This window comes from Haliotis rufescens, unplaced genomic scaffold (genome assembly GCF_023055435.1).
Source record: "Haliotis rufescens isolate VD_foot unplaced genomic scaffold, xgHalRufe1.0.p SCAF_4, whole genome shotgun sequence".
Taxonomy (NCBI): domain Eukaryota; kingdom Metazoa; phylum Mollusca; class Gastropoda; order Lepetellida; family Haliotidae; genus Haliotis; species Haliotis rufescens.
The window spans coordinates 10,396,597-10,540,775 of NW_025964112.1; the positions used below are offsets into that span (position 1 = coordinate 10,396,597).

Genomic DNA, 144,179 nt, shown 5'->3' on the forward strand with positions numbered 1-144,179 from the left:
AGGTGAGGTGAGGTGAGGTGAGGTGAGGTGAGGTGAGGTGAAATGGGGTTTAAGGTCCCATGCACTTATATAATGACATGCATGCACGTGTGGGTGTGTGTGGCTGCTTGTACTAGTCCGGACTGATGCTGATATATAGGGCTAGCCCACTGAGATACCATGCCGCAGTTTAATATGAATACCCTACTCAGACACAGTATACTGACTCCGAGCCGACCAGTCCTTATTTTAGCCCTATAATGCTGAGTTCCAGACAGGGTAACAATAAGTACCATATTTTAACGTCTTTTGGTATGACACGGACGGAGATCAAACCCCGGACCTTCCGCTCTCTAGATGGACGCTCGACCACTAGACCAAGGAATCGGTCTCCATGTGATGAAAAAATGTTACAATAATGTATGTCTTGAACAAAAATAATTATAAGCCAGAACAAAGCATATGCCATTTTAAATCGAAGGCTCTTTACTTTGCAAATTGTTTGTGTGTGAGAGAGAGAGAGAGAGAGAGAGAGAGAGAGAGAGGATACTAGCACTTGTGTGGATAACAGCACACGTATTGCTGCAGCATGGCCTAGTTTCTGCAGTCAATGCTTTATTGCATAGTGTGTGTGTGTGTGTGTGTGTGTGTGTGTGTGTGTGTGTGTGTGTGTGTATGTGTGTTTGAGAGGATAAATGATACATTTTATGTACAAATGACAAATTAAACAAAATGACACCAACACGTCCTTTCAGAATAATAGTGCTGTCCAACTTAGATAAACAACCAGGTTCAGGGTACATGGCTCGAAAACTTTGGCCCTAATCATGGACATGAATATCAAACAACGAGCTGACAGTTGTGCACCGAGACACGTCCTCTGACCTCTGCGTGACTTCGTCTAGAACCCGGTAACGGCTACATGTTAATTCATCAGCCTAGCAACTCTCAAACATTGTTTATTTATGTGATCATGGTAATTTGTCAAACCACACAAGGTGCAGCCTTTGCATTATAAAACACAAAAATCATATTTATCTGAAATATTTGGGAATATGTCAGGCAGGTTCACAGAAGGCAATCTTTTCAATCCTTAAACACTTAAATAAATGGATCATTCTTGAGAAATAAAAATCAAATGTATGCTTTGTTGAATTAAAAATCTTTGTCTTTAAGATAGCTATTTTGGCAAGCTTTGTTTACGGAGCAGTTTAGGCCGTGATGCAGCCTCAAGGTAAACTGAAATAAAAACTGGGGGTAAATTTGAACAAAGAGCTTGTCATACATCATTTTTTCAGCCAGTTTTTTTTTTAGCTTATGAATTACCATATGTGATGTTATTATTATCATTACAATTATTGTGATGGCTATAGACACTTGCTTCTGTCTAACACAGATATTGGCCAACATATTCTCTAGTTATCTCACAAAGGGGCAAGATGTTACCCTGATATATCGCTACAAACAATAAAAAAAATTCATTAGGGCTGGGACGAGCCCAAATTTACTACCTTGGGACCCAACCCCCCTTTACCCGACCCTATCCAGGTACCCACTGTAGGTCTCAAGAGTTGGGAACAAAATGTCTGATTGGGAATTGTTTTATCGCAGCCCTGGCAAAAACTATTTAGATACATGTATCAAACAATCAGATCATGCGTACACTGAAGTTTACTGAAGCTTTATCTTCACTCAAACATATACAAGTCAAAGGAATGTGTGCATGGTCAGAAAGAAATGCGAATATTAGCGACTTGTAATGTAACCACTGAGCTATAGTGAGTTTATGTCATTATTAAACAATATATCACATAACCAACCACGGGTCCGTGTAGTACTGTGGGTACCCGGGCCCTACTCAGGACCAACCCGGCCCGAGTATCCGAGTTACCCGTCCCAAACCTAATATTAATATGTCTTCATGTTCTTCCAACTTCAAAATGCCTATGAAAGATAAGATATGTAATTTTGTGTTTTGTGTGATTGACAAGTTATGATAAGGACATTCTGACCCACAGGGACAGCATGATATTTAGAAATGAGAAATGTTTGGAGATTTATGTAAAAGTTATCGCATTTTGATATCATAAAACAGCTCACAACTTATTAGGAAACATGTAGGCAAATGTAATTTGATGATACCCCTATTTTGCGTAATGATGGGCTGTTATCAATCTTGTTGACATTTTACATCCTTGAAAATGTACATACTAACGGGGGGCACAGGTGGCCCAGCCGTCTAAGGTGCCACGATTCCCTCTGCAGAGTTACGTCCCTTGGGCACGCCAGAATCCTATGATTGTGGATTCGAATCCTGGTTCGCCCCAATTATGTTTCTAGGTTTGTCAGCACCATACCCGTGCTCGTGGGTTTCACCGAAGTGGTAAACGTCTGAGACCTGCATCACTTCGGGCTTTCTTCCCACATTAAGCTGACACGCTGTGATATAACTGGAATACTGTTAAAAGCGGCGTTAAACCAAACTCACTCACTCACATACTAATGTAAACAAACATGGCCTATGTACTGGTACGGCTCTGTTCACTTGCATGATTGAGTGGTGCCTCACGAATCAGCTGATGATATGTGGGCCAATGATGCCACATGCATATATATTAATAAATAAAACATCCAATTCATTCCAAAACAATTACAATGGGCTCATGAACAAAATCATGGTAAGGTTTGTGTTGGTGTTATCGAGAAAAATGGCCATAAATAGCTTTTTCAATATGACTGCCATGGCGGCCATATTGAAACTTAGATTTAAACATTCTTGAAAATGTTCATCTTTCATCATTATTGGGAACAATTCTGTGAAGTTTCAGCTTCATTGGTCCAATGGTTTATGCGGTGGTCATGTGTACAGTATGAAAAAATGCATTTTCAGAGAATCAAAGAGGAAGGACAAATGAAGGAAAAATATATATGTATCTCCCAAAATAGAACATATATGTGGAGCCTCACTACGAACTTAACATGAACCAAATTTCCTGACATTTTGATTCCCTTGAAGATCCTGGTTAGAATTGGCCTTCGGAAACCCATGCTTCTTGTAAGAGGCAACTATCAAGATCAGGTGGTCAGGCTCGCTGACTTGGTTGATGCATGTCATCGTATTCCAACTGAGTAGATTGATGCTCATGATGTCAATCACTGGATTGTCTAGTTCAGACTTGATTATTTTCAGGTCGCTGTCATATAGCTGGAATATTGCGTTAAGTGTGGAGTGTGGCGTTAAACAACAAACAAACATTACATTTTGACTTGGCAGCCATCTTGAAAATCAGATCTGATCCTCTTGAACAAATCGAGATGTCATCACTGATGGGAACAAGTATGTCAAATTTCAGCTTTTTTGGTTCAGCAGTTTCTGAGATGTTAATGACGGAGAACAGATGATGGACAATGGACAATGGACAATGGACACACATTCCATGAAATAAGCTGACTTGACTTTCAGTTGGCTGAGCTAGAAATAGGCAACCCCAGCCAGCCATATTCTGCGGATGAAATCATGTGTTAGGGTAGCCTTGTGGTTAAAGCATTTGCTCATCACACCAAAGGTCAGGGTTAGATTCCTAATTGGTTAAATATTTTGAGCCCATTTCTTGTGTTCCCCAATGGGATATTGCTGGAATATTGCTAAACATGGCGCAAAACCAACCTAACGGACATATGAAATCAGCATTTGAAAAAGTGAGTGAGTGAGTTGGGTTTAATGCCGCTTTTAACATTATTCCAGTTATATCGTGTGAGTGAGTGAGTTGGGTTTAACACCGCTTTTAACATTATTCCAGTTATATCACGGCTTGTCAGCATGATGTAGGAGGAAAGCCCGAAGTGATGCAGGTCTTAGACGTTTACCACTTCGGTGAAACCCACGAGCACGGGTATGGTGCTGACAAACTCCAGTTATATCGAGGGCGTGTCAGCTTAATGTGGGAGGAAACCCCGAAGTGATGAAGGTCTCAGCATTTGAAAAAAAATAAAAAAAATAAGAGAAAAATATATTTTGTAATAAAAAAATTCATAGACCATGACTTGTAGTGTAACATCTACAAATAAATATGTACTCATTCTGTTGTGAATCACAGGACTAGGATTAGCAGTGACATGACAAGGAACTACCGGGCTGCCGACCAACTGATCTCGGCCTGCTGTACTCCACATGATCGGAGTGACCAGGAAGTCTAGGGCTGGAAACAACAAACAGCTGCTATTACCTGGTTATAAATAACTTCTTCAGTCTACAGACTCTGGTAGAGGGTGATGATGGATAGCAATACTTGCTTCTTGAACACCGCTACACTGTTCAATAATCAATGTCAGAGCACAGGATTAGAGTGTGTGGTCAGTGTTCGATGCCGCACTTAGAAACATTTCAGCTATGTCACAGTGATCTGTAAATATTCAAGTCAGAACCAAACAATTCAGTGATTGATATTATTTTTGTTTTGTTTATTTGTTGTTTAATTCCGCCCTCAGCAATATTCCAGCTATATGGCGGTGGTCAATCAAAATATAGTCTGGACCAGAAAATCCAGTGATTGACATCATGAGCATCAATCCACACAATTGGGATATGATGACATGCATCAAACAAGTCAGCGAGCCTGATCACCCGATCCTGTTAGTCGCCTCTTACAACAAGCACAGTCGCCTTTTATGGCAAGCATAGGTTGCTGAAGACCTATTCTACCCCGGATGTTCACGGGTGATTCATAAGAGAAGTAACAATTCCCACAGGGGGTTATTATAGTAACTATTAAATGATACCCAATCTTACACCTATGCTACCTTTGCCATCCTGGAATGATGACACCCATTCAACAAAGTCACCGAGTCCGACAATCGGATCCCATAGCTTTCCGCTTCTGACTAACTGAGGTAGTGAGGTGAAATGTGGTTTAATGTTGTGTCCAAGATTATCGCACTTTTATTGCGACGTGCATGCACAGGTGTGTGTGTGTGTGGCTGTTTGTACTTGTCCTGAGTAATGCTGATGTTATAGTCCGAGCCCACTGAGATACCATAGTTTAACATAAATACCCCACTCAGACACTGTAAACTGAGAGAATCTGAGCCGACCAGTTCTTGTTTTAGCCCCGTAATGCCGAGCGCCAGGCAGGGTAACAACAAGTACCATCTTTTAACGTCTTTTGGTATGACGTGTCTGGGGATCAAACACTGGACCTTTTGCTCTCCGGGCGGACGCTCTACCACTAGACCACGTGGACGGTCTTTATAAACTTAGGTCAGAAGTTGCTGGGAACTTTTCTAGCCCAGAAATCCCAGGGGGTGTATTCGTGTGACAAGCAAAGCTTCAACCACTATGCCATCCCACTGGCCCAGTATCCTTCACACTGGTTCAAACTTCAAACACATGTGAGATTTATGTAGTCAATTCTCAGTATTACTGCATGACTTGAATGAGTGAGTGAGAGAGGTGGGTTTAACATACAAATTATTTCCCTCATATCACTGCTTGTCAACTTGAAGCCTGACGTTCTGCAGACATTTACCGCTTTGGTGAAACCACAATCACGGGCATGGAGCTGACAAAGTTACAAACTTAGTGTGAAGCAGAACTGGAACCACAATCATAGGCTTCTGCACTCTGCACAGGGATTTCTGGCGCCTTAGACGACCTATGCACAAAGATTGCATAAAGATTTATATTCACCTGGAGACACCTGAAGGGGATTAGGCCCCGGCCAGATGGCAGTCCAAGCAAGTTTGTTTTAAGTATGACAAGGAGTGTTATCATACCTCCATCTCAGAATGATGAAATCCGATTGATCCATGTGATCTTGATAAAATACTGTGTAACCTACCTTGGAGGGGAATAAATTTCTCAGCGGGGAAATAAATCTCTTATACCCCACCACGAGCATATCAGGCTGCACATTGGATTTCTGAGAGAAATTAATCCCTTATACCCCGCTCCAAAGCCAAAAGCTGCATGCTAATCCAGTTATATCTTCTTGTGTTAACTTCATGTTGGAGGAAAGCCTGAATTGATGCAGGTCTAAGACATTACCACTCTGCTGAAACACATGAACACAGGTATGGTGCAGACAGACCTAGAAACATAATCAGGGCAAAGTGGGATTCGAACCCACAGCCATAGGCTTCTGGTGTGCCCAAGGGATGCAACTCTGCTCAGTGAATTGCAGTGTCTTAAACATCTTGGCCACACATGCTCCTCTAATAATGTGAGGAGGTTCAATACAGCAGTTAATGTTCACTCAAATCATGTTGACTACATAGAGACAATGTCTCGGTTTCACACACTGAATAAGTCTCAACCTTCACTGGAGATTGGCATCAGATTGTCGTGTGGAGTCCCCCACAACCAAAATAAATATTAGAAACACAAACTATCGACATCAATTTTATTCATTGTATGTTATTTATTGAATGTTATTTTGTGTTGCTGCCAGCAGTTACATAATTGTTTGGGCCAAGATTCACACCCCTGATCACAGGTTTCTTGCATGCAACTCTGCACAGCGAATGGTAGCGCCTTGAGACGACTGGGCCGCCCGTGCCCTGTATCATATTGTGACTCAAGTATTGCAATATATACTTCATGAGGTGGGCGTACCATGACAACTTTAGTAAACTTTTGTTTTGTTCTTTTGTTGTTTAACGCTGCACTCAGCAATATTCCAGCTATATGACATCAGTCTGTAAATAATTGAATCTGGACCACATAATCGAGTAATTGACATGAGCATCAATCCATGCAGTTGGGATACGATGACATGCATCAACCAATTCAGTGAGCCTGACCACCCAATCACGTTAGTCGCCTCTGACGACAAACATAGTCGCCTTTCACGGCAAGCATGGGTTGCTGAAGACCTATTCTACCCCGGATGTTCACAGGTCCTAAGTAAACTACACAGGCAACAATCCTGTCTGGGTAAGATGTCACACAATCATCATGTCAGACATTGTAACCAACCAATCCTCACCCAAGTCCAATCTTTAAACATTCCACAAAAGAACAAAGACACCATTGTGTTGTATGAATTATTTAATAGAAACCTGTCTTGCTGATAGACTTTCTATATGTACAAAATGACAACACCAACTGGATATCAGCTTAGCAGAGCAGGCAGAGCAGACAGAGCATAGTCCTGTCCTCACAGGCAATAGGAAATGTACAGGCTGGTGTGTGCAAATATATACAGACATGATTGAAGAGTTTATTGTCACATCACACAGTTTGCATAAGAGCACAAAGTTGCATCACAGAGAAGATAAGATCAGTGGGAGGCTGGACGATTAGTGAATCAAAACCTTAACAATCATCATAGACGAGTACAGATGTAGGAGTGATCAGAATAGTTGGTCATGGTTGAGATCGGAGATGGAGCTGGCATGGATTTCTTCTTCATCATTGCTTCAATGCAACATTTGAGTACAGGTGCTACTATCTTCATTAAACAAGAGGTCACTTGCTTGATGAAGGTACTACCACCTGCATACAGAAATGTCACGTTGAAATAAAGAAAAGGTGAAATACATGTCACCTGTCTGCATTGATTGTACAGATTCTAACTTCATATTTCAATTTTAACTTTCCTGAAATCTCCATTTTACATACATCATCTCGTATATATTGCAAATCAAAATTAGTTAATCCTAATGTTAGGACCGCTTTAACTGGGAATAGACAACACATACTTCTAACAGTAGAAGTAACATTGAATTTCACACTGCAAAACTCTCATCACCATGTTTAAGAGACTTAAGGGACTGTTTAAAACTTCAAGCTAGTGATAATGGAGAATTATTTCCCAAACCTGACCAGCTGTTGCCTTCAACACCTGATTTTACTTATCATGGGACAGTGTATGGCTTGAACCATTCTCTTACATTACTAAACAATTGAATGTCTGAACTGAACAGAGAAAAAACCAAAATGTTTGTACTGAGTCCATATCAACTGTTTCCTGTACAGATCCACAAAATCTTCACAGACCATTGCCACAAGCAACACAATGCGAGCAACGTTTCTAATCATAGCACAATAAGTACATAAACTTAACAACTTTTTTGTGTGGGAACAGTTGACTTGGTGTCCTGATTTAAAATCGCACCCATCAACCACAAGACTACAATGTTATCATAAGAATCCATGATACTCTAACATGAAAGACAAGTGTATACACGTCTATATGAAACGGTGACAAGCTCTTGAAAAATAAACATGTAAAATAACAAAAAGCAGCCATCCAACATGCTATTGTAAAAGTGTAGTCAAAGTAAGCACAAAAATATTCTTTCATTCTGTTTGGGTGATTACAAGATGGGAGAAGGTCATGCAGCATGTGATGGAGCAGTAGATCAGTCTAATACACTGAAAATACTAATATACTAATTTTAAACTATAGTCAATAACATTTGAATATTAAAGAAAGAATTCAACAATAGATAATGTTTATAACTAAATTTGATGTTGAAGACTTTCGATGAACATTGAAGAATGGGAAAAACATTAATTACTAAAAATTCTCTGAACATATCATATGCTGTTAACTTGATGATGAAGACTAGTCTGTAGTGTCGACTGAAGTTATTGCTAACTGGAACTTGTGTGGTCAAGGGGAGATAATTCAACCAATACGAGAAGAGTCTAATACAGCTTAAATTGAGACTAACATGAAAGGACAATGACCATTAGCTCCTTACTCATTTGATAACATTGCAAATCTAATTTACTTTCAAAATTAGTCTAATGCGATCACTTTATTTTCAGATTATGAAAATAGACTATCTACTATTTAACAGCTATACATGAGGTTTATTCCAAATGTATCTTCAAGCAACGAGAGAGTATAAAACACATTTCCTTCAACTTTTGATAAAGATCACAACATATGTTTGTGTATTAAACTCCAAGAGAGTCCCAGTTTGTCCACAACTGTCACTCGAAAGAGTTCTCTCCCCTAGCCGTATCCCATCATGCTCAGCGCCACTGTTGGGCAGGTGGGGGGTAGCCCTGTTGCGGGTACCCCGGCTGGGGATATCCTGGGTACTGCCCTTGGGGAGGCTGGGCCCCATACCCAGCTGGTGGCTGCTGCCCCGGGTACTGAGGGGGTTGCTGTTGGGGGTAGCCCTGTCCGTAGGTGGGCTGCTGAGGGTAGCCCATGTAGGGATTGTAGGGGTTGTAGGAGCCAGGCATGGCAATGGGGGGCTGGTACTGAGGGTAGGGGGCCTGCCAGCCCTGGGGCTGTCCTGCCGCTTGGGGAGGAGGTGCTCCACCGTACCCCGCTGGAAATACATGCACAAATCTTAGGCTGTAATCAAACAGTGGTAGCCAGTTTATTACATGATACAAATAACCAATCAAATTGTAAAGGTGAATTTTGTATAGACCTCCAATATAGCTTTCCTAAGTAGCAAGATGGCAGAGGGAAGAAGTCCAAAAGGTACAAGATGTCCAGCTTGTATTTGTGACAAGACGAGAACTGGTGAAATCACTGCAAGCTTTATCGTGAAAGAACATTGTAATTTGATTGGACATATATTTTTAGCCTTCAAACTGGCCTCAGAACGAGGTTAAGTTAGTGAAGGGGTTAAGGGTACAGATCTCATCATAATAGGATAATGTGATACAATGGATAATCAAGGATCACATCTTACCAAGGATGGTTTACAGCAGATATTAAACGTACTAAATAAATAATTGTGCAAAACACTGCATCTTGTAGATGTTGTACCATACATCAGGCTCACCTCCCGAGTTGAATTAAAAAAGACAACAAACATACTGGTTAGTTGTAGATAGTCAACAAGGGTTATTTGTTGCTGAACTGCTGGGTTCATAGGGAGCATGCAGGCAGACAAATTGAAGAAGGAAGTAGATCAGCAAGTGCGATACTGTGAGAAGAGGTAATACAGGACGTGAAACCAGTGAGACGGATCTCTGTCCTGGCTGCTGTCATGTTGGAGGGACCATACAGGCAGGGCATGCAAAGACAATGACCAAGCACCACCTTGCATTAATGCATTAATGCATCAAGCATCAAGATTGAAGCAACTTCCAGGCATGCATAGAAAGAACCATCACACCATGCTACTAATACTTTGGTAAACTGGACTGAAACCCTTCAATTGCTCAGTGAGTTGGTACAAATTGAATTAAATGTATTGCTAAACACAGTCACACCTATTCGTGTCTTACTTGTTTGTTATGTTTAACGCCGCACTCAGCAATATTCCAGCTATATGACGGAGGTCTGTAAATAATTGAGTCTGGACCAGACAATCCAGTGATTGATATCATGAGCATTGATCCACACACTTGGCATACGATGACATGCATCAATCAAGTCAGCAATCCTGACAACCAGATTCTGTTAGTCGCCTCTTACGACAAGCATAGTCACCTTTTACGTCAAGCATGGGTTGCTGAAGATTCTACCTCAGATCTTCATCAGTGTTGGAAATCAAGCATGGAAGTTAAGGGGTCTTGTCATGACCCTCATGTTACACAATCTGAGGAGACCTAGTTTCAAATGCTATAGCAGCAAATACCAAAGGACACCCATTAATTTTGAACCATGCACCTATTATATCAAGCCTGCACAACGGCACAACAAAAGAACCATCTCCTAAAGCATGATAAGCATGACTGGGGCGCACATTGACAGAACAGCAGGGGTTAACAGGAAGCGTAACAGTGCAACAAGGGGTTAGTATCACTGCCACAGCACCCCAAGAGAGGATACATGATACATGATCCTGAAGCCTGGAATCTCTTGACCAAACTTGATGCTAATGTGCACAATATCAAAACTACTGTCATGGTCATGCAAAGCTCAGCCTGGGGTCCGCTTCACAAAGCAATCTTAGCTCTTGGACTTTCGTAGACCCATAGACCACACAAACAACAATAGTTGAAGCGCTAAGATTTCTTTGTGGAACATGGCCCTGGTCATGTTACTGCAGGCCAAAACACCAACTGGCTGGAAAAGCCTGATCCAGGTGTCGTGACAGCATCCACATGTGAGGGTCAAATCAAGCTCAAAGCCTGGTCATGGGGTCATGTCATGCCAAGACACCAACATGCTTGTACACCTTGACTTGTGTGACCATGGTGATGGGGAAGCAACCACATGCGATGTCAAGGTCACATCATGGGGTCATGTCATGCCAACACACCAACCCACTTGTACAGCTTGAGTCATGTGACCATGGTGACGGGGAAGCAACCACATGCAATGTCAAGATCACATCATGGGGTCATGCCATGCCAAGACACCAACCCACTTGTACAGCTTAACTCGTGTGACCATGGTGACGGGGAAGCAACAACATGCAATGTCAAGGTCACATCACAGGGTTATGTCATGCCAAGACACCAACACGCTCGTACAGCTTGATCTGGGTGACGGGGAAGCAACCACATGCAATGTCAAGGTCACATCATGGGGTCATGTCATGCCAAAACATCAGCCCACTTGTACACCTTGACTTGTGTGACCATGGTGACGGGGAAGCAACAACATGCAAGGTCAAGGTCACATCATGGGGTCATGTCATGCCAAAACACCAACCCACTTGTACAGCTTGACTTGTGCGACCATGGTGACGGGGAAGCAACCACATGCAATGACAAGGTCACATCATGGGGTCATACCATGCCAAGACACCAACCCACTTGTACTGCTTGACTTGTGTGACCATGGTGATGGGGAAGCAACCACATGCACTGTGAAGGTCATATCATGGGGTTATGTCATGCCAAGACACCAACACGCTTGTACAGCTTGACCCGGGTGACGGGGAAGCAACCACATGCAATGTCAAGGTCACATCATGGAGTTATGTCATGCCAAGACACCAACACGCTCGTACAGCTTGACCTGGTTGACGGGGAAGCAACCACATGCAATGTCAAGGTCACATCATGGGGTCTTGTCATGCCAAGACACCAACTCACTTGTACAGCTTGACCTGGGTGACTGGGAAACAACATGTCATGCCAGGGGCACCTACCATAGTTCTGGACCGGAGGTTGCTGGTAACCTGGGGCGGGGTAGGGGTTCTGATGTGGGGCGGTGCCAGGAGGGGCACCTGCTGGGGGAGGTGCTGACCCTGGAACGTTTGTATCAGACATATGTAATTCGAGACAATCAACAAAGAGCTCATTTAGTGATACATGCCATGCAAAATATGTGGCAAAAAACCCACAGCATTCTAGCTAATCAACCGTAAGTGAACATACATTTGATTGAAAGACATCACGTCAAGGTTATATAAGGTCTGATAACATGACAAATGTGGGAAGAAGGAAGTGACTAGCTGATGACAAATTCTCCTACTCAAGGTGGTAAAACACATTTTGGAAATTGTTGTTAAAAGCAATACACAACAGTATTGAGCATGTCATGTCTACACTATGCTCAAACAACCATGCATTCAAACGTAAAGAATCTCACACAGAAAGACGGGATCAGATTTTAATGATCTATGGGAAAGGCATGTAAAACTACCAAGCTCCATCTGAAGCCATGACACCAGTCTGCAAACAGTCATTGCAAGAATCTTGAAACTTGCCATCTAACCCCAAATGTAGAGATATATTTATGTTATATTTTGGTGCATGTCTATCGGTGAACTTTGTGAACTTTGAAAAGGTTTATGACTGACTTACTTTTTCCCAGATGAGTTTACTTTTTGTGGTTTGGTTTGAGACAGCAGACTAACGGAAAAGCACCAAACTTCCCCCTTACATTCTTATTATACCATTTACATGACAGTTGAAATGTAATAGAAATTCAAATTGACAAGCTAAGAAATTAATTTAGCTGCAGGAACAGTATTCGGCATCACGACAGTCATCACTTGTTTGTAAACTGTTTGTTCCGAGTTAACTCTGTGCATGGTTGTGGGTCACCTTGCACAGTGGGGAGCTGTGAGTGATGGCAGTGATAGTATTGAGAGCTCAGCAAAAGGGGTATCGCTGTAAGGAGCTTGTAAAATTACAGTCAAAGGGAGACAAGGATAGCACTTAGGTTTTAACAGCCATGTTGAACTTTCCAAGCCTAAACCTATATCAAGTAATACACCAAAAATCTTTTGCCCCAAAAAATCCTCCATATCCTTTGTAGCAATATATACAAGGAAGTGATAAGCTGCACCTTCCTCTGATGATGAACAGGCATTTGTATCAGCTTGTGTTAAGTTGCAAGTCATGTAAAAACCTTTCCATAACAAATAAAGCCACAAGTAAGTAAGCTAAGTACCTCTAACCCAGCAGTCATAAGACATTACACACCAAGTACCATTTACTACATCTGACAAAATACAGACACAAAAATGTAATTTAAAAAAATTAAGCATGAAATAGAAAGAGAAAAGTATTGGGGAAATGAAATGAAGAGGTTCGTACCCGCAGCGGCGGGACCAGGAGGAGCTGATGGTGCACCAGGCTGCCCTACCCCCGGGGTCGGAGGAGGGGGGCGGGGCGGGGGGACACGGTTAGCACCTGAACTGCTGGAATCAGGAGCTAACAACAGAAGCAACACTCAAATCACACACAGAAAAATCACAACAAAAGGTAACTGAAGAAGGAGATATACGTTATGATCACAAACAAGAAAACAACTTCTGTTTCATTCCTGTCTATCTTCATCTGGATAATCTGGACATCTCAAAATATTTTTGTAGAGAAATGATGCAATGTAACCATGGTAGTGTATGAAGGCAACAAGGTTTTCTTCCAGTTTGCAATGTTTTAATACTAGCTGTCAATTCAAGGCAAAGATACTGGAAAAAGAACAATATTTTTTGCAGAAAAGTATTTGACTTTTGAATAGATTTATCATCAGTGTATGACAGTCATATTAGTAATATGATGAACAATATGCTGTCTTCAAATACTTACATACCAGGGCATATATATACTAGTAGTCTAAATATTTTTTTAACTTAAATTATAAGTTCCTTTAGATGGACTACAAGTAAATAGTGACAGCTGCTTCAGGATCAAAATTGAATCTCCAAACAAGAGCCGTAGTGGTTATGAACTGACATAGACATCTGACATAAAAAAGTGATGAGGCTGACGAAAGTTTCCCTTTTGACGATATGAACCCATCCGAAAATTTTACAAATTGTAACTCCTTCAATGAGGAAACAACAGACAAACAAGAAATGAATGAGAAGTCATTTTGTTTACACCTACAGAACATGTGTTTGGATGTACTAATTGAGTTACATGAAACTACAGGTACATTCTAAACTTGACATAATTATCACTATAGTAAGGAAAGGTGATAGATAGTTAGTACATATCATGCATGCAACTGACAGAATTTAGATAAAAATAAATGATGACAAAGTATATTTGCAATCGATAACAATTCTTATTCATTTTTATCTGAATTTTAAAAAAATATGATTTCAAACTGCAAGGTAGCCTAAACATAATCGAATGTGGTAGGGGTTAGGTTTAGTGCCACTTTGAACAGTATTTCAGTTATACCACAGCGTGTCAGCTTGATGTGGAAGGAAAGCCCAAAGTTATACAGATCTTAGAGGCTTTGGTGCAGACAAACCTAGAAACATAATAAGGGTGAACCGGGATTCGAACCCATGATCATTGGTTTCTGGGATGCATCAGGGACACAGCTCTGCACAGCAAATTGCAACACCTTAGACAATTTGGACCCCGTGCCCCCGCCTTAAACATGACAAACTGGTGTTGATGGAAACACAAGCAGATGAAAAATACACTATAAATGAAATGGAACCATTCCGAAGGCAGTATTGGATACTATTACTCAAATACTATTAGTATGACAACAATTCCACACAACCTGTCCCACACTCAACACTATGATGAGTAGCTAATGAAGGAAACATCTTCATCTCAGAAATATTTGCAAATCTACTGCAATAGAAACATATGGTTTCTTCTTTGATATGTTATGTAGTGTGCATATCACTTGATGAATGCTAGTCAATGTGAACAGATAAATTTGAACAGATGAAAGATCAAAGAAACAAAACACACTAACATAGAAATGGAACTTGAAGACACTATCCAGAGCTTGTACATAACTAACCAATAATCTTGCCATGCTTGTTACTGGTACTCCAGAAATCTTCAATACCCATCTATATCTTCAGTTACCATGTGCTATTAACATTACAACTAACTATATAAAAAAAAATATCAATATTTCTGTTTAAGATTTATATGCACTGAGGAACATGATATAAAATTAATTTTGATTAGTAAATATTTTCATTTGTATTATTCTTAAAATTTCTCCCAGAACAAATAACATACATACTTGCATATGCAAGATTAATGTGCAAGAATATAATATGTCAGATCACTGGATATTGCTTCAGTCCATGATACAGAAGAACACATCCAGGGGAGACAACACATGGTGAGCCTACCTGCAGGGGGCGCTGACTGACCAGGTCCTCCCTGGTATGTAGGGGTGGGTGGGGCAGGTTGGGACTTGGTGTTGGCGATCTGCTTCTGGACATCTTGCATCAACTCCTCCTTCTCGGTCTTCCTGGCGAAGCAGAAGTCCATCACTCTGGACTGTAACTTGACTAGCAGTGGAGTCAGGTCATTGTAGAACTGGAACAACAGACAGGGCGATGTGGAGAACACGTTTCGTTCTGCCTTACTACCTCTCGGATGTAGGATACTCAACTCTACTCAGGCATTTTTTCTATCCACCCAACTGTGACTTTCCATGGCTCCTGAGTCTTCAACACAAGCCAAGCACACTCTTTATCCCCTATCAAACACATGTATATGTTTATGGTGGGGCAGTGGGGTATCCTATTAGCTAAAGCGTCTCTCATTTCTGGAGTCATGATGTTGCTGGAATATTGCTAAAAGCAGCAGAAAAACACACTCACTCACAGATTTATGGCACTCATTTTTACTTTTGAACACTCAGTCTCCTCTCACTACCACATTGATCCACAGTACTGTAACCCAGCACACTGTTTCTACCCTCAGTTCCTAATGGACCCATGACACCCAAATCTAGCCCAGCAAAGTTTTTCTCCCTTCAGTGCCATTATTTTTTCTTCTCTTGGAGATTTAACAAGCACTTCCGGTGGGTCTGATTTCGCAATTGGGACCCAATGTACCCATGACACCCAAATTTAACCCAGTACACCATCTCCACCCAATACCCCATTGAGCCACAATACCCAACTTGAAACCAGCACAGAATCCTGTGGCATTATGACACCTACCCTGACCAAATACAGCCCCATTGATTGAGTGCACTCTGCCCTGGCCAACACACCCACCTTGGTTCCTTCCTCCAGATTTCCCTTGAGTTCAATGTACATGTTGTATGCAGCCTGCAGCTCCTTCAGTTTGGCTTCCCTAGCGGCCGCTGACTGATTGGAGGACCGGGCATTGCTGAAGTCTGTGTTGGCATTCTGAAAGTCAAACACAAGAATAAGAAGCATGAATACTCATATCCCCATCTCATATCAGGATGTGTGCAAAGCAAGAAATAGTGTACAGTTTTCAAGACCTGCTCCAAAATTCCAAACTATCAAAAGGCACCAGTTCACCACTAGACCTATCTATGTGCCAAGTTTGGTTAAGATATCTCTCATGGTTTTTGAGTTCTACTGCAGGAAACAAAACATGAGTGACGGACAAAAGGACATATGGACAGCACCCATTCCTAGGATTCAAACCCAATCAGAGGATCCTGCCACTGATGATGCATTCTTCAAAATTCATGCTAGACCACTAGCCTGTGACTACTACATTGTGCTGAGGACAAGTAAAAATCCAGTGACTGGAGTCCTCATTGACTAGTAGCATTTGAGGGCTATAATTTTAAACCAGTTCTCAGTGTTTAAATTTTGCTACAAATTTCAACTGAATAAAACTGATAGAAAATGTAAACACAGTAAACAGTTCTGTCTCATTCCAGCAGGACTAAGTACAAACTCTGAGGACTAGTGAAATAAGATTTCCACTTGTCCTCTAGAGTAGTCTTAAAAATAATGAAATTCTAAGGCTCGGGTACCTGTATCCTGGCCTGCAGGTTATCCTGTCTGTGGATGCTGTCTGACACCTGTTCCCGCAGAGGGCCGTATACACGGTCCAGCTCCTCTACTGAGATGCTCTCTTCATTCACCAGACCCTCGCTAGCCAGAGCCGACATGAAGGACGACACTGTTAAATGGATACCACAAGGAATATGTACTGACTATAATAGATCATTCAATAAAAAATAACGTCTTAAGCAACATTCCTTGTCCACATGGGTTTATGTTTTCTGGCTAGTTGTGGTATTCATAAAATTTGTTTTAACTTAAAACAACCATTTAACAGTCAGGATGACCTCATGTTTTAGCAGCTTTTCAAGGGGTCAATGTCCATAACTTTGTGTTGGAATTCAATCAGAGCATGGTTATGAAAAAAGAGCTGACAAACCCAAAATCAAAATCAGGGCAAATCTCAGATTTGAACCAACTATCATTACATCCAGGCACAACTAGGGGATGTAACTCTGCATAGCAAATCACAGATGAATGAGTGAGTGAATATGGTTTTACGCTGCTTTTAGCAATATTCCAGCAATATCACGGCGGGGGACACCAGAAATGGGCTTCTCACATTGTACCCATGTTGGGAATCGAACCCTGGTCTTTGGCGTGACGAGCAAACACTTTAACCACTAGGCTACCCGACCGCTCCCACAGATGAATGAATCTACAAAGAAGGAAAACAAAGACGTGCAGCCTCACCCATGTCAAAGCTGGCATCCTTGATGCTGCTTTCAATGGCTTCTCTCTCAGCTTTGATTGTTTCCACCTGCTGCATGAGCGACCTCAACTCCTTGACTGGGGGGCTGGTCTGGAGGCTGCTGCCACCACTGCCTGCTGGGAGGGAGGCCTCAAGCTCCGTCTACATCATCATCACCATACTTAGATTTACTTCCAGGAGTCAATTATTGGAAAAATATCTGCTTTGTTTTGTTGTTTCTATTTAATGCCACACGCAGCAATATTCCAACTATATGGCAGCAGTCTGTAAATAATCAAGTCTGGACCAGACAATCCCGCGATTGACATCATAAGCATCAATCAATGAGATACTTGAGTACTTGAGATATGATGACATGCATCAATCAAGTCAGTAAGTCTGACCACCCGATCCTATTAGTTGCCTCTTGAGACAAGCATGGGCTGCTGAAGACCAATTCTAACCCAGATCTTTAAGGGAGAAAAAAATTGTTTAATAATGTGGGGCATATCATGACTAGCCCTGTAGAAAAGAATGTGCTGGGCAGTTGACCCTCCTTAAAAATGATTAAAATCGTATACCTGTAAATACATGTATATCAGTATAGATCATCAAAACAAGAAAAACATACAGTGTTCTTAGCGAGACAAGGATTCGAAAACTTGTAGCTACTGGTAAATGTTTCTTACAAAAAGTGATTGGACATACATCTCAACATCTGTCAACAATACTTCTGGACAAAACCCTACTGTTGTCATATGGAATGTAGATTGGTCTCTTACCAGAGGCTTGGAGAGCAACACAATGCCTTCCTTGTGATTGTCAAACTTCTCCCGAACAACAGCATCTGCCTGGGTGGCTGTAGACAGGATAGTGCTGTACTTCGTGGCCTCTTCTCGAATGGGTTTTGTCAGCTGGGCGGATTGTGTTCGGGTCCATTTTTCTTTGAACTGTTCTCGCAGCTGAGTGTCAGACTTCTCTTCACTGTCCATTTCAGCTACAGTCTGAAAAACACCATGGCATTTGTGAGTGAGTGTGGCTTTATGCTGCTTTGATATATTTGAGGAGTATTTCAATTTTATCACAGTGTGTCAGCGTCCTGTGGAAGGAAAGCAGGTACTATACATTCACCACTGTTGTGAAAACCAAAAGCACAGGAGAGGTGCCGACAAACCACGAAACAAACATGGCGAACAAGCATTCGAACCCACGATCACAGGCTTCTGGCACACCTAAGGGCAACAACTTTGCAGCATCTTGCTTCACTGGGCCACCCCTTGTTATTAGTTAAAGTGCCACTCTCATCATTGTGAAATGTCTCGCTGCAGTCTGAACACAAACTTGGCATATGTATGTCACAGCAAGTCAGATATGGTCTGTAGTCTGCATCAAACATCATCAACACGGCCATTTAAAAAAATAGTTCAATGGATTTGATAAGCATGCAAACTTTCATTCATGTAACTTCAGAAGTTTCATAGAAAACTTGTCCCCATTTCACGCAGTATGCACTAAGCTGAAAAAATTAATTTACGACACCAATTTTTAAATTTATTTGAGATCATGACCAGTAACATTAGTATGACAATATCTCTGACTTAAATAGTTTTGATAAAATTTGTACCCTTTGACATGTTTGAGAACTGGACGGAAGGATGGAAGGATGGAAGGATGGATGAACTCCGTTCTTATACCATCTTCTTCGTGGTGGGGGATAATAAACAAAACTTGTTTGGGCAACATGGCCAAATAAATACAGTAATGATACTGATCATACAATACAAACACGCTTCATAACTGAAGTTCCCAAAAGCATGGTGCACACGCTATTCTGAATTGGGAGGGACTGTGTGCAATCATACTTTCCACCAACTGTTTCTTTATCCTGAATTAACACCCCATGTGCTTGGTTCCAAAATAAAAACAGAGGCATTTTGTCTACAGTTAAACAACCTCAGATTTCCAAACACGGTAGGATTTTCTCCTAACTGACATCCCATGCAGTGAGCACCAAACATCATACTCACAGCATCAAGAATCTCCCTATTACGGGTAAGTAGTGCTGGCAGCTCATTCATGAGCTTGGAGATGTACGAAGCACCACCTTGTTCCTGCATCTGTTGAGCTTTCTCTGTGAGAGACTGAGGCACTTTCTCACCAGCCAGATCCTCGATGGAGGCAGGAAGGTTGAGGGACGTCAGCACACTGAAACAGATCACCTTGTATGATCCATATGAAGAAGTAATGTCAAGTAATAAAACAACAGATGAATTAGCATGAGTGAGATGGGTTTAGCGCTGCTTTCAACAGTATTTGAGTGATATCATGGTGTGTCAGGTTGATGTGGGAGGAAATCCCGGAGTGAAAGTAAATATTTTCGCAGGTCAAGGTAAAACCCTGGGTACATTAGACATTGTAAAAGTGGAACACACCCATTCAAGAGATTTGTAGATTCTCGCAACCTCCCAATCTCCATGTTGACAATCTGGGCCTTTCTATTCTCAAATGCTGTCATGGCATCATGGACAGCTAAAGGCACTAGTTTCTCAAAGAGGTCTGTAACACAGAAAAAATAACAGAATTCACTTACATATACACATATATATACAATAGCTTTCCTCAGCAAGATATCCTATGAATTTCTAGGAATTAACTTCAAGATAATCCCTCTTAGTCATATCAGAAATCTATTTTTAACAATTCTAATAAATTAGAATCTATAGACAACAGACCTTTTGGCCACCTGTTCCTCATTTTATTGTTTTTATGACTTTCAATGAATTCATGAAACTAGCATGAACAAAAATCACATCGGGATCACATCATTAAAGGTCACTTGAAATTTTCTTGTTTTTCTAATTCTTCTCAATGATCACTTGCTTGTTTGACACAAATGATTAATCAAGTTAAATGAGTAAACAGCAAAGCACACATAATGCTTCGCTTATTTGTCAGTTGTATAATGACGCACACAGCAATGTTCCAGCTATGTGACGGCATGCTGCAATAATTGAGTCTGGACCAGACATTCCAGTGATTGATAATGCAAGTAAACGCTCCTCACCATCAGGTATGATGTCTTGCAAACCAAGGAACAGTGTCTGACAACCTGATCCATTTGTCTGCCTCTTACGACAAACATACATTGCTGGGGACCAATTCTAACCCAGAATCACAACAGGGGCATGAAATTAATGTGCCAGAGGAACAGAATTGTTCTATGTCCCAAGAAAGAGCAAGGGCAATAGTTTCATAAACTCAGCATGACACACACACTTTTGTTATAAACTAACTGAACTACCTGTGAAGTTGGTGGAGAATTTCTGTGGAACAGGTAAGGGTTTGGCCACAGCAGCCTTGCCTATGATAGGGAGAGTCTTCACGTCAGGCACCTTGTCGTGGTAGATGAAGTTGTTGTCCTTTACAGCTTCATCCATCTCCCGCTGCACCTTCCCCTGCTCATTTCTAAAGCAGAACGTCTGACCGCCGCGGGACTGAGCAGCACTCAGCAGCTCCTGAGCATGCTGTAATGGATGAAACAATTGTTATGCAATTGTTTGTTGTTTAAAGGGGAAGTGTACACGCAAAAATCACTTTCTTTCTTTTTCTAAACAAAACGCAATTTTAGAATTAATTAGTATCTGTGTTTGAAAATATACACTCATTTTTTTCACAGTAAAAGTAGGAAGCTCACAATAGTGTGAAAATGATATGCCGTTATGAGGCCTTCGTTTTTCGAGCTAAACAGGCCTGAGTTATCCCCCTTAGATTATGACGTAATTGGTGCCAATTCAACTGGGTCCCTGTCTATTCTCAACGCAAAAGATATCAAGTACCAGTTTGCGGTAAAACAACATCATGAACATGGCCTACGACACACTCCGGCGCAGTGGTGACTCAGCATAACACTATGCTGGCTGGCATCTGAGACGCTAGAATCACACACCTAGACCTACACCACGTGAAGCGGCTCTAACAAAGCATGATGACGTCATAATGTTTATCAATTGGCACCAATGACGTCATATTGCAAGGGGCATAAGCCATGGTGTTTTTGTTGTGGAAATAGAACACTTGGTAAATGTGAAAAATATAAATCGTTTAAATGCGAAAAATATGTTAATTAATTGTGATATTTTTATATTTTTGTCTATGACATTTCTAGGTTAACACTTTTAATGTGGAAAAAGTACAAGAAAAATAGGTTAATTTCCGTGTGAACTTGCCCTTTAACACTGCATTCAGCAATATGCCACCTATATGATGGCGGTCTGTAAATAATTCCATCACTGCAAGACATTTTGGTTGTCTGACATTGAGACTGGACATCCATTGCAAAGAGGATAGGTGAGGTGAAATTGGGTTTAACGTCGCGTCCAAGATTATTGCACTTATATAGCGACATGCATGCATCTGTGTGTGTGTTTATGTGGGTGCTTGTACTAGTCCAGACTGATGCCGATTTATAGTGCTAGCTCACTGAGATACCATGCCGCAGTTTAACATGGATACCCCACTCAGACACAGTATACTGATTCCGAGCCGACCAGTCCTTGTTTTAGCCCCTTAATGTCGACCACCAGACAGGGTAACAACAAGTACCATCTTTTAACGTCTTTAGGTATGACGAAGCCAGGAATCAAACCCCGGACCTTCTGCTCTCCGGGCGAACGCTCTACCACTAGACCAAGGAGGCGGTCTCCATAGCAAAGATCTTAGAATCTGGAAATTGAATGTAATGTACAAACCTTCAGCCTTGCAATTTGTTCTCCATAGCTCTTGTTTGCTTTAGCCACATTGCTCTGGTAGAACTCTGCCAAGCCATGGAAGGCTGCTTGCTTCATCACTACACACGGGATCCACTCCTACGATATACAAATTTTAATTTACTACAAATACATGCGTACATGTTAATGCCTGACCATCACACTAACAAACACCATGCTTCACATCCTTCATCGAACCCCACGTACCTATACCAAGAAAATCCGTTCTTATTTCTTTAAATGATAAAACTAGAAGATCAACACTATCTGTTTTGTGTTACATGGAAGTTGACATTGATCATTATGTGATGCCTGCATATTCTAACATTTCATTCCCATTCATTTTAAAATACACAATAAATGTCGTCCCATCAAGTCATGCTTTACGTGAAATACAAGGGCTGACCTTCATAATGTACACAGATGACTTTAACAGTTTGTTTGAAACATTTAACATAAAACAAATTTAATGCCTCCTGACTCACTTCTTAATATTTTTGGAAGAAAATCTGATAGTCTACTGTGGCCTTATGCAAGGGTAAATTCTGCAGCGTGACACTTGTTGTCTCAGTGCCATACATATATCATATACAGCATACACATACATCATGTCTAGGGAGAACTATTGGGGTTATTTTCACTATTGTGATTCTATTCCAATAGAAGTCTCCACTATTGCAATGGTATTGCGAGGGTAGTAAACCAACTTGAAGGCTTGATAATTATATTAATCAATAGAAATGAATAAAGTATTGCTGACAATCTCAAAGTCGGCCATTTTCCTCCATTGCTACTCAAACCCAAGGGAAGTAACTCTAATCTGAAGTTGTTGTAAACCTTGCTTAGCAACACACAGACAATTTTGAATGTATTAATTATAACTAATTTCAACTATTGAAAATATCATTTGTTATGCATATGATTGATGATACTGTTGGCATATTAAATTCCTATCGATTTATTGTTACACTCCTAATAACGTCTAATAATCTTGCTGAACAACTTTACATAACTTTCCAAATATCAATTAATTTGCTGCAGATGTGTTAAGATGTGTATTCGGACAACGGAGGAACCCTGACAATAACTGCCAAAGGGAGGTAAGTGTGCATTATGAACTTGGCTAGCTTCTGACCTTGGGCCACAATTCTTTGATGGAGTGTAGCTGCATCAGCTTCATGGCATCAGCATACAACTCAGAGCACTGGTAGGCCAGCTTGGCCACCATAGCATCCTTCATCCTATCTGAAACAAAATCACAAATTGAGAGAAGTAAGCATTATTGCTGCAGTCATCTCCCTGAGGCAAGAGAGTTAACTGACTATGAAAGTCCAGTTTCCACCCTTGCCGAACTAGGCTGGTATTATGGAGTTACAGTTTGGCTGGACTAACGAGTCTATGTATAGTCTAATCAAAATCGTGCACCGAAATCGAAATCCGGTTCGTAAACTGTCGTGCAGATTTCGGTCGATTGCAGGATTTGCAAAGCATGTGCACCGCCAACTCGTTGTCAGCAGATATCTTCCCAATCTTTTCATGTTTTAATCAAGGTGCTCACGTGATTTGATGCACTTCGCGATGTAAGACCCATTTTATCACAATATGGATCTTGATTATCGATCAGATTGTCTTGACTCAACGCAAGTGATACGAGAGGCGGAATCTGATTGGTCCATAGGATAGGCTTAGAAGTGACATAACTGGTTATAGCCACTGGTGGCGCGACAATCGAGCCCAGTAATTCCAGCATAGTTCAGCAAGGGTGGAAACTGGACTTTTAAAGTCAGTTTACTCTCTTGCCTCGGGAAGATGTGCTGCAGTCAGCAATATTCCAACTAAATCACAGAAGCCTGCATTAATGATAAAATGAGCACTCACAAGTGTTGCAACTTATGGTAATGTCAGGAGAAATGTTACATTACTGATCACAAATTGAAAAGGTAGCAAATCTACAATAAAATACCTTTAAATTCCAAACAAAGTTATTTTATCTCATAAACTCCCGGTACAAAGTCGTCAAACATACCTGAGGTAGCCTTCCTGTATATAGCCTCTTGTGCCTGGGCTAACATGAGTGCACTGAGTGCCCCCAGAGTGTCGGGGTTAAGGTCAGGGGTCGGGTCTTGCTGCACATGTGACAACACAATGTCCTTCATGTGGGCAAATATTCCACTTGCTTGCTGCACAGAAATGTAACATCATATATATGATATAGTAATATACATGTAATTTCATTAGATACAAAATAGTTTTATGCAAGTTTTTGACATTTCTGAGCTGACAAACTCCTTGTATCAAGAAACATTAAGGGGGTGGGGTGGGGGTTAAGAGGTTAAAATAGACTTCTGAAATGTCTTTACAATCAGTTGATGCCTTGTTTATCTCTAATCACCAGTTCCGATTATTCCAGCTTTAAGATGGTGTCCTGTTTGTAATCGACTTTGGACCATGACAAACAAGTGATTGATATTACGAGCACCACCCCATGCCGTCAGTGTATGATGAAATACAATCAACCAAGCCACCAAGCTTAAACACCTGATCATTTTGTTTGTTTGTTGCTTGACGCCGCACTCAGCAATTTTCCAGCTATATGACAGCAGTCTGTAAATAATGGAGTCAGGACCAGAGAATCCAGTGATAGATGTCCCAAGCAATGGGATACAATGACATGCATCTACTAAGTCAGTGAGCCTGACCACCCGATCCTGTTAGTTGCCTCTTACGACAAACATAGTCGCATTTTACAGCAAAGATGGGTTGCTAAAGACCTATTCTACCCCGGATCTTCACAGGTTCTGATCCATTCAGTTGCCTTGTGTATGACAAGAACTGGTGACCCAGAAGCCCAAAGGGACACTACATAGTGATATCTTTTGTTTGTTTGTTTGTTGTTTAACGCCACACTTAGCAATACTCCAGCTATATGACAGCAGTCTGTACATAATCGAGTCTGGACCAGACAATCCAGTGACTGACATCATGAGCATCGATCCATGCAACTGGGATCGATGACATGCATCAACCAAGTCAGCAAACCTGACCACCCGATCGCCTCTTATGACAAGCATAGTTGATGCATGCCATCGTACCAAAATTGTGCAGATTGATGCTCATGATGTCAATCACTGGTTTGTGTCATTCAGACCGGCTTATATACAGACAGCTGTCATATAGTTGGATTATTACTAAGTGCGAAACAAACAACCAAACAAACAAAACCAATAAGCATAATAAATAAGCTGCCACGTCATCGTAGGTATTTCCTACTTGCTTTACCTGAAAGAGTTTGGCGCAGGTTTTAAGTCCATCGTCACTGTCCTGGTTTTGTACTGCACCAATTTGTGTTTGTAGAGCGGCAATGTTGAACAACATGCATATCTTCTCATACAACCCAGAGGCAATAGCTGGAAACAAAAAGAGTATTTAAGAACAATCCAACACATGGCTACTCAAAGGAAATTCTTAAATACATGTATCAACATACATTAAAATGAAATAGGGTGATGTGTGCTTGTTCAACTTGCAAAGTGTATCAAAATTTGAGGAGGATATATTATGACACCTCAATGTCCAGCTGACTTCTTAAAATGTGTAAACATTTTTGTGTACTATAAAATATTACCAAGTGTTCTTTTCCCAGCCAAGAAACCCCCTTCATCAAAGGCATCTCTCCATTTGAACTGCACTCGGACCTGAAGTACAAATATATTTATGGGATTATAAATGTATTGAGTCAAAAGTTATTGAAAATATCAGCTGTTAACTTGAAACAACATGAACAAGGCAAAAAGTAGGCAGGGCTCACTAATCATGCTAATACCCCTGCCATCGACCCAAACATATTTCTAAGTTCAAAACATGGAAAAAGCAATATTTTCTTATTTACTTATCAACATCAAACTTTGCACTGCACCTCTCTTATTGGCATAGAAACTGTACCCTCAGTTTGAAAAGAACCCATGAAGTTATAGGTCCCAGAAATGTTGAAGTTAAAACCAAATCAAAATATGTAAAAATTCATATTTTCTCAGAAAATCCACATATGGAAATCAAACTGCACTTGTTCTTTTAGTTGAAAACTGCTTAATTTGAAAAGAATCAGTAAAGACAAAAACAGGAATGCAAATGTTTGTGAACTGATGGTACGTGGACATCATGTTCATCTATTAAAATCAGATCTTCTACTCCGATAAATTCCTCTTGGCATCAGCATCTGACAAGCCCTCCTCAGTAGTGGCTGATTATTGGTCACTTCCAACTAGTCTACAGGTCATCATTATGTAAAATAACTAGATTTTAGGATAAAACAACTAGCCTTCCAAGATTTTCACTTGTCTCACACCAACGGACTAGTGGCAGTGTCTATGACTGCACAGGAAATCGCACCTGGTGAAGCCTAAGTGAACTTTGTTAAATGAAGGATGCGTAGGTTTTTGAGCCAGCCAAACGTCACATTTCTAAAACAATATGGCTTCATTTCTATATCACCTCAATTCAGGAATTTTGATTTTAATAGCCATCATGTACACCAAACAACAAATACTCAATCCTTCATTTTTTAATGTAGATGCCATTACAGGGTTTATTGATACGGTTTATTACTTGCCTGTGAAGAGATCACCTGTTTAATAAACATAGTATTCAGCTGTATTACACATTGTGTAATAACAAAGCGTGTGCTTGTGTACTGCGGGAGCTTATTCATTGACATTGTAGAGATATAGATCACTGAGAGGAGCTTATGCACACTCAATGACCCCCTGTTGCTAGGATGACGTCAGATGGCATTGTTTCGCAGGTGGAACTTGCAACAAATTTCCGCAAAATTACATCATAGGGTATTGTGACGTGATTGTAACCTTTGTGGTGCTGGGCCCCGTTCCACAAGGCGATCGTAGCTCAATGACAGTCGTAAGTCTATGTAATAGTATGTGAGTTACGATAATCGTAGCGCTATGATAGCTTTGTGGAACGGACCCCTGAATTCTAAAGGTAGGCAGTTGTATGGCATTAGATTAATATGTGTCGTGTTTTAAGTGGTATTCTGTTAAACTCAACTGGATTATCTGTGAATCGGTAGATGTCTGCCAATGCACACATGACAGTGAAATTATAAAAAAGTTATCTTGTGTAATACCAATTTTATGAAACATTTGCTTGTCAGATACCAGAACTATTTACTTGTTTCAGAAAATTGGAATTACCATGATTACACAGGAGCTCGTTTAGAATTCTATGTGCATTTAATATCCACAAGAATATTAACAACTCAGTCTTTATTATTCCATTCAGAACCAGCCATTTATATTCGGTTTAGAGAAACAGATACAGTGATCCCTCGCTACAACACTACCTTTGGGGTCCAAATAATTGATGAGTGTTATAGATGATGAGCGGTTTAACAGAGGTTGAGTCGGCGATGGTAGATGACCAGCACAACAGTACATACTCTGCTACCTAACACAATCTACGATGCAAGTTTCAGAGTTTGAAAGAAGATTAGAATAGTAGTTGTTTTTGATTCATACCATAAAAAAATATTTATCGAGTGCTATGCGCTTTAAAAAAAACCCACATTGTATCTCTTCAGCGAATTCTGGTGTTACGTACTCACAGTGATCAGCTGATAATATTTTTTTGAGATGGGGAAAAACATCTTAAAAACTGAAGTTCATTAAAAAGTAAGTAAATTTTGGGAGCCATGCGTTACCACGCGCTATAACAGAGTTAGAGCCATATTGAAGGTGCAAAGGCGAGAGAACACTATATCAGATATGATGTTCTGATTGGATCACTCGCTCAAACTGAGAACTAAGAAGCCTAGACACTGATTGGCCGATCAGAAAATCACATGACACAGCGGCCTCAAATCAAATATGCCAATAGACATAATGGAAGTTGGTTTTGGTTGGTTTGTTGTTTAACGCCGCACTCAGCAATATTCCAGCTATATGACGGCGGTCTGTAAATAATTGAGTCTGGACCAGACAATCCAGTGATTAATATCATGAGCATCGATCCACGCAATTGGGATCAATGACATGTATCAACCAAGTCAGGGAGCCTGACCACCCGATCCCGTTAGTTGCCTTTTACGACAAGCATAGTTGCCTTTTACGACAAGCATAGTCGCCTGTTACAGCAAGTATGGGTTGCTGAAGACCTATTCTACCCCGGAATTTTCACGGGTCACATAATGGAAGTTTCGTCAGATCTTATGCATAGAGGCATCAGATTTTAATTAAAGGATGATGATGGACATATTGGAAATATTGTATTGGGATGTCCACTGAAGAACTCATTCTATTTCCATTCCAATATCATATTTCATGAATATCAACAGTGTTCTGCCTAATATGCTAACGCGCAACAGGCCCCAAAATAATATTAATTGAATTCATTAAATTACATGTGATTTCATTATAGTTACCTGGTTTTCAGTGATAGGCAGTTTGCTCTCAATAGAAACAACTTGGTCATAGTACCTGAAAAAAGAAAATGCCAGTCAGACCAATTCAAATAGTTTGGAGTCTGGAAATACATTGAAGTATGCCTAGGATTACAGAGAGTCAACAGTCTATTGGCGCATACAAGATGCACTTCAATGATTCAAATTTCAACCAGATACATAAACAAATACAAAGTTTGCTAAAAAAACATTGAGAAGGTGTAGCGTAATGTGGTGGTGGGTGATTCTAACAATCATTTTCATGATTAGTTTGGAAAAATGGGAACCTTGGTCAATTTGTAACCACCTTGTTCTGTTTCAAGTCCTAAGTGAAATGGCAAAGTGGTATTCAAGTTAGTTGGTCACAGGAGAAGAAGGCATTTAAAATTATGAGTATCACAGCAACTCTGCATTGTTTCGTATCGACTTGTGTCAAATACCTCTGACGTGTATCATGTTCATGATAAGTACCTTGTGATGTTATGCAAGGGACCAGCAAAACACATCATCTTATCATACCACCGATAAACTGATACATCAGCTAATTTCATGGACTTTGATATGCTTGAACAACTTCTCAACAGGGATAGAAAGTAACCTAAAAAGTCTACTAGCCAGAGTAGTGATAACATATAGGAACACCCTAAAAAGATCAAAATCTACCAGCCCTGAGGATACCTTTAACATTGGAGAATTTGACTTGGCCTAGCTGGCTAGTGCTAATTTCTATCCCTTTCAAGGATAAAGATAATTTAATAGTAATTTATAATAATCTGAACGTCAGAAGGATTCTGCTGGGAGTGGGTCTGTCATCAAAGTCCACCCAAAAGCCTACTCAAACAATTAGAAACATGATATGAAAACCATTATTAATCTTGCTTTAACAACCAAGGCAACATGTTATCATGGTAGGAAATGCGCATACAAAGTGTCATCAGATGCTACCCCCAGAACCCCTCCCCTAGATCTGCCACTGAACATAAATTGATAGGACCAGGGTCAGGAGTCGATTTAACTGCTGGCCCGTTGGCTTGCTGAAACGCAAAGTCTGGCTAGTCAAAATCACCCTTTCTTCCCTTTTGTTTATTTTTTTTAATCGGACACTACTTGTGAATCATGTAATTTTGATGAAAAAATATTTAGGGGGTATGAGGTGTTGTGAATGGTTAACTCAAAGAAAGATATATGTCAATCACCATGAAATGAGGCAAATGAAAGCCGAGATTTAATCTCAAAGTGTAGGAAAAGGCGTTTCAGGGGTGAGCAGTTCTAAAATTTTCAGAGACCCACTAGATGTTTATGCGACCTCAGGTTTTTCAGCCACGGCCTCCACCATTTAGTCGTTGGCCAGTAAGTTTGGAGAAGGGCCAGTAACATTAAAAACATGTTAAAAGGAGCAAGCCCTGCTGGCTACATGCAATGTTAAATCTAACCCTGAGGGTACAACCTGGTTTTGTCCGGTACAACTAGGCTTTCATGTCAACATTCACCTGGTTCAAGTGCCTTAAAGGGGAAGTGTACACGCAAAAATCACTTTCTTTCTTTTTCTAAACAAAACGCAATTTTAGAATTAATTAGTATCTGTGTTTGAAAATATACACTCATTTTTTTCACAGTGAAAGTAGGAAGCTCACAATAGTGTGAAAATGATATGCCGTTATGAGGCCTTCGTTTTTCGAGCTAAACAGGCCTGAGTTATCCCCCTTAGATTATGACGTAATTGGTGCCAATTCAACTGGGTCCCTGTCTATTCTCAACGCAAAAGATATCAAGTACCAGTTTGCGGTAAAACAACATGGCCTACGACACACTCCGGCGCAGTGGTGACTCAGCATAACACTATGCTGGCTGGCATCTGAGACGCTAGAATCACACACCTAGACCTACACCACGTGAAGCGGCTCTAACAAAGCATGATGACGTCATAATGTTTATCAATTGGCACCAATGACGTCATATTGCAAGGGGCATAAGCCATGGTGTTTTTGTTGTGGAAATAGAACACTTGGTAAATGTGAAAAATATAAATCGTTTTAATGCGAGAAATATGTTAATTAATTGTGATATTTTTATATTTTTGTCTATGACACTTCTAGGTTAACACTTTTAAAGTGGAAAAAGTACAAGAAAAATAGGTTAATTTCCGTGTGAACTTGCCCTTTAAGTCTAGCCCTGAGTCACAAAACATGAGAAATCATGTACCCCCCCGGGTAAATGTTTTAATTTTAATACCCTTTTGAGCATGTTGAGTGATGAACAATGCCAAATGAAATGAACCAATATATGGTGATCAAAACTAACCTTGTGTGAACATGTGTAGTAAATGTGGTTTTAAAATCATTCAACCAACACAGTTTAATCAAAGGTAAAAAAACTGGTAATTGAATTCAGCTGAGCAGCACTATCAAAGTTTCCACCATTATGAACATAATGAATATATTTGTAGATATTCAAACAAATGAAGCAAGCCTCATTTCATCCTCTGACATTAGAAAGGTAGATCTTCTGTAGTTTAGTGATATTACAATCATTCAAGTATACTATTCAAACTAGGCAGAATTGTCAGCAATGACAGCTTGTACTAAATTGTCACGTCACAGAATCACTGATGTAGAGCTACCTAAACTCCACAGTCTGACGCCCCTTTCCGGTAAATCTTTAGACATTGTGATTAGTAATTGTGTTGAAATGAATCCATGTTCTCATATAACTATAGTTACAAGACTAGCTATATTTACACGGAATCTCATCATAACACTCAAGCTGCATCATTTCAAAAACATGTCTCTTGAGCACATTCTCAAAAGTGAGGATGGTGGCAGACTTTTCAATTAATAAATGCAGACGAGGCCGAAGTCTGTAGGTTTGTTAAAATAGAAGATTAGGTACATGGTCCTGTATATCAAATAAATCCCTGTAACCCTGTTCAGTTTTTGCAAAACTCAACTGATAATCAATACAATACACTACCAATACATTACTATCATACTACTATAATTAGGCATACTGCATGAACAGGAAGTTACTATTATTTACAGTCAAACCCAACTGTCTCCCAGTAAGAAACAGCAGAGTGGTAGATCATCATGTTTCAAGCATGTTCACTCACATTCTTACATACCAACATCTAAATATTTACAGATTCAAACAAATATTTCAATATTCTGATCATGTTGAAAAGATCTTCAGTTTCATTTCTTCACCCAACATTCTCATATCTATTCTTAGGATTTGATATTTTATCGTAATGTGTTCATGCATTATTCAAAATACCACCATATTAACACGTTGGTCACACTGATTTCCTGCAATTACCCTCTGTCGTACAGATAAGGTCTTCTGTGCAGATTTACCGACCGACTCGACAAGTACGTTCAGGACATCAAATGTATCAATTATTAATTGAATTCTGTCATGTGAATCAGATGCTGTGTACATGATGGACACATTTATCATTAATGTCATGCTTACCTGGGGCTAATGAACAATTACCTGATTACAAGTAAAAAGTCTTTGGACACTATGCCAGTTGAATAAATAATCATATCGATACTGATTTTATTTAACATAGAATAAGATTATTTGTGCGTGTCTTCTGAGTATCTTAAATGTGAATATCCTGTATGCATGTATGTTTCATTGTTATGTTCAGGATTTCCTTGTGTATGTTCAGGATTTCCTTGTGATATATTTTAAGAGGTGTGTGTGTGTGTGTGTGTGTGTGTGTGTGTGTGTGTGTGTGTGTGTGTGTGTGTGTGTGTGTGTGTGTGTGTGTGTGTGTGTGTGTGTGTGTGTGTGTGTGTGTGTGTGTGTGTGTGTGTGTGTGTGTGTGTGTGTGTGTGTGTGTGTGACCGTTTTTACGTTTACCTGAAGCAGTGAGTTCTGTTGTCTATCACTATCTACCAGGTCAAGAAATATGTGCATCATATCGGTAAGGCCACATGTGAAAAACAGATAGATTGCATCAAATACATTGAACAAACATTCTTTTACTGGATGTGAGCAGGGAATCCCGAACAGGTAAAATCAAGTTCCCTAAATCAAGCCTGCCTAAGTTATCATGATGATGAAGAAATCTTGGGTACAGTTTTCTTATCATACTTATATTAATCATGGCATGCTCATTAGAAAAAGAAGATTACACAGTGAGATTAAAGGGGCACTGATCTAAAGCAATTCCCTGGGACTGGTTGTTGCCTTTGTTATTGTTTTTCCCCTGTGAGTACCTGGATGATACGCAACGCAACTGAGCATGACAAGAAACTGGGCTACCGTCTGCAAGGACAGCAAAATAAACTTGGACATGTTGGAGGCAATATTTGTTTTACTCATTTTTGAACACTGATTGGTTAACCGTGATCCATAAAGATTTCGACAAAGGGCGCATGTTAATTAATTTCTTCAGCCTAAACAAACAGACAAAAAGAACGACGAAGCTCATCGGTTGTCGTCATTTGGAAATACCCCTGATTGTTATAGTTTAAAAAAAAGAGTACCAATGCAGTGAAAGCATTTTCGGATTTCGGATTGCGTCGATAATACGATTACTACTCCCTTGTTGTCATCCACGTTTTCTGGTATAACCCTACACTTGTGTATTTGTCGTCATTCACTTGATGCTCAGTTAATGAATTTATTACAGGTATAATTAGTGGTCGCACCACTCCGAATACCTGACGAAGGTTCCCATTTGGCATTTATTGTGTCTGGGGTAATTATTCAATCTAAATCCAGGTTTGAAGTGAGGTGAAATGTGTGTTATGTAATATGCACGTGGCAGCCCAGCAAGAGATGAATGATCAGTTGATTTACTTTTTTTGTAAATCAGCGGAACGTTCGTAGTCATCAAAGGATTAACAGAAAATATATTGATTGATTAATCACTGTTATCTTGCATGGTAGATATCTCAAAAGTGAGTGTTGACATGTCTAGGTTTACTAAAACAAAGGGAACACACTCATATCCTTGCGTGAAGTGCCGATGTAAAAACAGCATACTTTGTTCAAAGAAGTAACCGATAATACATTGATTAATTGCTCATTGTTATCTAACTCAATGGGTTTTTTAGGAACAGTGGACATAATGAAAATCGTTGTCACGTGGGCTTTCTCAGCTAACCTTTGAGACTTGACAACTATGTGAAACACCTGAAACAATCTAAGTTGAGAAACGAACACGGGTTTTAAAATTTCCCGAAACGATGTATATATATTAAAATATTTGATTGTTACAGAGACACGTGACATCGAATACGTTTCTTTGAACAGCTGCAGACGTTTGGGATATTGTTCCTTTGTGTGGATATTCACGGATACATTCCTCGAACAAGGAAGCTGCCTACAATTATACACCTATATTTGGTAGGTTGTAATTATGATATTCGCATTTTGTTTTCCTTCATTTGCAGTAGCATTGGGCAGATTCATTCTCGTTCCTGTACGTCTTGGTTGGGAAATTCTTCGATGCACGATAGACGTTGTCTTTTCCTTTGTATATTACAGTCAACTTGCAAAATGTGATTATCTCAGGCAATTTATAAAATGTGTAAATATTTCAGTCATTTTGACTGAAAAATCTGTCCATTTCCTAACCATATGCTAACAGATTGACAAAATTGAATAAGACAATCAATAGGGCCTAAAATCATCACAATAGATTATTATGTAGGATTAGAAGCCAAACAATGTAGAAATGTACTTTTCATGTTCAGTCTCTTGGTGATGATATTAAACATAAAATGTTTGGAATTCCTTGTCATAATAATACAGATGGACATATTTTTCAGTCAATTTGTAAAATAACTGAATATTCAGGCATTTAATAAATTTTCTAAGTGAAAATTTTGCACATTTTGACTGTAAAAATATAAACACAATAAAATAAGCAATGCTCAGGTGAAATATTTACTTTGTGTTGCAAGTAAAAATAGTGTAAACGAAAATCGCACAATTACCAAGCTAGTGACTTATCAAAACTTCGTCACCATTACCGATGCTACCCACAAAGATACCTACATTTCCTTATTATTTCCAAAACTGTATTTCATTTTGTTGATCAATGTGACCATACGCCCTTATACTATCAATCAAAGGGACAAATGCGTTTACGAATTGCGCAGCACAGGTTGCGAACTTGTCTAGGTTTCTGCTATATCATCCGCGTAAAAACAATAACAAAGGCAACAACCAGTCCCGGGGAAACATGAATACATACTAGCATTCATAAACTTTCTAGCTTAAGTAGTGGCAATCACGTTTGAGGATTTTGACATGGTGATGTCTTTAGGTCATTGTGGAATGAATAATCATATGTGACATGAAATACTTCCTTTATCAGGTCTAGAGATCACTGTTAGGATATGAAGGAAGCTATAAACATTGATAAATAAACAATTAATATTGATTACTTACCTTGTTTTTAGATCAACCACCAACAGACAAGAAGTGATAACGACCTCAGAGGTGGTAGACACAGTGACAGTGACGATTTTTTATAATGTATATGTATTATACACAGGACATTTTAGGCCCACTTGTCATCTGAATGACACAGCAACTAAGTAAACTCAATAATTTATTATTAATGTAGATTCATTCTTATAGCTTTCTATTTCTTTTAATGGAGTTGCTATCAGTTTTCAAAGACAACTTTTGACAAAGAAACCCCATGATAGTGAACAACAGTGGTTGTTTATTTTCATGTCACTTCCGCCTGTTTCAAATCAAAATAACGAAATATTAGCATGTCAACTGAAGTATTTTCCATATCTGTCAGCATAAAATGGCACCTTATTTGATATTTCTACGCACATAGATATACATCTGGAGATATTGCTTGCTGCATACGTTGATCGACAACTATTTCACAATATTTGATACTGAAACGAGAAATGACTTACCGGTACAGCACTTCTAACGCTGATTCGTGTTTGTCTACGGATTTGTTTATCATCAAATTTCGGAGTTTGTTGAACTCGCTGAGAGCATTGTTGTAGTCGTCGGGTTCAGCTGACGAAAAGGTGTTTTGAATGAAATTTCTGAGAGGTTTTACAAGATCAACATCATAGGTCTTTTTCAACGGAACTGCCAAGAACGCCGCCATCTTGGATAAGTGTGATCACATGTTACTGTTGGCTATTTATAACTTTCGCAGTGACGTCACTTCACGAGGTACCTGATTCACAAGTGCGTGGACCGAGGTAATACTATTGAGAGCAAACTGGAGCGGTAGATATACGTGTCTAAAGTGTCTGATGCTATAATGTAATGTGTATTTTTACCCATCTAGTGATTCATCAGTCAGAGGTAGGTGTTTCTCACAGAATTTGGCTAAATATTTACAACTATAAATTAAGTTATATATATATATATATATATATATATATATATATATATATATATATATATATATATATATATATATATATACTCATACTACCTAACAACTTCTGTAATTATTTTGTTTTTTCTCTCTCACAAAATAAACACCGAAATGTTTATTTGATGGTTATGTATTTGATACGGGTATAATAGTTGTGTATTTGACCTTAGTTTGCAGTATTTCGGTGACAACGTTTTGATAACGTTTGTAATTGTTTTGTCAAATCCATTTTCAAGTGTACACTTTCGTTTGCTCGGCAAATTACATGTTCATTGAATAACATGTTATTTCTTATCAGCAGCAAAACCCATCCCAGTGATATATACCGATATCAGATATTTTCTAATAATGACCTAGAGTGAGTGAGTATGGTTTTACGCCGCTTTTAGCAATATTCCAGCAACATCACGGCGGGGGACACCAGAAATGGGCACATTGTACCATGTCGGGAATCGAACCCGGGTCTTCGGCGTGACGAGCGAACGCTTTAACCACCATTATTGACCACCCTCATCGACTTTGTGTGAGTTGATTGTTTCCGTTTAATGTCATTTTGAACAGATCTATCTATCTATATCTTTCCTGTCGATAATCTAATTATCCTACACTAGATAATCGAGGATTTATCGATCTATCTATCTACACTAGATTATCGAGGATGGTACAGACGTTCACCAATATGGTGATCACGGACATTAAAAATATTAAGTGTCCATTGTGAAACCCACGAGCGCGGGTATGGTGCTGACAAACTAAGGACAATAATTTGGGCTAATATGGGATTCGAACCCACGATTAGCCCAAATTATGATTCGAACCCAAGAGTCCAGCGAAGATCCGGGGGTAGAATAGGGCTTCAGCAACCCATGCTTGCCGTAAAAGGCGACTATGCTTGTCGTGAAAGGCGACTAACGGGATCGGGTGGTCAGGCTCGCTGACTTGGTTGAAGCAAGCTTCGATCCCAATGGCGTGGATCGAACCTCATGATATCAATCACTGGATTGTCTGGTCCAGACTCGATTATTTACAGACCACCGTCATATACCTGGGATATTGCCGAGTGCGGCGTAAAACAACAAACCAAAAATCGGACCCACGATCATCGCATTCTGTCACAAATTTAAGGGACGTTACTCTGCATGCGAATTCCAGCGCCTTAGGCGACGATTTTCATCAAGATGGGACCAGAAGCTTTAGGGTTGAAACTAAAATTTAACTTTCTCATCAATCAGGATCCCCCAAACGTTTTACAGGGTAAAACAGTAGATGTGTGCATCATAACGAACTGTAGAAATATGTTTACATAATTTAAGTAAACAACAATTAAATAAAGGTACATTTTGTAATAAAAGCTTCGTTTGTTGCAAAGTGAGCGAGCTGCTTTGAATAGCATTGTAGTCTCATGTTGGTTTGATCACGTACGTCACGCCAGCATTCAGCCATGAACACGTTCGGATGAAATTCTGAGGGATGAGTAAGTGTGTCAACATCCCACGTGATGACTGACAACCCGGATCCGGCTGAAGGTGTGTGAGTTCGTCAGTGTGCAATTTACTGATTTTCACCTGTTGTAAAGGTCATTTTGTAAGCCAGTGGATACGTACATCTTATTTAAACAGGAAACTGACCATGTATATATGTTCATATATACACCGTAATATATCATACCTCGGGAATAAAGATCGAGTAATATCGCAAGTTGAGTCAGACTCACATTAGTGGAGACGAGAGTTTTATTCGCCCATGCATATGCCATAGTACAAACCGGGGTCACGAGTGCGTCCCTTGGACATGCCAGAACCCAACACTCGTGGGTTGGAATCCCCGTTCGCCCCGATTGTTTGTAGGTTTTTCAGCACCATACCCGTGTTCGTGTGTTTCACCAAAGTGGTAAACATCTGAGACCTGCATCACTTTAGGCTTTCCTCCCACATTGAGCTGACACGCCGCGATATAACTGGAATACTGTTCAAATCAGCGTTAAACCTAACATGCTCACTCACTTTTCGTGCAACAACTTCAATAGAGTTCTTTACAATGCAATAATTGTTTCAATATGTTTCCAAAGTGCACCGAAGTCCTATGTCCTTTGTCCGTTTAAGGTATTCAACAAACATTCGGCGTAACCCTCTTATCATAAGCACCCTCCGGGACCCTTTATACCCAGCGCTATATACCTATAAATGTCAATTAACACCTCCTTACTTTGCCGGATCTTACGTACGTACATGTACGTGAGTCACTGACCTTGCAACACGTAGTGTAATTCCTCTATTTACAAAACCTGACTGACATGGTCAATCAAGGAGACGGCCCACGTCATCGACAGAAGCGGACGTATTGTACGGCTAGTCGTGGCGTCTGCCAAGGCCGCCGCCTCACAGCGGCTACATCAACGATGACGAAATTCTGTCCGACTTCCTGCCTGTGAATGACGGAGGGGGTCTCCGCTCTGGCAACAATGGCTACTCGGCCCCGGTGTGCAGTCTGTAATGTGATTACTATTATTTGTACCATTTCGACCTTTTGCAACCTGCAACAGAAAACGTGGCTGCTGTCTTCTAAAACTTCACCCTTCAGTTTTGTCTTTCGTCGTTCACCCTGAGCTACCAACATCATGGGAAATCAAAGAACACATGTATAAAGAGAACTATGATTACCCTAATTAAGTTGAGGTATTTTCTCAATTTCACAGAGTGAGTTGTATTTAACGCCGCTTTTAACAATATTCCAGTTATATCACGGTGTGTCAGCTTAATGTTGGAGGAAAGCTCGAAGTGATGCATGTCTCAGACGTTTACCACTTCGGTGAAACCCACGAGCACGGGTATGGTGCTGACAAACCTAGAAACATAATCGGGGCGAACCTGGCTTCGATCCCAGAATCATAGGTTTCTGACGTGCCCAAAGGGACGCAACTCTGCGCAACGAATTGCGGAGCCTTAGACGACTGGGCCACCCGTGCCCCCTCCCCAGAGAGCGCATGACGTTATCACTTGGTCACATACATTGTATCTCTGCCCGATGTATATAGCAGAAACATGTACATCTGGGCGAGTCAACATCCAAACTGAATAAACATTCATGAAGAAATATGATGATTATCGAACTTATGAATCTAACTGCACGTACAATATGATCCGTGAAGATCCGGGTCTTTAGCAGCCCATGCTTGTCGTCAGAGGCGACCATGCTTGTCGGAAGAAGCGACGAACCGGATCCGGTGGTCAGGCTCTCTGACTTGGTTGATGCATGTCATCGTATCTCAATTGCGTGGATCGTACGAGGGGTTACGGGTTTTATGTGCCGAGTGAATGAAGTGTGTTGATCTCGACGGCATTCATTTACGAGGGACAGATAATCCGTCTTTCCGAGTTTCGAGTAGGTTATTCTACATATATATACACTCTGCAAAAAAAAAGAAACGCACAGGTAGATTTTTAGTATATTTATTGTACCTAATAAAGTAGATATATTTAATTTAATATTATAGACACAAATATGAAATTTTGGAGCTCGATAAGGCCACAAGGGTGAGCTGAACTCAGTATCTCGTGTGGCCGCCGTCATCTCCTCCGCACTGACTGGATAAGTGTACGAATTCTGTCCTGCGGAATTCTTCGCCATTCTGCTTATAACGCGTTTGCCAGTTGTGTGAGTGTCTGCGGCGTGTTTTGACGTTGACGTGCACGTCGATCGAGTTCATCCCAGATGTGTTTGGTTGGATTGAGATCTGGAGATCTCGACGGCCAGGGCATTTTCGAACTTGAAAAATGTTGACAATTGAATAACAAATTATTGGCTTATGCTTGCCTTTTTATAGCCACTACCACAAGTTACGAATGCCATAACTTGCACGTGCATTTCGCTTTACAGTTTTCCTCCATGATATGTTTGAACAAATGTGAAAACGATGCCGGACATTGCAAATCGACAATGGCTTCGTTTTGACGCATCGTTTGTCGAATATCAGGCCACCAACATTTTCCAATAACATATATCCAATTTATATACCGGATTTGTTTGTGTAGTCAGGTTCAATGAACTACATACTACCAGTGCGTTTCTTTTTTTGTGAAGAGTGTATTACTCATTGACATTTTAAGAGAGAAAATGAAGAAACAAAATGGGTATTGGAAACTCCGAGCCGACCAGTCCTTGTTTTAGCCCTTTAATGCCGGGCGCCAGGCAGGGTAACAACAAGTACCATATTTTTAACGTCTTTGGGTACGACGCGGCCGGGACCTTCCGCTCTCCGGGCGGACGCTCTACCACTCTCAACAATTAAGAAAACAATTGCCCAAACATCCCACATTCCGGACGATCACTTTACGGAACGCCTATGTGAGTGAGTGAGTCTAGTTTTACGCCGCTTTTAGCAATATTCCAGCAATATCACGGCGGGGGACACCAGAAATGGGCTTTACATATTGTACCCATGTCGGGAATCGAACCCGGGTCTTCGGCGTGACGAGCGGACGCTTTAACCACTAGGCTACCCGACCGCCCCTGGAACGCCTATGTATGCAGACAAAGGGCCACGACTCCGTACATACTTCCGTTAATTCGGACTCTTCTTTTGGGAAAGGTACTGATGTACAAACTCCAACTATTCATGCATGCATCAAAGAATACAAGTCTGAACAACAACACGTATTTAGCTTTCCGGGATGTAGCATTTTATTGTAAGTATTTCCTTACATGGGTGTAGAGTTGAAACAGGTCATGAAGATTTACCCAAAAGGGTTACCGGTGCTACTAGGGCTACCGAACTGGATCAGGTGGTAGTTGTCCGCATTGCCGACGTAGCCATTATTTTGACTTTTTGTTAGGCTCACTTTGATAGGAGGATGGCCACATAGCTGGGTGACAAGCTGAAACGAGAGTGCTGGTCAGGATACACATGTATACCTTCATCGCTATATTCGTAACACTATTGTCATAAAGGAGATGATTAAGTAGGAGACAAATGTATGTCTTCATCGCTATACTCGTAACACTATTGTCATAAAGGAGGTGATTAAGTAGGAGACAAATGTATGTCTTCATCGCTATATTCGTAACACTTGTCATAAAGGAGGTGATTAAGTAGGAGACAAATGTATGTCTTCATCGCTATATTCGTAACACTATTGTCATAAAGGAGGTGATTAAGTAGGAGACAAATGTATGTCTACATCGCTATATTCGTAACACTATTGTCATAAAGGTGATTAAGTAGGAGACAAATGTATGTCTACATCGCTATATTCGTAACACTATTGTCATAAAGGTGATTAAGTAGGAGACAAATGTATGTCTTCATCGCTATAGTCGTAACACTATTGTCATAAAGGAGGTGATTAAGTAGGAGACAAATGTATGTCTTCATCGCTATATTCGTAACACTATTGTCATAAAGGAGGTGATTATGTAGGAGACAAATGTATGTCTTCATCGCTATATTCGTAACACTTGTCATAAAGGAGGTGATTAAGTAGGAGACAAATGTGTGTCTTCAACGCTATATTCGTAACACTATTGTCATTATGTTTTATTGTATTGTTTTTGTTTACCATGCGTTACCTATAAGAGCACGGATACAGGTAAACTTAAATCAGTGATTCTCACTGAACTGTCGCATGATTCAATATATTAATTTATCAACGCTATATTCGTAACACTATTGTCATTATGTTTTATTGTATTGTTTTTGTTTACCATGCGTTACCTATAAGAGCCCGGATACAGGTAAACTTAAATCAGTGATTCTAACTGAACTGTCGCATGATTCAATATATTAATTTATCACTTGCTTCTGACTCTTGATATCCTTGTATCACATAGTTCCGCACATCCACCTATTGCATGATTCAATATATTATTTATCACTTGCTTCTGACTCTTGATATCCTTAGATCACATAGCTCAACACATCCACCTATTGCATGATTCAATATATTATTTATCACTTGCTTCTGACTCTTGATATCCTTGTATCACATAGCTCAACACATCCACCTATTGCATGATTCAATATATTATTTATCACTTGCTTCTGACTCTTGATATCCTTGTATCACATAGCTCCAGACATCCACCTATTGCATGATTCAATATATTATTTATCACTTGCTTCTGACTCTTGATATCCTTGTATCACATAGCTCAACACATCCATCTATTGCATGATTCAATATATTATTTATCACTTGCTTCTGACTCTTGATATCCTTAGATCACATAGCTCCACACATCCACCTATTGCATGATTCAATATATTATTTATCACTTGCTTCTGACTCTTGATATCCTTGTATCACATAGCTCCAGACATCCACCTATTGCATGATTCAATATATTCATTTGTCACTTGCTTCTGACTCTTGATATCCTTAGATCACATAGCTCCACACATCCACCTATTGCATGATTCAATATATTATTTATCACTTGCTTCTGACTCTTGATATCCTTGTATCACATAGCTCCAGACATCCACCTATTGCATGATTCAATATATTCATTTGTCACTTGCTTCTGACTCTTGATATCCTTGTATCACATAGCTCCACACATCCACCTATTGCATGATTCAATATATTATTTATCACTTGCTTCTGACTCTTGATATCCTTGTATCACATAGCTCCAGACATCCACCTATTGCATGATTCAATATATTCATTTGTCACTTGCTTCTGACTCTTGATATCCTTGTATCACATAGCTCCACACATCCACCTATTGCATGATTCAATATATTATTTATCACTTGCTTCTGACTCTTGATATCCTTGTATCACATAGCTCCACACATCCACCTATTGCATGATTCAATATATTATTTATCACTTGCTTCTGACTCTTGATATCCTTGTATCACATAGTTCCGCACATCCACCTATTGCCTGATTCAAATAATATATTTGAACTTATCACTTGCTTATGTGCCTTGAAATACACGTATCGCATTTATCCGCGCATCCACGTGTTGCATGGATCGCTTTATTGTTATGTGTTAAGTTTATTTGTAGGTTATTTGTAGGGATTGTCAGTAGCTTAAATGATTGAAGCGCCGGTAAAATGACAACGGAATAAGAGTTACCTCCCTTGGTTGTTGCAACAAACACCACAGCATTCGTGACCATCTCGTGTTATTCCGGGACAAGCCGAACAGGTTACGGAAAGGGACGAGTGGTGACGAATGACACCAAAGGTTTGATTGTTAGAGACTGGCTGTACCTCTGAGAGCAGCATGATGGGGAGTCGATGCCTCTTTACGACCTGACCTCCATCTTATCTACTTGACTGAAAACACCGTATCCATTCACTCCAACACTATTCGAAGTGGAAAACAGAGACAGACCTATTTCAAAAGACATTAAATCCTGAAAACCTCTAGACATTTTTGAGTGCGCCGACATATATCGTGGGTCCTATTATCCCCGTGTTATGGGTTTTCGGACGCTTATAAAAGAACACTTTATCTTAAAATCAAGCCACCATCTGGTTATTTACGACGTCTGTGTGACGCCACAACCCTCGTTATAAAGCGGGAGTACTCGCGATAAACATGGCCGGCCGAAAACGTATGATGTCCGAAAACATCTGAGCTGACGATACTTCTTGCTTCTGCCACCATTGACTTTTGTGATTGTAAACCTAAAACTGTGTCTCAATATAATATATTGATAACTCATTGATCTTGCGTGGTCATTTATTGACTCCACAGTTAGTTCTGTATACGAACCTATTTCTGGGTTAATATGTATCATGATTTAGCCAGGAACCACTCTGGTACATTATGGAACAGGAAAATAAACACCCCCTTGGCACTGAATCAGTTACTAAAGTACTGTCGGAAATGCTAGAAAAATGCTTTTCTGGCTTCATTTAATAAATACGAGCCATAGGGCTATGAAAATAGTATATATCAAAGTAACGCAAATTGACCTAATCTAGCCTGTCCTAACTGACACTGTGATTACCCTTAAAATGTACTTTTACAGGTAATATGATGATCAACTTGGGAAAATATTTGTTGTTCTCATGCATGTATGAAACGGCCTATAACCTGAGGAATTACCTGACACATGTCCCGAGGTGATGACCTCACGCCGACCCGTGCATTCTCCAAGGTGCAAATGTCACCCGAGTTGGGGGTGGTCTCAAAATATTGCTGTTATTTGTACTTAATTGACATGTGCATTGATAGGGAAGCGATTAAGGATATATACTGGATTATATTTGCTTGGATAAATGATGGAATAGTTAAAAATTATGAAACGGGATGTGTACTGGAAGTTTGCGGTTTTGGAATCAAGAAGTATATGTTTTTCTATAGAAGATTTCTTGAGGTAGCATCTATCTCCGCTGATGACGTATATGAATCTGTACTATCACCCAAATGTATGATAACTAGTTCAACAAGGCTGATATCTAGCAAAGACTGCGTTGATCCTCCCTTTGACATGTGTGAGTTTACATGTTGTGTTATGTCTTGTCACGAACCCTGTACAGTCAGCCGAGATAGGCTCAACAAGGTTGAGCTCACAACGTCTGACTGGCGTACGTAAGACATCGTGACTGTGTTGTGCCGCCAGCACACATGTCTTGTACTTTACTGGTTTCTTATTCAGCCGAATTTTCTCCATGAACTTTCGTTTCAGATGGTCTGAAGTCGACAATGTTATATATTCCCGATGGTCGCCATCAGACAACTCATGGTTGGCGCGACTGTATCTGGTTCCCGGACGTTGTATTAACTCGCGTTATCCATGACTATGACACTGAGGTTGTTTAAAATGGGCAATAGCTGATGTTCCAGTCTTTGGACATATCTCCCCCTATAAATTTCCTTTTGAAAATGACCATTTTTCTTTTTCACCTCGAAAACTAGCACACATCCATCAATACACCCCTGATCACGGGTTGCGGCATGCAAAACAATTTTCCTGATGGTACCATGCGTGTCTTTTATCCATCTGCCGATAGCCACGTGTAGTCAGTGGAGTGATTCATCAAGGTAAATTATCTGGAAACCCCGACTGTGATAGTTATGAATGGTGCGGAGATAATGTGATCTCGAAGACAGGATGGAATGTTTCCCCCTGAAAGCTGCTTGGTCATCGGGGGTACCTTCTGCTCATAAAGCTTGTACACTATATACCTAGTCACCCTGAATTAAATATCCTTTTACGTCCCGGTTTTTTCCCGGAGACCGAAATACTTCAAACCACAGGTAGGTGTGTACCTCAAATCCTTGGTCGGTGCACCCCATGAAGACGCCGGCCATCCCGCGTTCGTCTTGCACAAAGAACCCGAACTCAAATGTCGCCACCGGTGTGTATTTGGGGATCTGACAGCATATGTCTGCCACCTACAACAGTAAAATAACACGTGGTGATTCCTGGTCCGAGTTGCTCCCCTGTTTGTCTCTCCGTCGGGAATCCTGGGTAGAATAGGTCTCCAGCACCCCATGCTTGTCTCCCCCCTGGAGAGTCCTGGGTCCCCAGCACCCCATGCTTGTCTCCCCTTGGAGAATCCTGGGTCCCCAACACCCATGCTTGTCTCCCCTCTGGAGAGTCCTGGGTCCCCAGCACCCCATGCTTTCTTCACCCTGGAGAGTCCTGGGTCCCCAGCACCCCATGCTTGTCTCCCCCCTGGAGAGTCCTGGGTCCCCAGCACCCCATGCTTTTTCCCCCTGGAGAGTCCTGGGTCCCCAGCACCCCATGCTTGTCTCCCCCCTGGAGAGTCCTGGGTCCCCACCACCCTACGCTTGTCTCTCCCTGGAGAATCCCGGGTCCCTAGCACCTCATGCTTGTCTTATCCTGGAGAATCCCGGGTACCCACCACCCCATGCTTGTCTCCCCTTGGAGAATCCCGGGTACCCACCACCCCATGCTTGTCTCCCCCTGGAAAATCCTAGATCCCCAGCACCCCATGCTTGTCTCCCCCTGGAGAATCCTGGGTCCCCAGCACCTCATGCCTGCCTTACCCTGGTGAATCCTGGTTCCCTTGCTTATCTCCCTGTGAAGATGCTCAATGCTTGGGTATTCCTGTGATTTTGTCTCAAAAACCAGATATATTTTTTTATATTTTAAACTATTAGCTGAGTTTTTTTTAAAAAAAAACACCTTGCATCAATGTATGTTTTTTTGGCAGGCAGTTTCTTGCAACAGTCTGAAGCTTAATTACTTTTTTCGATGAAGAGCAATCTCTCCCACCGCGAGTATGAAATAGTCGGTCCCCAGCCGCTGTCCCAGCTTAGTGTGGTAATGCCGCCAGCCCCCGACGAATGTTAACTGTCCAGGTGTATGCTGTACGATTTAGAATTATCACTATATCAGAGAACATTGGTGAGTGTATGTAGACAATGTGGTAGTTCAGCAACAGCAGGATGTGTTGACTCACCTTTGGCCCCGCTCTCCAGCCTGCAATATCGGGGGAGGAGCAGAAGTTGAACATCAGGGCTTCTGATCTGCCAGCAATGCCATTGGGACAATTCCCAGCCTGGGAGCTGGTCACAGGAACGTGGCTATTCAGGGCCGCCAATACTTGAGTACCGTCGCATTTCGGGACAGATCCCAGGAGAGCTGAGACAATGATAACACAACTCCATAGTCGTTATTGTCTTCACGTGGACCAACCTTGCAAGGAGAGATTTTGTTTGTTTGTTGTTTAACGCCGCACTCAGCGATATTGCAGCTATATGACGACGGTCTGTAAATAATGGAGTCAGGACCAGACAATCCAGTGATTGACATCATGAGGATCGGTCCACGTAATTGGGATCGATGACATGCATCAACCAAGTCAGAGAGTCGGACCAACCAATCCCGTTAGTCGCCTCTTACGACATGCATAGTCGCTTTTTACGGCCAGCATGGGTTGCTGAAGACCTATTCTACCCCGGAGCTTCACGATTCTGTAAGGAGAGATGTGACAATATGACAATGACATTTCACTGTATAGAGATATAATTTTAGTGCACACTGTCTTTACTTTGAGTTATGACATGAGATAATGATAACTTGTAAGTAATATCTCAGGTACCTATATAAAAAGCGCACAAACAAAAAGCAACACAAAAATAATTTTAAACCTTATTCCAAAAGGGATATCAGGTTTTTATGCATTCAGAACGCACCGGAGACAAAGTAAACATGTTATTTCGTTTTTTCTATAATGTTTTTTTTATAGTCATATTGGATAGGTTGGTTAGAAATTTATAATCTGAAGATGAAAGATGTAGTAAATTTATACTGTCTCTTTCTGTCAATCTAAATCGAACTTTATCATTAGTTATGAATTTAATCTATGATTTTCCACGCCAGCAAAAACATGCATTATGATTCAATGATATATTCTTGCAGTGTCGTCACGACGTAGATAGGTGAGCTACGTTACAAATAAGTTTTCAAAACTGGTAGACAATTCAAACATAGGTTAACTAAATACTTTTCACAATCTTACTATGAAGAGACACATTCTCTATTGTCTCTTGGGTAGAGACAGAATCAGTCAGGAAGGCGATGTTGCAGTAGTAGGTAGTGGCGTCGTCGTCAACTAGATGCGTCAAAGTAACGTCAAGGGAGCCTGTTCTCCCGGAGATAGAGCCTGTGACTGTCATTCGAGACTTGAGGGTTTGGTCGACGATGTTCACCGTGGATGCCAAGACGGTGATGCGGGAGATGGCGGACTTGATCGCGCCTGCCTTCTTTCCGATCTCTAATGCAAAGATCTGCGTTATTCCCGTCACGGTGGGGCGACAGCTGAGGGACAGGGACGGCGTCTGATTGCTGCCGCACATCTCCAACTCCCCGGGGTTTACGGCGAAAGATTTGGCATTACCTGGGCAGGTGAAAGAGTGAGTGAGTTTGGGTTAACGCCGCTTTCAACAGTGTTTCAGTTGTATCACAGCGTGTCAGTCAGAATTGGAGCAGGACTTACCAGTGTTATACGGGGTTGGGTATGGTGCTATTCTATAGCCTTTTTGTTGATTTTGAAAAGGCCTTGGACTCTATAAGTATGAAATGACTTTGGTATTCTATTATGAAACTCTTATTTCAAGACATATGTAAACAAAAAATAGTCCGCACTGTTCATATTATACAGTTGTCATATTGGCCGCCTACGTGGTGTAGTGGACAGAGCGTCTGCCCGGAGAGCAGGAGGTCTGTGTTCGACCCCGACCGCGTCACACCAAAAGAGGTTAAAATATGGTAATTGTTGTCACCCTGCCTGGCACTCAGCCAGGGCCTAAAACTAGGACTGATGGCTCGGAATCAGTATCCTGTGTCTTTCATATGGTATCTCAGCGATCACTAACTAGCGCCATGATACCGGCATGAGGCCGGACTAGTACAAGCAGCCACGCACATGTACATACACAAGCAGACACAGACACACGAGCATGCGCGCCGCTATATAAGTGCAATAATCTTGAAGTCAGTTTTATCTCACCTCCTTCATATTATATTGTGTATATCGTACTGATCTGGACATATGCCGGTGGTCTACAGCCGCCCGAATAAAGCACTTGCTAACCCCCTCTGGGCAGGACCCTTATGTCTCTAGTGTTATCTATATATGTCGGATATTACGTACGTACGTGTACGCGACTCACTGACCTTGCCCCACGTTATGCAATACATCTTCCTACGAAACATAAGCGACACGGAAACATGGGCGACACGGAAACATGAGCGACACGGAAACATGAGCGACAGGGAAACATGAGCGACAGGGAAACATGAGCGACAGGGAAACATGAGCGAATCGGAAACATGAGCGAATCGGAAACATGAGCGACAGGGAAACATGAGTGACAGGGAAACATGAGCGACAGGGAAACATGAGCGACACGGAAACATGAGCGACACGGAAACATGAGCGACAGGGAAACATGAGCGACACGGAAACATGAGCGACACGGAAACATGAGCAACACGGAAACATGAGCGACAAGGAGACAGGGAACATTAGCCACGCGGACCCGGTGTGCGTTCTGTTACGCGCTTACTATCATATAGATATTTGGCCTTTTTTCACTTCACACCTGAGTTTAATTTTCCATCGCCCGACTGAGCTAGCAACCGAGGGCAACCCGTGCTATGGGCACTTCCGTGAACCGTTGCAACACTGTGGTCCGGTTATAGAGACCGCTTTAACGTAATTAAAATCAAGGTCACTCATTTTCGGACAGGCGTGGCATTTCGTAATGTTGAATAATTGCGTAATTTTGTTGTTTTTCTGAGTGGTTGTTGTCAGCGCGATGCTAAACAATGCTTATGGAATCCCGTTAACGCACATGTTTTTTATACCCATTCTTGGGTAGTGAAATGCATGGGGCTTGCATAAAAGTCAACTTTTGCATGGCATGCGTGCTTTTCTGTAGCAGTTGCGATTTTGTGACTCGATTTCATACATGTACTACAATATTGAAAACCAAACTTTACTTGTTTGAAAAATACACTAAAATATTGGTGTCACAGGAACTTTTGTTGTTGAGTATACATGTTCTTTTGTAAGGCTTCCAATGTTATACACAGCTCAACCTTAACACTGTTAACCCTCAATAATTATTCATGAATTTAACAATTATAATACAGTCGGGACAAAAGTAAAATTGCCAACTGCCAATAAGCAAGTGCCGTGTCCCCGTATAAATCAGACAAGGCTAGAAACATGTGCTGAGACATACTCCCTCTATATGTCACGGCTAGACAAGACTAGAAATGTGTGCTGAGAAGTACTCATCTATAAATCACGGCTAGACAAGACTAGAAATGTGTGCTGAGAAGTACTCACCTATAAATCACAGCTAGACAAGACTAGAAACGTGTGCTGAGAAGTACTCACCTATAAATCACAGCTAGACAAGACTAGAAACGTGTGCTGAGAAGTACTCACCTATAAATCACGGCTAGACAAGACTAGAAATGTGTGCTGAGAAGTACTCACCTATAAATCACAGCTAGACATGACTAGAAACGTGTGCTGAGAAGTACTCACCTATAAATCACAGCTAGACAAGACTAGAAACGTGTGCTGAGAAGTACTCACCTATAAATCACAGCTAGACAAGACTAGAAACGTGTGCTGAGAAGTACTCACCTATAAATCACAGCTAGACAAGACTAGAAATATGTGCTGAGAAGTACTTACCTATAAATCACAGCTAGACAAGACTAGAAATATGTGCTGAGAAGTACTTACCTATAAATCACAGCTAGACAAGACTAGAAACGTGTGCTGAGAAGTACTCACCTATTAATCACGGCTAGACAAGACTAGAAACGTGTGCTGAGAAGTACTCACCTATAAATCACAGCTAGACAAGACTAGAAACGTGTGCTGAGAAGTACTCACCTATAAATCACAGCTAGACAAGACTAGAAACGTGTGCTGAGAAGTACTCACCTATAAATCACAGCTAGACAAGACTAGAAACTTGTGCTGAGAAGTACTCACCTATAAATCACGGCTAGACAAGACTAGAAATGTGTGCTGAGAAGTACTCATCTATAAATCACGGCTAGACAAGACTAGAAATGTGTGCTGAGAAGTACTCACCTATAAATCACGGCTTGACAAGACTAGAAACGTGTGCTGAGAAGTACTCACCTATAAATCACAGCTAGACATGACTAGAAACGTGTGCTGAGAAGTACTCACCTATTAATCACGGCTAGACAAGACTAGAAACGTGTGCTGAGAAGTACTCACCTATAAATCACAGCTAGACAAGACTAGAAATGTGTGCTGAGAAGTACTCACCTATAAATCACGGCTAGACAAGACTAGAAATGTGTGCTGAGAAATACTCACCTATAAATCACGGCTAGACAAGACTAGAAACGTGTGCTGAGAAGTACTCACCTATAAATCACAGCTAGACAAGACTAGAAATATGTGCTGAGAAGTACTCACCTATAAATCACAGCTAGACAAGACTAGAACTGTGTGCTGAGACATTCTTCCTCTGAAAGTCTCATCTAGACAAGGCTAGAAATGTGTGCTGAGAAGTACTCACCTATAAATCACGGCTAGACAAGACTAGAAATGTGTGCTGAGAAATACTCACCTATAAATCACAGCTAGACAAGACTAGAAACGTGTGCTGAGAAGTACTCACCTATAAATCACAGCTAGACAAGACTAGAAATATGTCCTGAGAAGTACTCACCTATAAATCACAGCTAGACAAGACTAGAACTGTGTGCTGAGACATTCTTCCTCTGAAAGTCTCATCTAGACAAGACTAGAAATGTGTGCTGAGAAGTACTCACCTATAAGTCACGGCTAGACAAGACTAGAAATGTGTGCTGAGAAGTACTCACCTATAAGTCACGGCTATACAAGTCTAGAAACGTGTGCTGAGAAGTACTCACCCATAAGTCACGGCTTGACAAGACTAGAAATGTGTGCTGAGACATACTCCCCCCATAAGTCACGGCTTGACAAGACTAGAAATGTGTGTTGAGACATACTCCCTCTATAAGTCGCGGCTAGACGAGGCTACAATGTTTTCCCGAGACATCCTCTATAGGTTACACGTGGACTTCACATACCTGGACTAACAGTAAGAGTTCCGATTATAAAGACAAGGAAACACAGAGCGACACCCGCCATTGTTGCCGTGAAGAGGTCAACAGGGAGACGACGTCAAAGATAACACCAAAAGTCTGTTACTTATTTCAAAATCAATGGTTTAAGTTACTACAATTTTTTTTAAACGAGATGAAATTATCTTTAAGTTTTCATTCAAATTTAGTATAAAAACCTTTGCGTTCAGGATTAAGTTATAACCTCTCAAATGAACAAAAATAACATGAAATAATCTTGGAATATACTATAGATCTTGTCCTTTTATATTCTTTATAAGAATGTACACTCCTTGGTATGTTCTGTTTGTAATCTATGCGTATTTAAAAAAAATAATTCTGGAGAAATTAACAGCTGCACAGCTTACCAAACGTTTGTTTTGATATACTTAAATTCGCGTTTCTAGGGAGTGAGTGAGTGGGTAAGGTTTTACGAGGCTGTTAGCAACATCAACTTCCGAAGGCGCGTTTAGCATCTTCACTGATAGACAGATTGATAAAGACGCGCAACTTTTACCCACGTATGCAAAACTAAACGTGTATTTTTGGACACAAGAGTAAAAGTAGAATTACTAGGTGTTTCCAAGGTTTTATACCCCGTTCACATGCACAACAATTACTAACGTGAGTAATTTTGCACATGTGTAACTATACATACGTGTGTATATGTAAATTTACTATGCGTTCACATGAAAATCAACTTAGGTGTGTAAATAAAGTATGTAAATTGTGTAAGGCACACATAGTCGTTAGTCTGTTTACGACTTTCAACAGCAAACAGGTTGTTTTCCAATCAAAGTTGAATGAGAAGAGAGTATCTTCACCGATTTTTTTTGCGTGAAGCAACATGTGTTTGATTTAATTTGTACACAAAGTTTTGACTCCTTGAAACCAAAAGAAAACACAAACTCAACACTGTAAATACACATAAAAGTTGGCAACTGTTGACAATTTGTTTGGTGTTGGCAAAAGAACAGGTATTAATTAGATCATCCTCTTACCTCAACATAAACGTTCACATTGCAACATATACACACAGTGCAAATTTACATTTACATTTGCACCTGCTTCAGACATGATGTTAATTTGCTCCTGGTGTAAATATACACACATAAGTAAACGCCTTCACATGACAAGTATACTCACGTATGTATTTCTACACACGTATGCACATTTATACACACATGTATAGAGGCGCATGTGAACGGGGTATTAGTCAGAAGTTGTATATTGGGGACTGTCAACGCAAAAGCTACATCTTCAGCATCATCTGATGCCATTCAACATGGAAAGAATTATTTCACATCGCAGAAGAATAAGGAGACAATTTCATTTCCAGCTTGGTTTGACAACAATGGCTAGCTTATACTAAGACAAATCTGGGTGAAAGATTTACAGTGATACGGCTCGGTGGGAAAGTGTCACCATAATGGTCGTGGCAATGATTGGTATGCTAACTGTCATATGCACACGCAGGTTTGCTGAAATCTGTGAGAAGGCCAATGGGCACCTGAAACCTAGTGACAACCAACACATGAAGAGAAAAAGTTGGCATCTTCAGCGGAATACAAAACTGTTGGAAACCTGTTGGATGTTGGCAAAACGGAAACCTTTTGGGTGTTGGCAAAACGGAAACCTGTTTGATGTTGGCAAAACGGAAACCTGTTGGGTGTTGGCAAAACGGAAACCTGTTGGATGTTGGCAAAACGGAAACCTGTTGAATGTTGGGTGTTGGCAAAACGGAAACCTGTTGGGTGTTGGCAAAACGGAAACCTGTTGGGTGTTGGCTTAACGGAAACCTGTTGGATGTTGGCAAAACGGAAACCTGTTGGATGTTGGGTGTTTGCAAAACGGAAAATTGTTCGATGTTGGAAGTTGGGTGTTGGCAAAACCGAAACCTGCTGGGTGTTGGCAAAACTACAGTCCTGATAGCATCCACGTATGTTAAGGTTTTAGTGAACATCTTATGGACGACTGCGCCTACTTGCCACGTCAGGAAGCTTTGGCAGAGGTCATCAATGGCTGCGAGGAAATTGAAACTTGCCAAACTGTGCCAGGTGCTATCGACGGATCTCATATCCCTAAAACTTTGGACCAAGAGAGGCAAATGGAGTTTACCCATATCGCTGGGCTTGATATTCATTGATGATGGAGGGTCTTTGCGATCATCGGTTTGTTTTAAGAAACATAACTATGGGATGGCCCTGTCGTGTCCACGATGCCAGAGTTTGGTCTGAAATATTCCACGAGGGTAAACTGCACATTGTACATTTACCTTTACATAACTTATTGACTTGATATACCCGGTATATAAATGTTCTCTCTATCTCTGTGTTCCCCATGAAGGTTTTATGGTGCTTATCATCTGAGATATCATGCCGCAGTTTAACATGGCTACCACCTCAGATGCAGTATACTCCACAGACTCCGAGCCCACCTGTCCTTGTTTTATCCCTTAACGCGGAGCGCCAGGCAGGGTAACAACAGGTACCATATTTTATCGTCTTAAGGTATGACGCGGCCGGGGAAAGAGGCTTCACTTACAGACATAGATGAAGGCGAGTCTAACTTTACCGTTCTTGTGCTTTTGCATTATGGACCAAAACTAGAACGGGCGATCTTCTTGTGATCATGTTCATCTTGTGTGATGTTCTGACAAAGACGTATCCACTCCTCGATCACTTAGTTGATGCATGTCATCGTATCCCAATTGATGCTCATGATGTCAATCACTAGATTGTCTGGTCCAGACTCGATTATTTACAGACCGCCGTCATATAGCAGGAATATTGCGAAATGCAGCGTTTAACATCAAACAAACAAACAAACAAACAAAAGTATACCACTCGATCAACAAAAAAACAGCATCACGGTTATTTGAGTTTATTGGACGGTACGATGCTCCCGTCATCCGATGATGGGCGAGCCTGCAACCTGCAATACGTGGTAGTTGTTCGCATCCTCCACGAACCCATTACCGCTGGACTTTGTGAGGTTAACAACAAGAGGTGGATGTCCACATAGCTGCAGCGCCATCTACCAACACAAAGACATGCATGAGCATATGTTGATATGTCTGTTGTATCCTTATCTTGTCAAATGTAACAGTTGTTCCTCACCGAAAACCCATCATCTGTGCAGCCTAGGAAGACACCAGAGATACCATGTTCGTCCTCCACGTAGATCCCAAACACGAAGGTGGCAACGGGGGTGTAGGGCGGCACCATGCAGCATATGTCAACCACCTGTGAGTGAGTGAGTGAGTGAGTGAGTGAGTGAGTGAGTGAGTGAGTGAGTGAGACCTATCACTTGTGTTCTTGTTTATTCAGCAAGGTTACGTAGGCAATCGGCCCATGTCACAGCAGCAGTTGTACAGCAGCCATTATTGTAAGTGACATTTACATCAGCAGTTTTGTCCTTAATTGACTTATATATCTACAAAGCCAAATTTCTTTTGATATTAAATTTATTACTTGACATCAAGACATTGAAATTATGTAATACATAGAAGTTTTTTGAATGTACCGTTCAGGCCATATACAAGAAATGATACTCATCCTCAACAAACCTTTCGTTTCTTGGTACATTTGCATATCTGCCAGTCTCAATTTTGAGTTGCTGAGAACTACATCTAAACTACACTAAAGCTACACGAGATTTAGGGATAGAAACATACTTAATATAACACTCTTTAGTGGGTGGGTGGGTGGTGCTGTACTAGTCCGGACTAATGCCGGCCATATAGAGCTAGCCGATTGAGATATCATGCTGCAGTAGAATATGAATACCCCACTCAAACACGGTATGGTGACTCCGAGCCGACCAGTCCTTGTTTTAGCCCCTTAATGTCGAGCGTCAGGCAGGGTAACAACAAGTACCACATACAACACATGTTTAGACCTAAACATGTTTAGGAATGTGTTTAAATCCTAAACGGAATACACATTTGGTGTGGTCTATGGGACACATTTAGGGTCTAAACACATGAAATGATTTATCGTCTCACAGCCTAAACACCACCTATTTTGAAATTGATGTGCAAATCAGAATCAGATGCATAACACATATCCCACCAGGACTTGACGAACTTTGTACATTATCAGAATAATAATGTAGAAGTAAATCAAGCTAGGTTAATGGTGACAAGGAAAATTGACACTCGGGACGACAACAGTCAACGCTGCACATGTGGTCGCGTCAAGGACTACAAAATAAGAGTTTGCAGGTTCGTGTCCGCCGAAGTTTAACAAGTGAGTGAGTGAGTGAGTGAGTTATAATTTTACATCGTTCCTGCATGACAAACCACAGGATACTGACGCTGACAGCGAAAGTATATCTGATTACTACAATAGAGCCTTAACATTTTGGCCAAATGTTTTCAATATATTAAAAACTACATGATCCCTAGGTTGTCGTGAATGTATACATGGCCGTCACACACTAAAGAAAAGATAACTCTAATTGAACACTAAAATCTAAAATGCGGAAAATTAGTAATGGCTGAATTTGGACCGGGAAAAATGCATTGACCCGTTAGTTCTAAAATAACCCACACGACGATGAGAAATATGTGTTTGTCTTTTTTTGGCCTAATAGCCAGCGACTACTCCTACCCTGGGACCAGGGTGCCATTCGTCTACTTCCGGGACGCTGCAGTAACTGAGGACGAGAGCCTCGGGCCTGTCGGATCCTCCATCCGGACATTTGCTGGCACCAGGATGGCTTGTCGAAGCCTTGTGAGTGACCGCCCCGTCTATGTTTCTTTCAGTGCAGTCTGGAACCTGTGTCCTCAAGGCTGATAACAGTCAGAACACATAGCATGAGATATCGATCAGAGAAAGTTTAGCGTATATTAAGAGTTGTGCATCGGTCCAATCTCATTAAAATCAGATCTAAGTTCTCGCTGTTGCTAATCAAAGACTTGAGGACATCCCATTACGGGTCACGTCAGAACGACCTTTCGCGAACTCTGACCGCTCACTGCAGTTGCCCCCCTCGGATTTTTTATATATTTGAATCATGAAAATACAAGTTGGGAACAAGTGATACTTGTACAAGTTAACTACGGCCTTGCGTAATGGGATGTTTAGCGATAGCGAGTACTAAGATATGATTTTGATGAGATTGCCACCAGTCTCGAGGGGACATGGGTTGATGTACCCTTGATGTTAGTTTCTGTTCCCCAAGGCCAACGAGCATAGATGGTACATAAACCAGATATAAAATTGCGGTTGGTATGTTGCAAATGTTATGCCAACAGTTCGGCAATTCCAGCGGGGAACATAAGAAAATGTATCTTTCATGTTAGCGGGGTACATTGAAATATTTGAATGGGTCTCAACCAATCAGAATCTCACATTCATGTGTAAGGTAAGGTAAATACCCATACTCGCATCGAGAAAATCGAGTAGGTGTCGCTAAAAAAACGTCTGTTCACTTGAGTTTTCATGTAATAAATATCGCCAGTGGACGCCTTACTTCCTCCCAGAATCATCCCCAATCGAAAACTAAAGTGTGTAACCCATGTGCACGGGAAATCTGAAAATACGTCTTTTCGAAATAAGAAATATATTGACACCTTTATCGTCTAAAATTAATTCCTTCCCGCAAACGTTCAAACCTTTTTTCTGTCCATGCTGAGCAACAGTGATCCCAAAAAATATCAACGTAACGATCACCGTCACAACCGGCACATCCAAATACCAACAAAGGGACGTAACTCGGGTAAGAAGCCACGAAGCCCCATGTTTTGTACAGACTCTGTGATGTACTTGTTTAAAGGGAAAGTAAGGACAGAAGCGAACATTTGACTTCCGATTCGAGTTCCGAGCGTTTAACTATAACAATATGACATTTTGAAGACTTACTCTTATCATGGACGTTGACCACGACCTCACTGTAACTCAAAGCCGCCGACATATAGGCGGAACTGCAGTAATAGTTGTGCAGATCCGCGGTCTGTGGGTTCGTAAGTCTGACTGCGAGACGACCTTTCCCCCAGTGGGTCTGCGTTAACCTGGATGATAGACGACTGTCCACTACGATGAGAGAGTAGTACTGGTTACCAACAATCCTCGCTATAGGGCTGTTTCCGCCCCCCGAAGTCTTCCATCCCAGTTCCATGCTGTAAACGTCCGAGACGGAGGCGGTTACGTTGCAGTCGAAATCCACTTGACTGATCTTGGGGTCGCCACACATGGTGACCTCCGAAGGGGTGACCGTAAACGTCAAACCATTTCCTACTGGGGATACAAAACAGTGAACCCGTGAAGATCCGGGGTAGAATAGGTCTTCAGCAACCCATGCTTGCCATAAAAGGAGACTATACTTGTTGTAAGAGGATCGGGTGGTAAGGCTCGCTGACTTGGTTAATGCATGTCACCGGATCCCAATTGCGTGGGTCGATGCTCATGATGCCAATCACTGGATTGTCTGATCCAGACCCGATTATTTACAGACCGCTGTCATGTAGCTGGAATATTGCTGGGTGGCGTTAAACAACAAACAAAACAAAATATACAGTGAAAATAGAGGGTGAGAACTTATGTATAACTGTGTATATCATCACTCTCACGGCTGGCCCAGTGGCTAATGTGCCGCAAATTGTGGTGCAGAGTTGCGTCCCTTGCTAGGATCAGCTTGTTTGAATTCCAGATCCGTCATCCGTCAGGACCACTTAATGTGTGTCACTACTGGTATAGTAGTAAACTACTGCTCGTGTCACTTCGTTTTTTTTCTCCCACATTAAGCTGACATGTCTGATATTCAATACTATTCAAAGCCATAAACACACCTCACTCACTCACTCAAACCTTGGTAAATCTTAACTATAGGCGGGTGTGAAATGAATACATTTTTACATCAAGCTGTTAGGATTAAACACAACTTTGTGTATTATGTTATTATTATGACAATAATTTCAAAATGTCAATGATACCGCCCTTAACTTCGAGATGGCACTTAGTGTATTTATACTGTAAACCTTTTAAATATATGATTGAATTAACACTTAAATTGGCATATAAACAGACATTTTCAATAAACAAGCGCCACAAAATTGGGACTAGCATTGAGAAAATTGACATTTCCAGCAATCTTGTATCAAGTCGTTCAAACGCCGCCTTGTTTTACTTTTACTAAAATTTTATTATACACATCAGCCGATGTTTCAATATCACACATGCTTTCACAACTTGGATCTTCGATATTATCTAAATACACACTTGACAAGTAGCTGAAATATGTTAATCCGGACAGTACAGTCCGGATTAACGGGGTTTCAAAAGATCGTTATCGGGAGGAGATAACTCGCTATCTTAATGTGAACGATGAATAACCGTATTTTTTGTAAGTTTTATGATACAAAGACACCCCACTCCAATCCACTTGTTGTTTTAATGAGTAGTGTTTTAACAGTATTGAACAACTGATAGCAGCGGTTATGGATAAACTATAAGAAATAGACAACTGAACATGTAAAATAGGGAACCGATAATTGAGACTTACCGAGTTGGGCCATGGCGTCATTATATAATAGAAGGATCGCGAGAGAGATCACTATCATGTAGACTTCCATTTTGCGAGTGCCCTATTCACCCCAGCTGATAGCGTGTGTATAGTGTGTTTTGGTATTGTGTAATATGTGTCATTTGTGTCCTTTGCCAAGTTGACCGCCTCCGTGGTCTAGTGGTAGAGCGTCCGCCCGGAGAGCGGAAGGTCCGGGGTTCGATCCCCGGCCGCGTCATACCAAAAGACGTTAAAAGATGGTACTTGTTGTAACCCTGTCTGGCGCTCGGCATTAAGGGGCTAAAACAAGGACTGGTCAGCATACTGTGTCTGAGTGGGGTATTCGTGTTAAACTGCGGCATGGTATCTCAGTGAGCTAGCACTATACATCGGCATCAGTCCGGACTAGTACAAGTAGCCACACAAACACACGTACATGCACGTCGCTATATAAGTGCAATAATCTTGGACGCGACGTTAAACCCCATTTCACCTCACCTCACCTTTGCCAAGTGGCGTCAGTGTTGATATGATCTAGATGCTCTCTCTTGGTGTTATAGCATATAGAATCGGCAGAATTTCATCAGAATTTTACAAACAGACCACACGGTTTTAAAACAATAATAAAATAAGGCAGTTGCAGCAAGTGAGGAACTACCCCAACACCCCTGTACGGTGCCTCAGCCCCCACCCCCGCGATTCTCTCCCCTCCAGCCCATATATTTATATACCACGTGAGGTACTAAAATCACGCCGTATCTTCGGGAGTAAGAACAATATTTTAAAGTGGGCGTCTTTGTTGCGAAGTCTTTAATATACACTATCTTATCTTGTTGGCAGAATTTATGAAGAGTGTATGACGTATTTCTGTAATTCAATAACACCTGTCCGATGTGTTCCTGAGTGAGGACAACATGCTGTTTTGTTTTGGGATCAGCATACTTTTTAAAATGTTTTGGAGCTTAATTATTTTTTTCAAAATAAATAGGTGCTTAATTATTATTATTTAAAAAATATATATAAATAACGAACTGTACTCTTTGGACACTTTAATACATTCTTTCGTACAGGATGGTCAAGTCATTTTTATCTTTGTTCTTTGGAGGCATCCGTCGATCTGCTCCGAGGTTGAAGGTAGGTCAGTTGACACTGGCAGAGCAGCGATTGTTGTGGCTGTACATGCTCACTCGGGAATGGTAGTCCCTGTTGCAGTTGCTCAGCTTGAACTCGCCTCTCTTGATTCCTCTGATGCGCCCCTGTGTCCATGGTGGATGGCGAGTTGCTTCCACCTCTCAAATTATATGACTTGTCTGTCTGACAGTAGATGAACAATATTATTTTCCCTTCCGCCCAGCCCTTTCTGTAATGCAAAACCCCTAGATTTCCCACAGGTTCCGAATCTACCATCTCACTGGGGCTCCGTTTAAATCAAATGGAGTTTTTTATTTCTATCAAAATTGTATATTTTAAGAGACTAAGCTTTAGTCTATTCCATGCCTAGCGCTCTGAAGTCCCGCTTGCAGACGCCTTTGAAACGGAGGCGGGGACGTCCAGTTACTCTTCTGCCAGAGTCGAGCTGTACAAAAAAACCCCTTGAATCCTCCCGTCCTCAATGTGAAGGACATTGAATTCGAAGTCAATCTAATTAAAATCAGACCTTAGTTCTCGCTACCGCTAAACATTGTGACCAGTTATCATTGTGGGCCCTTATTGTGTATTTAAACAGTAATGGCCACGTATTGTCTGCAATAATAGCAAACTGCACAAAAACGGGTGTTATTGGGGCTCCGTTTTTGTGCAGGTGAATCGATCAAAATCATGTGCACAGCACTATAGTGGAAAAAGTGATTTTTCACGTGCAACTGGTCACGTGGCCATAATACCGCACGTGTTTTCTGCCGTACTTGTTAGCAGTCATTAAAAAAAGAAGAAAAACACAAGAAAACAAAAGTCTTTACGGCCATTTGTCATGCCACGCCTTTCAAATGTGCAACGTGAACGTGCCATCGGCATGGTGCAGACGGGAACGTCCGTAGCTGAAGTCGCAAGGACGATGGGTTGTAGTCGACGGACTGTTTATGATTTACAGACGCGTCTACAGCAAACGGGTACCACCGCTGATCGCCCTCGGCCAGGTCGACCACGTATGACGTCACATGCAGAGGATCGTCAGATTGTCTAACGTCACCTCCGTAACCAATTTTTGACGGCTACATCAACCAGAAATGAACTGTTTGGGGGTAGACTGAGTGCGCAAAGTGTTCGAAACCGTCTGAGAACCGATTTCGAGGCGGAAGTGTAATGGTGTGGGGTGCTTTCTGTGGCAATGCACGTTTCAGGCTTCTTGTCATCCGTGGCAACCTCAACGCTGCTGCTTACCGCGACCAGGTACTGGCACCAGAACTTCTGCCTTTTATGGGAGCACATGGACCCGGTTAGATCTTCCAACACGACAATGCCAGACCCCACACAGCAATTTTGACAAGGAATTTCCTTCAGAATGCGGGAGTCAACGTCATGGACTGGCCGTCAAGGTCTCCGGACCTCAATCCCATCGAACACATCTGGGATGCTCTTGGCAGAAGTCTGCGCACTCTCCAAAACCAACCACAGAATTTGCAAGATCTTGGCACCATTTTGCAGCAACAATGGCGTCGTCTTCCCAATCATGTGTTCACAAGCATCACAAGGTCCATGCGGAGGCGTTGTGTGGCAGTTGGTGGCCATACACGCTGCTGAACTTGTGTGCCATCAGATTCTCGTGCTTGGGACTTATGATTTAAACTGTTGATGTTATTACCGAATACCGTAGGTGCTTGGAACAAATTATGGTTACCACCGTTAATTAAAATCCTTCTTTGGACATTAATGATTAAAAATTACCTTCTCTGATACATTTGTCCGTTGTATATCATATATGGGATTACTTTAAAAATGTGAAGTTTTTAATTTGACTCAGTATATTTTGTATAATATTAAATTAACCTTTACGAGGTTTTGCGGATTATTTAGAGAAGACGCCAGAAGCTTAGGCATGTTTTCAAAAAGGGACTGTCCAGCCGACATCTTCACCTTACAGTGTATTGGGCAGAAGTATTTATCTATGTCTGGTCTGGTGGAGATTCTACAGCGGTCAAACAGGCAAACAGGCCCAAATCATCAACAGGGGCGGACGAATTGCAAAGATCGTCGCATCACTGACGACTACGTGCATTCTGTCACGCGCTTACCATCAAATGTTTTTCACCCATCAAAATAAACATGGCTGCTGCCGTCTTAAACCTTACACCAGAGTTTGATTAGCATCGTCCGACTGAGCTAGCAACCGAGGGCAAACCCGTGCTGTGGGCACTTCCGTGAACCGTTACAACACTGTGGTCCGGTTGTAGAGACCGTTTGACAAAGAGATCGTTAACGAATTACAACCAAGGTCACCATACAATGATGTGTTCATTTCAAGAAAACAAATACATGTTCTTTTGTAAGACTAGAAATGTGTCCCGAGTCCATGGTTACACGTGAACATCACATACCTGGACTAACAGTAAGAGTTCCGATCATAAAGACAAGGAAACACAGAGCGACATCCGCCATTGGTGCTGTGAAAAGGTCAGCCAAGAGAGAAAGTCAAAGATAACGCCGAAAGCTTTTTCTTTAATAGTCTTTATAAGAATTGGGCGGTCAGGTTAGAGCGTTCGCTCGTCACTCTGAAGACACGGGTTCGATTCCCGACATGGTACAATGTGTGAAGCCAGTTTCTGGTGATATTGCTGGAATATTGCCGTTTTACGCGCTATTAGCAATTTTTCGACAATATCACGGCTGGGGACACCAGGAATGGGTTTAATACATTTTATCTATGTTGGATTTCGAACCAGGGCCAATGTCATGACTAGGCTTCCTCTATGCCCATGGTATTTCTAGTTGAAACATCATCATGGACCGACCACATTTTCAATCAGTGCTTCAAGACACAATTTATTTCACCGAAAGGAGGACATACAGATTCTTTAATAGATTGAATGCGACCTTTCGAAGATACTAATAGAAAAGAAGTTTTCCTCACCACCAAAGCTACCTGCTCTTGAGAAGTGTGACGCCTCGGGTGTAATGGCAGCTGTTGCCGGACATCAGTTTGTAAATAGCCCGGATTCTGGTGGATGTTCTGACGGAAGTCAGGAGAGACGGAAACGCCACTTCTCAAATTTTGTGGAGCACCAGCTACCAGCATGTGGAGACCGGGGAGGAAGGTGAGAGAGGGTAGAGCTTTAGCAAAATGTATCAGTTTACGCGTTTGAGTGTTGAGGAATCACAGGAAAGAGCAGAAATAAAAGTAAAATCGACACCAACAAGGATTTTGACATAAAGTTTGGTTCTGGCCTAGGTAATCAACAGCAGTGACAGTCTGCCACTACACTCTCCGGTGGCAACGTTTCAGATGGGCTCCCAGTGCAAGTTAACAACGGCATGGCTGGCCCGTTCCTTGGCTGTTCACCATATCAACTTGTTGACAAGAAAGAACTAACATGTATGGTCGCTCTGTTTGTCGAATTACTTGTCTATGATAGGCGTGACCTGCGACTAAGAAGCATACCATTTCATACACTGAACACATGCTTGCCGTAAGAGGCGACTACGCTTGTCGTAAGAGGCGACTAACGGGATCGGGTAGGCAGGCTCGCTGACTTGTCGTATCCCAATTACGTGGATCGATGATCATGATGTCAATCACTGGATTGTCTGGTCCAGACTCGATTATTTACAGACAGCCGTCATAAAGCTGGAATATTGCTGACTGTGGCGTTCAACAACAAACAACAACAACAAAAACAACACTACTGCACCATAAAAATGATATGTTATTTTTGAATTACGTCTGTGGTGCACAAGTGCAGAAATGCTGCTGCCTTTAAGTGAAGAGAACGTTCATCTTCAATCAGCGGCATATTCCCTGCAGGCCAGGTTCATGTCATTCCATCTCCGTCCTCGGCAAACCATACAAAGAAGACGATAAATATATAATGAAGTCTCCATTCTCCAACATCCTGGTACAGGGGCTGTTTCTACATATTTAGAAAATAGAAAAAGAGTTAGGTCCTGGAATCACTTCTGCACGTGCTTTTGTGTGTGGTGTGTGTGATATGTGTTGTGTGTGTGTGTTGTGTGTTGTGTGATGTGTGTATATTGTGTGTGTGATGTGTGTTAGTGTATGTTGTCTGTGTGGTGTGTGTGTTGTCGGTGTTGTGAGTATATTTTGTGTGTGTGATGTGTGTGTTGTGTGCCAGTGTGTGTGATGTGGTGTGTGATTGTGGTGTGTGTGTGTGATGTATTTGTGTGTGTGATGTGATAATTATTTCTGACTAAAACAAATGTCTGTCTCGAACACAAATCTCCGCCCACCCTCACCCCACTCCCCTCCTTTCACCACACATATGATGTTAAATGGTCGGTTGTTTGTGTGTGTTGTGTGTGTTGTGTGTGTGTGGTGTCTGTGTGTTGTGCGTGATGTGTGTGTTGTGTGTTTGTATCGTGTGAGATGTGTGTATGTGCGGTGTGTTTGTGTCTCTGTGTGTATGTTGTATGTGTGATGTGTGTGTTGAGTGAGTGAGTGAGTATTGTTTTACGCCCATCCATTTACATACCGCTGCACTATAAAGTAATGTCTGGACCAATGGACCAGTGAGTGACAGCATGAGCACCGATTCATTCAGTCGTGGTACGGTAACTCACTATTAGGTAAATATAAAACTCCAACGCCAGTCAACAACCCGACACGATTATCACACGAACCAGACATTGGCCCCATGGGCTTAAAAGGCAGAATAGCGGTGAACAATATATGAATGAATCGCTGAATAATAGTGATGACACCGGGTGTTCGCGACAAGGGTAAGCATGTCCTGCCTTACCGGGACAACACGTAATAACACGATCCTCAATAGTGGCTCATACGACAAACAATGAAGACTACAAATGCTTACAATTTAAAAATTTGTCAATGTTCATTTTCCATGCCATGAATCTCAGAAAGCATGCACTTACTCAACGACTTGATTCAATTTAACAGTTATCATGGCTTTTGGTGAATATCCTGTTGCATATATGCACCCTCAGCTACTTGGCATACATGTACTTTTGACCTATGGCTTTTTCAGTATTTAGAAATAAAGATTGACAAACATTGGGTACTGAAGATATTTTCTGCCCCGACTCCCATTGGGTATTATATATGCAGAGGCTCTTCTGCAGCATATATAGAAGCCACAAAGATGCACTGTTTGACTGACCACGTAGGACCAGCGTCTCATTGTCGATTACCCTAAAGGCCTACGTTATACCTATCGACTGCTCAAGCGTCGTTAACTTTGAATAATTGGTTCACTGAAGGGAATACGAGCATTGTGCTGCTTAAACTGCCGGGCAAAAGAAAGTATACAGCCATGAAACAAACAAGAAATGGTTATTCGATGGTAACGTGTGTGATACGGGTATCACAGTAATGTTTTGGACCTTACATTTGCAGTGTTTCGGCGACTGCTTCCAGCCCAGTATGTTATGATAACGTTTGTAATAATTATTATTATCATAATAATTAATTGTAACATTATTGTTTTGGCAAATTCAATATCCATCTGTGTTGTGTAACTGCCCGCCTGGCATAATGTAAGACTTTAGAAGGGGTTATTGTAAACATTTATTGATATTTGTTAACATAACAGTTATACATTTAGGGACCGGCCATTTGATATTCTGGGGGTTTAGGATGGGATGGGAATTAGGGTGGGGATACATTGCAACAATGCGTTTTTTTGTGGCAGGCAATCCTTTTTTCAAGCATGAAGCATACATTTTGTTGCCAGAATTTTCGGGGACAGTTTCTATTTTTCGATAAAATCCCAGCCCCCAGCTACCCCCACCCCCTACAACTCGATTATCCAATGGTCGGTTCCTTATTGTCATCGCACGTTGGAATGTTGTCGGATCCTTTCAGAAGCGGTTATTGTGAACATTTAATGCTACCCAAAATTGATATCTATTAAGAAAGGGGTGTAATTGTGTTCCCATGTTCATATCCATCACATCCTTTTAGGGGTTATTTTGGAAACACGTAATGTACCTGCGCGTCGATATATCATCCGATCCTTTTGAAGGGGTTGGTATGAACATCTAATGTTGACGCACATTTATGTTTTTTAAGAGGAAGCTCTTGTGAATACATTGTACCTAGATTGTTTACATAGATTCAAATCTCATCGTTTTTAAAACGAGTGACGCGAAAGGAACACTTTTCATGGGCGGATACAGAGGGGGGACGCGGGGGTGCGCACCCCCCCCCCCCCTTTTTATTTCGAAAAATATATTTATTTCTGTACAAATTACCACCAAAGACAATAAATAGATCTTAATTGTGCACCCCCCCCTTTTAAAAAAAGCTGTATCCGCCCATGCTTTTTTAAAAAAACACCCCCCGAAACAAACCTTCCTAACCAAGAATACCAACAAACGCAACCTGTCGCACACTGAACTCGGCTCTATAATACACTGCCAGTCGTCAAGCATATTATTTTATGGATAACAGGGTTTGCTTCATATTATATATTGGCAATAAAAATGACTGACGCGCAGGTTTATAGGGATGTGCCGATACCGATATTTTTTCATTTTTTAGCTTAGTACAGTTATTGTTATCGCAGGTTGAGATCTGTAATAAGTATCAGACATTGAAATCTTTTCACATCCTTTAGGAATTGTTTACTGGTAATACAGTTTTTGTAAACACGTAAGTATGTTATCAAACCATTGGAGAGGATACTGCAAAACAAAGCGGTATCTGTCTTCTTTGCATTGTTTAAATGGTTTCACCGAAACGGATTTCTATTGAAGGGGCATGTATTGCAAGTATTATGCGTATTTCGTATGGTTAAAACAGAAACAGATGCCATCAAAACTAAGCACTGAAATGTATGTATCAAAGCCACGTGTCCATGGGTTTGCCAGTCACCGTGTGGCTGAAGTCAGTATTGGAAATCGACTAATCTGACACGTGTCTCCATCTGATGCACTCGGTATGGTACACACGGCAACCCGTGCTTGGGTCCACCACTTCCTGAAACACCAACACTGGCACAGGGGGCTACCGTGGAATCAGAGTTTCCACTTTCTGTAACTACTCATTTCCTCACCGAGCAAATTTGTCAATAGGCTTATAACAATATTTCCCCCGACCATTGTTAATTCCATTTGGTTATTTAAGTTATTTTTTTCCAATAAACAGGTTTTATACAAACCAATACCCTGTAACCATGACACATAGAACCTCACCCGTGTGTCTTTTGATATGACTTATATGAATTCTCGTCGATAAATAGTAAGAGATATTTATACGAGCATGTATGTCATACTGATTTTACGAGACGAGTGTCAGAATTCTTGTATATAAATTTACTTCCCGAGTGAGAAGCCCATTGGGGTGTTTCCCATCGTGATATTGCTTAAATATTGCAAATGCGGCGTGTAACAATACTCACTCAGTGGTAAAGCGACGGTCGAATAACCCAGGGGTAAAAGGAGGGGCTCGTGATGACGAAGACCGGGTTCGATTCCCCACATTGGTGCAAAGACATTTATGTGAAACCCACTAATGGTGTCTCCCGCCCTAAAATGACTGAATATTAATAGATCAGATGTACAAACATGCTCACTCATTCGCGGGTAATGATGCAGAAAATAATTTACAAATGTTCTAACTCATCTTAATCAACGCATCTCATTATGAGAAACTCGTTAACGTCCAATCATCATTTCATCAAGGTACAAATGGGTTGTGATGCCCAAAACTGCGAGTGGGATAGAAAAATAAATAGAGTTGATACGTTAAATGGAAAATCAGCATCACCCACCTCTAGTGCATCGATCCGGTCGTATTACGAATATCGATTTGTACAGCGCCCAGGCAGTTAAAGAGAGTAAGCGTTGGGCTACCAGGAAGAACTAGTGTGTTGGTGGCAGTCGACAGTGACGACTGTACATGTCGACCGGCAGTAACAACACTGGCATCTTCACAGCATTTAGTGAACCACAACATCGTTGCAATGCGTTCTGAGGTGATCGGGATACAGATGTAAACATGCACGGGAAGTCTCTACTGGAGTGATTACATCGATGGGGTAAGTCCGCACGCAACATGTATCTACAAAGGGTTGAACGTATTTCTCTCTTTTTGGAAAAAAGAGACGAAAGGCAAGGATGTGTACCTGAACCTGTTGAATATTCTCTTTGTACGTTTTCATTCCGACTGAACGGATGAACTAATGAATTATAAATTGAAGATTGTAGATTTATCGCATAGGCAGCGTTAAACGTATATATTTTGTTTGTTTGATTGTTGTTTAACGCCGCACTCGGCAATATCCCAGCTATATGACGGCGGTCTGTAAATAATCGAGTTTGGACCAGACAATCCAGTGATTGACATCATGAGCATCGATTCACACAATTGGGATAGGATGACATGCATCAACCAAGTCAGCGAGCCTGACCACCCGATCCCGTTAGTCGCCTCTTACGACAAGCATAGTCACCTTTTACCTCAAGGATTGGTTGCTGAAGACCTATTCTACCCCGGATGTTCACGCATATCAGGGCATCAGGCACAAATAATGGGATTCACAATGTGGGATACCAAGCTTGAGCCTTCAGAGTCCTGACTTCCCACCGCCCCTTCGACATAAAATATGATTGTTATATTGTTACAGTGTTTCCTTGTAACATACATTATCATTGTTTTATTATATTATATATTCATTATAAATATCCATGGGCGGTATAATTGCTGCAGAGTAAATGTATGATTATAAGTGATACCGACCTCGTAAAATACAATAAATAAAGCAAGTACCTGGCTGTTTCCGAAAGCCAATTAACCAAAGATTGAAACAGGACACGGGGGGCATGGTACATGCATCGATTCTGTGCCCAATATTGATTGTTTATTCCGCGTCCTGATAAACATCTCACCCACCCAGTTGACAATGGAATGACTAGAACATCACAATAAGGACGCATTCACTCAGACTAATCGTTACTTGTCTCTTCATGAAATTTTCATGAATGGTTGGATCAAGGAAGTGCTGCAACTGGATCGGCGGGTTTGATTGGTCTTGTCAGTCTCCGGGCAGCCTGGGTAGAATTCCCCGTGGAGGCTTGCAGCAAATCATGCATGCTGCTACCGCCACACATGGCTTGTTTTGTGGATGAAGGGTAGTTGAACGAGGCTTGTTTTGTGAATTTAGGGTCGCTGAACGAGGCTTGCTTTGTTGATGAAGGGTAGTTGAACGAGGCTTGTTTTGTGAATTATGGGTCACTGAACGGGGCTTGTTTTGTGAATACAGAATCGCTGAAAGAGGCTTGTTTTGTGAATATAGGGTCGTTGAACGGGGCTTGTTTTGTGAATATGGGTCGCTGAACGAGGCTTGTTTTGTGAATATAGGGTTGCTGAACGAGGTTTGTTTTGTGAATACAGAATCGCTGAAAGAGGCTTGTATTTTGAATATGGCTTGTTTTGTGAATATAGGGTTGCTGAACGAGACTTGTTTTGTGAATATAGGGTTGCTGAACGAGGCTTGTTTTGTGAATACAGAATCGCTGAAAGAGGCTTGTATTTTGAATATAGGGTTGCTGAACGAGGCTTGTTTTGTGAATATAGGGTTGCTGAACGAGACTTGTTTTGTGAATATAGGGTCGCTGAGTGAGGCTTGTTTTGTAAATACAGAATCGCTGAAAGAGGCTTGTATTTTGAATATAGGGTTGCTGAACGAGGCTTGTTTTGTGAATATAGGGTCGCTTGAGTGAGGCTTGTTTTGTGAATACAGAATCGCTGAAAGAGGCTTGTATTTTGAATATAGGGTACAGAACGAGGCTTGTTGTGTGAATATGGGTCGCTGATGGAGGCTTCTTTTTCTTGAAAACAGGGTAGCCAAATATGGTTTACTCTATTGTTAATATGGGGAAAGCTGAGAGATGAGATAAATATTGTTTTTCATATGAAAAAACCCGCCTTGTAGATAATTTCTTTTCTTGCCCCAAACGTTTGACACAAAAACAGTCAGACAATCCAGTGATTTACATCATGAGCATCGACCTACACAATTGGGATGCAATCCCGAACCCTTGACGCAGGAGATGTAACTTACTATAACTGTGGTCACCCCTTACATATATGCCCCCTGGATGAATGAAAGTGTCTGCTTACGTTTGTGTACCCTGGCAGTGTTGGACACACCCCTCTCTGTATATATCGTGCTGTGGGGTAGCCTAGTGGTTAAAGCGTTCGCTCGTCACACCGATGACCCGGGTTCGATTCCCGACAATTTCTGGTGTTCCCCGCCGTGATATTGCTGGAATATTGCTAAAAACGGCGTACAAAATACTCACTCACTCTTATATAAAATCCGTTCGCTCGTCACGCCGAAAACCCGGGTTCGATTCCCGACATGGGTACAATGTGTGAAGCCCATTTCTGGTGTCCCCCGCCGTGATATTGCTGGAATATTGCTAAAAACGGCGTAGAACATACTCACTCACTCTTATATAAAATCACTGAGCGTTCAATGCCATGTTTCCACACTCCACGCACCACGTCATATATCGTGTTGTATTTCAAGTATGTATTTGACTCAGCATCTATTGACTGTGCAAGCGTTACTTGAAACACCCTACCTCCGCTATGTGACAGTCTTTCTTGCACAATGTTTTGACGATACCTGTGCATATCTTGACTTGTCCAAGAATCCATGAAAACCCTCGTTCGATTCCCCAAATGAACAAATGTGTCCATTCTTGGTGTCAAAGGGCAGACAGCAGCTGATATCGGCATGAAACCCTTCCCGCACGCACTTACTCATATTCAACTAGACCATTTACATTTTTACTATACACAGTATACTGGCTTATCAAATACCGCCTCCTGTTTTTGAAAGGTTAGTTGTCACATGTGTTGGACAGACATTGCATAGTGAGTGAGTTTGGTTATACACCGCTTTTAGCAATATTCCAGCAATATCACGGCGGGGACACAACAGATGGGCTTCACACATTGTACCCCTGTCGGGAATCGAACCCGGGTCTTCGGTATGACGAGCTAACGCTTTAACCACTAGGCTACCCGACCGCCCCTGCACCAGGTAATAACATCGTCCACGACTTCATCATATGTGGGTCACAGGTGGCCCAGTCATCTATGGCACCGAAATTCGCTGTGCAGAGTTGCGTCCCTTGGGCACGTCAGAAACCTATGATCGTGGGTTCGAATCCCGATTATGTTTCTAGGTTTGTCAGCACCATACCCGTGCTCGTGTGTTTCACCAAAATGGTAAACGTCTGAGACATGCATGACTTCTGATACTGTTCAAAGCGGCGTTAAACCCAACCCACTCATTTCCTGATATATTATTGTTTCAGATTATACAGCAAGATGCAGCTGTTTCTATGTGTATTATCAACACTAGTGGCCACAGGTAAGCAAGTCCCCTTTTAAAATAACTCGTTTTACCTAATATTCTTCCCTAATTTTCTTCTGCGTTATGGGGGGGGGGGGGGGGGGGGGGGCACGGGTGGCCCAGTCGTCTAAGGCACCGCAGTTCGCTGTGCAGAGTTGCGTCCCTTGACACGCCAGAAACCTATGATTGTCGGTTCGAACCCCGGTCCGCCCCGAGTATGTTTCTAGGTTTGTCAGCACCATACCCGTGCTCGTGGGTTTCACCGAATTGGTAACCGTCCAAGACCTGAATCACTTTGGGCTTTCCTCCCACATTAAGCTGACACGCCGTGATATAACTGGAATACTATGAAAAGCGGCGTTAAACCCAACTTTTCCCAAGGGACGCAACTCTGCACAGCGAATGGAGGCGCCTTAGACGACTGGGCCACCCATGTCCCCCGTTTGCATGTTACCTGCATGTTTGGTGTTGGATGGCGAGTAGTTTCGTATGTGGTTAAATTAAGCGAACTTCAGGTTTCAACCTGTTTACTTACAATAATAGATTTTAAAATTTTAATATTCAGTTCAATTCTAATATTTCAGTTTTAATTCGGACAGAACACGTCAACAAGAGACACGGAAAAGTGTTTTATTATAAAAAATACCATTAAAAGTCCTTATTTTCCATCCATTGATTGTTTTTGTCTCTTGTTGCCTTTAATATTATGTTTGATGTCCAGAACTAGTGACTGAATATTGTTTTACGCCGCTTTTAGAAATACTCTAGCAATTTCAAGGCGAGGGACACCAGAAATGGGCTTTATTGTACCCATGTGGGGAATCAAACCTGAGCCTTCGACTTGACGAGCGAACGCTTTAATCACCATGCTACCAACCGCCCCTGTTGAGGAACTAAGGGACTGAGTATTTGATCTTTGGGGGCCGTATGTTGAAGGATGGGGATGAAAATAATTTGACTCAAACCAAACCTGAAGTACGCACAAACGCATGGTACTGTTTCCACTTTCGTTTTGCCGACAGCTATTGGCAAGTTTGACTGTCGAAGGGACAGCAGCATGTGTCTCCATGGCTCCAACTGCAATGACGTCGACGGAATCTGTCAGTGCTCTGTACTTTACAGCGGAGTCGACTGCAGCATCGTTGAAGGTAAGAGCTTAGAAAATCACTTACTTATCTGAGAGTGAGTGAATACGTGAGTGAGTGAGTGAGTGAGTGAATACGTGAGTGACACACTGGATGATACATCTCATGTCTCCGGGCCGAATAACGACAATCTTGTTGGTGGGTGAGTGAGTGAATTTTTACTTTACCATTGACGCCTGTAGTGAGTGAGAATTGTTTTACACCGCTTTTAGCAATACTCCAGCAATATCACCGCGGGGGACGCTCGAAAATGGGCTTAACACATCGTACCAATGTGGAGAATCGAACCCGGGTCGTGACGAGTGAACACTTTAACCAGTAGGCTAACCCACCAGCCTTTTACATGTTAGAGTGAGTTGGGTTGAACGCTGCTTTGAACAGTATTTCAGTTATATCACGGCTTGTCAGCTTCATGTTGAGGAACGCCCGAAGTGATGCAGGTCTTAAACGTTGACCACTTTGCACCCGCGGGCACGGATATAGTGCTGACAAACCTAGAAACATAATCAGCACGAACCGATTCGTGTGGGAGGAAAGCCCCAAGTGATGCAGGTCTTAGACGTTTACAACCTTATTGACACTAACGATCACGGACAGTGCCTGGGTCAGTTCATTCAGGTTTTGAACTGGAGGGTCTCATTATTTTTCGGAATCGGATTGTAAATCAGGTGTAGCTTAATTAATGGTCATTTGTATATATGACAATGATCACGTCTGTTAATTGATTTAATGAATTCATACGTGCACGTATTGGGGTTGTGTGATTGCGGTGCCTTACAGACGCATTGTTTTCCAGCTGAAAAAGAACAAAGTCTGTGTGGGTCTAGTCCTTGTTCTAATGGTGCCACGTGCAGCTCAGACTCGTCAACGTACAAGTGCCATTGCACGGAAAATTTCTTCGGGACAAACTGCGAAACTTCAAGATGTAAGTTCATCATCACTGGGAGGGAGCAATGCTCGTTCCACTGCATGCCTTTGTTTGTCCCAGAGGTCATCGAGAGCTGACTAATCCTTGAGGCTCGTAATCCTCTAGATCTCCTAAAGTATTAATTTATATACAGCTAAACTGATATCTCCGTCGCTGACGTCGTTATCAGTTATTATCTACTAACGTTGTCAATCTTTACGGATGTGAATGAGGGAGTTAAGATTAAGAGTGATTTAAGATTTATAGTCACATCAGCTGTACAGTAAACTACGGTTATAACGAACACGCTTATAACGAACTGACGGATATACCGAACTTACTTTTTTCCCCCTAAAATGTGCTGTGGTTATGCTATATATATGCTTATAACGAACTACGGTTATAACGAACTAAAATTAGTGGTCCCTTTGAGTTCGTTATAACCGTAGTTTACTGTATTTCAGCCCTATAGTGTGAACGAGTGAAGTTTAACGCCGCTTTGTACAGTATTCCATTTATTTCACGGCGAGTCAGCTTCATGTGGGAGGAAAGCCCGACGTAATGCAGGTCTTAGACGTTTTCCACTTTGATGAAACCCATGAGCACAGGTATGGTGCTCTCAAACCTAGAAATATAATCAGGGCGAACCGGGATTCGAACACATTCACAGGTTTCTAGCAGGCCTAAGAGACTCGACACAGCGAAATGCTCCGCATTACACGACTGGCTCACCCCTGCCCCTTTACTGATGTAGTTTCGGTCTCCGTGGTCTAGTGGTAGAGCGTCCGCCCGGAGAGCGGAAGGTCCGGGGTTCGATCCCCGGCCGCGTCATACCAAAAGACGTTAAAAGATGGTACTTGTTGTTACCCTGTCTGGCGCTCGGCATTAAGGGGCTAAAACAAGGACTGGTCGGCTCGGAGTCAGTATACTGTGTCTGAGTGGGGTATTCATGCTAAACAGCGGTATTGTATCTCAGTGGGCTAGCACTTTAAATCGGCATCAGTCCGGACTAGTACAAGCAGCCACACAAACACATACACACATTCATGCATGCACGTCGCTGTATAAGTGCAATAATCTTGGACGCGACTTTAAACCCAATTTCACCTCACCTCACCTCACTGATGTAGTTTCAAATCTTTGTGCGTCATATAGCTGGAATATCGCTGAGTGCGGCTTTAAACAACAAACAAACAAAAATCAAATCTTTGTAGATATCATCACCTGCACCTCCACGCCGACGCCTCAGATGACGCTCAGGCTGACGCCGCAAGTCCCCAGCTTTACTGGTAAAATCTTCGTTGAAGGGAAGGCGAAGACTACGGCATGTCACATGACCCTCGTGTCGGGCACGACTCAGACGTACGAACTGACCCTGACCCACACCCACGCCACGTGCGGGAACGCCGTGCACAACGCCAGTGTAAGTAGTCGGAACCTTGCCCAGTTTAAGTCCTGCTGGAGACTCGTGAAGATCCGGGGTAGAATAGGTCTTCAGCAACCCATGCTTGCTGTAAAAGGCGACTGTGCTTGTCGTAAGAGGCGACTAACTGGGTCGGGTGGTCGGGCTCGCTGACTTGGTTTCATGCATGTCATCGATCCCAATTGCGTGGATCGATGCTCATGATATTAATCACTGGATTGTCTGGTCCAGACTCGATTATTTACAGACCGCCGTCATATAGCTGGAATATTGCTAAATGCGGCGTTAAACAACCAACCAACCACTTCAAAAGGACATTAGTATGATGGACGAGAGGGGACATCGCTTTCTCGTCTTCAATTACGGCCGTGAGAAAGCGATAACACGAGACGAGAAAGCGATAGCACGAGGCGAGAAAGCGATAGCGCGAGACGAGAAAGCGATAGCACGAGACGAGAAAGCGATAGCACTAGACGAGAAAGCGATAGTTCCAGACGAGAAAGCGCTTTGTAATCTGGTCTTATCGCTTTCTCGACTCGTCTTATCGGTTTATCGTCCATATTTGAAGGCGAGAAAGCGATGTCCTCTCTCGGCCACCACACATTAGGATATCCTACAATGTATTTTTTCAGACGGATTTCCACATCCGCCAGTCAAAAGCTTCTGCCATTAATAATGTACGGCCATCTTTTTTTTCAGACTGACTCTCACACACGGAAGTTTTACGTTTTGTTTGCCAGCGACAGCATCGTGTTGACGTCAGACGAGGTGGTGACTGCTGTCTGCGACGACACACAGAGCACAGCAGCCAGCTCCCAACTCGGCATCACCGACATTGACAGGTAGCGTGCAAATGTGTTACCGACTCGATCAGGATACTGGGGTTCAGGGAATCAATGGTGACATCGTGTTATCATCTTTCTAGATAGTATATACCTCTTTATGTTATGTATTCTCCCATGTTTCGTCTCTTTGAGTAATATAGGAAATCACAGAACCGAAGACTCAGAAGCTTTTATTTGCTTGTTTGTTGTTTAACGCCGCGCTGAACAATATTCCAGTTATATGACGGCGGTCTGTAAATAATCGAGTCTGGGCCAGACAATCCAGTGATTGACATCATGAGCATCGATCCGCGCAATTGGGATACGATGACATGCATCAACCATATCAGCGAGCCTACCACCCGATCCCGTTAGTCGCCTCTTACGACAGGCATCGTCGCCTTTTTCGGCAAGCATTGGTTGCTGAAGACCTATTCTACCCCGGATCTTCACGGGTAGAGGGAGAGATTGAATTAATTTAACATGCAAGTCAGTAATACTTGTGTTGTCATCCAAAACTCGCTCCCACAGGTGATATCGCTTGGGTAATTATGACGTTAAGTGATATGTTAGATCTCCTATGAGATCTCACTGCAATGAAATTGTATGACAATGTTTTGCCGACCATCGTGACGTCATCGTTACCATAACGTCACAATCAAATGAAGCTTTTTGCTCTACTTTTAATGTACACTCTGCTTATAAACTACTTCTTACTGTTTACACACTGGAAAAGGTGGAAGAATGTTTTTGGATGATAATAGGAGCTCCCCTTCGTGCAACTGGATGGCCTGGTCCAGACTCGATTATAAACATACCGCTGTCATAGAGCTGAAATATTGCTGCGTGCGGCGTTAAGCAAAAAAACAAACAACCTATACATAGTTTTTGAGTGAGTGAGTTGTGTTTGACGCCGCTTTTAACAGTATTACAGTTATATCACGGCGTGTCAGCTTAATGTGGGAGGAAAGCCCGAAGTGATGCAGGTCTCAAACGTTTACCACTTCGGTGAAACCCACGAGCACGGGTATGGTGCTGTCAAACCTAGAAACAGAATCGGGGCGGACCGGGATTCGAACCCACAATCATAGGTTTCTGGCGTGCCCAAGGGACGCAACTCTGCACACCGAATCGCGGCGCCTTAGACGACCGGGCCACCCGTGCCCCCACATAGAGTCACATTTGCATTTCAGGGAGTGAGTGTTGGTGAGTTGGATTTGTCGCCACCTTTAGCAATATTCCAATAATATCATGGCGTGGGTTTCACACATTGTACCCGTGTTGGGAATCATTTGCAATGTGATCACCATTGGAGCTTGTCTTAATTGACATTAAAGCCACATTCCCCCGTTGACATCTTGTTTACATCTACTCCCCCTAGTATCCTGAGTCCTGTCGGGGTGGACATGAGCATCAAAGATGAAGACGTGGACCTGACGTTGACGGCGTCTGGCAGCCCCATCTCCAGCAGCGTCAGCTTGGGTGACGACATCACAGCCACGATAGAAATGACAGCCGCTGGCCTCCCCAGTAAGGGCTACATGACCTCTCATTTGGGAAATGTTGATATCACAGATAGTGTTGTTTCTTGTACTACCCCACAGTAAGCAGCTTTGCAGCTGGGTATAGGGACCTGTAAAATAATCAAATTTGGACCAGATGTGGAAGAACATCTGAATTTAATTTTATAATTTATTCTTGATGCAGTTCAGTACACCCATTTGGGATCTTTAACTCGACAAATTACAGTACAGTACAGTGAGTGAGTGAGTGAGTTGGGTTTAACGCCGCTTTTAACAGTATTCCAGTTATATCGCGGTGTGTCAGCTTAACGTGGGAGGAAAGCCCGAAGTGATGCAGGTCTCAGACGTTTACCACTTCGGTGAAACCCACGAGCATGGGTATGGTGCTGACAAACTTTGAAACATAATCGGGGCGAACAGGGGATTGGAACCCACAATCATAGGTTTCTGGCGTGCCCAAGGGACGCATCTCTGCACAGCGAATCGCAGCGCCTTAGACGACTGGGCCACCCGTGCCCCCCAGTACAGTACAGACTGTACTATGTTGGTCTTCAGCAACCAATGCATGTCGTGAGAGGCGACTAACGGGATCGGGTGGCCAGGCTCGCTGACTTGGTTGATGCATGTCATCTTATCCCAACTGCGCCTTGGACCATAGTAATGTTAAAATAGTGGTAATTTATGAAAATCAGTAGGTACCTTGTGCGTCGATCGATGCTCATGATGTCAATCACTGGATTGTCTGGTCCGGACTCGATTATTTGGAGAGGGCACATGAGCTAATAGTCTCACACGAAGTAGTAGTGTGGTAGTATCTCCTACTTTTGTAGACTATGTGTAGTTCGTTTGTTGTTCAACGCCGCACTCAGCAATATTCCAGCTATATGACGGCGGTCTGTAAATAATCGAGTCTGGACCAGACAATCCAGTGATTGACGTTATGTGCATCGATCCACGCAATTGGGATACGATGACATGCATCAACCAAGTCAGCGAGCCTGACCACCCGATCCCGTTTGTCGCCTCTTACAACAAGCATAGTCGCCTTTTACGGCAAGCATGGGTTGCTGGAGACCTATTCTACCCCGGATCTTCACGGGTCGTATGTGTAGTAGTACACCAGGTAGCAGGAGGAGGTTCAAGAAAATGTCTTGCCCCTAAGTTCCCACAAAGTAGTTAGGCCATAAATTACCAACAGCTTGCTTCGCCACAGCGACAACTCAGACCCTCCCTCCAGCACACGCAAATACAGTAAACTACGGTTATAACGAACTCAAAGGGACTTCTACTTTTAGTTCGTTATAACCGTAGTTCGTTATAAGCATATACACAGCATAACTACAGCAAATAGTCAGGACTAAAAAGTTAGTTCGTTATATCCGTCAGTTCGTTATAAGCGTGTTCGTTATAACCGTAGTTTACTGTACACTAGAAACAGTTCCGTGTTTTAACAACGAGAAATAAACTACACTGGGAACTACCAAAACATAACATAACTTTGATCCAAGTGAACAAGGCGCAATTCTTTTTGTAGCCTACCTACCTATTGGTGCCAGTTCCTGTAGTGTCATAAAGCGCACATGTGTAGCCCAGAAGGTAAAACAAATTGTAATTTCAGAATCAGGAATGAGAATATGGCACATTTTGTTTGTACGCATATGGTTATACATACATATTTAAAAAAAAGGGACACGGGTGGCCCAGTCGTATAAGGCGCCGCGATTCGACAGAAACCTATGATTGTGGGTTCGAATTCCGGTTCGCTCCGATTATGTTTCTAGGTTTGTCAGCACCATACCTGTGCTCGTGGGTTTCACCGAAGTGGTAAACGTCCGAGACCTGCATCACTTCGGGCTTTCCTCCCACATTAAGCTGACACGCCGTGATATAACTGGAATCCTGTTAAAAGCGGCGTTAAACAGCTTTACAACTATTACTCATCCACACGTAACTTTCTCAAACCAAACACAAATAACAGTATAAGTAAAGGATGCGCACATACATGTTCCAAGATTGGATATATATATATAATTGGCGCATTGCAAATACAGAGCACTGGTTCGTGTATTCTGGTGTAAGATACAGAACATATATATATATATGTTCTGTATCTTACACCAGAATACACGAACCAGTGCTTTGTATTTGCAATGCGCCAATTTGTTCCTAAATTCCTTTTCATACAAGCATATAAGTTATACGGGACCTATCCTATCCAGGAATACGTGGAACAGATGGAAAACACACATATGGTTCGATAGCTTTTGGGGGTCCAAAATATAAAATATCAAGGCCAGAAAATAACCAATCTCGGTAATCAGCCGAAACTGTTTACATTGGGCGTAAAAGGCGAAGCAGCGGTAAAAATTCTATGAATGGATCTCTGAAAATCAGTGATGACACCAGGTGTTCGCAATGCCATCAGAAAACATAGACAATACGCTAACGTTCCATGTCGCATATCACTTGTATTTTATGTAATGAATGAAACTTAACTCACTTTCGTAAGAAAATGTGGCTCGTTCACTGTCTTGAACTATACAGGGTAGTGGACTTGTATACATTAATTGGGTGTGTAAAGAGTTGTATGGTAAGACAGGAGGGACATTGTCATAATTTAAATATAACGCGCATAGATTCAGGTGGTGTGGTAAAATCGGGTTTAAAGTCGTGTCCAAGATCATTGAAATGTTATTGCGATGTGCAAGCACATATGTGTATCTCACTCACTCACTCACTCACTCGATGATATTGCAGAGTTTGTCGCCCTCCGCGTGGAAGGTTGTGTGGCCAGCAACACAATGGCAGGCGGTGACTTCAAGTCAGTCAGATTCATCAATTCCAGGTGAGATCAATGGGGACACCTCAGAACACGTGTAGAGACATGTATAAACAGGGAAGTGGAGGCATACACCCCCGTACAACACGGGTAGAGATATGTATAGACAGGGACGGTGGTGACAGCGCACCGTGATCCGTGTCAACGCACTGTGTTGCGTGTCAGCGCACTGTGACTCGTGTCAGCGCACTGTGATCCGTGTCAACGCACTACGATCCGTGTCGGCGTACTGTGATCCGTGTCAGTGCACTGTGATCCGTGTCCGCGCACTGTGAACCGTGTCAGCGCACTGTGAGCCTTGTGCACGCACTGTGATCCGTGTCGGCGTACTGTGATCCGTGTCAACGCACTTTGATCCGTGTCAACGCACTTTGATCCTTGTCAAAGCACTGTTATCCGTGTCCGCGCACTGTGATCCGTGTCAACGCACTGTGATCCTTGTCAGCGCACTGTGAGCCTTGTGCACGCACTGTGATCCGTGTCGGCGTACTGTGATCCGTGTCAACTCACTGTGATCCGTGTCAACGCACTTTGATCCTTGTCAAAGCACTGTTATCCGTGTCAGCGCACTGTGATCCGTGTCAACGCACTGTGATCCTTGTCAACTCACTGTGATCCGTGTCAACGCACTGTGATCCGTGTCCGCGCACTGTGATCCGTGTCAGCGCACTTTGATCCGTGTCAACGCACTGTGATCCTTGTCGACGCACTGTGATCCGTGTCAACGCACTGTGCTCCGTGTCCGCGCACTGTGATCCGTGTCGGCGCACTGTTTTTGTTTATTTGTTGTTTAACACCGCACTGAAAAATAATCAGGTCTGGATCAGACAATCCAGTGATTGACATCATAAGCATCGATGCACGCAATTGGGAGACGATGATGTGCATCAACCAAGTCAGCGAGCCTGACCATCCGATCCCGATAGTCGCCTCTTACGACAAACATAGTCGCCCTTTACGTCAAGCATGGGTTGCTGAAGACCTATTCTATCCCGGATCTTCACGGGTCTGTCGGCGCACTGTGATCCGTGTGATCCGTGTCAACGCACTGTGATCAGTGTCGGGGCCATGTCGCAAAGAGTTGTGTCCCTTCTCTTCGAGGATCCTTCGTGGTTGTAAAGCCATGGGCCCCGTTCTGTAAGGGGCCGGACATTTGAACATTTGGAAAACATATTCATGCTTCAAACCTTTGAAAGAAAAGAGATTGCCTGCCACACAAATTACGTTAAAGTAAGCTGTCATCTTAAAAAAGAATCAGGCTCATAGTTTTAATTAAAATATCTGATATCCCCCAACCCCTCCACCGAACATACATCAAATGGCCCCCAACACTATCGTAGTTCTACGTCTATGGTAGTGTTTATGTGGAGTACCATTAACATCGCTTTGTGAAAGGGGCATGATTAACGCCTTTAAACTGCATCATGTCGGGTGCTCCCACACTAAAACTGACCACCGAGATATTACATTACTGTTAATAACTACTGACATTCGTTAAAATTCGGGGCGGTCGGGTAGCCTAGTGGTTAAAGCGTTCGCTCGTCACGCCGAAGACCCGGGTTCGATTCCCGACATGGGTAAAATGTGTGAAGCCCATTTCTGGTGTCCCCCGCCGTGATATTGCTGGAATATTGCTAAAAGCGACGTAAAACCATACTCACTCACTCACTCATTTACATCCACACTTACTAACTCTGCTGTGCCTGTATCTCCTCCAGTTGTCCGTCCAGCGACGTCGACAACGTCATGATACAGAAACCAAGCAAGGTGTCTGATACCAAGGTGACGTTCATCTACGATGCCTTCAAGTTCACCAATCAGGACGCAGTGTCGGTCACGTGCACTGTCAAGATGTGCACGGAGAAGTCCACGTGTGCAGCAGTAAGTCATCAATTGACAGTCCCCGCTGTATTCCGCGGCCAAAAGATCTATTTTTTGCAGTCAGTTTTTGTGAATTCTGAATCCAATTTTTTAATAATTCTGCAAACTGTTAAGTTTCCCTTTCGTGAACTTCCTAGGGTTTTGCAACTGTTTTTCAGGCATTTTGCTGTTAACGTATCCACGGCTAGAATAACTTATCGAAGGAAATCCGGCCATCACTAGTGTAAACATACATGTACATACATGCACTTCCAGTAAGCTATGACTTCACTTGAAACAAAATATGTATAATGATTTCATTTAACCATTTCTCAAAACGTAAAAATGTTTAAAGGATCGATTGTAAATTGATTTTTCCCATATAACACAAACCTCAAATAATTATTTGGCATGATTTAATTAACACAATACTCAATTCAAATAATGACAAATATTCGTTTCAGTAAACTTATGTGCCGCGTTTAAAACCAGGTTTCGACTGTGAGTGTTAAAATTCTGCTGTGTGTTTGACGAATTCTGCGGCAGAAAAGAGCAAAATTCCGCAGCAGTTTTGCACAAAATATGATTTTCTGCTCGGTTACAATTCTGTGGGCCTTTCTGCAAAACATTCTGCGACCGTGAATACGCGGAATCACTGAATACAGAGGGGACTGAATTGCTGTGACGTGTGTTCAACACGGTTACGAACATCAGGCTCCGGGGTAGAATAGGTCTTCAGCAACCCATGCTTGCCGTTAAAGGCGACTATGCTTGTCGTAAGCGGCGACTAACGGGATCAGGTGGTCAGGCCCGCTAACTTGGTTGATGCATGTCATCGTCTCCCCATTGCGTGGATCGATGCTCATGATGTCAATCACTGAATTGTCTGGTCCAGACTGGATTATTTACAGACCGCCGTCATATAGCTGGAATATTGCTGAATGGGGCGTTAAACAACAAAGAAACCAACAAAACGTACATCAGACACCTCGCGTAACCTGTTAGCAGTGGTATGATGTTGATAAACTGGACATCACAATTATTGTCAGACCCTTTCACAAAGCGATCTTCTTGCTTTAACAGTCGCAACCAAAGTTTAACATTAACATTAAACATTACTATAGGCGCAGCCCTGTGATCGTGGTATAGAACGGGGCCTATGATTTACAACCATGAAGTATCCTTGAAGAGATTCTGCACAACTGTGTCGTATTAGACCAATAGGCCACCCGTGTCCCTCAACTGCACAGCATGTTGTGTCCTGAGACTAATGGGAGGCCCTCCGTGTCCCTTAACTATGGAGGCCGATAGGGGACATCGCATTCTCGCATTCATTTGTGGCCGCGAGAAAGCAATAAAGCGATAACACGAGAAGTGAAAGCGATAGCACGAGGCGAGAAGGCGATACCGCGAGACGAGAAAGCGATAGCACGAGGCGAGAAGGCGAGACGAGAAAGCGATAGAACGAGGCGAGAAGGCGATACCGCGAGACGAGAAAGCGATAGCACGAGGCGAGAAGGCGAGACGAGAAAGCGATAGAACGAGGCGAGAAGGCGATACCGCGAGACGAGAAAGCGATAGCACGAGGCGAGACGGCGAAACAGCGAGACGAGAAAGCGATAGCACGAGGCGAGAAGGCGATACCGCGAGACGAGAAAGCGATAGCACGAGGCGAGAAGGCGATACCGCGAGACGAGAAAGCGATAGCACGAGGCGAGAAGGCGATACCGCGAGACGAGAAAGCGATAGCACGAGGCGAGACGGCGATACCGCGAGACGAGAAAGCGATAGCACGAGGCGAGACGGCGATACCGCGAGACGAGAAAGCGATAGCACGAGTCAAGAAAGCAATATGAATACAGTATCGTCTTACCCCTTTCCGCGATGTCCCCCTTGGCTATCATACTTAACAGCATGTTTTGTCGTCTTCAAAAAAGAATAGAGATACATGAATTATAATTGCGTCATTATGATCAAATCGTATGTGCACACCTCACTTCATGTCCCGCGAACAGGTCCAGTGTGGTGGCGAGACGCAGCCCTACTCCGGTAACGGGAGGAAGAAGCGAGGGCTGCAGTCCGACATTATCACCAAGAGGACGGTTAGGACGACCTATCGTGTGCTGACCAGCGGCGTGCAGGGGAACACGAGCAGTACTCCAGGTAAACGCTTACCTCATGGTAAAATGGGGTTAACGTCGCGTCCAAGATTATTGCACTTATATAGCGACGTGTATGCCCGAGTGTGTGTGTGTGTGTGTGTGTGTGTGTGTGTGTGTGTGTGTGTGTGTGTGTGTGTGTGTGTGTGTGTGTGTGTGTGTGTGTGTGTGTGTGTGTGTGTGTGTGTGTGTGTGTGTGTGTGTGTGTGTACCCAGGCTAATGACACTTTTATAGTGACTGCCAACTGAGATACTATGCTGCAGTTTAACACTCAGACACAGTATACTGACTCCGAGCCGGCCAGTCCTTGTTTTAGGCGAGCGTCAGGCAGGCGTCTTTTGGTTTGACGCGACAGGGATCGAACCCACGACCTTCCGCTCTCCGGACGGACGCTCTACAACCAGACCACGGAGGCGGTCTCAGGTTCTTGACGGTTGTGGACGGTAATGACCGGGAGTTGCTTTAAACTTCTTAATACATTACTGACTGCGGCGTTAAACAACCAACCAACCAACCAACCAACCAACACCCGTGAAGGTTAGGCTTAGAATTGGCCTTCCACAACCCATGCTTGTCGTACGAAGCGACTAACGGGAACGGTGACAAGGTTGATGCATGTCATAGTATCACAAATGAGTAGATCGATGCTCACGATGTCAATCACCGGATTATCTGGTCCAGATTCGGATATTTACAGGCCGCTGTTATATATCTGGAATACTGCCGAGTCCGGCGTTGAACAAAAAACAAACGAAACAAATCTTCTTGATAATATAATACCACATGGAGCGTCTGGTTTACTCAGGGAAAAAAAGATATCATAGTAATTTTCAATTATACAGGGTTGTGTTGAAATTCTGGGGGTAAAGAGGTATTTGGTGTGGAGTTTTCATTGGGGCAATAATAATCGGTTAATTGATTTAATCAATATATCGTTCATATTGGTGTGGTAATGTTACAGGATAATTTACCAGTATGTCTTCGGGGCGGTTGGGTAGCCTAGTGGTTAAAGCGTTGGCCCGGGTCCGATTCCCCACATGGGTACAATGTGTGAACCCTATTCTGGCGTCCCCCACAGTGATATTGCTGGAATATTGCTAAAAAGCGGTGTAAAACCATACTCACTCAGTCACTCAGTATGTCTTCATATTCACTATATTTCCAAAACGCAAGTTTTACTAATTTCCATAGATGGACATATTCTCTTTTATCAAAAGCTAGCAAGATCAGTGTTTATAGGCTTGTTTCTTTACCTCACATATGATTTCCATCTTTCAAAAAGAGCAAATAATCAAAATATTACTGAATATTAATAATTATTAGTTTTAGATTCATCTCTTCAGGAGAGTGAGTTTGTTTTTACGCCGCTTTTAGCAATATTCCAGCAATATCACGGCGGGGGACACCAGAAATGGGCTTCACACATTGTACCCATGTCGGGAATCGAACCCGGGTTTTCAGCGTGACGAGCGAACGCTTTAACCACCAGGCTACCCGACCGCCCTCTTCAGGAGAAGATATGCACTTTGCGTCAGATAATTCTGCCAAAAATCAATCTTTCAGTGATAGCTATCGGATGACCTTGAATTGTGTAATATGTTTCATTTATGTGTTCAGTTCCAGGCGCCTTAGGTAGCAACAGAGGAAGTGACGTCACAGTGGGCTTCTGGACAGTTGGTTCCGCCATTGTTCTTGCGCTGTGTTTTGGGAACGACGCGTCCCCTTAGTCCAAGGTTGTCGCGGGGTTGCGTAAACTAGAGAGAGGTCTATTTGCTTAAGATCATGACAACTAAAGTACTCACGGAAATGAAAAAAACCCCTGTTTTTTCGATCTCAGATTTTAAATAAATGCAGTTAATATACAAAACAACTCAATTAGTACTAATTGTGCCTTGGCACAAATACAGCGTATCAAAGTTTTTTTATGTCTTTTTACACGTAAAAGTGTGTTAAAATATGAACAAAACAGACTATTGTGAAACTGAGCATAACCAGGTGTTAGTAGATCAAGGTGAATGTCAATGACCTATGGCACCTTGACGACAGGTGAAAACAGGTGCTTGAAACCCACGTGCATGTGATTTGTCAGTGGTTAGTGATTTGTGAGTGGCATTGTGGGATAGTGAATCATCGTCAAAATATCAGAACGTAAAAGTAACATATTCCCTTCTCAAACAACAACTTACATGTCATTATTATTATGTACATAAACATAACTGTTATTTTTATTGTTGTTTTGATAACTGTTTTTCCAGGCTAATTTGCATAAAGCATATAGCTTGTTTCTGCCATGTCAATTTGGACTTAGTTTTATTTTTGAATGTTGAAAGTGCCTACAAATTACCTCCTGTAAAGTACATTTTGTATTGAGCACTGAGATAAAACTAGCAAATCCAGACTAGTACTTTTCCAGTTGTTTTGTTATTTCGTATTTACAGCTACGTTATGCTTTGTGTCGATTATTAAATCCTGCAAAACAGTGTTTTTTTTATTTCCATGAGCACTTTAGTCCAAAGTAGATCAACGTCCACACCATCACCATATTGATTAACTCGATTATCCAGAGTAGGAGTCTATATCTCAATTCTATTATGATAAATAAAAACCGTGAATGAAGGCTACGTTTCGAGTGTGATGCAAGTCTTACCACTAACTTAGCACATAATTCTCACGGTCGTGTGCTTATATTGGCTTACTGGCTATTCTTAGCGCCATGTGTAATTTCACTCAGGTTCGAAATCAAACTACTAAATCGTATAGGTTAAGGCACTCACGGGGTCACGGGTGGCCAAGTCGTCTAAGGCGCCGCGATTCACTGTGTAGAGTTGCGTCCCTTCGGCATGCCAGAAACCTATGATTGTGGGTTCGAATTCCGGTTCTCCCCGATTATGTTTCTAGGTTTGTCAGCACCATACCGTGCTCGTGGGTTTCACCGAAGTGGTTAACGTCTGAGACCTGCATCACTTCGGGCTTTCCTCCCACATTAAGCTGACACACCGTGATATAACTGGAATAATGTTAAAAGCGGCGTTAAACCCAATTCACTCACTCACTCACTCACTAAGGTCATTTACCCCAATAGAGTGGAGGGTACAATACACTGTATTATCGAGCATCCGCCTTCACGAACAATTCAAAATCTCTCCTTCATTCCAAAGACTATTTTCACTGAATACATAATTCTTTTCGCGTTTATTGCAATTTCATTCCAGAAACCACCTACCTACCTACCTATCTATAAAAGTAAAAACACGGACATTCTAAACCTTTATACCAAGAAAGGAAACCGTCCTTTCGAAAATAATACTTGATAAAACTCCAACACTCAGTTCATGAGGACTCCCGTGCAGTAATATTTAGACCAACACTCTGATAATATGTAATTCTGATAGAAATAAACTCCATTTACAGAGAAAAGGAGCCCCTTTGAGATGGGAAATAAACCTGTGGAACATCTAGACTTGCTTCATTTAGAGCTAAAGCATTATCGTAAGGGCTGGGTGGAAGCGGAAATGGTAAGGCTCAGGGGAGAGACAGACTAATAAGCATTATGTCAACAGCATTAGTGACAGGGGGAATACTACAACGCAGATAATCTCACGACAAGCAGTTGTATTGAAGACAACGTATTTTTGTACATACAGAAAACTACGTTTATAACAAACACGCTAATAACGAACTGACGGATAACGCGAACTGTTTCTTGGGGTCCCGTCCATTTGCTGTATATATGTTGTATTTTGCGCTAATAACGAACTTCGGTTAAAACGAACATAAATTAGTGGTCCCTTTCAGTTTTCATAATAACCGTAGCTATATGCCGATTGGAATGCTTTTCCCTGATGGAGAAGGTCTTTTGGCGAGGTCTTGCTATGCTGGAGGAATGTAGTTTCTTTGTTTGTTGTTTAACGCCGCATTCAGCAATATTCCATGTCCTAAGAGGCGACCATCGGGATCTGGTGGTCAGACTCCCTGACTTCGTTGATGCATGTCATCACATCTCAATAGCGAAGATCGATGTACATGTCAATCACTGGATTGTCTGGTCCAGACTCGATTATTAACACCGCCGTCATGAAGATAGAATATTGCTGACTGCAGCGTTAAACAACAAGCAAAGAAACTAGTCGGACTTGCATCACTTTGGCCCTTCCTCTGTGTTCGTTGACAGGCCGGACAAAGCAGCAACACATATTGCGTAATATCCATCTTCTGGAACAGATGTAGTTTTTATAAATGCATCCACAGAATCACCTATCACCAGCTTTCCTGATATGTCTAAACATTGTTAGAAGTGGCCTTAAATTCCAATAGTATTCATCTGCACCAGTTGCAGAAGCTTGTGTACAATCATAGAACAAATAAATAAGTTCACATGACTTATTTAGTTTAAATATATTAATAAAAAAATATATATGATAAAAGTGTAGTTACATTAATGAGTTACGCACATCTAATTGAATGACTTAAAACATTTGCACTGCCTTAAAGATATGTTTTTCAAAAATTGGCAGACATTCTATTCCGTTTAACATCAAACTAAAATCTAATTTAACATTGTTCACGGCCTTCTGCAAAATGTCCCGAATTATTATTTAAAAAAATTCTTTGGTGAACATCCAATGGATACATTTGATTATTTATTAGAGTTTTGACATGAATTACCACATTGAAATATCGGATCATCTCATATTCTGTATTATCATAATTGGTCTGGCTTTTCATGAATGTTAAGTATGAAAAACAAAGATTTGTTTGATGCACACAATACGAGTTTACGGTCAGCACTCGGTGGTTTTCATCATCTTCATATATACGATGTTTTATGAATGAACAGTGTTGTGTCTTATGCATAAAATGCCTTTACGTATGGCCGAGTTGACTGTCTAGGTTGATTGATTGATCTAGGAAATCAAGCCGGCAAGTTAACTGTCAAAATGTACTTGTCCGGAGGTGAAGGCTTCTTGTCCTGAAGTTTAGGGGAACCATATATTTCAGCTTGCTTTTGGTACTAATTGTATGTTAAACAGGGATTTGTACTTGGATATTATATGGAACATGTTTTTCTACTGGGCCCACTTGCACAATGCTATTTTAACGTTAAGGTCGCTTTGTGCAAGTGATCCCTGATCCACTAATGAATAAAGCCTTCGACACACTGAACACCGTGAATATCGATGATCAAGATTTAATAATACTATCCAAAATGTATGCTGCAAACAGAAATGCAATTTGCTATATGCATCTTGTCTATATAGATATCACATTTTTTATTAATTTATTAGATATAGTCTAACCATTGACAACTAAACTATATTCATCTACTTATCCGACAATTTGATATATCGTGTCGACTGAGGAGGTCGTGTTAAGTTTCACTGTGTATATATGTGCAGGACTATCACATTGCTGTACTTACTGCTTATGTAAACTGTTTCGTGTAAGAGTGTGTCCTTCACAAATAAACTGAAATAAAAGTATTCATAAAAAAAGTGTTTTTCATCAGTTGCTGCCCATCTGTCACGCTGGTAGAAAAGACCCTAGTACCGTGTTAGAGCCGACTAACATGGGGATAGGGCGGGCCTTCTCTGATTTAGCTCAGTGTGTCTTTTCATAACTCGGCTGCATATTATGCACTCGAAAGACTGGCATAAACTATTTTCAGGCCGCATTATTACAGCTGGAAAACTGCTTACGGCGGCGTAAAACAAATAATACATTCACACAGAACCATAAGGGTCCCAAGGCTGAATCATTTGGATATCTCACCAAGTTTTATCCAGATTAGTAAGGTCATTTTCAGAGAATGAGAGTGACATAAGTAAAAGATATAATATTATATATTTAATATAGTTTTAACAATATATATATATATATATATATATATATATATATATATATATATATATATATATATATATATATATATAATGTTGAAAATTCCAAAGGGCTATGAAAAATCGCCAAATATCCCAAGGGTGTATCAATGAATGAATGATCTTGACCAAACACCTTGCAAGGCGGCGCCATCATACCCGTAGCTCATGCCGCAGTCAGTAATATTTATATCTATGGATAATCTTGATATTATGCCATGTGTAAAACGTAACCCGCCCATGCTTTTGTAGGTTATGTTCATACATACGTCCATGGTCGGTTAGTTGTTTAACGCCGCACTCAGCAATATTCCAGCTATATGACGGCGGTCAGTAAATGATGGAGTCTGGACCAGACAATCCAGTGATTTATATCATGAGCATCAATCCACGCAATTGGGATCGATGACATGCATCAACCAAGTCAGCGAGTCTGACAACCCGATCCCGTTAGTCGTCCCTTACGACAAACGTAGTCGTCTTTTACGACAAGAATGGGTTGCTGAAGTCCTATTCTTCCCCGATCTTCACGGGCCAAGTCAATGGGGACACTTTCTACCCAGGACCCCCAAAGGATCAAGGGCTCGCTGAAGTTCGATTTTTTAAATATTAGATCTCTACAGGACTTGATTTTTTTTACCGGAGAGCGGAAGGTCCGGGGTTCGATCCCCGACCGCGTCATACCAAAAGACGTCAAAAGATGGTACTTGTTACCCTGTTTGGCGCTCGGCGTTAAGGGGCTAAAACAAGGACTGGTCGGCTCGGAGTCAGTATACTGTGTCTGAGTGGGGTATTCATGTTAAACTGCGGCATGGTATCTAAATGAGCTAGCACTATAAATCGGCATCAGTCCGGCCTAGTACAAGCAGTCACACACATACATACACGTGCCTGCACGTCGCTATATAAGTGCAATAATCTTGGACGCGACGTTAAACCCCATTTTCACCTCACCTCACTTTATTTTGTTCTTAAGCCAATAAGCGAGATTACTTTTCTGCTAAGCCGGTGATCAATGAAAAGGAGATGCTAGTTCTCTCAATAACTGTCCTCACATCACCTTGCATCACTTTGGCCTCCTGCCAACATTAAGCTGATACGGCTCTATGGCTCAACATACTTTTTAAGTCCTTGTTATGATATATTCTTTTAAAAAATGATTCCCTTCTCAAACCCGGGATTAATTAACTAAATATTTCCACAGTGTCACTTGGTGATGACGGACATTCGTTTTGCAATATAAAATATAATTCAATTCACAAAAATGTGTGTCGCCAGCGGGGTTCGAACACGGAAGACCGCACCGAAGGCTAACGAATGTAGTACTTAATTAAATAGTCGCCAACATCAAGACTAATAAAAAGTCTGTTTGTCAATGGGGATATGTTTGCTTTATTCAGTATGTTATTCTGTACATTTGACATTCAATATATCCTGCATAAGACGCGCGCCGCCAATACACACCAGCTTCTAGTCTCTAATACCGTGATACGAGGGGCGTTCAAAGAGTTTTGCAACTTCAATATAAGACCAAGTCGCAGAATATCTTTTGCACTTTTATTTTTCAATATAATCACAGTTAATATATACAGTTCAATCTCCCACCCTACCACCCAGATTTAGCCCCAAGTGACCATTTCCTGTTCCGGCAAATGTAAGCTACCCTACGTTGAAGACGCTTCCAGGATGACGAGGACATAAAGGCTGCCACAGAGGCGTGGTTAGAGGGCCAATCTGCGGATTTCTATAAAAGTGGTATTAAAGCTTGAAGGACAAATGGAATAAGTGTATTGAACGCCCCTCGTATGTTGGTGAATGATAATGACTGAAATATTTGGGAGGTACTCTTCTGGTTCCATGTAAAAATATAAACAAAATAGGGGTACAAATTTGCATCCAAAATACTAACATATACCGAACATATTTTCTCATTTTGACATTTTGAACGTGTTGCATACTCCGATTGCATGGATCATTGCTCATCAATCAATGAATTCTCACCTGAGCATGGAGTCTGAGCATCCCCAGGAACTTCATCTTCTCTACCTTCTCCGTGTTCCTCCATAGCGGCCTGGAAATTCTCGAATTGCTGGAACTTCTCCATCTTCTCCCTCCTCTCTCGCATCCACATGACCACCTGTTCATGATGCTTCCGCGCTTGTTCCTCCTGCCACTGCCTCACGACGTCGTATATTTGTGATGAAGTCTCCACCAGGAGAAGGGTCCGGGTCGGTCCCAGGGTGCAGCATGTCTGGTATGTCTCTTCCGGTCATCCTGACCTTCACTCATCTTCCATATGTTCCTCGAGGCTGTACCACTTGAGATTCTGGCTGCTACACCATGTGCCAACCCTCGAGCTCACCGTCAGCGTCCTGAGGTCACCAACCACACAAGCTTACTACCGTCGTCAGCTTCAGCAACCCATGCTTGCCGTAAAAGGCGACTATGCTTGTCAGTTAACACTTAAACCCGACCTGGGAACTCACCACTTGGTCTATCTGTCGAGCAATAGCCAAGCCACAATTGCATAACATCAGCCTGTACTTGGCTGTGAGCTTACCAGGGCTTACATATAGACAATGTGAAGTGAAGTGTGTAATTGGTCAGTGTTGATCACTGGCAATCTGTACACAAGCAACATAATTTATAAAAAGGTATCAATATACATTTCATGAAAACAAAGTACATTTAAAATAGTCTTCATGAAAAGTAAATATACATATATAATGGATTCTCATAACACAACCAACCCTCGTCAGACGACTTTTCATTCTATATGGTACTATGTATTTTTCAAAGTTTGAAGGTCAAGGGGTTCGATCCCAGACCACGTCATACCAAAAGACGTTAAAAGATGGTACTTGTTACCCTGTCTGGCGCTCGTCATTAAGGGGCTAAAACAAGGACTGGTCCGCTCGGAGTCAGACACACGTCACTATATAACATTATAAGTGCAATAATCTTGGATGCGACGTTATGCCCGATTTCACCTCACCTTCAAAGTTTGAGATATGTAATATCTGTTTGTCTCAAAGTGGCGCGTTAATGGATCACATTAATACTATGTAATATAGGCATGTTCATAATATAATCTCATAGCACCAACTTACATGACATATCTCGGGTTTCACCATGTTGCGCAGTGGAACTAAATGTATTTGAGCGTGGTATATTTTACAATGAAAACTAATCTAAATTTGAATTACTTACCTGTGATTTGTTTTGTTTGTTTGTTGTTTAACACCGCACTCGGCAATATTCCAGCTATATGAGGGCGGTCTGTAAATAATCGAGTCTTGACCAGACAACCCAGTGATTGACATCATGAGCATCGATCCACGCAACTGGAGTCGCTGACGTGCATCAACCAAGTCAGCGAGCCTGACCACCCGATCCCGTACTTACCTGTGAAATGACCAGGAACAAAATGTGAATACCTATTTAACTATGGATGATCTACAAGGAACTCCCTAATGTGAGAAAAAGACGACTAAACTTGAGTTAAAGCAACTCAATATCTAATACTAATGCTAATTGTCTGAGTATGTGTACCGTCACCCCAACTGGCTGAGAGTATGTCTACGTTACCCCTACGGGAGTAACCAGTATAGTCCTTTCCAATAAGTTCTTAGCTCCCCCTGATTAATTATCCCCCCTTGCGAACTCTTCCGAAAACAGAGATAAAAGGCCCTATCACGCGCTTGACGTTCACTTCCGGAGAGGTTTTGGAAAATGAACGAAACGAGAACGAAACAGCGGCATTATTGCACTGTCTGCTCACATTATAGAGGGAAGGGGGTAGATGGACGGGTGGTGACATGGCATAGGTTTCCAGAGAATGAATAACTGAAGAAAGCGTGGAGTTGACGGCACAAGTTGACGGCACCACCCAGCGCCAATGTTAGGAACACTTCAAGGATGGTCATTTCAGACGGCGTTTAATGCCATCCATTTTCGGGGGAAAACGTTCAACACGTATCAGGTTAAGTCTGCATAAACAATATATTACATAAAGTACATGTTATTTAATGATGCATGTATACCGTTAAAAGACCAAGTACTTTTCAAAATGATAATCATTACGAGATTGTTAAAAAATCAAGCAGAATTAGAGAATAATATTGGAATTATTCACATATTTTTAGAAACTTCAAAATGTAGAAAATGTATTATTTCGGAGTATGTTTACTTGTATAGAGAAAATACATGATTGCAACGAACATGAGTAATCTGAAATTAGATCTATTACTAATGTTTATCCTGAGAATGGACATCAAGGATCTGATTGCATTTGTTGTAATCATAGTTATTATTATAGCTTTTATCTTATAAATCTTCAGTTTGATTCAAACTCAGACGAGTGTACCATACAAAAGGAGGCCCAAGCACCAGTAGCTGAGCAATCCAGGGACAGTGACAATGGGAGTGAGCATTCTGTGTCCGACCATCAGCTGATTGATATCAAGTCCTCAGGATCAAGTGTGGAAACTTCAGTTGTCATGCATGACTATTGTGGACAAATTGAAGACCATGCCACAAGTCATCTTGTAAACAAGTGTGAACAGGCTAATTGTTATCCTTCAGACATTGATGCATCCACTCAGACAGATATATTTGATAATTTATATGTGACTGTGGCAACTCAAAACCAAAAATGATAGATCTGGAAATTCAGTGAAGTAAGCATGACGAATAATTTAAACAAGTCTGGTTCATGTAACTGGACAAAACTATTAAAGCATACTGTGGTTCAATGTCATTGATGTGTTGGTGTAAATAAAATCGACGAAACCCTTTCTATATTCATAACATTCACAAACTGACCATGCAGTAAGCATGCTCAGGGGAAAAGGCTGTGACTGATAGTGTAGTGTTTATGGTAGGTTGAGCAATAAAATAAGATGACTTAAGCTGCATTTAATTACGTACATGAATTATACTTAAAAGGTAAAATACAAGACATATTCAAAATATGTAACTGCCACATATCCATGACAGTATATTTAGCCAAATTGTGCAAATTGACGGTTTTATATAATAATATGTATGTAAATAACATATGTTTGAACAGAAAACTGTACTTTTTGTATTTTATTACCCCGTAACTCTCATTTTCCGTGTGATCCAGAAATTGAGCTGTAGTCTTCGCTGCACAAAGGATATCCACAGGTAGCTGAACAATTCTTGCCAGGTCTCTAGTTTTCGTCAGTCTTTTGCACCTTTGAATCGCAGCCATCGGACGTTGAATCTGGGTTTCCTTCTACCCCATACTCAGTGTACTCGCCTAGAAGTTTGGACAAATCCGAATCGGAATCATCTCAGTTGTAGTTAGTACGAGAGAATTTGAACGCTTGAATATGTATCCGTAAAAGGTTAGGAATGTCTGGACCAGAATAGATCTTCAGCAACCCGTGCTTGCCATAAAATGCGACTATGCTTATCGTAGGAGCCTACTAACGGGATCGGGAGGTCAGGCTCGCTGACTTGGTTGATGCATGTCATCGTATTCTCAGTTGAATGGATCGATGTTCATGATGTAAAAACTCGATTATATACAGACCGCCGTCATATAGCTGGAATATTGCTGAGTGCGGCGTAAAACAACCAACCAACCAACCTTCCTCTTCGAGTTTGATATATGGGGCGAAACTACGATGTAACCGGCTTCAGATTTTGTTAAAAAGTGGCAGGATATGTTCATATCCGCTTCACTCTAACGTGTTACCATGTTTGCTTTAGATTGTTTGCAGAGATTTCTATTGGAAATGGAAAGGATTCTGTCGGAGTATTTACATTTATATTCATGTATCTGTCTCATATAATGTATCTTCAACACTGGAGGAAAAAAAAAGACAATCTTTGTTATGGCGGTAGGGCAGTACTATGTTTAGGTGCTTGCTGGTCACGCCGTACCCTGGGTCGATTCCAATCATCGGTAAAATCTGTGAATCTCATTCCTGACGATTTGTCAGGCATTTTTGCTAAGAGCGGGGAAGCTCCGTGAAACCATTCTTATCGTAACTCATGCTTATCGTAAGAGGCGACGAACGGGATCAGGTGGTCAGGCTCACTGACTTTGTTGATGCATGTCATCGTATCCCAATTGCTTAGATCGATTATTTACAGACCGCCTTGACACAGCTGGGACATTGTCGAGTGCGGCGCTAAACAACAAACAAACAAACAAACAAACAAACAAACAAGATCGGGTACAAGTGTACCCAATTGCCTATTCGAACTAGCCGTTAACCAAACCTTTCCTAATCGCCCAGATTATTGTTATGTTGATCAATATGAAACAGAGTAAGAGTGTTTTGTCACTTGAAGGAATTTCAGTTATATAAGAACATGTCAGCTAAATGTGAAAGGAAATTCAAAGTTTACCACTTTGGTGAAACCCAGGGACATGGTCCCCTCGTACAGACCAGGGGTCGTAATCAAAGAGTATCCTGGAATTCGTCATACAAACACCGAATGGCGGTTCCTTAGCCTCGATGGCCAACGCACCTATTATGCCACATGGATAGATGAACATTTACCTTGATCTTATGATTTTTTTTTTTCAAAAAAACCCCCACCATTCATCTACATCTCTTAATCTCGTTTATGCATCCTCTAAACAAGGCTGATCGGTAAGTACTCACTCTATCGTACGCTATCAGTTACGCTAGTGTCACATGGCACTAAAACAGATGTTGTGACGTCGACCAAGTAACCCCTATTGCAATATTCAGGATATAAATGAACCCTGCGTCACTCCATCATTTGCACTGCGGGCACCATGGCAGTGCAGGTATATGTTGTGGCAGCACTGATAGCTTCGGCCTCTGCTCTGATTGCACCGATGAAGAAACCAGATGGGACTGTGGACTTGGAGAGTGTCCATACCCACATCCTGCTGCTGGAACAGATGTTCGCTAGCCTGGCTAAAGCATCTGAAGTGGAGACCCTTAAGTCCAAAGTTAGGACTTTGAAGTCTGAAACTAGACGTCAGATACAGGCCGTCAACGCCACCGTCATGGAAACAAGATCTGCCGTGCAGGAAGCCAAAGTGTACAGTAAGTGAATCTCTAACATTTTCCTTCTTCCCAAGTACGTACTATTACTTTTCTGTACAGATTTGTACCATATTGTCCCAGGGTTATGACAGGAAAGGACACTGGGGATGGTAGCAGGATAGGGATGAGGGTTGGATGTGGGACATCTACATTTCACATTTGATGTGGAAGGTAACTGAGTGAACGAGGCATTGGTAAGCTGTACTGACATAATACGCAAGGTTTCGCTGAAACAAAGACCCTTTGTGAATATTTAAATTTGTAAACTGTTAGACGACGGGAGTTGTTAATAATTAATAATGTAGTTGTTTAGAAAATTCAATTAAACTTGTTTATGTAGAAAACTTAGTAATACTTTATAGCTTTAATGGAACATCCTCATGTATCCATAGCAGCCCACTCAGCAGCTAGTGTTAAACATTAGTATTTAGCTTACTTTCAAGGGGTTAATTTCAGTGTTAATAAAATAATGATTATTCTTTTCAACAACTGCTTTTATAATTTTTAAGCACACTTGTAAACATTGTTCAGATATGATGATGGATGTGAATGAAATGTTACGTCTCTACTGAATATGGAGTGACGACAAAAATAACAATAACAACAAACATCATGATTAGGAGAAGATGATAATGATAAAAATAAATATAATAACATTCTTAATAATAAAATGAGTACCTATGCATCGAGTTTATTCTTCTGAAACATGCTCACAATGCGTACAATTGTTCCCCGGTATCGGTGAAACTTATCTCCTTGGGGAGTATACTGTTTCAACATTCATCCTTCGGCAGCTTGTTCGGTTGGTGTCAATATAAGCACATTCTTATATCGTTGATGGCGATGTTACAAAAGAAACACACACCAACCAAGATAATCCCATTCCCCGTTCACATGTGTTTTGTGTTCAGGAACAACAACCTCCTCACAATGTAACAGTATTGTGTATAGTTCAGGGAGTATTGTGAAAAACAGTTGTGCAAGATTATGCGAATCCAAATTTAACGAAGACATGTGAGACCGAATGGGGGATTTATGGTGAACACTAAGAACGGGTAGGCCACATCTCAGAGAAATGCAGAAAAATACATATGATAGACTGTACTTTTTCGCTGCTGATTTTGCATTTTGATTAGAAATGCAAATATTGATTGTAAACATATGTTATATTTGGGATTACACATTCACAGGAAAGTACGAATTCTAGTACATCTTTGGGAGGAGTCCGATCTGGGATTCGAAACCACACTCTCACAGTAAGGTTCCAAATCGCCAGCACACAAAGTACTTGACCTAACCACTCAGCCACCGAAGTTTCCACAAATGGGTGTCCGACAACTGGTAGTCTAGATCACCTAAATAATATGTGTAAATATTTATCGGTTAACTAAATGCAAATGTCCAGTTATACATGGTTAACACAATAAAAGAACATGGTATAACATATGTACTTATCAAGTTCATATACATATATGAAAGTCACGTGAAGATCCGGGGAAAAATAGGTCTTCGGGTGGTCAGGCTCGCTGACTTGGTTGATGAATGGCATCGTATCCCAATTACGTGGATCGATGCTCATGATGTCAATCACTGGATTGTCTGGTCCAGACTCGATTATTTACAGACCGCCGTCATATAGCTGGAATATTGCTGAGTGCGGCGTAAAACAACAAACCAACCAACCAATAGTGGATTCTGATGGAGATATTATATCAAGACTCTGTACAATGCTTGCAAAATACCTTTGTGTGCCTTAACAAACAAATCGGCATGTTGACCCTTGATGTAAAAAAGTAATTCAAATACTGGGTTTGTGTATCATTCAGACTCATATATTCCCGCTTGAAATTGGATGAAAATCATAGCTATTTACAGATCCTAAGAAGTTAATAATTGTCTTGCTCTCTGACAGTACTTTTCAATGCTCGTTTTACAAGATAGATTATACGTTGAAATTATTCCAACATTTACCGCACAATATTTGGTATCACCAGGTTTATAATAATATAATATAATAATATGTCCCTTGCGTTTTGATTTCGTGATTGCGCTCTTTGATTGATCATGTGTTTGGTTCCACAATGAGGCATATATATATATATATATATATATATATATATATATATATATATATATATATATATATATAGGTGTTATGAGCATCTCGGTGATGGACTAAGTGAAGTATCATCAGCAAGCAAGACTGCAGGAATATTCATACATATGCAGTCAGTGCACGAATGCCACATCGTTATTGTCTAAGGACTGTAATATGATTATTGATAGACGCAAGAAAAAAGCAAAGATGACTCTGCCTTGGCAAGACCTTGCTGTACAATATATATGTCTGATTAATGACGTGGTAGTTTCCATGTATTAGGTCTAACATCAAGTTCATGTAGTTTGTAAAATATTCCGGCGTGACATATTCAATCGAATGTTGTTTTTCAATATACAAGAAAGCAGAGACTGCAGAGTCCCTTTGTATGTAATACTGAATGCCGTCTATCATGTTAAAAAAAGACATAGGTTGTCCATATCAAGTGTTAACAGTATTAAGTGTTTGCCTTCACCTTTTGGTGTCGAACAATCATACATTAAATGTAGAAAGTGATGCAATACATGAACGTGTTATCATGTTAGGTACTGTTAAGCACTGTTAGGTACTTACATCTGTTACTAATCACTTATTGACCATTGACATTACAGGTAATAGGTCCAACGTTGCGTTTGAAGTATCAAATGAAAAGGCAGGGCACACCGTCCAAGCAAGTCAAATCTTCAAGTTTGACACAGTTACTCTAAACAATGGCGGCGGGTACAACGCTCCTACTGGTGTATTTGAAGCTCCCGTGTCCGGCACCTATCTGTTCTGGGCTAGCATCGCCCCCAAAAAACACATCCACCTGGCTCTGTACAAGGAGGGAACAGAGATGGCGGTCTCACACGCCTCCCATACTGCGAGTCTTACCTATGCCACAGAGGTGAAGAGAGGGGAGAAGGTTTGGTTTCAGAGCTTATACTATGCTTCGGAAATCTGGCACGGTCGACACTCAACATATGGGGGAGCCTTGATCCATGAGCATAGAGTGTAGCATCATATCCGCCTCACAGCTTAATAAAAATATAATCTTAAATGTCCTTCTTTCCTTCATCTGAAAATGCCCCTTCTTTCCCTGAACCAAGCCTTGTCACTGAATAGGCAACAAATTGGGCTTGGCTTCATTATTGTCTCGACGTTGTGTCCATGTTTGGATTCAGGGTTAGAATTGGACACCAGCATCCTATGCTTGTCGTAGGAGGCGACTTAATTAATCGGTTGGTCCGACTCGGTGACTTTGTAGATAGTGTTTACATGCTCCGACGGCGTCAATCGTTGCTCATAATATCAATCTCTTGTTTATGTCATTCGGACTCGCCTTCATACACAAACGTGAAATACTGCAAATGTGGCGTTAGAAATGAACTCACTCACACACTCATACACAAACACAATACATTGTGTTTCCCATGATACTCTATATCGATGTTTTAAAAACAAATGTCACTCTCTCAATGAAGTATACTAAAATAAAACGTTTTAGTTCAATAGTGAGTGAATATGGTTTTACGCCGCTTTTAGCAATATTCCAATATCACGGCGGGGGACACCAGAAATGGGCTTCACACATTGTACCCATGTCGGGAATCGAACCCGGGTCTTCGGCGTGACGAGCGAACGCTTTAACCAATAGGCTACCCGACCGCCCCTTTAGTTTAATAATACATCAAGACAGACCCGTGAAGAACCGGGTTAGAATAGGTCTTGAGTAACCCATGCTTGCCGCGAGAGGCGACTGTGCTTGTCGCAAGGAGGCTACTAACGGGACTTGTTTGATGCGTGTCATCTTTTCCCAATTGTGTGGATCGATGCTCATGATGTCAATCACTGGATTGTCTGGTCCAGACTCGATGATTTGCAGACCGCCGTCATATAGCTGGAATATTGCTGAGTTAAAAAACAAGCATCAAACAACATCTAGACAACACGGGCCCTCTTTAAAAGCTATCTTGGAGCAATACGACACCAAGGACGGCCTGGAACCCCAAAGTTATGCCAAGATAAGGATCCACCTCCCTGATCTGAGCAAGCACTGACACCATGCTAATGACATATGCTGTATGCCTTTCAATTTCTCGTTAAGGAAATATCCACAGGAATAACATATGTTATCCGAATATATGACTCCTCAAATGCAGTGTCAACAACGATGAACAGACGTGTAGGACATGACCAATATATACTGCGTAGAGAAACATAAATCTATAGTAGCAAGGTTTAACAATCAGTGAACATATCGCTTATCAGTGACGAAACGTAACCACACAGCAATAAACTACATGTATGTGTCGACTGTAGCAGAAACGGAAATGTTTTAACAGACCGGCGCCCACGCGTATCCAATAATAAATCATTATGTAAATAAGAAAGATAAAAGGGGATCGCCACATGTCATAAAAACGTTCATTCATGTATCATGAAATACTTTTCGTTACATAATGTGAAACACGCACACATGAACAACTAATCTTAGTTGTGATGTGAAGCATTTACCGATATCTGTACAAATACACTCTTCCCAAAAAAGACACGCCCAGGTAGTATGTAGTTCATTTAACCTGATTACACAAAAAATCCGGTATATAAATTGGATAAATGTTATTGGAAAATGTTGGTGGCCTGATATTCGACAAACGGTGCGTCAAAACGAAGCCATTGTCGAATTGAATGTCTTAAACGGTCAGGACTGTCAGGAACCATCTTCGCGAGGCTGGGATCCGACCGAGATGACCAGCTATCGTCCCTGTTTTGCAGATCCATCGACACTGCGTTGGTGCCATACCTTACAGCCTTGGAATTTGAGAAACTGGAGACGAGTGTGGTTTAGCGATGAATCACGATTTCTTCTTGACCGGCGAGATGGAAGTCAATGTGTTTATCGTCGTCGAAATGAGCGTTTTGCCTGCCTCACATTGTGTACGTGATTCGACAAATTCGGTGGCGGTAGTGTCATGGTGTGGGGGGCCATATCCTACACCACGAAATCTGACTTGGTTGTGGTTCAGGGAAATTTGACAGCAAATCGCTACGTGAGCTGTTTCAGGACAACGCTCCACCGCACACAGCTCGTGTCACGGAAGACTACTTTCATAATGACAACAGCTCCAAAATGTCATATTTGTATCTGTGATCTTAAATTAAATATATCGACTTTATTTGGTACAATAAATTTCCTAAAAATCTACCTGTGCGTTTCTTTTTTTGAAGAGTGTATTTATAGCATGGTGGCTGAAACCCAACAGAATAAAACGCGCTGTCAACACATACTTCTGAATAATAGACATTTTGGAAATGACGAGCATACTACGCAGCGCTAATTTTGAAATACAGCTACACCATAAAGTTCACATGATGGCTTGCCGCCACAAAGCAATATTGAAAAGCATTTGAAATACTCAACTTTACTTGAAATGATCCAATCAAACTTAACTTATTGTTTCAATTTGGAAGTCGACACGTCACATAACCGAAATTTGGGGCTCGTCCGGGAGCGAAATTTAATATATCACATATTGAAACTTAATTATTGGATAAACATTTTATTGTCATATATTGTGTGAAGCCAAAGTTCACTGTAATGTTTAGTGTATGTTAGCCAACATTATACAGAATTAGTCTCTGTGCTCAAAATGTCTGAATTGGTCGAATTGGCCAAACATTACACACTTGACATCAAGTCAGAATCGATGTTAAGAAAATTTTGATAACTTAACTGGTTGATGAAGAAATTTGGCTGATGACGCTTTGACTTTGACTGAAGAAAATACTAAAGTTTTGGCTTTAAAGAAATTAGAGTTTAAAAGAGAAAAAATGGCCATCGGAAATGAGAAGTTAAAATCGGAAACAGAAAAAGAAAAGCCGGAAGCTGAGAAAGAGAGAATTTCGGATTAACCAATTGGAAGCTGATAAAGAAATTAAGCTGAAACAACTTAAATTACAGAGGGATCTCTCACTACCTCAACAGGTGATAGATCGTTTGATCTTTCCAAGCAGATTAGAGCTGTTCACCCTTCTCTGAACGTGTTGTTGAAACGTTTTTCTAACATTTTGAAAAGATGGCTGCTAAGTTTATTCTGCCTTACCTTTTGAACCTTATGAACTGGTTCCTGAAGCTTAAAGGCAAAAGTTTAGGTCTGCCAAGAAAAGGGATGGTTCCAGTTTTTTTTAGTTTATTAGGGAGAAGGAAACTTTGTTTGATAGGTGTAGTACTTCTAAGGAGATCAATGGTGATTTTGACAGCTTGAGGCAGTTGATTTTGCGGGAGTATTTTAAGCAGTGTGTGTCAACGGACGTTTGGACATATCTTTTGAAGCAGGCTGCTACTTTGGCTGATAATTATTCACTAATTCAATGGGTTAGGCTTAGGTAGTCCGGGTTTTCAGCAGGAATTCGCAGGGATACAAATCAGGAAAGGATAGTTTATCCCCTCCTAGATCAAGATTTCAAAGTCTGGTTCTGAGTTTGTTGACAAAAAGTCAACAGCAAGTCTGTAAGGTAAGAGTTAACGTCAAAAGATCAGTTTACACAATCATGGTTCCACTATTTACACAATCAATAGTTCAACTATTCATTTGAATGTCAAGCCCTCGATACAATCCGCAGTAGATATATACGAGAAAAGTGTTACTTATGGCCTAATCTTTATAAACTCAAACATTTACTGAGCACAACGAAAATAGCAGAAATGAGGATTTTGTCGAAGTTTATTTCCATTGTCTACAAATACTTTTAGAAACTTAAATGTACTCTTCCCGACTGAATTATCACTCTTGTTGAACATATATTTATTTCTAAAACACGCTCTTGTACAACCGTGGGTGGTTCCATGAGAAGAAGAAAAATTGAATTGAAATTGAATTGAATTTAGAAGGCCAGTCATCAAAGTCTGTTGTTTTGATAGGAGAGTACTCACGTTTTGTTAGTAAAATATCAAAGCGATAGACCCTCTAAAGGGGACAACCAGATCCAACTGTTCAATAAGTTTGAATCCTTGGAAGGCATGGATGTGTCCGATAACAGCCATTATAGGACACATGGCTTGTGACGCTCAAGGAAGGTGAGCGGTAGATCCCCACTTAATACTCCAAAGAGATAGTTTCTTCGCATATTCTTCAGTGGAATTGCTGAGGACTGAGGACTGATATGAATGATTTGCATGTATTAGTCGAGGATTTTAAACCATCAGCATTTTGTCTAAAGAAACCTTTTTAAAGCAGACAGACAATTTTAACTCAATGCGTATCATTTCTGTTTCTCCCCAGGGCGATAAGGCTGATGGAGGAACTTCAATCATTGTACCGTGATATAAATGGAATACTGTTAAAAGCGGCGTTAAACCCAACTTACTCACGCAATCATTGTGAGGTAGCATATTATACTACATACTAATGCTCAAGCCGTTGCAGTGCGACTAACTTTGCACGTTACATTTACATTATGCTCTCTAAATATTCCGCCTTGTTCAACTCTCCTGCCCCGTGTTCCTTTTGCCCAACACACCACTTCGACCCTTACTTCACCTGGACGGGTGGTAGAATGGGCCCGATTCTATCAATCGGCTGGTCACGTCATGCCCTAGCATGGAATGCATGAAATCTATATTATTAATAAATATGAAATCTATATTATTAATAAATATATGTGATTTCACACTAGAATTTGTGATAAAAACAATTGTATGCTCAATTTTGCCTAGAGTCTTATGCCAGAAGGCGGTGGCTCATGGGCCAATCTGGAGATAGAGACCTCTGAATTCTGTGTTTCTTCGAAACAGTGTTATGGGCCGAACCAGCCTGACACTTATTCTTTTTGATCTCATAGCTTTTCAAGTCACGATAAATCGCAAAGAACAATGAAAAACGATGCGTGGTTTATTTTACAATAAAACTTTCTTCTTGCATGACGTCATTCCTGGAGATTCGAATATGCGCTCGCAACTTGATGACGTCATATATTGGACGACGTTATATTTGAGAGGGAAGTATCTTGTGAGTTGTTGCCCACAGATGTAGCTGTGGTAGGCAGTTAAACGCAGTGGCCGAACGATCGCATCCAAAAGTAGGAGAGATATGACAATCAGTATGAGGAGAAAAGATACAGATAATAGACATGAGGATTGTGAGAATATGCAGGAAATACCAATCTTACCACATATGTTCGTAAAATGGACTTATCAGACATTTCCGAGGTCGGATTTTATTCAGGGAGTCATAATTGTTAAAATTTAGGTAAATATTTTAAGTTTGTACATTATATCCATTTCCTTAAGGAGGCTGTAAATAATGTTGATATCTCAATATAAGAAATAATAAACGACTTGGGGTCGTTGCTTATAGTACAACAAAACACTGGCGGGGAATAAACTATGAGGGACTGCGCCATTCAAGGTTTATTCTTCCTGCAGTGTTTTGCGCCCCTCAAGGTTTATTCTCCCTATAGTGTTTTATTGTACGACAAACAACGACCACGAGTTGTTTATTTCTCAAATAAAATGTAACTTTTGCTTTTCCACAATACACTTTCATGACAACATATCCATTACACCTTTCCTGGTCGCTGATCATATCAGTTTGTTTAAACGCAAACATAACGGCTGTCGATGGGCGCTTATTGTACAGGTGTTAAAAAACCAGTGTCGTGTTTGTACCAGCTGAGATCTCATGTAGGCCTCCACAACACTACTTGTACATTTCCACACCTCCAAAACACGCATATTCCACAACGGATATTGTGAGCACTAGACACTTATGTCATGAATACGTGTGCTACTAACGGATGACAGATGAAGGGTTTGGGGATACCAAGTAATAATGAATCAGCTATTTATTAGTTTGATTTATTGTTTCTATTGGATTTGTACACTGACGCTTAGAAGAGCAAACAAGTCTGGTTCAGATAATACATAATCAAACAATAACGTAACAAATACAAATATTTCTTTTGTCCAACTAACTATGCAAAACTCGGAACACACCTCATTTACACGCGTGCCTCTGAGAATATGTACTTTACATGACTGACAGTAAGTATGTTGGCCTTACTTGAATTATAGGTTATTCTATTAATTGTTCTCAACTAGGTTTACTCCTAAACTGTGATAGTCTAGTTATTATACTGTCCGTCGATGACAGGTTTTTATTCGTCTAATTTTAGGTATTATTAATGTTCTCGTCACGATATGGCTGAAATATTGCGGATGTGACGTTAAATTTTAACTCACTCACTCAATACATGACTGACATGCAATGAGTCATATTTTATATCGTACATAAGATAAAGTAATCCTGTATCAATATAAGCATGCTGCCCACCGTTTGAACTCATTCAATTACAACCAACCTGTCAGTTGTAACATTCTCAAGATAGCATAGGCCAATTGGGAATTGTACTATGAGTTTCGAGGATACTGGATTCCGATCTGATGTGTGTTATTGCAACAATATACATCCGACTTTAGGCCGACTTACCACAAAAGGATAGTTTAACGATGACACTTCATTTGTTCCCAAGCACATTAAAATGTTTTAATGCCTCTTAAATAACCATTATAACTAACTTGGGCTCCAGGGTTTGAAAAAAGGCGTAAATGTCTGCAATGAGCATGATATAAGTGTAATAGTGCTGGCGCCACTCAGCATTTATTCACTTACTGTTTCACGTGAAGAAATAGGCATTTAGTATATATGTACTTCGCAATGAAATATAGCTACGAGCTTCTATAGAAACCTACTCTTCAGGACACTTCAATTTTAGACTTCAGAATCATGATGCAACAGCAAGAAGAATTTAAATTTAGAGGATTTAAGATACCAATATGTTTTCAATAGATATTATTTATGATATACAATATATGGCAATACATGTCCCCTACAAATTATAATTCTTACATTGAAAAGGTCAAGAGCTGTACGATTTTCTTCATCTACAATGCATGTAAGCTGTCATCTGGGAATATGTTAGTCTATGCTATATGTTACAATATTGATATCATTCAAAACGCAATCAAATAATTCGGTCCATAATTATATTACTTGCAAATTACAGCTGAAGCCAAAAGTGCTGAAATTCACATCACTCCACTGTGAGATATGCCACAGCTATAAGCTGGACGTCTTAAGAAGAAAATGTGTTATGGGTCTCGAAAAATGTGCTCGTCCTTATACATAAAATATGTTTGTCTCTTTAAGCAGTGAAAGAGACAACATTCGTCCCAAACAAAGCTATTACTTGATTCTCTTTAATATGCAGGCCTCCCTGGTATAGTTGGAAAATTGTTTCTTGTGAAGTAAATAACATTGAATCATTTACTCAAATAAATGTTAGGAATTCGTTGCTGCAAACATTCAACCATGCACATTAAGGGAGCACATACACGTTATATATGGATTCCCTATCGACATCACATGTTGGATTAAATATGTCTATCGGAGAGGTGTAGAATCGGTGTTACTGATACTATCAAACTTCCCGGATCTTCACATGCACTCACACTAAGCTAATGCCATATGATAACAGCTTGTTAGTTCACGCGAGTACAATAATTGACAGCTGTAAAAGAGAGTGTTATAGCGTATGTAAACGTTCACCGCCGTACAACATTCGTTCATAAATGTTTAACTTTTAAAAGGAAATTTACTTTGATTATCAGTGCACAGACCTCTATATATCCAAGATACATCTGTTTCATATTCAGATAAATTACAGATAGATTATGTCTCTTCGTGTCATTTGCACTTGTGGGTGCACCACTCATGAGATATTCTTTAGAAATGTACCACCAAATCCCTGTCTCAAAGATTAACCATCATCCTTATACAACAAGTGAAGGACTTTCTTTATATTCACAGAAAGTCCCGGGACAAGAGGAACTAATACCCAGTAGATTCGCAAAAACTCAAAGGATTTGCTCAAATTGTTACAATCTCAGAAGAAACCAACTTCAATTCTGTTAAAACACTTGATTTGGCAACTTTATACACCCCTATGCCACATGACAAACTTAGAGGAAAAACTTCCTTCCTTGATCCATGGAGCTTTTGTTACAAAATGTTTTTCTGAGTGTAAAATTTGGGGTAAGACATTTGGCAAGAGGTAGGCATCCCAATGGGCACCAATTGCATCCCCCTCTTGCTAATATGTGTCTTATGTATATGAATCGGAATTTCTGTTCGGATTGGCAGAGTCCAAACAAGGTAATTTTTGGTCAAGAAGTTTAACTTAACCTTCAGGTATATCGATGATCTGATATCGTTCAATAACCATAAAATATACAATTACCTTAAACTGATTTAACCACCTGTACCAGAAATATTGAGAGTAGCGGGTGACATTTCCAAATTGGAAGCATCACTGACAAACATGTCAGATGTTATTCCCTACCTTGGCTTGTAATATATGTTCCAGTGTTTTTTTTTCAGGTGAACAATTGACTTGCTTTTGCATATGTTTGTGACGGGTGCCACCGATAGGGTCAGGATACGCTCACCTTTTCGCAAACACCGGGAATAATCACTATTTGATAGTGATTCATAAACACATGCTCGTGATATAGTAGGAATCGCACGATAGACTCTTTCTTATGTTTCGATTGCTCCAATGGACATAATCAGGGTTGTGTATTAAGCCCAATGTTATTTTCACTTTTTATTAATATGTTGGCTCTGGAAGTCTTGATACATGTCGAAGAGAAGTACAATTATAACCGATTCTGCTTCTTGGTTTCCTTGTAATGCACACGAAATGTTATTTAATCTCGATAAGCAGAAAAATAATTAACATATGAGGCCTTCCCGACATTTACTACCGATTTTGCTCGTGCTCAAGTTAGATAAACTGTGGCTTAATATTGATACTGAGAGATACCACAAAATTCCAAAATCTGAAAGATTATGTACATATTGTAACAGGTCTTCAGACCTGTACCATTTCACTTTTCTATGTCCATCCGGATAAAACATTCGAAGGCAAATCATACAAATTATATATGTAAATCGAACTTCAGCTCAAAACGTTTTTCGCCTTATGGCAAAAACAAATAACAACATGTAAAATGTGTTATGTTTTATTTCAAATATGCCTTCAAGAGCAGACATTTCCTGAAATGGATCATGTGAATCTATTTGTAAAACGACCTCATACAATTTAAACACAAATTTGATTTTGTGTTATCATTTGTCATTTTGTCATATTTTAAAAAGTGTTTGTCATCATATCAGAGTAGCTGGAACAGTGGCTTTAAAATCAACTTTTGTTATTCTATACAAGATACACAATTTTGGGGAACTCTAGCTGGAACATTTGCATAGCTTCAGACAACCTACTCCGGGTACTTTCAGTAACAGGAGTACACTGTTCATATGCTGATCTGGGTGGCCTCTGAGGTCGGGAAACTGTTCCTTCCCTGAGAGACTTTCTTTTGGGAGAAGCATGTTACCCAACCATCACGGGCGACCAAGAACCTGCTTAGAGTTCCTGATAGAGGGGAGATCACGAAAATCCTCCCCCGTCAGTACCCCTAAGGTATCTCTGAGTTGTACAATCTACCGGCCAGTTTCATCCCATTCCCGGAATAAGCCCGAGTTCTTCCTCAGAGCAGATATTAATATATATATTGCTGGCATGATTGGGACATCTGAAATATCCCCCAAACCTGACTAAATAATGAATAAGAAAGTACAAGTTATTAAAAAAACATATTTGGAACTAATAAAATGGGGAAAAGTACAAAAGTGACCGAGCCTTTCCTACAATCTTCTTGCTGTTGTACTACAACCTAAGGTCAGACGAAACCTGAAGTATTTTTACATATAACATTAAGCTAACCTTACTAAAGCGATATGGATATGACAACTGTCTTCTTGCAAATTCATTCTAATTACCTTCATTTCTTCACAGTATTTGGGGGCACGGGTGTGCAGCGAAGCGTCCCTTGGACATCTCTGAATCCTATGATTATGGGCTCGAATCCTGGTTAAACCCCATTCACTCACTCACTCACTTCATAGAATTTCTTTACGTTTCTTACAGTAATAAGGCAATGAAAATGTTTCACTAGATCCACTTGAAAAAAGGTTTCTCCTGGCTTAACACCGTCCCTGATACCTGTTTTTGTGCACCAGATGCGAAAATGAAATGCAATCAACATATGTTGCATAATGATGGTGTCAGTATAGTGAAGATCCGGAAAATGGATGCCAAAATATATGGTCACGATTTTACACCCAAACCGGTGCTAATGGATATATCACACCTGCTATCAAGTATTATAAAAGGCATATGCCTGATCATGTGATATATCCTGCTGCATCAGCTGATAATATTAACTAATTGTGTTTGTGTACCTTATGAAGCCATCTCACAATGTGTATGGATTTCTACATATATTGTTCTTTTTAAATAAATGTGGACAGAGACTAATATTTAAGAATTGTAAAAAGTAAAAACAATGGAAATTGCAGCTCATTATTGCTTTTGAAGAAAGTGTATAATGTTTTCCACGTTATTTATGTCATTGTCTTTACTCCCAAAGGTCATGGGTGGCCCAGTGGTCTAAGGTGCCATGATTTGCTGTGTCCCTAAATCGTGCCAGAAATCATGCGTTCAAAACCTAGGCTCGCCCTGATTATGTTTCTGGGTATGTCAGAACTATTCCCGTGCTCGTCGGTTTCACCGAAGAGACAAACGCACATGACCTTTTCACTTCAGGCTTTCCTCCCACGTCATTTTGACATGCAGTGAAATAATGTTAAGCCAAACTCACTCTCATTCAGTAAACTCCTTCGCATGCAAGTGTAGTTGTCAGTAAGAGATGGCTAGATATTGTCGGTAATATCCGTATGTCTTTTTGTAAATTTTATTCAAACCAGCATCGAATGAACTTCGTTATTCGAATCCTCCCCTGTTTCGGAATTGTTCCCAACAGCCATAAATGTATTTATAAATGAAAATAAACGATAGCTATGATGAGGGGTGACCCGCCTATTCAGGAACGGAACATCACTTTCGAGGAAAGGGTGCACTTACACCATTGAGCATATTTGGGATTACACATGATCAGCACACCCTGAGACGGAACTAAGTCGTTAGTATCACAGGAGATTAGTATTTGAATATTGTAAATAGTGCCCGATCCTTTCTTAAAACTCATATTCTTGGGGAATGGGATCGTGGCTGTGGTGAAGTGGCACCTGGTCCACTTGGATTGTCATAGTTCAGGGCAAACATCAACCTCACGAAATTGACTGCGGAATTTCCTGTTCCTGTGTTTCATAGTTTGTCCTACTTTAACTGACATTTACTTACTGGCACTCACTAGGGCATTTGTGATAGTTTTTGTTGTTGTTGTTGTTTAATGCCGCACTCAGCAATAATATTCCAGCTATATTTGTGTGAGTGGTGGGAGTTCAGAACAGGATTCAGTGATGTTGTCATATGATTTTCATCACTATTTTCCCTTTTACGCCCATTGGAATCACATATTGGAGATTGATTATTCTTTTTCGTTAACGTTTAAAATAGATGACTTCACAAATTAGATGACAAATTGGTACACCACACACATCTTTTCTATTTGATTTACTTGAAGAATATTACACTCAGCGAAAACGCAAGTGGACATGCATTTACAAACCAATAACAATGTTCACTATTAGTACATGTCGTTGACAATAACATCCTTTGTTAGTCATTCACATATGTCACCAAATATCGTAAACAGCCTTAAAATTACGGATGCTGTTGAAGCGTATGCCACAAGATGGGCTGACAGAGACGAAGAATGAGTGAGTGAGTTGGGTTTAATGCCGCTTTGTATTCAGTATTCCAGTTATATCCCGGCGTGCCTACTTATTGGAAGAAATCCCGAAGGGATGCAGGCCTGAGACGTTTACCACTTTGGTGAAGCCCACGAATACGGATATGATGCTGACAAACATAGAAACATAATCGGGGCGAACCGAATTCGAATCCACAAGCATAAGTGTCCCAGAGAAGATGAACCGGTTGAATGTATTTTAGAGTGGGCTGGGTCAGTGCGTGATGTTGTGATTGATCAAATGGATAGAATGCGCAAACAGAAAAAAAGAAACAGTCTGAGAGTTGGCGTAAATCAATTCTGTCCCAGCCAGCTGCCATCAAATGCCTGGCAGCCCTTTACGAAAAGTATGTAGTTGTTCCAACTGACAAGACCCTTAGATAACATAACCATCATAAGACAAGCAGGCCGACATTAGTTGTTTGATCAAAGAACCTGGTACACGTGACCTATCAAATAATGTCACATGTAAGACCAGTATGTTAAGTGAAGAAACACTCTGACAAAACCATGCATTAGTACTATCCACTGTTGCCTTGACTCTAAAAACACTCGACGGGCGTTACAGTACCATAAAGATATTGTCCCCCTGAGAGGGCATGTAAGACCAACTCATTCAAAGAATATACATATATCTACCCAATTTTAAATGCAGAATATGTGTTCACTTTTAATCTCTGGTTAAACTTGAAACAATTGACAGTAACTGAGGGAAAGGTGTAAATCCTGCTGAGGAACCATGCAGGTAGCAGAGGTACCGTAAGTCCCCTTGGTCCCTAGTACCTTTGTTGCTGGCCCCATTTTTATATCGCATCGTTGCCAATTTATCGGTGTTTTAATGTTCTACAACTAGTTTTAAGTCAAACTGTGACATTTTGCTATTTATGATACTGTCCTTCGTGGACATTTTTTTATATAAATATTGTATAAATTGTTCAGGTCACACTATGACAAAAATATTGCGGACGTGACATAAAATTAAATTCACTCATTCATTCACTCACTCACTCACTCACTCACTCACTCACTCACTCACTCACTCTATTATAGATGTGACCATTCCCCTTTTGTACTGGATTAAAAAGCCCCATAAAAGAGACACATTTTGCTTGGTCAAGCAAAATAATGTACCACGATTCTATATTAATGTATAACGATTCAGAGGGACAAACGTAAACTCTAAACAAGACTGTATAAGGAAATGACCCAAACTTTCAAAAAGTCAAATGTCCCTTTATGTCGAGCAATATTCAAGCAGCTCCAGCCTTCGGTGTCTACTTTTCATAACTGTTGAGGTACATGTACATTCGAGCATGCTCTTTCGACGAAGATTTCAAAGATGTCATGAGGTTCTTGCTCAAAAAGATGTTTGCTCATAGTTTTAACATTCAAGGCCGTACTAAAGCTTTCGAAATGGTATATAATGGACATGTGGAGGACATTTCCTAATTTGTGATCATCAGTGACAAAAAATACGGCCGATGCATTTCCCTATTTTGATTTGTACTGTAAGTTCCCGTGTATTGAGGTACACAATTGACTTGCCTTTGCATGTGTTTGTGACGGGTGTCACCAGGGCTGGATATACTCACATTTTCGCAAAAACATGGTATCATCACTTTCTGATTCATAAAATAACACGTCAACGACAGAGAATAACCCACAACTGATATAGTCTGTATAGTACACATTTTGTTAATGATTAAGGAAATTGTTTTGTTACTTTTGTTATATTCTTCTCTTTTCTGTCCCAGGTGCCAGTCAGCAAAGACCTACACACACAAAAATATTAGATTTTCAATGTTTCATACAAAATAAAATTCAACGTTTGTTTATCTACAATATACGTTGATGATAACATTACAAATATCAATTTGTATAAACAGATATAACAGCTGTTGATGGGCTCATGGTTGTAGTGTCAGACAATCATCATTGTGTATGTGTCACCAATGACGTCTCTAACACTACTTGTGAATCTCCACACCAGGCTGCGAGGTCGCTGGAAAGTGCTGTCATGAAAACACGATGTTATCATTCGCCATGTGATACAGACGGAAGGCAGATAAATGCATTGTTGAGACCAAGTAATAATGGATCAGCTGTGTTTTAGTTTGAGTTATTGATTCTACTTGACACTGTTGTGTTTAGAAGAGCCAACGGTAAGGGTTTAGGTGATACGTTATGAAACATCAACATAACAGTTACATATATTTCCGTCATCACGTTTAATACACTAACGATGCAAAACTCAGAAATAAAGCGGCAAAACCCTATCCATTGTCATAAGAAATCTATATTGTACGATTTCGAGAATATTTGAAGCATGTTTGTATGAATCCATATGAAATAATGAGGATACCAGGTGTTCGCGAAAATATGAGCACATGGAAAGGCAAGTCAATTGTCCATAAAACTCAAAATAGGGAATTGCACCAGACATAATTTTGTCACTGATGGACAGACCTTGTGCCATGCACAATAAAGAGTAATTGTGTATTGAAACATCCTCCTGCCAACCGTTTGTACTTGCTTCCAATGCAACCAGGACAATACTGTATATCTTCTCAAGATATCAGAGGACACTTGTGAGTTATGCCTTGAGTTTAGTTTTGATTCTGATCTGTCTGTCTGATGTGACGAGTCGCAAAAATATTTTCGACCGATTTACCGCATAATGATATTGATAAGACAGCTGCCCATAATTTCATCACAAATACCACGCCGTGATATAACTGGAATACTGTTAAAAGCGGCGTAAAACCCAACTCACTCACTCACTCATCACAAATACATATTTCACTAGCACGAAATAACAAATATGTAGCAATGGTGCTCGTGCGTTGAAGAATTGTTTTAACATCAAGTAAACCAACATTAAATAAATGGAATATTGCTGACGACGGCCTTTCATGTCTATGCTCATGATATAGTCGGAACCGTAAAATCGACTCAGCTTTTGGCAAAGATTTCTTGTAAACATGGAATTTTTTCTGTCGCTTTTGACTTTGTGACAATCAGTGACAAAAATAATGCCCGATGAAACAACTTATTTTGACTTCCCGTGTTTTCAGGTGAACTATTGAGTTGTCTTACTATGTGTTTGGTTGGGCTGGATATGCTCACATTTTCGCAAAAACGTGGTATCATCACTACTCGATTTATACAAGAACGCCAGAGAATAACCCACAATTGATATAGTCGGTATAATACAGTGGAGAGAAATCTTATGACCATGCAAATTGTAATGGTTGCTTTTATTCTATTCTACACTTTTCCGTCTCCCGTATGTCACACACACACACACACACACACACACACACACACACACACACACACACACACACACACACACACACACACACACACACACACACACACAAAATTTACATTTGCAATGTTTCAGATAAAATAAAATTTTGCTTTTCTGCAATATACCTTGATGATAACATAACAAGTATCAAATTGTTCCAAAATAGATACATGTATAACAGCTGTTGATTAGCTGTTTGTTTGTTTGTTTGTTATTCAACGCCGCACTCAGCAATATTCCAGCTGTACGACGGTGGTCTGTAAATAATCGAGTATGGACCAGACAATCAAGTGATTGACGTCATGAGCAGCGATCCAAGCATTTGGGATACGATGACATGCATCAATCAAGTCAGCGAGCTTGACGACCTGATGCCGTTAGTCGCCTCTTACGACAAGCATAGTCGCCTTTTACGGCAAGCATGGGTTGCTGAAGACCTATTCGAACCCGGATCTTCACTAGGCAGCTGTTGGTTAGATATCAGTGCACAACTGAATGAAATACAAAACATGGAATTAGTTCTACAGCCGAGTTCATCGTGCAAATACCAAAGGTAAAAACGTGCATCACAATACACATCGTCATGGAACGTGTATAATAAAATACATTTCTTGCATTATGGACCCACCACTTGATATTTGTGTTTCGTGTTTGAATAAATATTGTAAATATTAAATCTGTATCACAGTGCATATCGAGTTTGGATCGGCAAACCTTTGGTTAATATCATGAGCAACGTTGTGAGCAGGTGGGGTTCCAAATAAAAGGGCTATAACAATGCCTAGTTTTAGTTTACATGCATGGTGTTCTTTGAAATAAAAGCGGCAAAACCCTTTCCATATTCATAAGAAATCTCTGCCAAAGGCAGAATCGATTGTACGATTCCGACTATATCATGACAATGTAATTATGAATTACTATCACATAGTTATGATACAAGGTGTTCGCGAAAAGATGATCGATATATCCTCCCCCACATAAGGCACCCATCACAAACACATGCAAAGGCAAGTCAATTTATTCACCTAAAACCCCCTGGAATATATGGTACAAGTCAAAAAGGGAATTGCATTTGACATCATGTTTGTCACTGATGCGTCAAAATTGGAAATTTCCTACCATAAAACATTTTGAAAGATTTACTGAGGCTTTGAATGTTGTAACATTGATCAAACAACTTCTGAGCAAGAGTCTTATAAAATACATTGTAGATCACAATATCACAAAACAAACATATGAATCTTTTTCTTTCTATGGAATTTTCGGGAAATGGACATTGAAGAAATTTGGACACCGGGCCTCAGGGCCTCGGGCGCTTGAAAACATTGTTAAAATAGCATTTAGTCAAGAAGAAGGCATCGACATGGGCAAAACCTTGGTGATCACCACCTCACTCGTGTGCTTTAATATGGATATGAATGGGAAATTGCATACAAAATATCAAATCAAAACGACATCAGCCCTTTGTCTTTCTTCAGGTGAGCTTACACACACAATATTGTCGACAATTCTGAACATTCATGGATCTGTATGACACGATCAAAACTGGTTATTTTGCGATTTTATTAAAATGAAATTGTCATTATCCAAGGTTAATTGTGGTTTGTCTTTGTTTGCAAGTCTTGATATCAACTATCGTGTTTCAGTATAACCCACCCGACACTAAACGGTATTTGCAATTGGTATTGTGCATCACCAACAATGTTATTTACCATCATATCACTGTTACAAACTAAGAAAAATAGATGTAACTAATTAATTAATATTTACAAAGTTTAAAAAATGCAAATGACTAATTATCTTTTATCCCGTCTATTGATACCAGGGAAGGTCTTATTTATGTTTTATGCCTGGAATATTGTTGAGTGCGGCGCTTAACAGTCACTATTATTTTGTATATCCAATATCAACGTTACACTCGCCTCAAGTCCACAATAACGTCAGCCATATGTTTTCTTGTCTAATTGTTTACGCCCTTCTGATTGGTTGACTTTGATTGGATGTCTCCCATAAAGGTATGACTGACACTTCATTGACAGTGTGGATAAATGAAGGTTACGTATTACTTCCGTGTACTGATCAGCGGATTAATACGATAAATGTAACACACTAAAAACGAGCACCAGCTAAGAGTAGCATATCGTGATTCGTGCATATAAATGCAATGATACTGAGAGAGTACTGAATTCAACATAATCCATAAACAGCTATACAGTGTATATACATAATATATCCAAACTCACAGATGCAATTTATGTATAATACGTTCGATATGAATCGGAAAAATACTTACATGTGCTTTTTAATCCAAGGAATATGTGAATCAGTATTGTAGTGTTCAGCAGTAGTCGGTTTAATGTTATAATTTTATGGTTCGTTGTTAGATGTAATGTATTGTTAACCGGGCGTCTCGTGACCTGTACCTCGTTCTCAGACGTTAATTAAATGTCCGGCCGGCACGTCGTCTTGTGTTTCTGTTCGTCCTTGTCTTGGTCTCCCTCCAGCGTCACGTCTTGTCCAATTAATTAGAATGAGTATGTAGAACCCACAACACTACAAGTATGTGCACAAGGAAATGCATCCACGTCGTGTATCAATCTCCACATGCAAACAAACACCTGAACACATCTTTCATATGAAACTTTTTTCGCATTCACAATCCGCTACCGTGGTGTACTAAACTCCAAACGAATACAGTTGCCGTCCACTTACAGTTTTATGCACGCGAGTTCCTACAATGACCGGAATCCTTTCCAGCTGGCGATCACCTCGTGCGGCGCACGTGCGGGACGGATTGGGTCGATAAGTTGCGTATCACGTATGATGAAAACCACAATGCTTTAAACAGAACATAAAATCGCGATCAGTTCTTATTCAGCTTTGAGTAGTTTTCCTTTAAAGCGCATAGTTTAAGTATCTGATTATTATTTGTTCACTCATTGAAATGATAACCATTATCCAATCTGTGACACATGACTCTGACTGAGGTTGTTATCCGTTGCTTGTGAACTACAGGTGGATATGTTACAAGGTAACTGTTTCCAACTATGAAGCAGATTTATGGCGGATATATAGAGGATATTTCATAAGTGGTGAAGCCACAAATGCAGATGCCAACCTTGTCATGCAAAGAAATGCGCTAACCATGCCATTTGACAAGAAAGCATAACATCTTGTATCAACATTTGTGTAATGTATTTTCTTAGTGAACTTTACGACCTATCAGTGGAAGGCTTCAGTGACCAAGAAAGACTGAAATAAGTTCAGACCTGAAGTGTTATTTCACTCAAGTGAGATATGGAATATAAATACAGCATACGTATCATTCAGATACAGCATTAAATACATACCAAATGGCGGATATCTAATCCGTCCACCAGATGTACAATTAACATCAACATTCTACTCGTGTTATATATGCATGTAGTTGCCTGCATGCCTGAATGTTAACCCTCAAATAACAACAGTTGTGTTGTATTTTATATATTATCTGTTTTGTATCCGAGTAGTGCTTTTCGCCAGGACACACTTGATCATTATATGGCGCATCACTTTTCATGAACAACATACTGTGTTAACTCGAAAATAACTATCAGAAATACATATAAACTTAGTAATGCAATAATAATTTGATCAATTACGTTTTCAGCTAATGTTTTGCTTTATTCAGCATTATAACAATGCAATTCAACTCATCTCACATATAAAGTTTGTAATGCAATAATAATCTGTTCGGTTCATTGTTGTTTTTTGTGTGTGTGTGTGTGTGTGTGTGTGTGTGTGTGTGTGTGTGTGTGTGTGTGTGTGTGTGTGTGTGTGTGTGTGTGTGTGTGTGTGTGTGTGTGTGTGTGTGTCTGTGTGTGTGTCTGTGTGTGAGAGAGGGTGGGCTTAATGGGCTTTTGGGTGCGGACATGTTCCGACTTTATAAGGAGAGCTCCTTGAGATGCTGTTTCGCAGTTGAACATGGATACGCCACACAGACAAATTGTAGGGATTCCGTGTGGAACAGCCCTTGTGTTATCCCCTTTATGTCCAGCGTCAGGGAAGGAATAGAAGAAGAAATACAATCTTTGAAATTCAATGCATTTTGGTATAACACGGCCAGGGGGACAGTACCACTGACATTCTGCTCTCTGGGTAGACGCGTCAGAGGCAATTGCGTGGATCGATGCTCATGATATTAATCACTTGATTGTCGGGTCCAGACTCGTTTTTTTAAAGACCGCCGGAATATCGCTGGAGTATTGCTGAGCGCGGCGTTAAACAGCAAACCAACCAACTGGGTAGACGCTCGATCCACTGCACCACGGATGTTTCATTTATTGCAACTTTTACTTTGTCTATAATTGTTGATGTATACACCTACATAATTATGTTATTATTACCCACAACAGCTGTTGAAGCTGAAAAGTGTTCTGAGACGGACCCTGAATCCGGCAGTGCAGCCAGTATCACCAGCACAACCGACGTCAAAATAAAAACCTGTCCGTCTCTTGATGTGAAAGCTGTACAGGGTATTGTGGACGAGAACCTCTCAAAATCAAACCCACCTAGGGAATTAACATATTTCGACGTAAGACAATAGACAATAAAGAATATTTACAAACAACACAAATCTAAAATGCAACACTACCTCCTTTACCCCATTGACTTAGCAATGTAATGCGTGGTTAATGTATCGTCATCAAAGTTTGCAAAACTCTTAACCGAATACATAAATGAAAACAAATTAGGCCCACTTACTGTTACAGTTGTACCCTGAAGCAGGCCATTCGTTCACACCTTCATTTCAGGCGAGTTAACACTATCTTTGAAAGGGGTAATATAATATATACGTATTCCTTAATTTGATTATGTGTATTTTGAAGATACACATGCCTATCACTTACAAAATAAAAGAAGAACTGTGAGAGAGAACTTAATTTATGAATGTTTTGTGAAGGCGTGACCACCCCTTTGTAAATAATGAACAATCATAATTGGAGTACCTTGACACCAGTGATTGGTTTCGCGGCATCCCATGTCATGCATTTCGCCGATGGTAAGCACGTGGACAAATTTCGCAAATGACAGTTCGGTTGCATCATGCTCTAATGAATGAGTTCCTCCTGAACACGATTTTAAAGAACTTTCATATTACAATTAGATTATAAATATCACGGTTTTTTTTAATTTTGCGTGATGTATGCTGAATTGATGTACGAAATGTCTTTCATTTGAACACTCCACATTTCGGCATGAGATTCAAATGAAATTTTCGTACATCCATTCAGCATAACATCCTAATTAATGTCTTATCGGGCTTCTTGTATTATCATGCCTTTGTGATATATATGAGAAAAAGACATCAAGACATAATGAAAGCATGTGTTATGAATATGCTTTGGCTACAAACTTTTTTTCTCTCGCAATACTGTTTGTTAAAAGGTTTGACGTGCGGACAGAATGAGCCAGTGATGAAAGTATTGTTGTTTCACCAGCGTTAGAACACCTAGACATTTTGGTAAGGACGGGGATCACCAGCACCCTGTGTTTGTTGTAAGAGACCACTGGTGGTCAGGCTCGATGGCTTGGCTGATTTACATGTCATTGTATCCCAATAGCGTGAATCGATGGATTGTCTCGTCAAGATTCGAATATTTACAGATCGTCGTCTGGACTATTGCAGTGTGCGGTGTTAAACATAAAAATAAAAACCAAACATATATTTCGCCGTCGTACTTGTACTAAACTTTTGTCCCATGACAACTATGCCTGACAATTTCCCTCACAGGTTTAACAACACTTGCGTCTCCTCGGCTTATCTCGCGATCAACACAGTACCAACGGCAGAAAGAGAATATTTTACATGCCCACCTTTCACAAATGCTTCGTTGCGCATTATCAGCAGATCTGCGTCAGAAGTTCAACAGTACTTCCTTCATACAATCTTTCCAGTGCTGACAACGATTTACGTCATCCGGTTGCCTCAAGAATCATGTAAATTATGAAGATTGCAGATTTAAAACTTTATGTATTTCAGATGCTTAATGTACAATCATAATATTCATCACATAGTATTCATGGCACATATGTTAGGAATAGTGGTCATTGTTTAGTGGGCCAAGCATATGTAAAACTTAACATGTATTGTCAACACATCCCAGTTTCCCGACATTTAGTGATAGAAAAGTAATATTCATACGAAAATTCATTGTGGATCGATCTAATGGATATTGTTAACTGGATCAAGCGTACGTAAAAGTCACTATATCACAGGTGTATGCTGCAAGATGAGTCTTTGCAGCCAAAAGTAATGGGATTTACACCATGATCAACCTTGCCCACGTTATGCAACACGTTCCTGTAATTGAACAACTTGGATGAAACGGTTTATTTGCGAAAATGAAACTGTGTGTGGTTGTTTGCCTGATTCTCCTCCGTGTTAGCATGTATCATTGTAAACGTGCATTGATAAGTAATTAGTTGTGCACGAATAGCAAGACTGACCCTACAAGCGTGTGAATTAACCTTAAGAAAAATATAAACACTGTTTGACGACGTTTTTGGTCTTTTGTCATCAGTTCCAAATTAGAACAACATCATGAGCTCAGCATGTATGTTCAGCCTTTTAAATATTTATATTTGATCTTGAAAGACTTCAATCCCAGATATCGACCGAAACAGACCTTACTGAAATGTTACCTAAAAGGGTGCCTTTCTGAAGTGCCATAAAACCTTCCAAAATGCTGTCTATGCAAATACATATATTGGACACAGTCTTGTGCTCCCACGAATGGCCCTGGAAAATCAACTTCTTTAATACAAATGTATCTGCTTCATAAGGATGTTGTCATTGGTTACACATCAAGTTTATGAATATCACTCAAAAACCTTGCCTTGATGTCGTGCATCACCCAGTTTGTTTTGATGACTCGTACACGTCACATTTGCTTTATGGTTGAAAGTATCATGGTATAGGGGTTCCAACTCAAAGCAAGTACGTGATCTGTCTTTTCACGTGGATGTATTTCTCTGCGTTGCTCTTGTATGTATGAGGCGCTACATAGCGATCAGTGTAAGTGTAGCACGTCAGTGGTTCAGGTTGTTAGGTGGTAGTTTAACAATGCATTAAATAATGCATTAAATATGATTCAGTTCATATTCAGACAAGATGTTTTTAGACATACAGTAAACTACGTTTATAACGAACTGATCCATGTAACGAACTTATTTTTCAGTCCCGACCATTTGTTGCATAAATGCTGTATATATGCTTATAACGAACTACGGTTATTACGAACTAAAATTAGTGGTCCCTTCGAGTTCGTTATGAGCGTTGTTTACTTTTGTTGATTATAGTTTAAAAATCATGAAATACATGGAACCCAGAACTAGATCAGATGAGAGAATATACATTTTGTCAGGTATCCAACATTATGTCATATCAGCTGATTAATAAACAAACCTTATCTATATCTCTGTGGTCTTCATTTCTATAACTCTCACAGTTTTGAATAAATGGTTATTCAAATATCATTGACAGTCATGACATTGAAAGGGTGCGTTTGTATTGCAACGTCTTTGTCAGCTGAAACTCCAAATGGAATGAGTGAGTAAGTGAGTTTGGTTTTACGTCACCTTGAACAGTATTATATGTCCACGTGTGAAATTCATTAGGGAAGAAAGGCTGAAGTAATGATTCTTGTACGCCTAAGGGACTCTTTACGACTCTGTTCGACTCTGTTCGACTCTGTACGACTCAGTTCGAGTCTGTACGACTCGGGTCGACTCTGTTCGTCTCTGTACGACTCTGTACGACTCTGTACGACTCTTTACGACTCTGTTCAACTTTACACGGCGGTTGGTGGCATGTTTGACGACTGCGTCAGCGATGCCAACTTTAAGAAACAATGACATTGTACCAAAGTTTATAACATGTAGTGCATTGGTGTGAATTGGTTAAGCCCATTACGACTGGGCACTCTGTGTGTAATGGTGTAACTGTCAGGTGACAGATCGGGCTTGCGCCTGGCTGTTCACAAGACTAACAGATGGATATCGCTGACAAGAGTAATTGTTTTTCACAACTCGGTGTGCTTAGCAAGTCCCGCCAATAAAGATAAAATCTGTTGCATGATATATTCAGGTGAGATCGCCATGTGTTATGCAATATGTGTTATGCTCAATTCGGAAATAACGCCATGTCAGAGACCGTACCGTGTGCTCGCCATCTGACCATGAAAATGTTATGGAAAAATGTATTTATGAAAGAAGATGAAAGCTGAATTGACCCGTCTTAAATGCACATTAATTCGTATTTTGTCACTGCATCTAATTGCACTGGCATTATATAATTATATCTACTGACGGTTGTTTAGTGTAAATTTTTAAGAATGTGCAGTTTTCATATCATAATAATATAGGAATGGGAATATACAACGATTAAACGGAAAAAGGTGTGGAAAAAAGTGAAATTACCTTAAATTGAAACGGAGCACAAGAAAATGGGTTAGATTTGTGAAATCGTTGGGCAACCTCAATCTATTATTGGTGTAACCATCTTATATATGTAGTAAATATCCTAGATCTGTTGTTCAGGACTAACGGAACAAGACACGGCAGAAGGGAAGAGAAGGAAGGGACAAAACTGCTTAACATGGATATTTCAAATAGGCGCCACAATCAAAGGTATGGGTTGCAACGCCATATTCAATCTCAGACAAATCATACCTTATCGCAAGTGTAACCACATTGATGTGAACACTTGACTTGACGTGTTTGTGCTGGGTGCCCCCTGTGGAACAGGATTCGCGAACAACTGGTATCATCTCTATTGATAGTAATTCTTAAATACATGCTTATGATATAGTCGGAATCGTAAACAGACTCTGCCTTTAGCAGAAATCATTAATGATTATAGAACGTGTTTTGTGGCATTTATTTCCAGAGTAAAACGACGAGGAATGAAAATACGAAATAAAAAAACAAACAAAGCTTTTAATGAACATACCATTTATTTAGTAACAGGTACATCAGTTTGATGCTAGGTTTACATTCAATACGCATGAGCATATTCAAGATAGATATATTACCAAACTTTTTAATGAATGTGAATTTAGCTCGTTCGTGTCATTTGCTGTGGGAGCTTAGCGAGCATGAAGGAGGACTCCTCCATAGTTCGAGAAGTAGTTACCATAGATGTTCAATGTTTCACGAGGTTTTGTGAACCAGATTTTCTCCCCCTTGTTGACATTGACTATGTAGTTAAGAGTCGCAATGCCAAATTGAAGTTCTCTCGAACTAAATCCAGTGAAAAGACGCACACCTTCTTTGATCAGCGCAATAAAGAGGGCCCCCCTGTCGTAGCTCATGATGTTGGCCCAGAAGAGGTAGGTGCCGGACACGGGAGCTTCAAATATACCGGAAGTAGCATGGTACCCTCCGCCATTGTTGTCTGTGACTGTGTCAAATTTGAGAACCTCTTGATTCTGGACAATGGTTGGTAGTGCCTTTGCCTTCACTTGGTACGAAACAAACTCAAGGGATCTATCTGAAATTAGATAATTATAAATCATGATATGGTCTAGATCATGCTTATGAGACATAAACAGGAAATAATGATAGTTTCTTCAAAAATATTCTTGAATTAAAAGTAGATAAAGTGAGAGTGTGAACGGCGTTGCCATAGTCAACTATCTTAGCACGGCATTAAGTGGACAAAAGTGCCGGGTATATCATTATGACATCATAGGGTGTACGTCAAGTATCACTAAAAACTTGACAAAAGGGTATGTCCCGCTTTGACGACCGTACTGTATGGTTTATTTGGACAAATAAATACATATCCCACGTGCTTGAAAACAGATTTATCGCATTGTCTGGCACAGAGAAAAAAGTAAGGTTGCGTATATATTAACATATAAAAGCTTGACAAAGTTTCTGACAGTCATAAACAATCGTTATGAAAGTAAATTAATAACACTGTTTATCAGAAATATGATTAAACATGATCGTTGGGAGAACATTTACAATTTGAGAAGACAATAGAGAGACTTTAAAAGTCCACTTGGGCGATCGCCATCACAGTCTGTTGCCATTTGGGGGATAAAGCATAATCTAATATACTGATGCAAACATTTACAATAAACAAAATTCAATTTATTCCTTTTGCTACTTGACATTTTAAACAGAGTTAGAATGACAGCCTGGCATTTAGGAGTTATCTCCATTGTACATGACAAAATGACAAAATAACTGGGAATCTTTGGCAAAGGTGGAAATGATTAATGATGTATCGGTTCAACATGCTATATTCAGAAGGTTAAAAGGAAGAATAGACCAGAGAAGTTCGGTTTTATTCGGCATATATGTTTTCGTTATGGCACCCAAACCTTAATTTTCAATATAAAACTTGAGTGAGTGAGTGAATATGGTTTGACACTGCTTTCAGCAATATCCCATCAATATCACGGCGGGGGACACCAGAAATTGGCTTCACACATTGTACACATGTAGGGAATGGAACCCGGGGTTTCGGCGTGACGCGCGAACGCTTTAACCATAAGGCCACCATGAAACGTGAACCACTTCAATGAGACACGTAGGAAGATATCCTGCAAACATGATTTAAACTGCCATCATGTTGTAAGAAGCGACTAACGGGAACGGGTGGTCAGGCTCGCTGACTTGGTTGATGCATGCCATCATGTCCCAATTGCGTAGGTCGATGCTCATGATATCAATCACTGGATTGCCTGGTCCATACTCTAATATTTACAACCGCCATCATGTAGCTTGAACATAGATTTATGCGGCATTGAACAACAATCAAACAAAACACTTGAAAAAATGAAGCGGAGTTTTGTTTGTTTTGTTCTAAAGTAAGAGCTTTTCTTCCCATATTTCTGTGACCCCTTCCTACACTGTATACCACCCCGACTAGCGAGCTATACTTACTTATTTCTGTGATCCCTTCCTACACTACTTTGGCGTCATAAAACTCTCCTGATGGGAAGTCGAAACAGTAGACATGACGTCACAGTACGCAACCATCAAGTTGCGATAGAAAAAACGTCAACCTTTGTCGTCGCTACTACATGTTACAATACATTCTCTAAGTATTTGTTCGACAAGTACTCTGCCTGAAATATATTACCAAACTCGCTGTAAATAATGTAGGAACGTCATTAAGGTGAGATCAGTATTTGAAAATGCCAAGCCGACCGGTTTGCGAAAGAAGTGCCTCTGAATAAATACTTTTTTCGGTAATGCGGTCACTCTTTTACGTAGATTGGCTGACGGTTGCAAATGTTTACTGTATGACGTGACTACTACAATATCAATATCATTTATTCCGAATGTAGGCCTCCCAGCCCATAATTATAAATGTGTATAAACAAAATACCTCAAACTGCTAGACTCTCGGCAGTAACCTGTCCCGAGTGATTACATTACATAATGTTTTAATTTACAGATTCATTTGCAAATTCAAGTGACTTAAAGTGATATGTTGTCTTTAAACAGCGTTCGTAAGTATGAAACAAATTCATCCTCAGAAAGTACGTTCAAAAACGTTGATCGATCCTTTGGATGAAACTGAAATAAAAAAGCTCCTACTTTCCAAGACTCCGTTTGTTTTTTCATATGTTTAATATGGTATTGATACATAAGTAAATATTGATTGGCTGTAGAGATTTCTCTTTGTAAACTGTTATACATCGGACAAACATCAGAAAATGTTTTTCATTTTCCACAACGGACAAAGTCGCCCTCGAACATGTTCTCACCTGTGTGTAAACTTTCCACATCTACATCCACCAAGTGCCTACAAAGTACCTTTTTAAATTTAAATCACTTTATGTAGGAGAGACACTTTTCTATATGTAGATATAGTTTAAGTTGACTGAATACTTCAAGTTTTATGATTATCACGAATATTAGATTTCAATTCCTGAAGGCGCACATCTTTCAGTCGTTGATGAAAAGCGGAGATAAACGTATAGACCCAGCCAACACCTTGGGCAAGCCAAGCTTATCCAAATCCTAAAGAAAATAATCATGTACGTATATCACCAGCCCAGGTCCTACGACCAGCATTGTCAAGGGGTATAAGCAGAAAAGTGACATTTCAATATCTATTCTATATTTACGGTTAAATCTTAAAGGCACAGTGTTGATTTTATGGCTTGTTGTGATAACTGTAAATGAGTTCAACTCGACGTAGTAAGTCATGCTTATCTTTATTTTCAAACATGAAAGTTTTCGACTTTAACCCTTTGTACTCTGATGATAATTGTCCTTTACGTTGTCCTTAAATCTTCCACAATGAATCACGAAACCCCAGTTACAAGTGCCCCAAAACGTTATGATGTTGACAAAAAAGATGATTTCATCCATAATTATATTATTTATTTGACTGAAATTGATCAAATAACAAAAAGGGCTGAGTCAGCTCTAAAAGGTCTCGGTGACCCGGATAAGAATGTTATCTCTGTCGCTCTTCGAGGCCGCACGCAATACTTTCGGTGTGAAATCTACCCGGCGTGTAAAGGCAACTGGCTATAAGTCAAGTAATAGACAACAGAAACCGTGGTTTGGTTACGAATGCCAAGAAGCGCGCAAACAGTATCATAAGTCAAGGAAACAATTTTCAAAGAAAAGAAATAAATTTAACTTTAGACAACATGCCATATAATATATGAGAATAGTCAACAGATTCAGAAATAAACAGCAAAATACATCAAGTCCGTTGTGACGTGATCGTTCTAAACATTCCCCAAAAGAATATTGGAGTTTGTTAAACCCCAAATCTAACGATGATACTGAAACGCAACCCAATGCAAATGTCAGTGCTAATCACCTTGCTGGCTTCAATTTGCCCTTTGCTATGTCCCCTGTTTCACCTATCAGTGCTAATGACCCCAGGCCTCCCGTTTGACCAGTGTCAATTACCTATTACTTATCTATGATATTTAAGTACTGGCTCCCATACTATCAGCGATAATTACTGTACAGTGTTGGCTTCCATTGTCTATTGTTAATCACCTATAGCGCCAATCATCTGAATACTTACTGCATGACGTGCCAAGTTCTTCCATGTGGACAGGCGATGGTGTGTGAATACCAACTGCAGGACATGCCAAATTCTTCCACGTGGACATACGATAGTGTGTGAATACTAAGGGCAGGACGTGCCAAGTTCATCCACGTAGACAGGCGATGGTGTGTGAATACTAAGGGCAGGACGTGCCAAGATCGTCCACGTAGACAGGCGATGGTGTGTGAATACTAGTACCTACTGCAGGACGTGCCTTTGTTCTTCCACCTAGACAGGCGAAGGTGTGTGAATACCTTCTGCATGACGTGCCAAGTTCTTCCGCGTAGACAGGCGATGGTGTGTGAATACCTACTGCAGGACGTGCCAAGCTCGTCCAGGTACACAGGCGATGGTGGATGAATACCTACTGCATGACTTGCCTTCGTTCTTCCAAGTGGACAGGCGATGGTTGGTGAAAACTTACTGATTGACGTGTCCAGTCCTTCCACGTAGACAAGCCATGGTTGGTGAAAACGTATTGTTTGACGTGCCTACTTCTTCCCTGAAGTCTGGGGATGGTAAGAAACATATTAGCAAGACTTACTGGATGTGCACGGGGTTCTTCTTTCCAATGGTGTTGATTTGAATGCCAAAAGCTGACGTTCCACAGCCTGGAGTCTGGCGTTCATTTTTCCACCATCTGTCTGCTCGTCTGGGTTGGACTCTAGGGTTAGGGTGAAAAGAGCGAAGGTAAGAAACACATAGGCTTTATGATGTCTCTTGTGTAGATACAACCGGACTAGTGCTTTATGCTGCCTTGCTTACTATTAATGTAATAAACTAAATGAATTGTTGAACCTCAGCGAGTTTTTAATCGGTCTATCTTATTAACAGGTCTTCGTATTGATGTACAATGCACAGATACTAGCAGCTGGATGTCTCTTACAATTAGGTTTTGAAAGAAACGTGTTTTATGTTAGAGACTTGCAAGATTGTGAACACTTACTTTTGCTACGAGTTGGTCTATCGTTGAAAGCCAGAATATGACGCTCCACAGTCTCCAGTCGGGCAATCACGGATTCCAGTGTACTTGATTTGTCTAACCCAGATCCTGCAGCGAGAACTAGTGATATCAGAGCGACAATGCTGCAAATGATGACTTTCTCCATGATGTCAGGTGTGTACAGACAGCTGACATCCAGCGTTCATTTATAGTGTTCGGGTACGTTGTATTTGCCAGCATGTTGCAAAGGTGTGATATATATGAAACTCCCATATGTCCATAACAACTGATGTGATATCGATTTTTATTTTATAGGAGCCCAAAGAGCGGATCAAGCGTATGTTCTGAACTCCAGATGGCACACACTCAAAATGAATGCAAACCGGACTTATATGAGTTTGTTTGTATGCATGAGTAGACCAAGTAGGTTAATGCAATAATGTGAGTAAATTGTAATTGAAGTATTTGGGTTTTACACATACATTTTGTATCATTGTTGTTTTACGCCACACTCCGCAATATTCCAGCTAAATGACGGCGGAAGGTAAAAATCGAATCTGCACCAGACAATCCAGTGATTGACATCATGTGCATCGATCTACGCCATTGTGATACAAAGACATGCATCAACCAAGTCAGCGAGCCTGACCACCCGATTCTAACCCGAGACCTACACGGGAATGCATACATTTAATTTATCCTACATTATAATGTAAAAAATGTTCTTCCAGTTGAACATTTTGTTGGACAGTTTGCCAAGGAAGACATGTTTGACTAATATAATTCAAATTCTTTATTCTTTCAATGCGACGGTAAAGGTGCATCTGTATCATTTATAGTGTCAGGTACGGGGCATCTTCCAACAGTTTGAACAAGTATGATATATTTGATCGTATGAAACACCAACGGGCACAAGAGGAATGGCCGTCATCCTCCACATACCAGGGATAATCCTCTTCGGCATTATCATACCATGGTTGCCCAAGGGTATGTGAGAACATGGTGTTACCATGTTTATAGAAGCTGGATTTGAGGATGGAGGGCAAGGACGATCCCTTCAATGTCTGTCCTCTTTTCCAAATGCAAATACTGAGACCTGCGTGCAATGGTCTCTCGGGTGGATAGGGTTTCATCTGTACAAATCCACTGACCTAAGTTAAATGGGATTGGCCGAGGGGCCCTGGATTTTGTTTGGCCTCGTACCCTCCCCTCCCTATGCCCGGGGGTTAGAGCATGTTACTGGTGGACATTCTCCTTAGCACACTGGAGGACCCGAGGGTCAATTCTCCTCAGTGTTGGGGTTTGTCACGTAAGTCCGCCTTGACACTGTCATATTATGTGGGGCGGTCGCGTAGCCTAGTGGTTAAAAAGCGTTCGCTCGTCACGCCGAAGACCCGGGTTCGATTCCCGACATGGGTACAATGTGTGAAGCCCATTTGTGGTGTCCCCCGCCGTGATATTGCTGGAATATTGCTAAAAGCGGCGTAAAACCATACTCACTCACTCACTCACTCACTTCCATACTATGTACCTCAGAACTAGGGCTAGGCATGGGTGCTTTGGCGAGACAGCCATATCAAGGAACATCGAGGTTACTGGCTTCCAGGTTGGGTAGAACTTCAGAGAAAACATCCATTTCTATGCTGAAATCTTGAGAGGCCGTCTGCCACCGGTCATAGAAAGCGCTATGACTTTTTGGAGTAAGTCATCTGCGCCTGGCTTGCAAGTTGATCTCCGCTTGTTCCAGTTGTTTTAACTTTGAGTTAATAGTATCCATATCAGGGCCAGGAGTGAGTGAGTGAGTTAAAATTTTAAGTCACATCGGCAATATTTCAGCCATTTCGTGACTATCAAGGGTTAAATATAATAAATACTATTAAACTTATATAAAAACATGCCAATGAAGGACAGTAAACTAACTAGAATTATCACAGCAAAAGATATAAAACTAGATATAAAAAATGATAGGACTATACATAACAATAACATAATAAAAACGGCTATAGATCGCCAGCCACTGAAGGTAGAGCACCACGCTGGGGACCATGGGGACTAACTGTACCTTTGCTACCTGCATTGACCCCAGCAGGATTTACATCATCCCCTCAGTCGCTAGCGGTTGTACATAACTTTAGCCACAAATAAAATTACAAATATGCTACGTTTAAAAGCGTAGTGGATGTAAATATTCTTCGTTTAGAACCAGAATGATTGTGAGCCATGGTGAAAGGAAATTATTCAGCAACCCTGCTCCCAACCCACAATGGAATGTCAACAAGGACAGTGTTAAACTGCATCGGATCCCCAGGATGCAAACACAAGGGATACAGGGTTGTTATACGCCAGCGAATATGACACAAAGGGCAATATTTGAATTTGGAGGTCAACAACTACAGATTGGCCAATGAGCCACCGCCTTCTGAGGACACATTCTACCCCGGGTCCACACGGGGGAAGAGCGATTAGCGTTACCAATCACTCACCACGGGGAGGTTGCTCTTCATGAGTGCCACCTAAGATCAGACGAAAGCTGAAGTACTTTTACATGGAATTTGTATGACAACAAACTAACCTAACTAAAGCGATATGGATGTGGCAATATGTATGCATGGGAAAGGAAAGATTCGTGGAGGTTACAACCTGTATGGTGAGTTACACCTGAGACAGAGAGACCATTGCGGCAGAGAAAACCTAAGATACACAATTAACAACATCCCCCACCAGTAGGGAACCGATACCAACCCAAAGAACATTGTGCTACAAGTTGCTATTAGGATGAGGTAGTAGCAGCCGACTGCGGAGCCTGTCGTCTGAAGAAGTATTGAGCGCCAGTTGATCGTGAAGAATGCTCCACGTTTCCTAATGGACTGACTGTGGAACAAATGAATGACGATAGTTTCTGATCTCCTTTTTATTATGATTTAGTAAGATAATTTCACTACTGTTTCTTCTGTGAAATATTTTGATTTTAGAGACAAGATGTTTGTGCAGAGGAATGGTGGTGTTAAACCGAACTCTCTTATTTCTGTAGCTTTAAAAGCACCCCTTTATCATAAATTAACGGACACAGATTGACAACTGGCTTCTGGCAAATTCCTTCTAATCAGCTTCATTTCTTCAAAGTATTTGGGGGCACGGGTGTGCAGAGATGCGTCCCTTAGGCATCTCTGAATCTTATGATTGTGGGTTCGAATCCCAGTTGAACCCAACTCACTCACTCACTCAGTCACTTCACAGTATTCCTGTGTTTCGTACAGTAATATGGCAATGAAAAATGTTTCACTAAATTCTCTTGAAAAAAAGTTTCTCCTGGTTTAACACTGTCCTTAATAGCTGTATTTGTGCACCAGTTTCGAAACTGAAATGCACTCACCATATGTTCCATTATGATGGTGTCAGTATAGCGAATATCCGGAAAATGGATTCCTAAATATATGGTCACGATTTTACACCCAAACTAGTGCTAATGGATCCATCACACCTGCTATTGAGGGATTTAAAATTTTCCATGACGTACATACATTTTTTATCACCAAATCAAATATTCTTTCAAATATTATAAAAGGCATATGCCTGATCATGTGATATATCCTGCTGCATCAGCTGATAATATTAACTAATTGTGTCTGTGTACCTTATGAAGCCATCTCACAATGTGTATGGTTGTCTACATGTGGACAGAGACTAATATTGAAGAATTATAAAAAGTTAAAAAAATTGAAATTACAGCTAATTATTGCTTTTGAAGAGAGTGTATAATGTTTCCACGTGTGGTTATTTATGTCATTGTCTTTACCCCCAAAGGTCACGGGTGGCCCAGTGGTCTAAGGTGCCACGATTTGCTGTGTCCCTAAATCGTGCCACAAATATATGAAATCCTAGGCTCGCCCTGATTATGTTTCTTGGGTATGTCAAAACCATGCCCGTGCTCGTCGGTTTCACCAAAGAGGTAAACACACAAGACCTTTTCACTTCACGTTTTCCCCCCACGTCATTTTGGCATGCAGTGAAATAATGTTAAATCAAACGCACTCTCATTCAGTAAACTCCTTCGCATGCAAGTGTAGTTGTCAGTTAGAGATGGCTAGATATTGTCGGTAATGCAGATCAGTATGTCTTTTTGTAAATGTTATACAAAACAGCACCGAACGAAGTTCGTTGTTCGAATCCTCCCCTGTTTAGGAATTGTTCTCAACAGGCATAAACGTATTTATAAATGAAAAACCCCCGATAGCTTTGATTAGGGCCGACCCGTCTTTTAATTAAAAGCTTTTGAATATTATAAATATTGCCCGATCCTTTCTTAAAACTCTTGGGGAATGGGATCGTGGCTGGGGTTAAGTGGCACCTGGTCCACTTGGTTTGTCATAATTCCGGGCAAAGATCAACCTCACGAATCTGACTGCGGAATTTCCTGTTCCAGTGTTTCACAGTTTGTCGTCCTATAACTGACATCTACTTACTGGTACTCACTAGGGCATTTGTGATTGTGTGTTTGTTTTTTAACGCCGCACTCAGCAATAATATTCCAGCTATATTTGTGTGGTGGGAGTTACACGATAAAATAGGACATGTTTACCCTTTTATGGAAATGTGCTGATATTCGGTGATGTTGTCATATGATTTTCATCACTATTTACCCCTTTACGCCAGATGTTTCTTTGTCGTTAACGTTTAAAATAGATGACTTCAAAATTAGATGACAAATTGGTATACCACAAGAACATTTTCTATTTGATGTACTTGAAGAATATAACACTCATGCATTTACAAACCAAAAACCATGTTCACCATTAGAACATGTCGTTGACAATAACATCCTTTGTCAGTTATTCAAATATGTCACCAAATATCGTAAACAGCCTGCTATCAACTGGGATCACAACTTTAAAATTACGGATGCTATCGAAGCGTATGGCACAAGATGGGCTGACAGAGACGAAGAATGAGTGAGTGAGTTGGGTTTAATGCCGCTTTGTATTCAGTATTCCAGTTATATCCCGGCGTGTCTACTTAATGGAAGAAATCCCGAAGTGATGCAGGCCTGAGACGTTTACCACTTTGGTGAAGCCCACGAATACGGATATGATTCTGACAAACATAGAAACGTAATCGGGGCGAACCGAATTCGAATCCACAAGCATAAGTGTCCCAGAGAAGATGAACCGGTTGAATGTATTTTAGAGTGGGTTGGGTCAGTGCGTGATGTTGTGATTGATCAAATGGATAGAATGCGCAAACTGAAAAAAGAAGACACAGTCTGAGAGTTGGAGTAAACCCATTCTGTCTCAGCCAGCTGCCATCCAATGTCTGTCTGCCCTGTACGAAAAGTATGTAGTTGTTCCAACTGACAAGACCCTTAGATAACATAACCATCATATGACAAGCAGGCCGACATTAGTTGTTTGATCCAAGAACCTGGTACACGTGACCTATCAAATAATGTCACATGTAAGACCGGTATGTTAACTGAGGAAAAACTCTGACAAAACCATGCACCAGTTCTATCCACGGTTGCCTTCACTCTAAAAGCCATTGACGGGGATTACAGTACCGTAAAAATTATTGTCCCCCTGAGAGGATATGTAAGACCACCTCATTCAAAGAATATATATATCTACCCCATTTTAACTGCAGAAAATTTGTTCACTTTTAATTTCTGGCTAAACTTGAAACAATTGCCAGTAACTAAGGGAAAGTTGTAAATCATGCTGGGGAACCATGCAGGTAGCAGAGGTACCGTAAGTCTCCTTGGTCCCTAGTATGGTGACCTTACCTTTGTTGCTGGGGACCCCTAGCCCAATTTGTATATCGCATCGTTGCCCAATAATAGGTGTTTTAATGTTCTACAACTAGTTTTAAGAAAAACTGTGACATATTGCTATTTTTTATACTGTCCTTCGTCGACAGTTTTTTTTATAAATATTGTATAAATTGTTCAATTCACACTATGGCTGAAATATTGCCGACGTGACTTAAAATTACATTCACTCACTCACTCACTCACTCACTCACTCACTTAACTCTAAAACCTGAGGATGTGACCATTTCCCTTTTGTATTGGATCAAAAAGCCCCATAAATGACACATTTTGCTTGGTCAAGCAAAATAACGTACCACCAAATCCCTGTCGCAATGATTAGTCATAGTCCGTAATACAGTCAAAGAAGGACTTTCTTTATTTTCTGAAAAAGTATTTGAGACATGTGGGATTAAAACCCTGTGGATTCTCAAAAACTGAAAGGATTTGTTAAACTTAATGCAATCTTAACGAAGAACCAAGTTCAATTATGCGAAAACATTTGATTGTTCGACTTTGTACACAATTATCCCACACCATACACGTCAGGGATTACGCGGTTCCTTGAACCACGGCGCATTTGAAACTAAACGTGGTTCATGACAATTTGTCAAAACTGAAGCTGGGCTCATTTCAAGCATATATGTGACAGTTGAGGGTAGGACATTTACATGTATGCAACAGAGAGCCATCCCTATGACCACCAGTTGTGCTTCTCCCGTGCTGATCTTCATCTTTATGCACACGAGTTAAAAGTCTAAGCTTCAGGTATACTGATGGTCTGATGTGATTCAATAACCATCAAATAGCCAGTTCCCTTCCACTGATTTATCCACCTGAACTAGAAATACAAGAAACCAATGAAACCATCTTGTCTGAGTCATACTTAGAGTCATAATTATATGCATAACGATTCAGAGGGACAAAAGTAAACTCTAAACAAGACTGTTTAAGGAAATGACTTAAACTTTCAAAAAGTCAAATGTCCCTTTATGTCGAGCAATATTCAAGCAGCTCCAGCCTTCGGTGTCTACTTTTCTTAACTGTTGAGGTACATGTTCATTCGAGCCTGCTCTTTCGACGAAGATTTTAAAGATGTCATGCGGTTCTTGCTCAAAAGATGTTTGAACATAGTTTCAACATTGAAATCCTTACTAAAGCTTTCGAAATTGTTTATAATGGACGTGTGGAGGACATTTCCTAATTTGTGATCATCAGTGACAAAAATTATGGCCGATGCATTTCCCTATTTTGATTTGTACTGTAAGTTCCCGTGTATTGAGGTAAACAATTGACTTGCCTTTGCATGTGTTTGTGACGGGTACACATTTTGTTAATGATTAAGGAAATTGTTTTGTTGCTTTTGTTCTATTCTTCACTTTTCTGTTCCAGGTGCCAGTTAGCAAAGACATACACACACAAAAATATTACATTTTCAATGTTTCATACAAAATAAAATTTAACGTTTGTTTATCTACAATATACGTTGATGATAACATTACAAATTTCAATTTGTATAAACAGATATAACAGCTGTTGATGGGCTCATGGTTGAAGTGTCAGACAATCAGTATTGAGTTTGTTTCACCAATCACGTCTCTAACACTACTTGTGAATCTTCACACGGGACTGCGAGGTAGCTGGAAAGTGCTGTCATGAAAACACGATGTTATCATCCGCCATGTGATACAGACGGAAGCCAGATAAATGTATTGTTGAGACCAAGTAGTAATGGATCAGCTGTGTTTTAGTTTGAGTTATTGATTCTACTGGACACTATTTTTTTAGAAGAGCTATAAACATCAACATAACAGTTACATATATTTCCGCCATCACGTTTAATACACTAACGATGCAAAACTCGGAAATAAAGCGGCAAAACCCTTTCCATATTTATAAGAAATCTATATTGTACGATTTCGAGAATATTTGAAGCATGTTTTTTTATGAATCCATATGAAATAATGATGATACCAGGTGTTCGCGAAAAGATGAGCACATGCAAAGGCAAGTCAATTGTCCATAAAACTCAAAATAGGGAATTGCACCAGACATAATTTTGTCACTGATGAACAGACCTTGCGCCATGCACAATACAGAGTTATTGTGTATAGAAACATCCTCCATCCAACCGTTTGTACTTGCTTCAAATGCAACCAGGACAAGACTGTATATCTTCTCAAGATGTCAGGGATCACGTGTGAGTTATGCCTTGAGTTTAATTTCGATTCTGATCTGTCTGTCTGATGTGACGAATCGCAAAAACATTTTCGACCGATTTAACGTATACTGATATTGATAACACAGCTGCCTATTATTTGATCACAAATACATATTTCACTAGCACGAAATAACAAATGTGTAGCAATTGTGCTCATGCGTTGAAAAATTGATTTAACATCAAGTAAACAAACATGATATAAATAGAATATTGCTGACGACGCCTTTCATCTATATGCTCATGATATAGTTGGAACCGTAAAATCGACTCAGCTTTTGGCAAAGATTTCTTGTAAACATGGAGTTTTTTCGGTCGCTTTTACCTTTGTGACAATCAGTGACAAAAATAATGCCCGATGAAATAACTTATTTTGACTTGTACAAATTGTTCCCGTGTTTTCAGGTGAACTATTGAGTTGTCTTACCATGTGTTTGGTGGCCTGGATATGCTCACATTTTCGCAAAAACGTGGTATCATCACTACTCGATTTATATAATAACGCCAGAGAATAACCCACAATTGATATAGTCGGTATAATACAGTGGAGAAAAATCTTATGACCATGCAAATTGTAATGGTTGCTTTTATTCTATTCTACACTTTTCCGTCTCCCGTATGTCACACACACACACACACACACACACACACACACACACACACACACACACACACACATTTGCAATGTTTCAGATAAAATAAAATTTTGCTTTTCTGCAATATACGTTGATGATAACATTACAAGTATCAAATTGTTCCAACATAGATATAACTGCTGTTGATTAGCTGTTTGTTTGTTTATTATTCAACGCCGCACTCAGCAATATTCCAGCTGTACGACGGTAAATAATCGAGTATGGACCAGACAATCAACTGATTGACGTCATGAGCAGCGATCCAAGCAATTGGGATACGATGACATGCATCAATCAAGTCAGCGAGCTTGACGACCTGATGCCGTTAGTCGCCTCTTAAGACAAGCATAGTCGCCTTTTACGGCAAGCATGGGTTGCTGAAGACCTATTCGAACCCGGATCTTCACTAGGCAGCTGTTGGTTAGATATCAGTGCACAACTGAATGAAATACAAAACATGGAATTAGTTCTACAGCCGAGTTCATCGTTCAAATACCAAAGGTAAAAACGTGCATCACAATACACATCGTCATGGAACGTGTATAATAAAATACATTTCTTGCATTATGGACCCACCACTTGATAGTGGTGTTTGCGTGTTTGAATAAATATTGTAAATATCAAATCTGTATCACAGTGCATATCGAGTTTGGATCGGCAAACCTTTGGTTAATATCATGAGCAACGTTGTGAGCAGGTGGGGTTCCAGATAAAAGGGCTAAAACAATGCCTAGTTCTAGTTTACATGCATGGTGTTCTTGGAAATAAAAGCGGCAAAACCCTTTCCATATTCATAAGAAATCTCTGCCAAAGGCAGAATCGATTGTACGATGCCGACTATATCATGACAATGTAATTATGAATTACTATCACATAGTTATGATACCAGGTGTTCGCGAAAAGATGATCGTATATATCCTCCCCCACATAAGGCACCCATCACAAACACACGCAAAGGCAAGTCAATTTATTCACCATAATAACCCTGGAATATATGGTACAAGTCAAAAAGGGAATTGCATTTGACATCATGTTTGTCACTGATGCGTCAAAATTGGAAATGTCCTACCATAAAACATTTTGAAAGATTTACTGAGGCTTTGAATGTTGTAACATTGATCAAACAACTTTTGAGTCTTATAAAATACATTGTAGATCACAATATCACAAAACAAACATATGAATCTTTTTCTTTCTATGGAATTTTCGGGAAATGGACCTTGAAGAAATTTGGACACCGGGCCTTGGGCGCTTGAAACATTGTGAAAATAGCATTTAGTCAAGAAGAAGGCATCGACATGGGCAAAACCTTGGTGATCACCACCTCACTCATGTGCTTTTATATGGATATGAATGGGAAATTGCATACAAAATATCAAATCAAAACGACATTAGTCCTTTCTTCAGGTGAGCTTACACACACAATATTGTCGACAATTCTGAACATTCATGGATCTGTATGACACGATCAAAACTGATTATTTTGAGATTTTATTAAAATGAAATTGTCATTATCCAAGGTTAATTGTGGTTTGTCTTTGTTTGCAAGTCTTGATATCAACTATCGTGTTTCAGTATAACCCAACCGACACTAAACGGTATTTTGAATTGGTATTGTGCATCACCAACAATGTTTTTTACCATCATATCACTGTTACAAACTAAGAAAAATAGATGTAACTAATTAATTAATATTTACAAAGTTTAAAAAATGCAAATGACTAATTATCTTTTATCACGTCTATTGATACCAGGGAAGGTCTTATGTATGTTTTATGCCTGGAATATTGTTGAGTGCAGCGCTTAACAGTCACTATTATTTTGTATATCCAATATCAACGTTACACTCGCCTCATGTCCACAATAACGTCAGCCATATGTTTTCTTGTCTAATAATGTTTACGCCCTTCTGATTGGTTGAATTTGATTGGAGGCCAACCCACAAGGTATGACTGACACTTCATTGACAGTGTGGATAAATGAAGATTACGTATTTCTTCCGTGTACTGATCAGCGGATTAATACGATAAATATAACACACTAAAAACGAGCACAAGCTAAGAGTAGCATATCGTGATTCATGCATATAAATGCAATGATACTGAGAGAGTACTGAATTCAACATAATCTATAAACAGCTATACAGTGTCTATACATAATATATCCAAACTTACAGATGCAATTTATGTATAATACGTTCGATATGAATCTGAAAAATACTTACAGGTGCTTTTTAATCCAGGGAATATGTGAATCAGTATTGTAGTGTTCAGCAGTAGTCGGTTTAATGTTATAATTTTATGGTTCGTTGTTAGATGTAATGTATTGTTAACCGGGCGTCTCGTGACCTGTACCTCATTCTCAGACGTTAATTAAATGTCCGGCCGGCACGTCGTCTTGTGTTTCTGTTCGTCCTTGTCTTGGTCTCCCTCCAGCGTCACGTCTTGCCCAAATAATTAGAATGAGTATGTAGAACCCACAACGCTAGAAGTATGTGCACAAGGAAATGCATCCACGTCTTGTATCAATCTCCACATGCAAATAAACACCTGAACACATCTTTCATATGAAACTTCTTTCGCATTCACAATCCGCAACCGTGGTGTACTAAACTCCAAACGAATACAGTTGCCGTCCACTTACAGTTTTATGCACGCGAGTTCCTACAATGACCGGAATCCTTTCCAGCTGGCGATCACCTCGTGCGACGCACGTGCTGGACGGATTGGGTCGATAAGTAGCGTATCACTTATGATGAAAACCACAATGCACAATATTATTTGTTCACTCATTGTAATGATAACCGTTATCCAATCTGTGACACATGACTCTGACTGAGGTTGTTATCAGTTGCTTGTGAAATACAGGTGGCTATGTTACAAAATAACTGTTTCCAACTATGAAGCAGATTTATGGCGGATATATGGAGGATATTTCATAAGTGGTGAAGCCACAAATGCAGATGCCAACCTTGTCATGCAAAGAGATGCGCTAACCATGCTATTTGACAAGAAAAGATAAAATCTTGTATCCACATGTGTGTCATGTATTTTCTTAGTGAACTTCACGACCTATCAGTGAAAGGTTTACAGTCACTAGGAAAGACTGAAATAAGTTCAGACCTGAAGTGTTATTTCACTCAAGTGAGATATGGAGTTTAAATACAGCATACAAATCAGACAGTTACAGCAATAAATACATACCAAATGGCGGATATCTAATCCGTCCGCCAGATGTACAATTTACATCAACATTCTGCTCGTGTTATATATGCCTGTAGTTGCCTGCATGCCTGAATGTTAAACCTCAAATAACAACAGTTGTGTTGTATTTTATATATTATCTGTTTTACATCCAAGTAGTGTTTTTCGCCAGGACACAGGGTTATTATATGGCGCATCACTTGTCATGAACAACACACTGTGTTAACTTGAAAGCAACTATCAGAAATACATATAAACTTTGTAATGCAATAGTAATCTGTTCAGTTCATTTTTAAGCTAATGTTTTGCTCTATTCTGCATTACAACATTATTGTAATTCAACTCATCTCACTGTTTTCAAGTGACAAGCGTCACAATTTACTATAATGATTGGTGACCATTACCCACCACGTTCCACTTGTCTTGGGTCGAAGTCTTGCACACGCCTACAACCGATGTACTTTAGCTGCTGTGTGTGTGTGTGCGCGCGTGCGTGTGTGCGTGCGTGCGTGCGTGCGTGCGTGTGTGTGTGTGTGTGAGGGGGTGGGGTTGGTGGCCTTGGGGTTGCGGACTTTTTCCAACTTTATAATTAGAGCTCATTGAGATGCCGTGTCGCAGTTTAACATGGATACGCCACACAGACAAATTGTAGGGATTCAGTGTGTTCTCCCCTTTATGTCGAGCGACAGGGAAGGTACTAAGAACAAATACAATCTTTGAATGCATTTTGGTATGACGCGGTCAGGGGGACAGTGCAACTGACCTTCTGTTCTCTGGATAGACGCTCGATCCACTGCACCGCGGAGGCGGTTACGTACACATGGAAGCAGGAAACATTAACATTAAATGTGATTGATAATGTGACATTGGTATCGTCGTCCAGCCATACGTTGTGCACGTTCATTTGTTTATGACAAACAGGAATTCTGTCCAGTAGTTTAACATTGTATAGTGCTTGGAAACATCGTGGACGATTGCATCAACAATTTCCAAGAAATAATCGAAGTAGGTCTTGTCCTGTCGGTATAAAAAGGCAAGGGACAAACACAGGACATCGTTTGATCAGTTAATCCACACCATGCCTATGTAAAGGATAATAATCATATTAGATACCTGTATAACAGGCCAGGCTTTAAGTTATTCTAATGTGTTAAAAATAAAATATAATACTGAAAATGTATTTTTCCTTTTTGTTATTCAGTTTAGTATAAGATTTGCTGTTTTCATTTAACCAGAAATTAATTGTACTTATCCTAATCGTAACACACGTTACTTATGCGAACTAATTGTTTTTTAAACCTCTCCATTTGAAACACAGTAGGTTATCTCTAGGATGTTTACAACTTTGGGGATGTTAATTGATTGTCTAAAAGAAAGAGATTCTCACCCTTGACAGGGCCACAGATGATAATGACGGGTAGTGTTATTATGGTTTGTTTGAAGACCCCGTGTCCAGGACCTACCTATTCTGGTCTCACATCGACGGTTCGATTCTCTGTATTGATTTCATCAAAGATGGTGTTAATCTGTACACTGAGTATTGTTCGGGGAATGTTAAGTATGGCGTTGTTACCCTAACTGCATGGTCCAGGTTAACGAAGGGAAGAAAGTCTTGTGGAAGAAATGGACAAAAAGTGGACAAATCTACAACAACTTTGTGGCACTCTCCTTCATTACCGTCGAGGCTCCACAAAACATGCCAGCATCAAAGTCAATGATGATTTATTTCGAATTATATCATGAAAGTAGGTTTGTTCTTTGATCTGATCAGTTAAAAGGGTTGTCGAATGAGCATGACATCACTTACATTTTTTGGTCTCATCACTGAATATTTACACATTCATTAATGGAACTATTTTTTTAATCCTCACCACTTGTGAAATTGGATGCATTTCCTGAGATGACTTAAAACATTGTAGGTAAATAAAATGCACCTTGGACCATTAATTACACAATCATAAACATGTAATTTGCTTGGGCTTGATCAAAGAACAAAAAAACCTCAGTTTCTAAGGGAGAAATAAACTCATTTATTCGACTTTTACTACGTCTATAATTGTTAAGACTTTCATACACCCACATAATTATGTTATTATTACCCACAACAGCTGTTGAAACTGAAATGTGTTCCCATGGTAGACCCTGAACCGGGTCCAGTGTCACCAGCAAAACCGACGTCAAATAAAAACCTGTCCGTCTCTTGATGTGAAAGCTGTGCAGGATATTGTAGATAAGAACCTCCCAAAATTAGTTAACATATTTCGACGTAAGACAATAAAGAATATTTACAAACAACACAAATCTAAAATTCAGTATTACCTCCTTTACCCCATTGACTAAGCAATTTAAAGCGTGCTGAATGTATCGTCATCAAAGTTTGCAAAAATCTTAACCGAATACCTTAGCGATCTTAACGTTATATGATAATAACGTTAACATACATAAATGAAAACAAGTTAGGCCCACTTACTGTTACAGTTGTACCCTGAAGCAGGACATCCGTTCACACCTTAATT

The 144,179-nt window shown here is 40.7% G+C and overlaps 6 protein-coding genes across 11 annotated transcripts; 2 read left to right on the top strand and 4 right to left on the bottom strand.

Moving 5' to 3' along the window:
* Positions 1 to 7,006: 7,006 nt before the first annotated feature.
* Positions 7,007 to 36,100, bottom strand: LOC124135798 (programmed cell death 6-interacting protein-like). 4 transcript variants are annotated; one of them, XM_046501348.2, is made up of 18 exons: positions 35,872 to 36,100; positions 28,955 to 29,009; positions 26,147 to 26,216; positions 25,801 to 25,928; positions 24,548 to 24,701; positions 23,657 to 23,766; positions 22,504 to 22,620; positions 21,057 to 21,279; positions 20,188 to 20,311; positions 19,783 to 19,960; positions 18,538 to 18,759; positions 17,758 to 17,917; positions 17,034 to 17,182; positions 16,294 to 16,428; positions 15,415 to 15,604; positions 13,394 to 13,510; positions 11,998 to 12,096; positions 7,007 to 9,267 (listed from the first exon to the last, which is right to left on the bottom strand). In XM_046501348.2, the coding sequence occupies exons 1-18, from the start codon at positions 36,072 to 36,074 to the stop codon at positions 8,963 to 8,965; spliced, it is 2,739 nt and encodes a 912-aa protein (XP_046357304.1). In that variant the 5' UTR covers positions 36,075 to 36,100; the 3' UTR covers positions 7,007 to 8,962. The 4 variants fall into 4 exon arrangements, with proteins under 4 accessions (XP_046357304.1, XP_046357306.1, XP_046357305.1 ...); XM_046501350.2 differs by lacking the exon at positions 13,394 to 13,510; XM_046501349.2 differs by lacking the exon at positions 11,998 to 12,096.
* Positions 36,101 to 41,009: 4,909 nt separating this feature from the next.
* On the bottom strand, positions 41,010 to 52,049 carry LOC124135882. The gene is made up of 5 exons (XM_046501550.2): positions 51,911 to 52,049; positions 47,811 to 48,188; positions 46,749 to 46,930; positions 45,589 to 45,714; positions 41,010 to 41,227 (listed from the first exon to the last, which is right to left on the bottom strand). Exons 1-5 carry the CDS (start codon positions 51,969 to 51,971, stop codon positions 41,087 to 41,089), a joined length of 888 nt encoding a protein of 295 aa, XP_046357506.2. The 5' UTR covers positions 51,972 to 52,049; the 3' UTR covers positions 41,010 to 41,086.
* Positions 52,050 to 54,810: 2,761 nt separating this feature from the next.
* On the bottom strand, positions 54,811 to 59,562 carry LOC124135881. Of its 2 annotated transcripts, none has more exons than XM_046501548.2 (5): positions 59,450 to 59,562; positions 57,811 to 58,185; positions 56,557 to 56,738; positions 55,063 to 55,188; positions 54,811 to 54,979 (listed from the first exon to the last, which is right to left on the bottom strand). In XM_046501548.2, exons 1-5 carry the CDS (start codon positions 59,517 to 59,519, stop codon positions 54,851 to 54,853), a joined length of 882 nt encoding a protein of 293 aa, XP_046357504.2. In that variant the 5' UTR covers positions 59,520 to 59,562; the 3' UTR covers positions 54,811 to 54,850. The 2 variants fall into 2 exon arrangements, with proteins under 2 accessions (XP_046357504.2, XP_046357505.2); XM_046501549.2 differs by having other exon boundaries at positions 57,811 to 58,182; positions 59,450 to 59,549.
* An 8,861-nt stretch (positions 59,563 to 68,423) lies between these two features.
* On the top strand, positions 68,424 to 95,547 carry LOC124135797 (EGF-like domain-containing protein 1). 2 transcript variants are annotated; one of them, XM_046501347.2, is made up of 11 exons: positions 68,424 to 68,616; positions 71,909 to 71,964; positions 72,969 to 73,094; positions 73,888 to 74,016; positions 75,213 to 75,421; positions 76,121 to 76,263; positions 77,627 to 77,775; positions 80,526 to 80,613; positions 82,326 to 82,488; positions 84,483 to 84,630; positions 94,844 to 95,547. In XM_046501347.2, exons 1-11 carry the CDS (start codon positions 68,612 to 68,614, stop codon positions 94,846 to 94,848), a joined length of 1,221 nt encoding a protein of 406 aa, XP_046357303.2. In that variant the 5' UTR covers positions 68,424 to 68,611; the 3' UTR covers positions 94,849 to 95,547. The 2 variants fall into 2 exon arrangements, with proteins under 2 accessions (XP_046357303.2, XP_048238360.1); XM_048382403.1 differs by lacking the exon at positions 94,844 to 95,547 and adding an exon at positions 86,245 to 86,512.
* Positions 95,548 to 97,260: 1,713 nt separating this feature from the next.
* Positions 97,261 to 100,698, top strand: LOC124135796 (multimerin-2-like). The gene is made up of 2 exons (XM_046501343.2): positions 97,261 to 97,561; positions 100,271 to 100,698. Exons 1-2 carry the CDS (start codon positions 97,285 to 97,287, stop codon positions 100,654 to 100,656), a joined length of 663 nt encoding a protein of 220 aa, XP_046357299.2. The 5' UTR covers positions 97,261 to 97,284; the 3' UTR covers positions 100,657 to 100,698.
* A 24,065-nt stretch (positions 100,699 to 124,763) lies between these two features.
* Positions 124,764 to 130,015, bottom strand: LOC124135791. Its single transcript, XM_046501339.2, has 3 exons — positions 129,811 to 130,015; positions 129,409 to 129,528; positions 124,764 to 125,318 (listed from the first exon to the last, which is right to left on the bottom strand). Exons 1-3 carry the CDS (start codon positions 129,971 to 129,973, stop codon positions 124,915 to 124,917), a joined length of 687 nt encoding a protein of 228 aa, XP_046357295.2. The 5' UTR covers positions 129,974 to 130,015; the 3' UTR covers positions 124,764 to 124,914.
* Between the last annotated feature and the right edge of the window lie 14,164 nt (positions 130,016 to 144,179).

Excerpts from the sequence above, each read along its gene's own strand:
- LOC124135796 (XM_046501343.2), top strand. The coding sequence starts at position 97,285 with ATGGCAGTGCAGGTATATGTTGTGGCAGCACTGATAGCTTCGGCCTCT. Across the intron at positions 97,562-100,270 it reads GCAGGAAGCCAAAGTGTACA|GTAATAGGTCCAACGTTGCG; the intron begins GTAAGTGAATCT and ends TTGACATTACAG.
- LOC124135881 (XM_046501548.2), bottom strand. The coding sequence starts at position 59,519 with ATGGAAGTCTACATGATAGTGATCTCTCTCGCGATCCTTCTATTATAT. Across the intron at positions 55,189-56,556 it reads AATGGCACCCTGGTCCCAGG|GTGGTTGACATATGCTGCAT; the intron begins GTAGGAGTAGTC and ends ACTCACTCACAG. Across the intron at positions 54,980-55,062 it reads GCACAGATGATGGGTTTTCG|ATGGCGCTGCAGCTATGTGG; the intron begins GTGAGGAACAAC and ends TTGTGTTGGTAG.
- LOC124135797 (XM_048382403.1), top strand. Across the intron at positions 73,095-73,887 it reads CGACTGCAGCATCGTTGAAG|CTGAAAAAGAACAAAGTCTG; the intron begins GTAAGAGCTTAG and ends ATTGTTTTCCAG. Across the intron at positions 75,422-76,120 it reads ACGCCGTGCACAACGCCAGT|ACTGACTCTCACACACGGAA; the intron begins GTAAGTAGTCGG and ends CTTTTTTTTCAG.
- LOC124135798 (XM_046501348.2), bottom strand. The coding sequence starts at position 36,074 with ATGGCGGCGTTCTTGGCAGTTCCGTTGAAAAAGACCTATGATGTTGAT. Across the intron at positions 15,605-16,293 it reads ATCTGGAGGAAGGAACCAAG|TTCTACAATGACCTGACTCC; the intron begins GTGGGTGTGTTG and ends CTGTTGTTCCAG. Across the intron at positions 13,511-15,414 it reads TCAGTCAGCGCCCCCTGCAG|CTCCTGATTCCAGCAGTTCA; the intron begins GTAGGCTCACCA and ends TTCTGTTGTTAG.
- LOC124135791 (XM_046501339.2), bottom strand. The coding sequence starts at position 129,973 with ATGGAGAAAGTCATCATTTGCAGCATTGTCGCTCTGATATCACTAGTT. Across the intron at positions 129,529-129,810 it reads TAGACCAACTCGTAGCAAAA|AGTCCAACCCAGACGAGCAG; the intron begins GTAAGTGTTCAC and ends CCCTAACCCTAG. Across the intron at positions 125,319-129,408 it reads AAGAACCCCGTGCACATCCA|ATAGATCCCTTGAGTTTGTT; the intron begins GTAAGTCTTGCT and ends ATCTAATTTCAG.
- LOC124135882 (XM_046501550.2), bottom strand. The coding sequence starts at position 51,971 with ATGGCGGGTGTCGCTCTGTGTTTCCTTGTCTTTATAATCGGAACTCTT. Across the intron at positions 48,189-51,910 it reads AACTCTTACTGTTAGTCCAG|GTAATGCCAAATCTTTCGCC; the intron begins GTATGTGAAGTC and ends TCACCTGCCCAG. Across the intron at positions 45,715-46,748 it reads GCTGGAGAGCGGGGCCAAAG|GTGGCAGACATATGCTGTCA; the intron begins GTGAGTCAACAC and ends TTACTGTTGTAG.